At 47.6% G+C, this 106901-nt stretch overlaps 1 protein-coding gene across 2 annotated transcripts; it reads right to left on the bottom strand.

Annotated features, from left to right (window-relative positions):
• Positions 1-38462: 38462 nt before the first annotated feature.
• On the bottom strand, positions 38463-105209 carry LOC144480296 (transmembrane protein 273-like). 2 transcript variants are annotated; one of them, XM_078199642.1, is made up of 5 exons: positions 105122-105209; positions 66720-66776; positions 64376-64486; positions 58301-58331; positions 38463-41249 (listed from the first exon to the last, which is right to left on the bottom strand). In XM_078199642.1, exons 1-5 carry the CDS (start codon positions 105180-105182, stop codon positions 41219-41221), a joined length of 291 nt encoding a protein of 96 aa, XP_078055768.1. In that variant the 5' UTR covers positions 105183-105209; the 3' UTR covers positions 38463-41218. The 2 variants fall into 2 exon arrangements, with proteins under 2 accessions (XP_078055768.1, XP_078055769.1); XM_078199643.1 differs by lacking the exon at positions 105122-105209 and adding an exon at positions 67393-67505.
• Between the last annotated feature and the right edge of the window lie 1692 nt (positions 105210-106901).

Genomic DNA, 106901 nt, shown 5'->3' with positions numbered 1-106901 from the left:
GTTGCAGCAAGCATGGAGTAATCTCATATGCACCTTGTATATGTGCACATATTATGTGTTGTCGACAAACACACAATGTTCAACCACACAAGACTCTGGAGCTCTTTGTGAGAGTTAATGAACAGACTGACAACATTGCAGTGCAAAGCACAACTTTACCTCCTCTTGATTCCATTGCACCCATGAATGGCCCCAAGGCCACCATTTTCAGGGCAGAAAACTGCCCAGTCCGCCTCAGATTACCCTGGAAGGACAAGGTGTCTCTGAAATCTGAGAAACAGCTGAAACTAGCTGTTTGTACATTGTTACTACGCCGTCGCAGCACGAGTGGCATTCTCCACTAATGACATGTTGAATCAAGCCAAAAAGATGTTCTGCCTATTCCACAAATGAGGGAGATAACATAGCAACAAATATAGCAATATAGCAATTAGGAGCAGAAGTGGGTAAATTCAGCCCTCCAACCTGCTCCGCCATTCACTCAGATCCTGGTCTCAAATCCACCTCCCCACCTGTTCCCCATATCCCTTTATCCCTTTTTTTATTAGAAATACATCTATCGCCTTAGAACATAGAACATAGAAAAAATACAGCACAAACAGGCCCTTCAGCCCACAAGTTGCGCCGGTCATGTTCCTACCTACCTAGGCTTATATATAGGCTTACCTATAACCCTCAATCCTATTAAGTCCCATGTACTCATCCAGAAGTCTCTTAAAAGACCCTATCAAGTTTGCTTCCACCACCACTGACGGCAGCCGATTCCACTCACCCACCACCCTCTGAGTGAAAAACTTACCCCTGACATCTCCTCTGTACCTACTCCCCAGCACCTTAAACCTGTGTCCTCTCGTAGCAGCCATTTCAGCCCTGGGAAAAAGCCTCTGAGAATCCACCCGATCTATACCTCTCAACATCTTGTACACCTCTATCAGGTCACCTCTCATCCTTCGTCTCTCCAAGGAGAAAAGACCGAGCTCCCTCAGCCTATCCTCATAGGGCTTGCCAACCAATCCAGGCAACATCCTTGTAAATCTTCTCTGCACCCTTTCAATCATTTCCACATCCCTCCTGTAATGAGGTGTCCAGAGCTGAGCACAGTACTCCAAGTGGGGTCTGACGAGGGTCTTATAAAGCTGCATCATTATCTCCCGACTCCTAAACTCAATCCCTCGATTGATGAAGGCCAGCACACCATACGCCTTCTTAACCACCCCCTGGACCTGCGAGGCCGATTTAAGAGTCCTATGGACCCGGACCCCAAGGTCCTTCTGATTACACTGCTAAGAGCCTTACCCTTGATATTATACTCCTTCATCTCATTTGACCTGCCAAAATGGACCACTACACATTTATCCGGGTTGAAGTCCATCTGCCTCTTCTCCACCCAGTCTTGCATCCTATCTATGTCACGCTGCAGCTTCTGACATCTCTCCAACCTATCCACAACACCACCAACCTTCGTGTCGTCGGCAAACTTACCAACCCATCCCTCCACTTCGTCATCCAGGTCATACATGAAAATGACAAACAGCAAGGGTCCCAGAACAGATCCCTGGGGCACTCCACTGGCGACCGACCTCCATTCAGAAAACGACCCGTCTACAACCACTCTCTGCCTTCTGCAGGCAAGATGTGGAGATGCCGGCGTTGGACTGGGGTGAATACAGTAAGAGTTTTAACAACACCAGGTTAAAGTCCAACAGGTTTATTTGGTAGCAAATACCATTAGCTTTCGGAGCACTGCTCCTTATTCTGCAGGCAAGCCAGTTCTGAATCCACAAGGCAACAGCCCCTTGGATCCCATGGCCTCTCACTTTCTCGAGAAGTCTTGCATGGGGGACCTTATCGAACGCCTTGCTGAAGTCCATGTAAACCACATCTACCGCTTTTCCTTCGTCAATGTGTTTAGTCACATTTTCAAAGAACTCCACCAGGCTCGTAAGGCACGATTTGCCTTTGACAAAGCCGTGCTGACTACTTTTGAGCATACTAAACTTCTTGAAGTTTAGTATGCTCAAAACCTCTTGAAACCGTTTAATGATTCAGACTCCCCCGCGCTATGGGGCAGCGAGTTCCACACATTCACCACCCTCTGCGAGAAGTAGTTCCTCCTCATCTGTTTTAAATCCACTGCCTCTTGACCTATACCTGTGACCTCTAGTCAGAGATTGCCCCAAGAATTTCAGTGCGGAGGTATGATGCCAGGAAAAGAGGCCATACATCACAAGGACTTATGGATTGTATCAAATAAGCACCTCCTTTCAGCTATTTGCAACAGGCAAAGTACTGGCCTTACCCAACCAACACAAAACTAGGCCGGGATTTTCCAGCCCTTTGCCCCGGTGTAGCAGCCTGTGACTGCTCGAGTAAAATAGAATTGATGGAAGGGAACCAACAGCAAACAGCCAAGAGGCCAGAAATACAAGCACAGCAGCTCAATAAAAGCAGGCGATAGAAATTGGCCTCAAAGTAAGGTATGCTGGGGTCCTCTCAGTCCAAACACACACAGAGACATTCTGCCTGGAGACAGGCCTCTTTGCAAGATTCAAGTTCACGGCATTCAAAAACCAGAGATGCACCAGAACACGTTAACACATGTAAAAGGGCAGTTATACATTTCCTGACAAACGCAAAAAGACTTGATGTATATTAGAAGCTGAAACCAGACGTCCAGCTATACAGCACGCAAACACAAAGGGCGGGATTTTCCAGCTGCACACACCCCAGTGCTGGAAAATCCCTCCCCAGGTCAGTGGACCTTTAAATGGTCCACTCCCCCTGCCCGTTACGATTCCTATGACGGGCGAGATGGGAAAATTCCACCTAAAGGGTCCAGCATTGAAACTCATTAACAATGATGTGAAACTAATCAGACCAAAGCACCTGATGGGCTGGATCAGCGGAAGGTTCCAGAAGACAGCTGTAATGAAACTCCAGAGAGCTTTATGGAGACTGCCCGTACCATATGTTTTTTAACGTTTAATTTGGCTAGGATAAGCATGAGATGTTTCACTTAAGGTGAGATTCAAGTGACCCACTAGGGAGCTTTTATCAAACAAAGTTTATTTAAGAATATAGTTAACATGCATAGAAAGAAAATTAGCGTGAACTTTTAACAATTACAAACAAAATAACAAAAAGAAAACAACCACAATAATGTATTAACCATTTATTGGATATTAAAGTTGTTCCAACAAACCAAAACCTTTCATAGACAAAATCTTTTTCACAGGCTTAACACAGCATAGATTAAAATCTCACTTGACTGGAATTGAACCTTTTCGAAGGCTGCGCTTTCCTTCCAGGAGGCAAAACGTTGCCTTGAGACAACCAGCAGAATTTCCAAATAGAACAGGGAGAAAGAGAGAGAGAGACTTCAGCTTCTTTCTTGCTTGATGTCCCTGCTAAAACTAAAAACTCAACTGCAGTCTCAGAACTCTCAAAACTGAAAATAAACTCACTAGAAAGGCACATGACCTATTCTGACAATGCAGGATTGTAAAACTAATCCCATTTAAACTATTTAAGAAGCAATGAAAGGACTCATCAGAGTCAAGCCGGCAGCAATGACATCTCCGAAACTGTGAGAGCTGCAGAAATCATGTTTTAAAAAAAACCTTTCTAACGTCACACAGCCACCAGGGCATTAGAACATGGCTCCAGCAAGGATCAGTCTGACCCTCTCTCCAGCCTTCCCAGAAGCACATCCGGGCACAGCAGAGACCATAGTTGCTTGCTTCCCCACAAGAGAGAGAGAGAGAGTCATACTCGAGACTTCAACAAACTGAGGGGATTACGAGTGTCCGGGGTGGTATATGGATTTTAAAAATGATCGAATACACTTCATTTCCCGTTGCCGCGGAAAAGCAGCCAGCATAATCAGGGATCCCACGGACCTCGGACGTACTCTCTTTGGACACTAAGGGGCAATTTAGCATGGTCAATCCACCTAACCTGCACATCTTGGGACATTAAGGAACAATTTACCATGGCCAATCCACCTAACCTGCATATCTTGGGACACTAAGGGGCAATTTAGTATGGACAATCCATCCAACCTGTGCATCTTTGGACACTAAGGAACAATTTAGTATGGCCAATCCACGTAACCTGCACATCTTGGTACACAAAAGGCAATTTAGCATAGCCAATCCACCTAACCTGCACATCTTTAGACACTAAGGAACAATTTAGTATGGCCAATCCACCTAACCTGCACATCTTTGGACACTAAGGGGCAATTTACCATGGCCAATCCACCTAACCTGCACATCTTGGGGCATTAAGGAACAATTTAGCATGGCCAATCCACCTAACCTGCACATCTTTGGACACTAAGGGTCAATTTAGCATGGCCAATCCACCTAACCTGCACATTGTTGGACTGTGGGAGGAAACCGGAGCACCCGGAGGAAACCCACGCAGGCACGGGGAGAACATGCAGACTCTGCACAGACAGTGATCGAGTCTGGAATCGAACCTGGGTACCTGCTGCTGTGAGGCAGCAGTGCCAACCACTGCGCCACCGTGCCACCCAATAATTATTTCAGTGAGAGTCGGGAGTGGGGCCTAATCAACATCACAACAATGTCCAATTGACAGGTAGAACCGTTGAATCATTTAATTGATTGCCCTATCCGTGATGGTTTATAAAGTTGGTAAAACAGGGTGTGAATTTTAATCTCCTTGCGCAAGCTCTTGTGAGAAGGCAAAATGCTTCTGGATATGGGTTAAAACCAGAGCTGCCTCAGCAAGAAAAATATGCTGGTTAGCTGATATGAAGCATCAAATTAAATGTGATTTCAAAATGTGTCTTTAGTAACACTATAAATAGCAGACAATACCGGAGGATTATAGGTTTGTTTTAATTGAGAGAGGGAGCCATGGCTTTAGCGGTTAAATGTATAGTACCAGAAGATTGGAGGTATAGTATAGTACCAGAAGATTGGAGGTTAGCCTTTTTCCTCTGATGGAGAAATCCAGCACGAGGGGGCATGGCTTTAAATTGAGGGGGGGTAGTTATAGAACCGATGTCAGGGGTAGGTTCTTTACCCAGAGGGTGGTGAGGGATTGGAATGCCCTGCCAGCATCAGTAGTAAATGCGCCTAGTTTGGGGGCGTTTAAGAGATCCGTAGATAGGTTCATGGACGAAAAGAAATTGGTTTAGGTTGGAGGGTCACAGTTTTTTTTTAACTGGTCGGTGCAACATCGTGGGCCGAAGGGCCTGTTCTGCGCTGTAATGTTCTATGTTCTATGTTCTATGTTCTATGTTCTACTGCCAAGGTTTTAAGTTGCACAGCCCTTGAAGGTTACACATGTGGCCCCTGATTTGTGATCAGCTGGTTGCTCTCAGTTGCTGGGCTGCAGAGACCCCAGGGGTCAGGGCTTGGCAATGCGGTCACCCCCTTCTGGAAAACCTGTACAGTAAGAAGCCTCACAACACCAGGTTAAACTCCAACAGGTTTATTTGGGAGCACAAGCTTTCGGAGCGCTGCCCCTTTATCAGGAGTCTTTAGTCTTTAAGTACAGGTTAATCTGTACTTAACCCTCTCTCCACTCGCATTGTCTGCACCTGTAAAGACTTGATTACCTGTTAAGACTCGCATTCCAACCATTATCTTGTAAATTGAGTCTGTCTATATATGCCCTGTTTGTGAACCCAATCCGTCACTCACCTGATGAAGGAGTAGTGCTTTAAAAGCTCGTGCTACCAAATAAACCTGTTGGACTTTAACCTGGTGTTGTGAGGCTTCTTACTGTGCCCACCCCAGTCCAACGCCGGCATCTCCACATCACAGGAAGACCTGTAAGTATGGACACAACTGAGCGCCAGTGTGGTGCCTGCCATGGACAAATAGCCCAGTGACATTTACTGCTTTGGCCCCCTTATGCAGAATAACCCCTTCCCCAAGACATGTGAGGGCTTCTGGCATGTGTGGAGCAAGAGTTCAAGAGTGGGCGTGGAAATTTTAAAGAAATGTGTGCAAAAAAAAAGAAACTCCAAATGGTCATGGAATGGAGCCCAAACCAGCCCCCCATCCCGCTGACATCACTCAAACCAGCCTCCCATCCCGCTGACATCACTCAAATCAGCCCCCCATCCCACTGACATCACTCAAACCAGCCTCCCATCCCACTGCCTCGGGAAAGCAGCCAGAATAATCAAGGACCCCACGCACCCCGGACATTCTCTCTTCCACCTTCTTCCGTCGGGAAAAAGATACAAAAGTCTGAGGTCACGTACCAACCGACTCAAGAACAGCTTCTTCCCTGCTGCTGTCAGACTTTTGAATGGACCTACCTCGCACTGTGTTGATCTTTCTCTACACCCTAGCTATGACTGTAACACTACGTTCTGCACTCTCTCGTTTCCTTCTCTATGAATGGCATGCTTTGTCTGTATAGCGCGCAAGAAACAATACTTTTCACTGCATGCTAATACATGTGACAATAATAAATCAAATCAAAACAAAAGCCATTGCTGGTTTGAAAACAAAAATTGCTGGAAGAACTCAACAAGTCTGGCAGAGTTTCTGGGGAGAGAAAGAAAGTTAATGTCAGCTCCGATTTAAACTCAATCAAAACCCATTCTCGCACAGTTCATCTGTTTCAGGTCAATAGCCTTTCAGTTGAACTCAGAGCAAGCTGAAACTTTAACTCTGTTCCTCTCTCTCTCACTCCACAGATGCTGCCTGACCTGCTGAGTATTTCCAGCACTTTCTATTTCTGATTTTCAGTTAGAACCATGGCCAAAATGTCTTGACTGTTTTAAAAAAAAGCATCATCTATAATAAGACGCACAGGCGTGCCAGCATTGTCACGGTGCCATCTTGTGAGGGCCACTCTATGAGAGAGAGGCCAGCCACGACTACACAAAATACGTCATAGAGTCATACATACATACAGGTTTACAGCATGGAAACTTGCCCTTCGGCCCAACTTGTCCATGCCGCCCCTTTGTTTTTTAAACCCCTAAGTTAGTCCCAATTGCCCGCATTTTATCCTTATCCCTCAATACCCATCTTACCCATGTAACTGTCTAAACGCTTTTTAAAAGACAAAATTGTACCCGCCTCTACTGCTCCTCTGGCAGCTTGTTCCAGACACTCACCACCCTCTGTGTGAAAAAATTGCCCCTCTGAACACTTTTGTATCTCTCCCCTCTCACCTTAAACCTATGCCCTCTAGTTTTAGACTCCCCTACCTTTGGGAAAAGATATTGACTATCTCGCTGATCTATGCCTCTCATTATTTTATAGACCTCGATAAGATCACCCCTCAGCCTTCTAAGCTCCAGAGAAAAGAAGTCCCAGTCTATCCAGCCTCTCCTTATATCTCAAACCATCAAGTCCAGGTAACATCCTAGTAAATCTCTTCTAGTTTAATGATATCCTTTCTATAATAGGGTGACCAGAACTGAACACAGTATTCCAAGTGTGGCCTTACCAGTGTCTTGTACAACTTCAACAAGACGTCCCAACTCCTGTATTCAATTTTTGACCAATGAAGCCAAGCATGCTGAATGCCTTCTTCACCACTCTGTCCACCTGTGACTCCACTGTCAATGAGCTATGAACCTGAACCCCTAGATCTCTTTGTTCCGTAACTCTCCCCAATGGCCTACCATTAACTGAGTAAGTCCTGCCCTGGTTCAATCTACCAAAATGCATCAGCTCATATTTATCTAAATTAAACCCCATCTGCCATTCGTCAGCTCACTAGCCCAATTGATCAAGATCCTGTTGCAATCCGAGATAACCTTCTTCACTATCCACTGTGCCACCAATCTTGGTGTCATCTGCAAACTTACTAACCATGCCTCCTATATTCTCATCCAAATCATTAATATAAGTGACAAATAACAGTGGACCCAGCACTGATCCCTGAGGCACTCCGCTGGTCACAGGCCTCCAGTTTGAAAAACAACCCTCTACGACCTGTGTCATCAAGTCAATTTTGTATCCATTTAGCTACCTCACCCTGGATCTCATGAGATTTTTCTTAGTCTTCTGAGAAAGTAGAGGCATTGGTGGGCTTTCTTAACTATAGTGTCGGCATGGGGGGACCAGGACAGGTTGTTGGTGATCTGGACACCTAAAAACTTGAAGTTTTCGACCATTTCTACTTCATCCCCGTTGATGTAGACAGAGACATGTTCTCCTTTACGCTTCCTGAAGTCGATGACAATCTCTTTCATTTAGTTGACATTGAGGGAGGGATTATTGTTGCCGCACCAGTTCACCAGATTCTCTATCTCATTCCTGTACTCTGTCTCGTCATTGTTGGAGATCTGATCCACTATGGTGGTGTCACCAGCCAACTTGAAAATCAAGTTGGAGGGAGATTTGGCCACACAATCATAGGGTATAAGTAGTAAGTAGGGGGCTGAGAACACAGCCTTGTATGTTTCTTGAATGAAAGCTATTTATCTTTTAAGCATGGGGTCACAAATCACGTATATTTACAGTTAGAAGCCTCACAACACCAGGTTAAAGTCCAACAGGTTTATCTGGGATCACGAGCTTTTGGAGCACTGTTCCCTCATCAGGTGACTCACTTTACTATGAAAAGCTCCTAGTCGCCACACTCTGGCGCCTGTTCGGGTACACTGAGGGAGGATTTACCATGGCCACCTAACCAGCACATCTTCCAGACTGTGGGAAGAAACCGGAGCACCCGGAGGAAACCCACGCAGACACGGGGAGAACGTGCAAACTCCACACAGACAGTGACCCAAGCTGGGAATCAAACCCGGGTCCCTGGCGCTGTGAGGCAGCAGTGCGTGCCACCGTGCCGCCACAAGGTGTTTTTGTTCCTATTGAGGAAGAAATCTTTCCAATATTCCCAACAGTGCGAACCCACTGTGCCACCGTGCTGCCACGTTCGAGGAGGCGTTCAGCAAGAACGCTGCGGTGGATGTGGAGGGTTAGTCTGATAACGATTTGATGGACACCGTGGAGTAGAATGATTTAATTTGCACAACAACGCACTCTTTTGTTTAAGAGATTGTTGCGTCTTGATTCCAGAATGGGAAAAGGGCAAAGCAGTTCACGTCCTCTGATTACTGTCACTGCTCTCCATAATAAGAATAACAAATGAATGTAGACTGTTGCCTTGAATAGGCAAATGCCTGACACAATTTCACTTGTAGCCTGATAACATCTAGTCATTATTTCTTACATTGTGTTGTACTAGGCTTTAACGGAAACTCTCAAATCTGTCAAATAATTGAATCACACACGGTCTGTCATAGACTGATAATCTCCACAAAAGAAATTTCATTTCTCTGAATGATGATTGATCATTGCTGACGGGCAGAAGATTATGACAAATTATCCAGGCAGAGACAATGAATTAATCAAACCCTAGGTAGTGGATTCACAGAAGGCAGATGCTGCTCTGTGCTGGCTTATTTCCTCTCGTTGACACGGGATGACCCCTAGGTACTCACTGCACCAGGCGGAGTGGTTTCATTTCCCAGTCCCGATCTGCAATGTTGTCACAGAGGCCGCTGCCCTCTCACCTAGGGCAACATGGACAGCCAGCGTCCTGCCCCGGGGGGGCATTGGGAGTGGGTTGACCCGTGGATTAATAGGTCCGACTCTGCGGCGCAGAGGTCACCCCGCAGAGACCCCAGGCTTTGGGCGGAGGCGATGGATGGAGTGGGCCAACTTTTAGGCCCACCGGTGTGTGACCTGGGGTAAGTGACCCGGGCAAGGACGTGCAGAAAGCCTCAGGCCCAGTAAGTGTTCCGCTACAGTAATGTCGCTTGGTCCTACAGTAAGGAAACAACACAGTGCCATTAATCAGCAGCTGAATTAGCTTATTGACAGCAGCATTACGCAAATGACTCAGTCGATGGTCCCACTAATTACTTACCATTGGACAGAAGGCTTCTGCAGTGTCAACAACATATTTTTTGAGGAATGCTTCTGAAAAAACGACTACAGCTTTCCCAGGCTAAATGCGTCGCAGTTACTCATCACACCATGATTAGCCCACCTGACAGATATGAAAGTATATTTGAGACACCAGCAATTAGAATCAGAAACATCCCTGTAGCGTAATGTACCAATCATTACAAGCACAATGTAGATCAGTAAGTATAAAAGCCCTGGCAATTACTCCATTGTGACCCGCGTGATAGATTGCCAGTGTGCTGAATAACTAACTTCAACAATAAAGAGAACTGAGATTCATTCGCAAGGACGGGTAACAGTATCACTATTTGCGCCCAAAGCATTTGTGTGGGACTCGATTCAGCTCCTAACCATCACAATTACTTGCTATCCCAGCTGCTAATTATTGCCAACTAATGTTTCATCTCAATGTACCCCGCTCCAATTTATTTCTGGAGTTTTCCCAGTTAAAGGTTGGCAACTTCCAAGAAGAAAGGCAGAATTTTACCTTTTCAGAGAATAGAATCTCTACAGAACAGAAGGAGGCCATTCGGCCCATCAAGCCCACACAGACAACAATCCCACCCAGGCCCCGTCCCTGTAACCCTGATTTACCCTAGCTAGTCCCCCTGACACTAAGGGACAATTTTAGCATGGCCAATCCACCTAACCTGCGCAACTTTGGAGCGTGGGAGGAAACCGGAGCACCCGGAGGAAACCCGCGCAGACACGGGAAGAATGTGCAGACTCCGCACAGACAGTGACCCGAGTCCGGAATGGAACCTGGGTCCCCGGAGCTCTGAGGCAGCAGTGCTAAGCACAGTGCCAGGTTTTCAAGTGGTGGTGGGGGAAGGGGGAAAAGGGGAGGGGGGGTGGTGCATGGCGGCTTGTAAAAGTTCTCGAATGGCTTTTCCAATAGGCCAACCCCTCCACAATTTTACAGTGGAACATGTGAGGCCTAGACTGGCCAACACGCTCCCCTTTGCTAGATTTCAATCCCTTAATGACCACTTAATGGCCGTTTCCCACCCAGCCTCAATTTCCAGGCTGCTGGGAGGGGTTTGGGGGTTAGGGGAAGCCTGCAAAGTCACCCAGTTCTGGCCTCTGGTGGGAAGCGTCACCTCAACAGCCTCCATCAATAGCCTCCTTACAACCCTGCTCGCAGCGATTGTCACAGACTCAAGAATGAATCGCAATTGCAAGTGATTTTTTTCTATAATTTTATGGGCGGCACAGTGGCACAGTGATTAGCACTCCCTTCTCACAGCGCCAGGGACCCGGTTCGATTCTGGCCTTGGGTCATTGTCTGTGCGGAGTCTGCATGTTCTCCCCATGTCTGCGTGAGTTTCCTCCGGGTGCTCCGGTTTCCTCCCACAATCCAAAGATGTGCAGGTTAGGTGGATTGGCCATTGCTAAATTGCCCCTTAGGGCGGAATATTCTGGCTGCGCTCACCCCAAAACCTGAAAATCCCACCCGAGGTCAACGGACCTTTGCATGGTCCGTCCCCAGCCAGCTAAGATTCCGGAGGCGGATGGGACAGGAAAATTCACCCCTTAGTGTCAAGGTGATTAGTAAGGTAAATACGTTGGGTTCAAGGGATAGAACCTGGGTGAGATTGTTATCGGTGCAGGTGTGATGGGCTGAATGGTCTCCTTCTGCAGTGTGGGCTCACAGTTTGAGGATTTGGGGTAGACCATTTAGGACGGTGATGAAGAGACATTTCTTCACTCAAAGAGTGGTGAGCCTGTGGAATTCATTACCACAGGAAATAGTTGATGCCAAAACATTGAATGTATTCAAGAGGCAGCTGGATGTAGCACTTGGGGGCGAATGGGATCAAAGGTTATGGGAAGAAAGCAGGATTAGGCTATTGAGTTGGACAATCAGCCATGATCGTCATGACAATCGACAATGGTTTCATGGTCATCAGTAGGTTCTTAATTCCTAATTTTTTAATATTGAATTCAAATTCCATCATCTGCCGTGGCGGGATTCGAACCCAAGTCCCCAGAACATTAGCTGAGTTTCTGGATTAATAATCTAGCGATAATACCACTAGGCCGTCGTCTCAGGTCCAAAATGATGGAGACACAAAGATGGTCTAAGGAGCAAAGTGGTCTAATTCTATCTGCCCTCAAAAACAACTAAACTAATTTTAAATGGACCCCTAGATTGTTGGATTTGCCGCATGAATTAGCGACTCCTCTTATAGAGAAAACACTGTTCAGGGAGAGCTTGCACGAGCCAAAATTGACAAAACAACATGAATATAATAATAAATGCCGTGTGGAGAAAGATAATTCGCACAAAATATATCCTGAAGTTCCTCCAAATCAGAGCAGGCCAATGGCGCAAAAACAACTCATCTCAAGGCTGTACTAAATACATAATCGACATGATCTGGACAATGGAAGAAGTTCCAAGAGAACATTGAGCAGATAATATAAACAGATTCAATCGCCATGGGGAGCAATTTCTAGAGAAGGAAGGAATTGAGTTCACGGGATGGGAGGATTGTGGGAAGAGAGCCACGGCAGACACACCTGTTCCTTTTTTTTTCATTCATGAGGTGTGGGCATTTATTTAAGAATCAACCATATTGTTGTCGGTCTGGAGTCACATGTAGACCAGACTGGGTAAGGACAGTAGATTTCCTTCCCTGAAGAACATTAATGAAGCAGATGGGTTTAGGTTGATTGATAATTGTTTCATCATTGACTTTTAATTCCAGATTTTGAATTTAAATTTCACCATCTGCCGTGGTGGGATTTGAACCTGGATCCCCAGAGCAATACCCTGTGTTTCTGGATTATTAGTCCAGTGACAATACCGTTACACCATTGCCTCCTCCAGCGGGTTCATGCAACACAACTCTCCCTCTCTTTAGTTCTGAAGGAGGGTAATATGGACTTGAAATATTGGGCAGAATTTTGAGGCCACATTAGCCGTCAACAAGATCAGCAATGTGGGCACAAAATCCCGCAAAGATCAGCAGCTGGCGGAGGGTGGGAGCAGATGCACTCACTGGGTCAGCACAGGGGTGACTATGAGGTCCCTGGGTGGCTGGGAGGCACCTTTAGTCCACAGCCCATGAGAGCTGGGGCTATGGGGGTGCCACCTAGGGATGAAGGTGACTGCGAATCAGGTGTGCCCCCCCCGCCACATGGGAAATTCAGCTGCTTGATCAGCTCACTGACCCTTCCCTTGACGAGTCAATTGTGCCAATTTAGTCATTATTGTAATGCTTGAGTGTGCCACTGATTTGGTGCCCAATGATTAACCCTTTGAGAGCTGAGCCCCCCAAGCATTGAACACCAAGAGTTACCCCCGCCTCTCCATGACAGAGAGGCGTCACGCTTGGCGCCCCTAATGCAAGGGAGGGGGAGGGTGGAAGCACTCATCTGTCACCCCGTTTGGGACGTGACCGGTGGCAGTGTCTCATTCACCTGTGATGTTGGAATGCGGATCGATTGAACGCAGTCAACTGCCCTGAGTGAGGGTCATGGAAGGGTGAATGGGGGGAGAGCATGGGGTCTGGTGAGGCCCTGAAGTGTCGAGGGGCTTCTGCCAGAGGAATTGAGAGGGGCAACTGTGTGTTATTGTCCACTGTGTGTGAGGGGAGGGAGTGCGGTTCATTGGAAAGGGGGACGTGTATGGGTGGACGTCCCAGATCCAGAGGGGTGTGGCTCAGCACATTGACAGGACTTCTCATCACTCACTTTGATCTTTCCTTTCTTTCAGCTTCTGATTCGAGAGACCAGTGCCCCACAGTGGAGGGCAAGGTTGGAACCGCTGACCTTCTGGGAGCAGGGTCACAGATGGTGGAGCCTCAGAGGAGGCACTTGCGACCATGGGCCTCCCACAGGAGAACTTCCTGATGTGAAATGAGATGTCAAAGTGCTGGAGTGTCTGTCCCGGGGGATGGTGGATCGCTGGTGCCAGGTGCTGCAAGAGTTGGCATCACATGGGCTGTGTGGAGACGTGAGGGGGTGTGTTGGAGAGGGGGGGGGGGTTGCTGTGGGCAACGGGATAAGATAAACTTACCCTCACTGCACGAAGATGGTCATCGTTTTCTTACAGCACAGCAACCCTGCCCTCCAATACAGCGGGTTGGTGTTCACAATGACATTACTGGCGGGACGACCAATCGAAGGTGGAGTGTTTCCCGTCTCTGCTGGACCCCATCTAGAATGTTGCTGAGGGCTCTCTTGGTGAAGCATGGTGCAGTCTTTGTGGCAGACCCCCCACCATTACCCTCCCGCCCCCCCCCCCTCCCCCCTCACCAACCCTCCGACTGGACTTGGAACAAATATTGGGGAAGCATTTAAATGGCGCACCCCACTGATTACAGCCACTTAGTTGCGGCAGGGCAAGCGAATCAGAGGCCAGCCGCCGTGGGTGCGGCGTGAAACCCGTGGGAAAAAAATGTTTGTTAGAGAGACTGAATATACTCCAATTTTTCCCACGTCCGCCGACAGCGGAATCTCTCCGGTTTCCTTCCCGCGACCGACACTTTGAAAAAGTATCGGAAAATTCCACCCGTGAACTCCATTTTTCTCTCCACAGATGCTGCCAGATCTGCTGAGGTTTTCCAGGATTCTCTGTGCATGTTCCTGGTCATGGGTTGGACTGCACTGGAATGTCGAGAGGGAGCGTACATAGTTTTTTCACTATGTTTATTTATGAGTGGCACAAGTAGGCTGAAGACCCCATTTTCGACAGGGAACATCGCATGATTAAAAAAGGACAATTTAGCCGTATCCTGAACCATGCTCTCTCATTATGGCTTTCACTTTCAAGGTACCCAGCACACTTAGAAAGATGGACATGCAGTGTTCATTATCTGTCGAATGCAAGTGACCTATATGGCTAACTTTGGTGAGTGGTATTTGGGCATACCAACATATGGGTCCGTTAGACCAATGTCTTTTGGGTTTTAGACTGCGTCAGCTTTGCTGTAGGAGTTTCCATATATAAGAACAAAGAACAAAGAAAATTACAGCACAGTAACAGGCCCTTCGGCCCTCCAAGCCTGCACCAACCATGCTGCCCGTCTGAACTAAAACCCCCTACCCTTCCGGGGACTGTATCCCTCTATTCCCATCCTATTCATGTATTTGTCAAGACGCCCCTTAAAAGTCACTATCGTATCTTTAAGTTTAAGTTTATTTAATCAGTGTCACAAGTAGGCTTAATCAACACTGCAAATAAGTTACTGTGAAAATCCCCTAGTTGCCACACTCCGGCGCCTGTTCGGGTACACTGAGGGAGAATTCAGCATGGCCAATGCACCTAACCAGCACGTCTTTTGGACTGTGGGAGGAAACCGGAGCACCCGGAGGAAATCCACGCTGACACAGGAAGGATGTGCAAACTCCACACAGACAGTGACCCAAGCCGGGAATCGATCCCGGGTCCTGTGAGGCAGCAGTGCTAACCTCTGTGCTGTCAGGAATGGATTAACGGGCCTCCCAATTAAGTCTGAATTTTGATGTCAATTATTCAATAGAAGTCACAGATATATAAAGGCGCCACAGGTGGCACTGTTGGTGGAGAATTGTGTGTGGAGTTGGATCAAAGAAATAAAGGTATTTTTATGAAGAAGCAGAACTTGTGTCTCCTTTACAGCAATCGAAAGGCTCAAATGCGTGCCACTGTGCTGGGTCAGGAAACCTGTGCTAGTGGCGAAAACATTGCATTGCTGGTGATCTGCTCTTTCCTGACTCCAACCTTCCCACGCCAGGACCGCGTGACTGGGATGTCCTGAACATTTCCCACTCTTTCAGATGATTCTCAGTAACCACTCCTGAAGGTTATCCGCACCATTTATAAAATCAGGGCTCGTATATAAACTATATTACAATACCCCTAAGGCCAGCCACAAGATTATTAAGGTTTCCAGTCTCAGTAATAATTGCAGATTGTGCTAATTGACATTGTGTGACTGATGTCTTTAGATGAAACCAGATATTTCTCAGCGAATTTGCTTCTAACTGACCTTGTACCATGAACGTAGCCATCCAGCCAAGTGCTTTCGCCAAGATAATGTGCAGGATACAGGCAGAGCTTATTAAAGGCAAAGCCACCATAGCCCCAGTTGACCATAGGCTATTCTCCCCTGTGAGGGGGAAGAGACCAATACATAGAATAGTATCCCTACAGTGCAGAAAGAGGCCATTCGGCCCATCGGACCTGCACTGACCCTCCAACAGAGCATTTTACCCAGGCCCTATCCCTGTAACCCCACATACTTACTCCACTAATCCCCCTAACCCTCTTGGGACACTAAGGGGCAATTTAACATGGCCAATCCATCTAACCTACATCCTGGGACACTAAGGGGCAATTTAGCATAGCTAATCCATCGAACCTACACATCTGATTTTTACACATCACTGGTTTCCTCCCACAGTCCAAAAGACGTGCTGTTAGGTGCATTGGCCATGCTAAATTCTCCCCTCAATGTACCCGAACAGGCAATGGAGTGTGGCGACTAGAGGATTTTCACAGTAACTTCATTGCAGTGTTAATGTCAGCCTACTTGTGACTAATAAATAAATTTGGACACTAAGGGGTAATTTAGCATGGCCAATCCCTCTAATCTACAAATCTTGGGACACTAAGGGACAACTTAGCATGGCCAATCCACTCAACCTGCACATCTTGGGACACTAAGGGATAATTTAGCATGGCCAATCCACCTAACCTGTATGTTCTATATTAGATAGGCACATGGAGCACACTAGAATGATAGGGAATGGGATAGCTTGATCTTGGTTTCGGAAAAGGTTCGGCACAACATCGTGGGCCGAAGGGCCTGTACTGTACTGTTCTATGTATGTTCTAACCTGCACATTTTTGAACTGTAGGAGGAAACCCACGCACTCACAGGGAGAGCGTGCAAACTCTGCATGGACCCAAGGCCGGAACTGAACCTGGGCCTCTGGCACTGTGAGGCAGCTGTGTGCCACACCGGTGGTGATTTAACCTGAGGATCACCACACGAGGCGAGGGGCAAATCTGAATAACCTCGGCCAGTACAGGAATTGAACCCGTGCTGCTGGCGTCGCGATGCATCATTAACCGGCCATCCAGCCAACTGAGCTACACCAACTTATTATAAGACGCATATCTCCACATTCCTACTGCTACAGGCATGGACACAGAACCAAGCACCCAACCATTGTCAACTAGCGTCTGTGAAATTAATTGATAAATAACCTGGAAGGGAATTAATAACACAGGGCAGAATCATTCCAAGGTCATTTTACTAAATGTTTAGCGCTTATAGCAGGATACCTGCTTCTGGTATCATTTCAGGGATTGTTTTTTATCCACAGTGAACTCAAACTGCAAATAGATCAGGGCAAACCAAACAAATTAAGTTAAAGTAGCAATTAAACACTAATTAAGGGGTACAGCTGATGACAATATAGCAAACTGCCATAGCCCACATTATTTTTGAGCACTGAAGATATATCTGTCGCAGGTTTTAATTCTTCCACCCTATTAAACAGGTACTTAGTTAAAAATCTGTCAAACGCATTCTGCTACTTAAGGGACTGCGGTGATTTATGGAACTATTAGGATTCATTATCACTGACTATGATGCTATCACAGGCTACTTCTAGAGTTTGTAAGCGATATTTGATTTTTAATAAACCATATTCATTTACAGGAGCGCAGATTTTGTACACATACCCTCCCCCCCCCTCAACCCCTGTGCAAAACATTAAGATTGCATTAATTTTGCTGGTTTAAGGGGAGGTAAATAACAAATGAGGAAAAGGCGAGAGAAAATTGTTAAGGAAAGAACGTGTGTTTAACTTCAGTATTAATTAATATGGTCACGCCCAACAGGGAGCGGAAGTTAAACAAAATGTTGTGGAGTGGTTGTTTTCTTGGGAAGGCGTGCATTGATATAGCGCCTTTCACAACCCATGACATCACAAAGGGCGCAAGGTCACAAAATCCGGCCCAGGCCAGCGGAGATTTCTGTTCTGAGAACCTCAACCTCCCCCGTGGTAGAGTTGCGGCCAAAGTGTCCAATGATGGACACTTCATCCATCACGCAAACCAGCCTCCCATCCATTGACACTGTCTACACTTCCCGCTGCCTCGGCAAAGCGGCCAGCATAATCAAGGACCTCACGCACCCCGGACATTCTCTCTTCCACCTTCTTCCTTCGGGAAAAAGATACAAAAGCCTGAGGTCACGTACCAACCGACTCAAGAACAGCTTCTTCCCTGCTGCCGTCAGACTTTTGAATGGATGTACCTCACATTAAGTTGATCTTTCTCTACACCCTAGCTATGACTGTAACACTACATTCTGCACCCTCTCCTTTCCTTCTCTATGAATGGTATGCTTTGTCTGTACAGCGCGCAAGAAACAATACTTATCACTGTTTGTTAATACATGTGACAATAATAAATCAAATCAAATCAATGTTGAGGTGGAGTCATTGTTCTAATAAGGGGGAAAAATTCCCAAAGTTCTGAAGAATTTGCTGCACCCTCTCTCCATTTTCAACATGGAATGTCACTTGATTAAAAAAAAGACATTTTAGCTTTATCCCAAACCACGCTCTCTCATTATGCTTCTCACTTTCAAGGATTCCCAGTACAAGGTGGACAGGCAGTGTTCATTAGCTGTCGAATGTAGGTGACCTATATGGCTAACTTTGGTGAGTGGTATTTGGGTACACAAGCATGTCGGCTCATTAGATCAATGTCTGGTGGGTTTTAGATTTCGTCAGCTTTGCTTTAGGAGTTTCCATATATAAGTTTAAGTTTATTTATTAGTGTCACAAGTAGGTTAACGTTGACACTGCAATGAAGTTACCGTGAAAATCCCTTAGTCCGGTGCCTGTTCGGGTACACTGAAGGAGAATTTAGCATGGCCAATGCACCGAACCAGCACGACTTTCGGATTGTGGGAGGGAACCCACGCAGACACGGGGAGAATGTGCAGACTCCGCACAGACAGTGACCCAAGCTGGGAACTGAACCTGGGTCCCTGACAGTGTGAGGCAGCAGTGCTAACCATTGTGCCACCTTGCCGCCCCAAGGTAAGTGTATAAGGTAAGTGGGTAGGATAGTGGTGGAGTGTCCTCGGGGGTGGGTGGGGTGGGGGCAGTTGCGTCTGGGTGGGGGAGGTGGGGGAGGGGATCGGGTCTCAGGAGAAAGGCAGGAGGGTTGGGGGAGGGGTGCCATGTTGGGGGAGGGGAGTTTAGCTCAGGCCTCAGAGGGAGGGAGGGGCCGCTTTGTGTTGGGATGGGCTTTGGCAGGGAGAGGGGGCGGGGGATCTGGCTGGGTCTCAAGAGGATGGAGAGTCGGGTTAGTTCAGGTCTTGGTGGGGGGCGGTGGGAGGCAGGGAGAAATTTGGGCCTCGGGGTCAGGTGTCGGTCGGCTCAGGCCTTGGGAGGGGTGGGGGAGAATCAGGCTTAGGGTGGGGATTTGGGAGAGCAGCAGGGGCGGAGGGGGTGGAATTGAATCTGGCAAGGGAGGGGAGGGGGAGGTGAGGGGAAGAGAGGCGGACCTGGGGGGCAGGGGTTGGTAATTTGGGGGAGTCCCCTTGATGGAGGGGGGAGTCCCATGTGCAGGTGCTGGAGGTTGAGCGGGGTGGTGGGTGGGAGTGGGTGGGAGACCCCTTGGGGTTTGGGGAAGTCCCATGAGGAGATTAATAATTGGGGGGGAGTTCCACTCTGGGTTCAGATGGGTGTGGTGGGAGACCCGTGGGGCGTCCGTGCAGGTCTGTGCAATAGTTACTGAGAACTCAGAAAGGGTTTTAATTCTTCTAACCTTTTCTGGGTGATTATTGATGTAACACAGCTGGAACCCTCAGAGGTTTGAGACTTAAATTTCGTCTCCCAGTGGTTCCCAGCGCAGCGCAATTTGCCCTTTGGAAGTTTGCGATTCCGAGCAAATACTGTGCAAGCCTAACATGTGAACTTCTGCAGCTCTGTGGTGCTCCTCCACCAACCTACCTGCACCCATCCCCACCCACTCCTACCCGCACCCCCCCTTTCCCCCCCAAATACCATGTCCTAAAGTTCAGCAGGGGTCACGAAATGTCCTTGGCAGACAGGATTAAGGAGAATCCCAAGGCATTTTATTCATACATTAGGAGCAAAAGGGTTGTCAGGGAAAAAATCGGACCTCTCAGGGACAAAAGTGGGGAATTATGCTTAGAGCCCAAAGAAGTAGGGGAGATCCTAAATGAATACTTTGCGTCGGTATTCACAAAGGAGAGGGATGTGTTGACTGGGAGTGTCTCGGTGGGGAGTGTTGACCCGTTAGAGAAAATCTCCATTACAAGGGAGGAAGTGTTAGGTTTGTTAGAGAATATAAAGACTGACAAATCCCCAGGGCCTGATGGAATCTATCCAAGGCTGCTCAAAGAGACAAGAGATGAAATCGCTGGGCCTCTGACGCAAATCTTTGTCTCGTCACTAGACACAGGTGAGGTCCCAGAGGACTGGAGGATAGCTAATGTGGTCCCGTTATTTAAGAAGGGTAGGAAGGATAACCCGGGAAATTATAGGCCAGTGAGCTTGACGTCCGTGGTCGGGAAGTTGTTGGAGAGGATTCTTAGAGATAGGATGTATGCGCATTTAGAAAGGAATAAACTCATTAACGATAGTCAGCATGGTTTTGTGAGAGGGAGGTCTCACTAACATGGTGGAGTTTTTTGAAGAAGTGACTAGAATGGTTGACGAGGGAAGGGCCGTGGATGTCGTCTATATGGACTTTAGTAAAGCGTTTGACAAAGTCCCTCATGGTAGGTTGGTGCAAAAGGTTGGATCTCATGGGATAAAGGGGGAGGTGGCTAGATGGGTGGAGAACTGGCTTGGTCACAGAAGACAGAGGGTGGTAGTGGAAGGGTCTTTTTCCGGCTGGATGCCTGTGACTAGTGGTGTTCCGCAAGGCTCTGTATTGGGACCTCTGCTGTTCGTGATTTATATAAACGATCTGGAAGAAGGTGTAACTGGGGTGATCAGTAAGTTTGCGGACGACACGAAAATGGCTGGACTTGCAGATAGTGAGGAACATTGTCAGAGGCTACAGAAGGATATAGATAGGCTGGAAATTTGGGCAAAGAAATGGCAGATGGAGTTCAATCCAGATAAATGCGAAGTGATGCATTTTGGTAGAACTAACATAGGGGGGAGCTATACGATAAATGGCAGAACCATAAAGGGTGTAGATACGCAGAGGGACCTAGGTGTGCAAGTCCACAGATCCTTGAAGGTGATGTCACAGGTGGAGAAGGTAGTGAATAAGGCATATGGCATGCTTGCCTTTATAGGACGGGGCATAGAGTATAAAAGTTGGGGTCTGATGTTGCAGTTGTATAGAACGTTGATTCGGCCACATTTGGAATACTGCGCCCAGTTCTGGTCGCCACACTACCGGAAGGACGTGGAGGCTTTAGAGAGTGTGCAGAGGAGGTTTACCAGGATGTTGCCTGGTATTGAAGGGCTTAGTTATGAGGAGAGATTGGGTAAACTGGGGTTGTTCTCACTGGAAAGACGGAGGATGAGGGGTGACCTAATAGAGGTGTATAAAATTATGAAAGGCATAGATAGGGTGAACGGTGGGAAGTTTTTTCCCAGATCGGTGGTGACGTTCACGAGGGGTCATAGGTTCAAGGTGAGAGCGGGGAGGTTTAACACGGATATCAGAAGGATGGATTTTACACAGAGAGTGGTGGGGGCCTGGAATGCGCTGCCGGGCAAGGTGGTGGAGGCAGACACACTGGGAACATTTAAGACTTATCTAGACAGCCACATAAACGGAGTGGGAATGGAGGGATACAAAAGAATGGTCTAGTTTGGACCAGGGAGCGGCGCGGGTTTGGAGGGCCGAAGGGCCTGTTCCTGTGCTGTATTGTTCTTTGTTCTTTGTTCTTTGTTCAGCACTTATAGAATTTCTACAGAATCATATAGTACCCACAGTGCAGAAGGAGGCCATTCAGCCCATCGCACCTGCACTGAATCTCCAACAGACTATCCCACCCAGGCCTTACCCCATAACCTTACATATTTACCCCACTAATTCCCCTCACCGACACACCTTGGGACACTAAGTGGCAATTTAGCATGGCCAATCCACCTAACCTACACATCTTTGGACATGAAGGGGCAATTTAGCATGGCCAATCCATCTAACTTGCACATCTTGGGACACTAAGGGGCAATTTAGCATGGCCAATCCCCCTAACCTGCACATCTTTGGACACTAAGGGGCAATTTAGCATGGCCAATCCCCCTAACCTGCACATCTTTGGACACTAAGGGGCAATTTAGCATGGCCAATCCCCCTAACCTGCACATCTTTGGACACTAAGGGGCAATTTAGCATGGCCAATCCCCCTAACCTGCACATCTTTGGACACTAAGGGGCAATTTAGCATGGCCAATCCCCCTAACCTGCACATCTTTGGACACTAAGGGGCAATTTAGCATGGCCAATCCCCCTAACCTGCACATCTTTGGACACAAAGGAGCAATTTAGCATGGCCAATCCCCCTAACCTGCACATCTTTGGACACTAAGACGTAATTTAGCATGGCCAATCCCCCTAACCTGCACATCTTTGGACATTAAGGGGCAATTTAGCATGGCCCATCCCCCTAACCTGCACATCTTTAGACATTAAGGGGCAATTTAGCATGGCCCATCCCCCTAACCTGCACATCTTTGGACATTAAGGGGCAATTTAGCATGGCCAATCCATCTAACCTGCACATCTTTGGACATTAAGGGGCAATTTAGCATGGCCAATCCATCTAACCTGCACATCTTTGGACACTAAGGGGCAATTTAGCATGGCCAATCCACCTAACCTGCACATCTTTGGACACTAAGGGGCAATTTAGCATGGCCAATCCCCCTAACCTGCACATCTTTGGACACAAAGGGGCAATTTAGCATGGCCAATCCCCCTAACCCACACATCTTTGGACACTAAGACGTAATTTAGCATGGCCAATCCCCCTAACCTGCACATCTTTGGACATTAAGGGGCAATTTAGCATGGCCAATCCATCTAACCTGCACATCTTTGGACACGAAGGGGCAATTTAGCCTGGCCAATCCACCTAACCCACACATCTTTGGACACGAAGGGGCAATTTAGCATGGCCAATCCACCTAACCCACACATCTTTGGACACTAAGGGGCAATTTAGCATGTTCAAACCCCTAACCTGCACATCTTTGGACATTAAGGGGCAATTTAGCATGGCCAATCCACCAAACCTGCACATCTTTGGGCGTGAAAGGGCAATTTAGCATGTCCACACCCCTAACCTGCACATCTTTGGACACTAAGGGGCAATTTAGCATGGCCAATCCGCCTAACCTACACATCTTTGGACTGTGGGAGGAAACATTTTGGCCCAATATGTCTGGATGGCAATTTAACAATAAATTATCGTTTGATTGAAAGAACAGCTCCCACTTTTATTTATTTTCAGTGTTCGATAATGAGCCTGGGGACGTGTGAACCATGCAGCGTGCAGTGAAATATTGCACTGTTTAGAGTGGGAATGAAAGGTTTGGCATGGTTTGAATAAATCTCTTTGTCGCTCTCTGGATTGCTACTGTTGCCAATGTAAAGGTTGAGGTAACTGGTTCAGTTGCAAACTACACGCTGCCCTGAAGTGAGTTATTTCTGGTCACACTACTTGGATAGCTGGCCAATAATAGATTGTGTTAAGTTTGGACTGCTTGATAGTTATAACAGATGACTGTTAGTCACCTGGTTAGCAGCCATCGGCATATTTGACATTCATATCTGGAATTCCTTTATTGTCAAGGCCTTGCTTGGGCATACTCTTATGAGGAAGCTAAAAGATCAATAAATAAACAAAAGGTCAGAAATACGAGGGTGGGACACTGTAACAAAACATTTTTAAAAATTTATTTTTGGGACATGGGCGTCGCTGGCCTGCCAGCATTTATTGCCCATCCCTAGTTGCCCGAGGGCTGTTGAGAGTCAACCACTTTGCTGTGGCTCTGGAGTCATATGCAAACCAAACTGGATAAGGACGGCAGATTTCCTTCCCTAAAGGACATTCGTGAACCAGATGGGTTTTTCCGACAGTAGTTTCATGGTCATCAGTAGATTCTTAATTCCAGGTATTTTTTATTGAATTCAAATTCCACCATCTGCCATGGCGGGATTCGAACCCGGGTCCCCAGAACATTAGGTGAGTGTTTGGACTAATGGTCCAATGATAATACCACAAGGCCATCGCTTCCCCGTCAAAGTAAACTTAATGAGCTGAACCAAAATGTTTCCGGGCACGATGATGCACATAGCATGTCACATAGTACTCATCAGTCACAGAAGGCAGCAGGGTGGCACAGTGGTTAGCACACCTGCCTCACAGCGCCAGGGACTCGGGTTCGTTTCCCAGCTTGGGTGGGCTGTCTGTACGGAGTCTGCACGTTCTCCCCGTGTCTGCGTGGGTTTCCTCCGGGTGCTCCGGTTTCCTCCCACAGTCCAAAGATGTGCGGGTTAGGTGGATTGGCCATGTTAAATTGCCCCTTAGCATGAGGGGGACTAGCTAGGGTAAATACGTGGGGTTATGGGGATAGGGCCTAGGGGGGATTGTGGTTGTTGCAGACTCGATGGGCCGAATGGCCTCCTTCTGCACTGTAGGGATTCTATGATTCTATGAATCATGTGTCTGGATACCGTGTGTTCTCTCTCCAGGGTCACCTGGCTATGAACATAGGCATGATGGAGGGGCAGACAGTCCGGTCAGACGATTCCCTCAATCACCCATTGACTGGACCTGTTGATGGGCACCTTGGCAAGGCCCAAGAGCCGGCTTGCGAGTAGGTCCTCCTCTCTCTCTCTCTCTGACCTCCCCCTCTACACCCAGTGTTCAATTTGCTACTTGGGCAGCAAGAGAATGATATGCAGCGTCAATGTTTGCTGTACTCAAATGTGTCCCTTGATTGGTGGAGAGTAAGCTGGCATGAGGGCATCCAGCAACATTTGGGAGCTGGACAATTCCCTTCCTCTCTTCTCCCCGACAGCTGTGGCTCAGTCGATCATACTCTCATCTCTGAGACAGAAGGTTGTGGGTTCAAGTCCCATTCTAGAGCATGAAAATCAAGGCTGACTCTCCAATGCAGTACTGAGAGAGCACTGCACTGTCAGAGGTGCAGCTTTCAGGATAAAATGGCCTGGTCTGCTTTCTCCTGTGCATGTCATAGATCCCACAGCACGACTTTGAAAAAGAGCTGGTAAGTTTTCCCCAGTGTCCGAACCAATATTTATCCCTCAATCAACATCACAAAAACAGATTATCTGGTCATTATTATATCGCTGTTTGTCTGAGCTTGCTGTGTATAAATGGTTGTTTCTTCATTATAACACTGCTTACATTTCAAAAATTATCTTATTGGCCATAAGGGAAGCACAGTGATTAGCACCACAGTGCCAGAGATCCAGGTTAAATTCCGGCCCTGGGTCACTGTCTGTGTGGAATTCGCACGTTCTCCCCGTGTCTGCATGGGTTTTCTCTGTGTTTCGTCCCACAGTCCAAAAGATGTGTAGGTTAGGTGGATTGGCCATTGTTAAATTGCCCCTTTAGTGTCAAAAAATCAGAGAATCCCTATAGTGCAGAAGGAGACCATTCGGCCCGTCGAGTCAGCACCGACCACAATCCCACTCAGGCCCTATCCCCGTAACCCTACTTATTTACCCTGACACTAAGGGGCAATTTAGCATAGCCAATCAACCTAACCCACACACCTTCGGACTGTGGGAGGAAACCGGAGCGCCCGGAGGAAACCCACGCAGACACGGGGAGAATGTGCAGTCTCCACACAGACAGAGACCCGAGCCGGGAATTGAACCTGGGTCCCTGGAGCTGTGAGGCAGCAGTGCTAACCACTGTGCCATCGTGCCACCCAAAACTGTTTCATGGTCATCATTAGATGTCCAGATTTTTATGGGATTCAAGTTTCACCATCTGCTCTGGTAGGATTTCAACCTGGGTCTCCAGATATAACTCTAGGTCGCTGGATGATTAGGTCAGCGAAAATACCACTAGGCCATGTGCGGGTTAGGTGGAATGGTCATGCTAAATTGCCCTTTATTGCTTACAATTGGCATGATAACACTAAGGGGCAAGTTAGCACAGCCAATCCACCGACCTGCTTGCCACAGAGTGTTGCCCATAGCAAGGACCTGCACATGAAATCCTTTAACACGGGGAGCTGTTCTGCTTCATCTGTTATATGGTTCTGGCTAACGAGGAGACTCTCCTGCTCGCCATAGGCCCTATTTGGAATGGTTTTTTAGGTTGGCGGTCAACCTCTTCCACCATGTTGTGAACATTCCTTCTGTGCAGTCAGTCCTGGAGCTGGACTTGAACCTGGAGCTTGTGGCTCAGAGAGAGTGAGAGTGAGATGCTACCATTGCGCCGTAAGACCGCCCACAATCTCAGATTAGAATGCATGTGGCCGTGCTTACGCTGCACCCTAATTGCTAAAGGGATTCTTAACCCTTCATTTCCCATTCTCTATTTCCATTCCAGTTGATTCGAACATGCAGAGCCAGTGATATAACTTTCCAGTTCTATACAATTGCCCGCATTGCTACTAATTCTTTACAACAGTGTTCAGAAAACACTTGACCTCCTCCTTGAGGTGAGGTGAAGGGCGGCACGATGGCACAGTGGTTAGCACTGCTGCCTCACAGCGCCAGGGACCCAGGTTCAATTCCGGCCTCGGGTCACTGCCTGTGCGGAATCTGCACATTCTCCCCGCGTCTGCGTGGGTTTCCTCCGGGTGCTCTGGTTTCTTCCCACAATCCAAAGATGTGCAAGTTAGGTGGATTGGCCATTGCTAAATTGCCCCTTAGTGTCAGGGGGACTAGTAGGGTAAATATGTGGGATTGCGGAAATAGGGCTGGGGTGGGATTGTGGTCGGTGCAGACTCAATGGGCCGAATGGCCTCCTTCTGTCGGGATTCTATGAGTAGGAATTTGACTGAATCTGGTTTTCCCTGGTGAACATTGAGCAAGAGAAATAAACCATAAATAAATAAACGGCCTTTGATACAGATGGTTGGTCATTAGGAAATGCAGATTTCGGGACAATGCTACAGGCCGTTCTTATGCTACGTTCTAATCGCATTAGCTTTATGCGTCATTGTAATCTAAGTACATGTTTAGGAAGTTCCAGTGGAAGTTGCAGTCTGCCAAAGCAATGTACAAATGGGTACAAACTCAGGCAATCTCCGTGCCCAGAACATTCACGCTGTATGTTTCTGCCCGAGGCACCTGACTAGTTACACTGCTTTTGGTTTCAAATGCCATGGGGAGGGGAGCTGAGAGAAAGTAATTGTCTGTGAGGGTTTCAGGTGAAATGGGCACTCCCACACTGAGTATCCTGAGAGTCTCAAATTGTTCCCACTTGAGCGTTTCCAGGAGCTTCTGAAATGTGGACAAGCAACTTTGAAAATGGGCGTGAGCTCCCTCAGTGACTGCGCTCCTTAAAGAATCAAAGCATCCCGACAGTGCAGAAGGAGGCCATTCGGCCCACTGAGTCTGCACTGACTCTTGCCCAGGCTTACCCCGAAACCCTATGGGGGTGGGATTTTATGGCCTCGCTCTGTCGATACCGGAAATTCACGCCCCAGGTGACGCCCCAGAGCGGCACGGTAGCACAGTGGTTAGCACTGCTGCTTCACAGCTCCAGGGTCCTGGGTTCGATTCCCGGCTCGGGTCACTGTCTGTGTGGAGTTTGCACATTCTCCTCGTGTCTGCGTGGGTTTCCTCCGGGTGCTCCGGTTTCCTCCCACAGTCCAAAGATGTGCGGGTTAGGTTGATTGGCCAGGTTAAAAATTGCCCCTTAGAGTCCTGAGATGCGTAGGTTAGTGGGATTAGCGGGTAAATATGTGGGGGTAGGGCCTGGGTGGGATTGTGGTCGGTGCAGACTCGATGGGCCGAATGGCCTCCTTCTGCACTGTAGGGTTTCTATGATTTCTATGAGGTCAAGGGACATTTCCGTTGTCGGGCCCTTGTCTGCTCCGATTCCAAAGCGGGCGAGGTGGTAGAGTTCTGGCCTATGTATTTACTCCACTAATCTCCCTAACCGATACATCCCGGGACACTAAGGGGCAATTTAGCATGGCCAATCCACCTAACCTGCACATCTTTGGACACTAAGGGGCAATTTAGCATGGCCAATCCACCTAACCTGCACATCTTTGGACACTAAGGGGCAATTTAGCATGGCCAATCCACCTAACCTGCACATCTTTGGACACGAAGGGGCAATTTAGCATGGCCAATCCACCTAACCTGCACATCTTTGGACACGAAGGGGCAATTTAGCATGGCCAATCCACCTAACCTGCACATCTTTGGACACTAAGGGGCAATTTAGCATGGCCAATCCACCTAACCTGCACATCTTTGGACACCAAGGGGCAATTTAGCATGGCCAATCCGCCTAACCTGCACATCTTTGGACACTAAGGGGCAATTTAGCATGGCCAATCCGCCTAACCTGCTCATCTTTGGACACTAAGGGGCAATTTAGCATGGCCAATCCGCCTAACCTGCTCATCTTTGGACACGAAGGGGCAATTTAGCATGGCCAATCCACCTAACCTGCACATCTTTGCAGACTAAGTGGCAGTGCTTTTCTCTGCACATGGGCTGTCTTAACAGTAGGGTATAGTTGGAAACACGTGTGACAAGCATCTGTCTCTCACTGGTCTGACCCGCTATTGCTAGGAGCACAGAGAGATCAGAAGATTGAATATTGCCATGTGAATACTGCTGAGTAGATAGTCCAAGTGTTTATTTATTAATGCGACGTTTTAATGAGCAATGGATTTTGCTTTTAAAATAAATATATTATTTTTATATATATATAATTCATGTCAAAGTATTAAAACCCTGACACCAAGTGCTGACATACCTGCTACAACTGCAAAATGTCAAAGTTGAAACTGCCTATTCAGCCACCATGTCAATATGTGCAACCCCAGCCAATCCCACTGAAATGCCTCTACAGCGAAATGAAAAGTCAGATGGTCAAAGTTACAGTGGTGCCGCTAATGGGGTGAAAATGAAATTTCATGTAACTTTTGTATCGCTGTTCATTCATAAGAATGTCTGCCTGAACTCTTAGTCTGACTCCAAGCTATGCCACGCACATGCGAGGGGGGTTTGGACACTTCGGTGTAGCGTGTTTGTCCACAGATCTCTGAAGGTAGAAAGGCAGAATAATAGGGTGGTGAAAAAGGCATATGGCACACTCGCCTTTATCAATCGAGGTATAGATTACAAAAGCAGGGAAGTCATGTTGGAGTTGTATAGAACTTTGGTGGGGCCACAGCTGGAGTACTGTGTGCAGTTCTGGTCACCACATTATAGGAAGGATGTGATTGTACTGGAGGGTGCAGAGGAGATTCACCAGGACATTGCCTGGGATGGAACATTTAAGTTGCAAACAGAGGTTGGATAGGCTTGGGTTGTTTTCTCTGGAGCAGAGAAGACTGAGGGGCGACCTGATTGAGGTGTTCAAGATTATAAGGGGCAGGGACAGAGTGGATAAGGAGCAGTTGTTCCCCTTAGTTGAAGGGTCAGTTACGAGGGGACACAAGTTAAAAGTGAGGGGTGGGAGGCTTAGTGGGGATTTGAGGAAAAACCTTTTTACCCAGTGGGTGGTGATGGTCTGGAATGCGCTGCTTGGGAGGGTGGTGGAGGTGGGATGCCTCACATCCTTTAAAAAGTACCTGGATGAGTACTTGGCACGTCATAACATTCAAGGCTATGGGCCAAGCGCTGGCAAGTGGGATTAGGTGAGCAGATCAGGGCATTTCATGCGCTGGTGCAGCCTCGATGGGCTGAAGGGCCTCTTCTGCACTGTAATATTCTGTGATTTCCAACTTTACGCCAACTTCCTTAAGTGGAGCAGAGTGGGAGAGGTTGACCCGGGAGCTGGCAAGGTGGTGGGCAAAGAGTTCGACAGAGCAGTGTGTATGAATCAAACTGAGCAACGTAGCTGAAGAATTGGCCCATGTTGTGACACAGTGGTACTGGATCTCAGACACGCGAGGGAGGTGTCACCTTCAGAGAGAGTGGCACCAGTGATTGTCATACACCAGAGCATTGTGACTGCAGCCCTGGCAAGCACGATTTAGGCGTTGTCCACTGATGGCATGGGACACCTTTCATTTTACAAACACATTGGGTGATATAGAATCATAGAATCCCTCCAGCGTAGAAGGAGGCCATTCGGCCCATCGAGTCTGCACCGACCACAATCCACGCTATTCCCCATACTCCACGTATTTACGCATTTATTAGTGTTACAAGTAGGCTTATATTAACACTGCAATGAAAGTTACTGTGAAACTCCCCTGGTTGCCACACTCCGGCGCCTGTTCGGGTACACTGAGGGAGAATTTAGCACGGCCAATGCACCTAACCAGCGCCATCTTTCAGACTGTGGGAGGAAACCGGAGCACTCTGAGGAAACCCACGCAGACACGGGGAGAATGTGCAAACTCCACACAGACAGTGACCCAAGCCGGGAATCGAACCCAGGATCCCTGGCACTGTGAAGCAGCAATGCTAACCACTGTGCCACCGTGCCATTAGATATCTGATTCTCCTGTCAACGTCATCACCACCCACTCCAATGAGCTCCATTAAATTGCACCCATCGTGCGTACAGGAACATGGCTCCCATCAATGGATATCCGCAATGTAAATCAGCTGGACTTCTGCTCCTCAGAGAATCACAGAATTCCTACAGTGAAGAGAGGGGCCCTTTGCCCCATCAAGGCTGCACAGACTCTCCCACAGATCATCGCACCCAAGCCAACTGACCATCTTATCCCCGTAACCCCACACATTTACCCTGCTAATCCCCATAACCTTACACATTAAATTGCCCCTTAGTGTCATTAAGGGCACGGCCAATCCACCTAACACGCACATCTTTGGACTGTGGGAGGAAACCGGAGCACTTGGAAGAAACTGCATAGCATGCCAGAAACAATACTTTTCACTGTATACTAATACATGTGACAATAATAAATCAAATCCCACGCAGACAATGTGAAAACTCAACATGGTCACCCGAGGCTGGAATTGAACCTGGGCTCCTGGCGCTGAGAGGCAGCAGTGCTAACCACTGTGCCACCGTGTTGCTCATTTTACATCCATCTACATGTGCAGATGGGGTTCCAGTTTAGAACAACAAAGAACAAAGAACAATACAGCACAGGAACAGGCCCTTCGGCCCTCCAAGCCCACGCCGCTCCCCGGTCCAGGATTGAATCCTGAATCCAGGATCCCCGCCCAATTTTCCAGCCTATCTACATACCAATATCCTATCCACCGAGCTGTCCCTCACAGCTACGATGCTTTGTTCATTACAACCTATTAACTCACCCCCACCCCCCCATTCCAGACCATGTGATCTCCAGGGAGAGGCGAAAACCCAGAGTGAAAAACCCCAGGGCCAATATGGGGAAAAAAAAATCTGGGAAATTCCTCTCCGACCCCCTGAGGCGATCGAAACGAGTCCAGGAGATCACAATGGCCCTGATCGGAAAATGCTTCCCAACCCTAGTCATTTCCACTTCCACGAACACCATATGAATTCCCTGCCCCCGAGACAGGTTCCCAACTATCCGCAGTCTCACTCTGTACTGGCACCAGCAAGATGATCATAGAATGAAGCCTTGAAACGAGAAACCAGGAACAATTAGCCCGCGCCGCTCCCTGGTCCAAACTAGACCACTCTTTTGTATCCCTCCATTCCCACTCCGTTTAACATCAATCCAAAAGGTAGTGAGGCTCAGTGCTAACCACTGTGCCACCTTGATTGTGTTTATTGCAGGAAATCACATGTGGAACCAATTGGAAATGGACCCACCTGTAACCACGTGTTCAAGGTATCAATTATCCTCGTTACATCTATAATTACACATTTTTAGTAGCTTTAGCAAATGAGTTGATAAGGTAGGTGCTCGCAAACTCTTTAAAGGTTCTCCTGATTCAGTATCCTCTTGGGGAGACCAAAAAACCACATACCACACAAGGAATAAAAAGAAATAAAAATAGATTGAGGAAGGGATATGAAATTGATGTAAACAGGATATGCAGGGACCAGCTTGGAATTAAGAACTTTACATGACATATGGATCTAACTAATGCGGCCAACTTAAGGAAATCTGATTCTGAAGCCAAATAATGACAAACCGCAGGCATAAGTCATTTAAAATTTCAACAGGTCCAAGTCTAATTGTGATGCATCTGACGTGGAGTTCTCCAAAACCCACTGTTCCAATTACAGCTGTAAAGTATACTGTTCAAAAAATAATTTGAAAGATATGGTCGGCACGGTAGCACAATGGTTAGCACTGCTACCTCACAGTGCCAGGGACCTGGGTTCAATTCCGGCCTTGGGTGTCTGTCTGTGCGGAGTTTGCACATTCTCCCCGTGTCTGCGAGGGTTTCCTCCGGGTGCTCCGGTTTCCTCCCACAGTCCAAAGATGTGCGGCTTAGGTTGATTGGCCATGTTACATTGACCCTAGTGTCAGGGGGATTAGCAGGGTAAATGTGTGTAGGGCTGGGGGAATAGGGTCTGGGTGGGATTGTGGTTGGTGCAGACTCGATGGACAAAATGGCCTCCTTCTGCACTGTAGGGATTCTATGATAAATTCTAATCGGGTTTAATCCCAATCTGCTCCATCGTTAAACCCTTGGCGTTTCAACAACACTGACTTAATAGTCAGGTTAATGAGTCTGTAGCATTTTCACATCTCCGTGTCTGTCAACATACAAGCAGGAAGGGGTTTACTTTTGTTTTGAGGTGGGATATGATTTCTGAAAGGTTTAATAACACCACAAGTTAAAAACACATAAGTTGCAAGCTGTATTTTGATTTGATTTGATTTATTATTGTCACGTGTATCGGTATACAGTGAAAAGTATTGTCTCTTGCGCGCTATGATCAGAGGATTAGATAGGGTGGATAGTGAGAGCCTTTTTCCTCGGATGGTGTTGGCTAGCACAAGGGGACATAGCTTTAAATTGAGGGGTGAGAGATATAGGACAGATGTTAGAGGTAGGTTCTTTACTCAGAGAGTAGTAAGGGCGTGGAATGCCCTGCCTGCAGCAGTGGTGGACTCGTCAATGTTGAGAGCGTTCAAGTGGTTATTGGATAAACATATGGATGATATTGGAATAGTGTAGATTAGAGGGGCTTTAGATTGGTACCACTGGTCGGCGCAACATCGAGGGCCGAAGGGCCTGTACTGCGCTGTAATGTTCTATGTTCTATACAGACAAAGCATACCGTTCATAGAGAAGGAAAGGAGAGGGCGCAGAATGTAATGTTACGGTCATAAATAGGGTGCAGAGAAAGATCAACTTAGTGCGAGGTAGGTCCATTCAAAAGCCTGATGGCAGCAGGGAAGAAGTTGTTAATGAATTGGGTGGCACATGACCTCAGACTTTTGGATCTTTTTCCCGACGGAAGAAGGTGGAAGAGAGAATGTCCGGGGTGCGTGGGGTTCTTGATTATGCTGGCTGCTTTTCTGAGGGAAGTGTAGACAGTGTCAATGGATGAGAGGCTGGTTTGAGTGATGGACTGGGCTTCATTCACTGACCCTTTGTAGTTTCCTGCGGTCTTGGACAGAGCAGGAGCCATACCAAGCTGTGATACAACCAGAAAGAATGCTTTCCATGGTGCATCTGTAGAATTTGGTGAGAGTCATAGCAGACATGCCAAATTTCCTTAGTCTCCTGAGAAAATAGAGGCATTGGTAGACTTTTCAAATTATCGCATCTACATGGTGGGATGAGGACAGGTTGTTGGTGATCTGGACACCGAAAAACTTGAAGCTCTCGACCATTTCTACTTCATCAGATTGATGTAGGCAGGGGCATCTCAGTGACACAGAGAAAAGTACGTGAAAACGACAGGTCTTGATTAAAGCAGACCCAGATAAGAGTCAAGGACCATTTAATTGAACAATGTGCAGCTGCAGCTCATGTTTGCCCATTAGAACAAGGAACAATGGAAGGGGAGGTTGGTATAGCATTGGTCAGGGATGTAGCTATCATTGCTTGATGATATAACAAATAATTGGACACTATACCCTTATGTATGCATGATGTAACCTTAATCCATAACTGTGAGTGGATAGAGATAGCTTCGAAAATGTGATTGTTAATTACTTGTAATCGAAGTTGAAACTATAATTGCTTATGTATTTCTGAATGTTCTCACTCTGATTGGCCTGAATGACTTAGATCAGTCATGTGGCACTGCAGTGTGTCAATAAATCATCTTGAAACCACTCCATGACTTTGTCTGGCTACGTGAGGGGCATGATGGTATTAAATACAAAAGAAAAGCACCGCGACAGTCCCGTACCAATTTCCCATTGTACACCAGATCTTTGCTTTAATGCCATTGCTGTAGTGTTAACCTAGAAAGGCCTGTTGGGCTCAGATCTTGTTTCAGATCAATATCTGTGCTCTATGCAAGTAGGATATACCCTTGATTTGATTTTGACTTGATTTGATTTATTGTTGTCACATGTATTAGCATGCAGTGAAATATATTGTTTATTGCGCACTATACGGACAAAGCATACCATTCGAGAGAAGGAAAGGAGAGGGTGCAGAATATAGCGTTACAGTCATAGCTAGGGTATGGAGAAAGATCAACCTAATGCGAGCTAGGTCCATTCAAAAGCCTGACGGCAGCAGGGAAGAAGCTGTTCTTGAGTCGGTTGGTACGTGAACCCTTATCGGGTTGCACGGTAATCTGAATTTGGACAGTGAGACAGAAGAACAGCAATTGTTTCAGCATCAGGACGTGGCTTTACCTCAAATGTGCTTTATCATTGCTGCATCTGAATGGAACACAGGATGTGAATACTGTAACGTGTAAGAATGTACACCACTTGCCCATCCAACAGACCAAAGGTCTTTCAACGTACTCTGCAAGAAAGCACTCAAAACAGAGCAAGGTTTGACCAAACTGATTAGTCAGAACCTAAGTCACCGTTCTTCAAAAACACAATTACAGGAATAGAAGCAGAAAACTTGCCCAGTCACTTTTCCTTTTGTGACTCAGTACATGAACTCCTTCCAGGATATCGGTTAAGGGATTAGTGGTACAGTCAGACCCCAGCATGATACATGCAGCCTGAAGTATCCTGAAGTGGGTAGCAGTGAATAACAAAATTAACTCATTTTAATTTATACAATGGTTCTCACTAGGGTGAAGTTTTCAAAACGGACCAACACTCCCAGCAGAAGCAGGCAGACGCCTTGTCAATCAGTGCAACATCTGATCAGGAATGAACATGGAAGGTACAAGGTTCAAATCGGCATTGGCCACACGGCCTAATGCATTAGGCATCTGGTTTTGGATGGCAATAAATTAAATTGGCCAGCAACACCCATATCTCATAGGATCACAGACTCCCTACAGTGCAGAAGGAGGCCATTCAGCCCATCACGTCTGTACCGACCACAATCCCACCCAGGCCCTATCCCCGTAACCCCATGCATTTACCCTAGCTAATCCCCCTGACACTAAGGGGCAATTTAGCATGACCAATCATCCTAACTCGCACATCTTTGGACTGTGGGAGGAAACTCAATCACCTGGAGCGGCACAGTGGCACAGTGGTTAGCACTACTGCCTCTCAGTGCCAAGGACCCAGGTTCGATTCTCGGCTTGGGTCACTGTCTGTGTGGAGTTCGCACGTTCTCCCTGTGTCCACGTTGATCTCCTCCGGGTGCTCCGGTTTCCTCCCACACTCCAAACCTGTGCGGGTTAGGTGGATTGGCCGTGCTAAATTGCGACTTAGTGTCAAGGGGTTTAGCTCGGGTAAATGCATGGGGTTATGGGAACAGGGCCTGGGTGGGATTGTGGTCGGTGCAGACTCGATGGGCCAGACGGCCTCCTTCTGCACTGTAGGGATTCTATGAAATATATGCAAGACGCAATTCTAAATTCTCGATACTCTGTAACTTAATGAAATGTATTATTAAAAGTTTATGTCTTATTTGAACGCAAAATTTGAGCCCCGATATGTACTTCTGCCTACCTGTGATTTGTTAATTATGTTAAAGGATCATTCATTAATTGAAGGGAGACAATGCTTCGAGTCATTAATCGAAACCCACGCAGACACGGGGAGAATGTGCAAACTCCACACAGACAGTGACCCAAGCCGGGAATTGCACCCGGGTTCCTGGCGCTGTGAGGCAGCAGCGCTAACCACTGTGCCACCGTGCCGCCCTTCTTTACTGCTACTGCATAACAAGTGCACGATACGAATGTTTTGCAAAGTAAAACTTCTTTTCACCTGTATAAGAAACTTAGGATTGGAGAGTGCTAATTGGCTTTGATTGTGATCTTTACAAAATGTTCCGGAATGCTCCCATACTACTGCCAATGGGTCCTATGAGAGATTTTGGCAAGTGGCCCAAAAATCGGTTTTGTGCGGGCGTGAATTTGCAGTGGGATCTTCCCATGCCACCCGTCGTAGTGGATCAGGAATTTTGCTGGCGGCCAGCACGAGACCGGTTTGCATCCCACTAATTGGATGCAAATGAAGTACCGACTGGAATCCTCTCCGACACCCGATCCTCCGCGATGCCAATGGGAAAACATGCGTGTCCAGAACACAGTTGGAATGTAGGACATGTAGTGACCGGCCACGGGCCATATAACAAGCAGTTCTATCGTGTGGTTTGGGAGTAATTTAGGATCCAAAAGTCTGGACATACCTGAAAAAAGACTGGGGCTGCTTTCGGAGTTCAGGACAAATAGCCGCCAGTGACCATGGTCCCTGGAGCACCAGGGCGGTGGGTCTGGGGGAAGCATCTTTCAGGTGGACCTTTCATCTTAAGTGTAAATGAAGGGCGCCCAGTTTCCATCCTCTGCGGGTTTCCATCCTCTTTCCTTTCTTTTAATTAATTTATGGGATGTGGGTGTCGCTGGCTAGGACAGCATTTATTGCCCATCCCTATTGCCCTCGAGAAGGTAGTGATGAGCTACCATCTTGAACCCACTGCAGTTCTTGAGGTGTAGGCACTCCCACAGTGCTGTTAGGAAGGGAGTTCCAGGATTTTGACCCCGCAACAGTGGAGGAATGGTGATATATTTCCAATTAGAGTGGTTAGTGGCTTGGAGGGGAATGTCCAGGTGGTGGTATTCCCACATGTCTGCTGCCCTTGCCCTTCTAGATGTTAGTGGTTGTGGAATTGGAAGGTGCTGCCTAAGGAGCCATGGTGAGTTGCCGCAATGCATCTTGTAGATGGCACATCTGGATGCCACTGTTCATCGATGGTGAAGGGAGTGAATGTTATGATATTGGAGAGGGTGCCGATCAAGTGAGGTTGCTTTGTCCTGGATGGTGTTGAGCTTCTTGATGGTGCAGGGTGGCACAGTGATTAGCACTGCTGCCTCACAGCACCAGGGACCCGGGTTCGATTCCCGGCTTGGGTCACTGTCTGTGCGAAGTCTACAGGTTCTCCCCGTGTTTGCGTGGGTTTAATCTGGATGCTCCAGTTTACTCCCACAGTCCAAAGATGTGTGGGTTAGGTTGATTGGCCGTGCTAAATTGCCCCTTAGTGCCAGGGGCTGAGTAGTGTAAATAAGTGGGGTTATGGGGATAGGGCCTGGGTGGGATTGTGATCAGTGCGGACTCAATGGGCCGAATGGCCTCTTTCTGCGCTGTAGGGATTTTATGGGTCTATGATTCTTGAGTGTTGTTGGAGCTGCACTCATCCACGCAAGTGGAGAGTATTCCATCACACTCCTGACCTGTGCCTTGTAGGTGGTGGACAGGCTTTGGGGAGTCAGGAGGTGAGTTACTCGCCGCAGTATTCCTCGCCTCTGACCTGCTCTTGAGGAGATGTGTCTCCTTTCTTCAGCCGTGGATCAGTTGGGACTCGGGCACCCGGGTCTGATGGCAGGACATGCATCATCAAACCATTCCTCCCACAGAAGACGGTGCAAGCTCACCCGGATACATATTTAATCAGGCCGGGGATGGAAGACGTGGAATTTTCCAGCCGTTCACGCCGCCGGGATTCTCCAGCCCCGCCGGCAGCGCAACCCTGCCCTCGGGTTTCCCGCCGGAATGGGGCGACATCAATGGGCATTCCCATTGACAGCGGCGGGACCAGAGAATCCCGCCGCTAGCGAACAACGCGCCCGGCAGCAAACGGAGGCCGGAGAATCCCGCAAAAGTGGCGTGTTTTCCCATCAGCACCGGCAGCGGGAAACACGGATAAGAAACTGCCGTGGAACTTAGTGGGAGAATTCCGCCCACTAAAAGTAGACCAATGATTAATGACGCAGAAATTACCCAGGGCGAGATGAGAGTACGAGATAGGTTGAACCGTATAGAATCAGGAATGAGAACGTGTAGACGAAAGTTATGATTACTGCCGGGGTGCAGTGGGCTATGGGGAATAATGCATCAAGTCTTGGCTCTGTAATTAAATTGCTTTTTTATATCCCATTATTCGCAATACAATAATTCTGCTGTAGATATAAATTTTCATGTTGACGATTATACAGCTAATTAATCTTACATTTACCAACACAAAGCAGAGATGGCTCAATCTCATGTGATATCACAAGCAATAACTCTAACAATGAATGAAGGAAATAAGAAGCTTTTTGTTCTGGGGTCACCTATTTACAAAATATCAAATATATACAGTGGAAGAAAGCTAGTCCCGCCTTAACCAATGGAGAGGCTATCAATGAACACAGTCTTCCGAAATAATGGCTAAATATTAGTCAGGGTTCGTCCTGCCACATTTTGAATGGTCGTCTTTACAATGTTTGCAGTGCAGGGGACAGGGTTACACAGCATTCATAGCACAGAAGCAGACCGTTCAGCCAGACTGCTGGAGCTCCCCTTGAGTTATTGTACATTTAACCAGTGTGGGTACACAGATAAGGTGCACAGCCAAGGGCCGGAATTTTCCTGTTCCACCTGCCGTAGCGGCGCCGAGGATAGGAGAGCGGACCATGCAAAGGTCCGTTAACCTGGGGGGCCGGGGGGGGGTGGGATTTTACGGTTTTGGGGCAAGCGCAATTCTCACCCAAGGTCTTTACCCCCAGGGTAGGGGGAGTCAAAACCAGAGGGCGTAGTAGGTTTAAAGGTGAGAGGGGAAAGTTTTAAAAGGGACCTGAGGGGCAACGGTGAAAACACAGAGGCTATATGGCTATATTGGACGGGTTCATGGATGAGAGGGGTGTGGAGGGATATGGTCCAAGTGCGGGTCAGTGGGACTAGGCAAAAAATGGTTCGGCACAGACAAGAAGGGCCAAAAGGCCTGTTTCTGAGCTGTAATTTTCTTTTCTATGGTTTCTATATGGAATGAGCTGCCAGAGGAGGTGGAAGAGGCTGGTAAAATTACATTGAAAAGACATTTGGACAGGTACATGGATGGGAAAGGTTTAGAGGGATATGGGCCCAAACGCAGACAAATGGGACTGGTTCCATTTAGGAAACCTGGTCGGCATGGACGAGTTGGGCCGAAGGGCCTGTTTCCGTGTGGTATATTTCTATGACTCTATGATATTTCATATATACAAACTACTTGGAGGTATGTTTGTCCCCCAGTAGACTGTTCATCGGCATTGACAAGCAGTTTGTAGCTTAGATGCTGGTGGCCAGGGACAAGATAAAAGTGATGGCAGCACAGCTGTGAGGTAAAACAACCTGTGAAAATGAAACATCAAGGAAAATAATCATAGAATCCCTACAGTACAGAAGGAGGCCGTTTGGCCCATCGAGTCTGTACTGATCACAGCCCCACCTAGGCGCTATTCCCATAACCCTCATTTACCCTGCTAATCCCCCTGCAACTCGGGTCAATTTAGCATGGCCAATCAACCTAACCCAACATCTTTGGAGTGTGGGAGGAAACCGGAGCATCCGGAGGAAACCCACGGGGAGAAAGTGCAGACTCTGCACAGACAGTGACTCGAGACTGGAATTGAACCCGGGTCCCTGGCGCTATGAGGCAGCAGTGTTAATCACTGTGCCACCGTGCCGTCCAATGAGCGTTAACCCAAAATCTGTTTCTTAAGGCAGTTCACCTGATACTGCTTAATTATCATGTGGAGATGCCGGTGTTGGACTGGGGTAAACACAGTAAGAAGTCTCACAACACCAGGTTAAAGTCCAACAGGTTTATTTGGTAGCAAATACCAAAGCTTTCGGAGCTTGCTGCTCCTTCGTCAGATGGAGTGGTCTCACTCCATCTGACGAAGGAGCAGCAAGCTCCGAAAGCTTTGGTATTTGCTACCAAATAAACCTGTTGGACTTTAACCTGGTGTTGTGAGACTTCTTACACTGCTTAATTATCTCCAGGAATGAAATCTGACTGGAAATTGTGTGTTGTGCCACTGGTCATTCCTGAGTTGTAAGGGGTGAGGAATTAGTCCATATGGCTATATAGAGACCAGGCATGGTCATATACAGACAGTCCCAAGCCTTATGACAGTCCTATAGCGTGATTTGAGAGTAGTTTAGGATATACAATAGGAATGTAACATGGTTGTCAACAAATCTCAAGTTGAGGAACATTAGATAGTCAGAAGTTGCATGAAGATTTCAGAATCATAGAATCCCTTCAGTGCAGAAAGAGGCCATGCGGCCCATTCAAGCCTGCACCAACAATAATCCCACCCTGGCCCTATCCCCGTAACTCCACATATTTACCCTGCTAATCCCCCCAATTTAGCATGGCCAATCAACCTAACCCACAGATCTTTGGACTGTGGGAGGAAACCGGAGCACCTGGAGGAAACCCACGCAGACACGGGGAGAATGTGCAAACTCCACACAGATAGAGACCCGAGGCCAGGAATTGAACCCAGGTCCTTGGCGCTGTGAGGCAGCAGTGCTCACCACTGTGCCACCGTGCCACCTCCGTTTCCAGGGAGTGGCGTGAAGGTGGTACTCATTCGCACAAGGAATGGCGTTTGATGGGAGACTAGTTAAGGAAGTGAGGGAGTCGGCAATGCAGGGTTATGTTGATGGAGATAGGTGAGGATGAATGGAAGGAGTCCGGAGTGGGACATCAATGCTGACAGGGACTGCTTGGGCCGAATGGCCTGCTTCTGTGCTATTACGTTCTTTGCAATTCGATGTAATATCCGATAATGAATCAAAAATGGTAACTGGAGATGATGGTTTATTTCTTCTTGCGAGAAAGTGGAATCCTGATTTTTACACCCTCTTCACGGCTCCCGCCACTTTTAGTTCTGGACAATCCTGTTCCTCTCTTCTCTGTAATGTAAAATGTAATGTGTTAAAATAAGATACTGCTTTCTTGGTCTTCTCCTGCTTTTGTAACTTTAAGGGGAAGGAACACTCTCGACCAATGGTTTAACTGGTTAAATACGTTATGAGTTCTGTTATTAATTAATGAATGCACTAATTTTGATTTGCGTGAACTCATTCGAAGCCACCTCCAATACCAAGAGTTGTCTCACTTCAGTTGTCCCTTGCCTCAGTTCCTTTAGCGCACACATATTCTTTTTACCTTCAAATCTAGGTGCAAGGGACAGTTTCTTTATCCAATTTATTTTGTACAACCAATCTCCCTGATCCCTGGTGCTGTGAGGCAGCAGTACTAATCACACTGCCACCATTCGCCAAGATTTACTCCAAAGAATACGGTGGTGGCGCAGTGGTATTGTTGCTGGGTTAGTAATCCAGAGACCCAGGGTAAAGCTCTGGGGGCCTGGCTTCGAATCCCATCACGGCAGTTGGTGAAACTTGTAGAGGTTGTAAAATCATGCCCCAAGGCCAATGGACGTTTCCGTTCTACGAGCCTCCCCCTCCCCGATTCCGAGGAGGGCAAGGCGGTAGAGTTCCGGCCAATGAGTCCTCAGCTGGGCCTCTGGACTGCTAGCCCAGTGACAATACCTCCGCCTCAATTAGAGCAGTTTCGTCAGAAAATCAACTGCAGCCAACTCCGTAAATTTCCAGAGATTCTTCCTTCCTGTCACTGGCACTAAAATCCTTGCGGTTAGAAGTAGCCTCCTCAGAGAAATTCCATCCATGAATATTGCAGACGGAGCATTAATAAAACTGATTATGTCTTGGTTATGCACCCAGCAGTTTCCTTGTGCCTATTTATGAAGCTCCTTGGGACATTGCTACACGCTGAAGGCGCTATTTAAATGCATGCTCATCCACGAGACTTTATAAATGCATTAGCAATATCACTAAAGTAATCGATAGAGAAAAAAAAGTAGTGTTGAGAATAAAATGCATGTTAATCGATGATTGAGAAAAGTTCAGTCTGGGGACTCTGACTGATCTGTAGAAGGGAGCAGGAAGAACATCCTCCAGTACAGATAGAACATGGTTTATTTCAGGGTTAATGTGAGGAAGGTCTGCATCAATTCATTTTAATTAATTATTATTCCCAGAACCTAAAAGAGTCGCTGAATTAACTTTTGGGGAAAGCAGGGATTTCAGACCCTGGCTGAAATCTGAATCGTCTAGTTAAACCATAGATCAGCTATGATCTGATTGATTGCAGAACAGACTTGAGGCTTCAAATGGCCCACTCCTGTTCCTACACTCCTGCCCCTCTCAATGTAAAGTTCAAACGTTACATGTGGGTGGGGTGGGTGGGGAGGTTGGGAGGCAGCATGTATGTTCCCTGCTCTGACCAAGACCGCAAGAAACTGCAAAGGGTTGTGAACGAAGCCCAGTCCATCACGCAAACCAGCCCCCCAGCCACTGACTCCGTCTAGACTTCCTGTTGCCGCGGAAAAGCGCCAGGGACCCGGGTTCGATTCCCAGCTTGGGTCACTGTTTGTGCAGAGTCTGCACATTCTCTCTGTGCCTGCGTGGGTTTCCTCCGGGTGCTCCAGTTTCCTCTCACAGTCCGAAAGACGTGCTGGTTAGATGCATTGGCCGTACTAAATTCTCCCTCAGTGTACCCAAACAGACGCCGGAGTGTGGCGACTAGGGGATTTTCACAGTAACTTCACCTAACGAGCACGTCTTTCGGACTGTAGGAGGAAACCGGAATACCCGGAGGAAACCCACGCAGTTCTGGTCACCCTATTATAGAAAGGATATTATTAAACTAGAAAGAGTGCAGAAAAGATTTACTAGGATGCTACTGGGACTTGATAGTTTGAGTTATAAGGAGAGGCTGGATAGACTGGGACTTTTTTCCCTGGAGCGTAGGAGGCTGAGGGGTGATCTTATAGAGGTCTATAAAATAATGAGGGGCATAGATCAGCTAGATAGTCAACATCTTTTCCCAAAGATAGGGGGAGTCTAAAATTAGAGGGCATAGGTTTAAGGTGAGAGGGGAGAGATACAAAAGAGTCCAGAGGGGCAATTTTTTCGCACAGGGAATGGTGAGTATTTGGAACAAGCTGCCAGAGGTAGTAGTAGAGGTGGGTACAATTTTGTCTTAAAACGCATTTAGACAGTTACATGGGTAAGATGGGTATAGAGGGATATGGGCCAAATGCGGGCAATTGGGACTAGCTTAGTGGTTAAAAACTGGTCGGCATGGACAAGTTGGGCTGTAGGGCATGCTGTAAACCTCTATGACTCTATTGCAGTGTTAACGTAAGTCTAGTTGTGATACTAATAAAATAAATTTGAACTTAAGTGATAAAATAATGCTTCATGTATTGTACTATGTGTGGTATACAGAGCCAGTACTCCCAAGGGTATAGATCAGACAATTGGCTATCTGACTGTACAGAACTCCCATATTGAAGATAAAAGGCAAATGTTGAACTCAGAAAAATCCTACTCTGGAAAAGGAATAAAAACTGTATAGTTCCACTTCACAGAAATTGACAATTTGTTTTTTTTTCTGTACTCTTTTAAATCATTGTGCTTTTTCTCAATCCCCGGAGTTAGGGGTGTTGCAGGCAAGGCTGGTTCTTATTGCCCAATCCTGGTTGCCCAGAGGGCCTGGTGGTTTGACCTCTCTGTGACTGGCTGCCATCTGTGTGGGGCAAGATCTTTCGCAGCGTTATTCCAAGTAGCTTTTCTGACTGGCTCACTGGGCCACTTCAGAGGGTGGCGAAGAAATAGCCAGATCGGGGAGCACCTGGGGCCACAGTTAAGTTGATTTTTATTTATTCGCTCGTCACGTGGACTGCACAGTGGTTAGCACTGCCGCCTCACAGCTCCAGGGACCCGGGTTCGATTCCCGGCTTGGGTCACCGTCTGTGTGGAGTTTGCACGTTCTGCCCCGTGACTGCGAAGGTTTCCTCCGGGCGCTCCGGTTTCCTCCCACAGTCCAAAAATGTGCGGGTTAGGTGGATTGGCCGTGCTAAATTGCCCCTTAGTGTCCCGGGATGAATAGGTTAGAGGGGTTAGAGGGGTAAACATGTTACGGGGATAGGGACGAGATGGGATTATTATTGGTGCAGACTCGATGGGCCGAATGGCCTCCATCTGCACTCTATGAAAAGTAGGCTGCAATGAAGTTACTGTGAAAATCCCTCAGCCGCCACACTCCAGCGCCTGTTCGGGTACACTGAGGGAGAATTTAGCACGGCCAATGCACCTAACCAGCACGTCTTTCAGTCTGTGGGAGGAAACCGGAGCACCCGGAGGAAACCCACGCAGACATGGGGAGAATGTGCAGACTCCACACACAGACAGTGACCCAAGCCGGGAATCGAACCCGGGTCCCCGGTGCTGTGAGGCAGCAGTGCTAAACCACAGTGCCACTGTGCCAATCCAACACAAGATTCTCTTCACTGAAGATGGCCAATAAAACAATTGGATTTTCAAGACGTTCCGACAGTTTGATGATTGCTTTTTCCAATGCCATCATCTTCCCCCAAATTTGCAGATAGCTGAAAAACTGGATTGAAACTCTCGAACGGCCACGGCACAATTGAGGATCAGATTCCTCGGCTTTCCATCGGAATGAAGGAACTTCCCTGAGCTGGACATTCCTGCTCAGGATCGCAGTTCTTTGTGCTGCGACCTCAGATTTACTATCAGAAAGCTACGTGTACCATGCTGGAAATCTCTGCTACTTTTCCTTTCTCTCACTAGGGTGCAGGAGAGCACCATAGAGGTTGTGCTGTCCCAGAACTGTCATTGCAATCGGCTCTCCATTAGAATGAGAGGCGCACCATTGATTCATTAAGATTTTATTGTTTCAACTTATTGACGGATAAAGGCTATGGCCGGAATTCTCTGGAAGTTCACGCCGGCCGGATTCTCCAGTCCCGCCGGCAGCGCACCCGGGTCTGCGATGGACGTCGGTGGGAATTCCCATTGACAGCGACGGAACAAGAGAACCCCGTCGCTAGCAAACAACGCGCCACCTCCCGCTGGCGGGATACACGTAGCTGGGAGACCAGAGAACCTCACCCATCTCTAATTGCCTTTGAGGGGGCTTTTGCTGGCGGTACGGTGGCACAGTGGTTAGCACTGCTGCCTCACAGCGCCAGGGACCCGGGTTCGAGTCCCGGCTTGGGTCACTGTCTGTGTGGAGTTTGCACGTTCTCCCCGTGTCTGCATGGGTTTCCTCCGGGTGCTCCGGTTTCCTCCCACAGTACGAAAGACATGCCGGTTAGGTGCATTGGCTGTGCTAAATTCTCCCTCAGTGTACCCGAACAGAGTGTGGCGACTAGGGGATTTTCACATTAACTTCATTGTAGTGTTAATGTAAGCCTACTTGTGACACTAATAAATAAACTTTAATTAAGAGTCAACCACATTGCTGTGTGGCTCTGGAGTCACATGTAGGCCTGACCAGGTAAGGATGGTAGATTTCCTTCCCTGAAGGATATTAGTGAACCAGATGGTTTTTTTTTTACAGCAATTGTTTCATGGTTCATTGTTAGACTTTTAATTCCACAGTTTTATTAAATTCATATTTCACCATCTGCCGTGGTGGGATTCGAACCTGGGGTCCCTAGAGCATTACCTTGGGTCTCTCGATTACTAGTCCAGCGACAATACCACTAGGCCACTGATTCCCTGGTAGTGTTAGCGCTGCACTCGAGCTTCCTCATCTTCCTCATTATCTCACTCTCTCAGCCTATCTTATTCCTTTCTCTCTCGTGTGGTTATCTGGGTTCCCCTCTTTGGCGGCACGGTAGCACAGTGGTTAGCACTGCTGCTTCACAGCTCCAGGGTCCCGGGTTCGATTCCCGGCTCGGGTCACTGTCTGTGTGGAGTTTGCACATTCTCCTCGTGTTTGCGTGGGTTTCCTCCGGGTGCTCCGGTTTCCTCCCACAGTCCAAAGATGTGCGGGTTAGGTTGATTGGCCAGGTTAAAATTGCCCCTGAGATGCGTAGGTTAGAGGGATTAGCGGGTAAAATATGTGGGGGTAGGGCCTGGGTGGGATTGTGGTCGGTGCAGACTCGATGGGCCGAATGGCCTCCTTCTGCACTGTAGGGTTTCTATGATTTCTATGAAAAATCATAGAAATCATAGAAACCCTACAGTGCAGAAGGAGGCCATTCGGCCCATCGAGTCTGCACCGACCACAATCCCACCCAGGCCCTACCCCCACATATTTTACCCACTAATCCCTCTAACCTACGCATCTCAGGGGCAATTTTAACCTGGCCAATCAACCTAACCCGCACATCTTTGGACTGTGGGAGGAAACCGGAGCACCCGGAGGAAACCCACGCAAACACGAGGAGAATGTGCAAACTCCACACAGACAGTGACCCGAGCCGGGAATCGAACCCGGGACCCTGGAGCTGTGAAGCAGCAGTGCTAACCACTGTGCTACCGTACCTATGATATTAATTTCAACTGAACCCTGTGGTAGGGAGTTCCACATTCGAACCACACGCAGAAGTTTCTCTTGAATTGCCTCTTGGGAAAGGGGAGAAAAAAAATGAAGGGCTGAATTTTTCCCAGCCCTGGGCTGGGAGGTGGGGAGAGCCAGGAATGTGGCAGTGAGCCGCATTGATAAGGCACCTTGACACATTCCTACTTTCAGGGAGCTTTCCCAGGAGCAGCTCCATAAAAGTGGCAGAAAATTACACTTGTTGAGGCTCCAACTGGGGAGATTTCATAGTATCGTACTGCGGACAGAGTGTCTGTGGTGAACCATCGTTGGTTCACCACTGGGGTTGTTATTGTATTACTGTTGGGCTAGGGTGTTGTTGTTATGGGGGTTGTACTATGTTGTTGGGATAGGGTGTTTACCTGTCCTAAGTGTTATCATGGCACACTCCAGTGGGGTCCCGCCTCCGGTGGCAGGGTATAAGACCCCCTGCTCCGGCAGGACCCCTTCAGTCTGAACGGGTGAATTTGTGTTAGTAGTTTCATTGTTAATGTATTAAAGCCTTCAGTTCTAAAGCCTTGTTTCCGGGTGCTCATTGAGGTGCATCAATTTAATACATTAACTGAGAATATGGAACAGATCCTAAAACCGGATCGTCTGACACTGGACCCACGTGCGGTCGGTGCAGCTAACACGTTCGAACATTGGTGGAAGTGCTTCGAGGACTACCTGGCAGCCTCGGTAGCTATCACTACAGACAGTGATAGACTCCAGGTCCTCCACGCAAGGGTAAGCGACACGATTTACCTAGCCATTCGTGCAGCTTCCACTTACCAGGGTGCCGTCGAGCTCCTAAAGAATAGGTACATTACGCCACCCAACGAGATTCACGCTCGTTATCTCCTCGCTACACGACGTCGGCAGTCGGGCGAGACCATAGAAGACTACGCCAATGAACTCCTGCAGCTTGCCAGGGGTTGTGACTGTAAGGATGTCTCCGCCGAGCAGTACATGCAAGACCTCGCCCGAGACGCGTTCGTAGCAGGGGTAGGGTCCTCGTACATCAGACTTAAATTATTAGAAAAGGGGAAACTCAACTTGACCCAGGCAATGGGGATGGCCGTGAGGTTGGAGGCGGCGTCGAAGAGCTTGGCGCTGTACCCCGAGGACCACGTGCAGTCAACGTGGTTGGAGCAAGCTCTGCTCCCTCCTCGCCCCGCGAACCCGCGCTCCCAGATCGATTCGACGACGGCGGCAGCTCCAGGTGGCCAGCGATGCTATTTTTGCGGTGGGGCCAAGCATCCACGGCAACAGTGTCCGGCAAGAACGGCAATCTGCAGCCAGTGCGGTAAAAAAAGGCCACTACGGCAAAGTCTGCAGGTCCAAACCTAAAAACGGCAGTGCAGCTTGTAACCCTCCAGAACGGAGACCATCTCTTTCGGCGCTGCAGTACCCACGAGGTCCGACCACGTGCGATCTCAGGACGGCGCCATCGTGGCAGACAGAGGAGGAGGAAGACCACCAGGAGTCGCTGCGCTTGGAGCCCTCGGCCACATGCGATTCATGGGGGCGGCCATCATGGTCCACGACGACTAGGAGCGACCAGCAGGGGTCCTCAGCATCCACATCGGCAGCATGCAGCAGCGACCAGCAGGGGTCCTCAGCATCCACATCGGCAGCATGCAGTGACACCCAGGGGCCAACGGTGGCGTCGATCTCTCTGGATCAGACCAGGCATTACAGACTGGAACATTCCATGATGGAGGTAAAGGTTAGTGGCAGAACTGTAAATTGTCTGTTTGACAGTGGGAGCACCGAAAGTTTCATACACCCTGAAACTGCTAAAAGGTGTGGACTCCGGGTTCTCCCTGCCAAACAGACAATTTCCATGGCATCACAGTCCCGGTCTGTACCGATCCAAGGACAATGTATGGTAACTCTTGAGGTACAGGGCACAGTTTACGAGCAATACAGGCTCCTTGTGCTACCTCACCTTTGCGCGCCAATTCTCCTCGGACTAAACTTTATGGCCCACATGAGGAGTGTGATCCTACAGTACGGTGGGCCACTCCCTTCACTGGCAGTAGGGAACCAGCCGCAGCCTCCAAATTGCCCAAAGCGCCCCGCGTGCAATCTATCTACCCTGAAGATCACGACACCATCCCTTTTTAAAAATCTGGTACCTGGCTGCAAGCCCATCGCTACTAAAAGTAGGCGTTACAGCGCTGAGGACCGGATCTTTATTAGATCTGAGGTTCAGCGGCTCCTCAAGGAAGGGATCATACAGGCCAGTGCTAGTCCGTGGAGAGCGCAGGTCGTGGTAGTCAAAAGCGGGAACAAACCTCGGATGGTCATCGACTATAGTCAGACCATTAATAGATACACGCAGCTGGATGCGTATCCTCTCCCGCGCATTTCTGATATGGTCAATCAGATTGCGCAGTACCGAGTGTTTTCTACCATAGACCTTAAGTCCGCCTACCATCAACTCCCCATCCGCCCAGAGGACCGACAATATACGGCTTTTGAGGCGGATGGTCGTCTATACCAATTCCTCAGGGTTCCATTTGGTGTCACCAATGGGGTCTCGGTCTTCCAGCGTGCTATGGACCGAATGGTGGACCAGAACGGGTTGCGGGCTACCTTCCCGTACCTGGATAACGTCACCATCTGCGGCCATGACCAGCAGGACCACGACACGAATCTCCAACACTTTCTACGCACTGCATCTCACCTGAATCTGACCTATAACAGGGAGAAGTGCGTATTCCGTACGCATAGGTTAGCCATCCTCGGATACGTGGTGGAAAACGGGGTCATTGGCCCTGATCCAGACCGTATGCGCCCACTCACTGAACTTCCCTTGCCCGCTAGCACGAAAGCACTGAGGAGATGCCTCGGGTTCTTTTCGTATTATGCACAGTGGGTCCCCAACTACGCGGACAAAGCTCGTCCGCTCATTAAGTCCACGACCTTCCCACTTACGCCGGAGGCCCAATTGGCCTTCAAGGTTTTGAAAAGCGACATCTCGAAAGCCACGATGCACGCGGTGGATGAATCCATCCCTTTCCAGGTGGAGAGTGATGCATCGGACTTCGCCCTAGCCGCCACACTAAACCAGGCAGGCAGGCCCGTCGCGTTTTTTTCCCGCACCCTTCAAGGCCCAGAGATTCGGCACTCAGCGGTGGAAAAGGAGGCTCAGGCCATTGTGGAGGCAGTCAGACACTGGCGCCATTACCTGGCAGGTAAGCGGTTCACCCTGATCACGGATCAACGATCCGTGGCGTTTATGTTCAGTAACACGCAGAGGGGCAAGATCAAGAACGATAAGATCTTGCGGTGGAGAATTGAGCTCTCCACCTATAATTACGATATTATGGATCGTCCAGGGAAGCTCAATGAGCCCTCGGATGCCCTCTCGCGCGGAACATGCGCCATCATGCAGGAGGACCGCTTGAAGGCTCTCCACAATGATCTGTGTCATCCTGGAGTCACCAGACTCTACCACTTCATAAAAGCCCGCAACCTACCCTACTCGGTGGAGGAGGTCAGGTCAGTTACTAGAAGTTGTCGGATTTGCGCAGAATGCAAACCACACTTTTATCGACCAGACCGGGCACATTTGGTCAAGGCCACTCGCCCTTTTGAGAGGCTGAGTGTAGATTTTAAGGGCCCCCTTCCCTCAACGGATCGGAATGTCTATTTTCTTAACATAATAGACGAATTTTCCCGGTTTCCGTTTGTTTTCCCCTGTGCGGACACGTCGACTGCCACCGTCATCAAGGCATTCAGTGAGCTTTTTACCCTGTTCGGGCACCCCTGCTATATTCATAGCGACAGGGGCTCGTCGTTCATGAGCAACGACTTGAGGCAATTCCTGCTCTCATTCGGGATTGCCTCTAGTAGAACCACGAGCTACAACCCTAGGGGTAACGGACAGGTGGAAAGGGAGAATGCTACAGTCTGGAAGGCTGTCCTACTGGCACTGAAATCCAAGGGCCTTCCAGTCTCCCGGTGGCAGGAGGTCCTTCCAACTGCGCTCCATTCTATCCGCTCCCTCCTGTGTACGGCAACCAATGCTACTCCCCACGAGAGGATGTTCTCATTCCCTCGGAAGTCGTCCTCGGGGACCTCATTGCCAGCCTGGTTGACGTACCCAGGACCCGTCCTTCTGCGGCGCCATGTGAGGGCTCGCAAGTCCGACCCCTTGGTCGAACCGGTCCAACTCCTCCACGCCAACCCTCAGTATGCCTATGTGGCATATCCTGACGGGCGAGAGGACACTGTCTCCATTAGAGACCTGGCGCCCGCAGGGGACGTAGCAACTCCTGTCGCTCCTATTCCCCCAGTCACAGATCCACTACTCCTCATTACTTCCCCAGACGTGGCGCGGTCAGCACCGGGACCAGTGCATAACACTTTTACTCCCATGTACAGCTTGCCTGAGACTCGGAGATCGGCGCCACCATCATCACCACCACCACCACCACCAAACGTTCCAGGATCCCCTACACCATCGCCTCATCAGGGCCGGCCGGCCCGGGAGTCTTTGAGGGGACAGCCAGATGTTGTTTTGAGAGAGCCACCGCAAGCACCTGCTCCGGTTTCGCAACCGGTGTTGAGAAGATCGCAGCGTCGGTGTGGTCCTCCAGACCGTCTGGACTTGTGAATCCTGTTATTTTTTTTGTCATTGTCTGTTTTCATCCACCCCGCCACCTTTGGTTCCTAAAGGAGGGGTGAATGTGGTGAACCATCGTTGGTTCACCACTGGGGTTGTTATTGTATTACTGTTGGGCTAGGGTGTTGTTGTTATGGGGGTTGTACTATGTTGTTGGGATAGGGTGTTTACCTGTCCTAAGTGTTATCATGGCACACTCCAGTGGGGTCCCGCCTCCGGTGGCAGGGTATAAGACCCCCTGCTCCGGCAGGACCCCTTCAGTCTGAACGGGTGAATTTGTGTTAGTAGTTTCATTGTTAATGTATTAAAGCCTTCAGTTCTAAAGCCTTGTTTCCGGGTGCTCATTGAGGTGCATCAGTGTCCCACCAGCCTGCTCCCAACACTGCATGAGGCCTGAGACCCTAGGCCCCAGTGACAAGCTTGAAAAATCGCCATCTCTGGCCAAGCCGGATCGCGCAGAGAGATCTCCCCTTCATCCCAATGGATTTGTCATCCTCGATCCCATTGATCTCTCCACTGGGATGCAGTCCAGTTAGGACCCCTTGGTGTTGAGGCGCCCTCCTGGTCTCTGACCTGCGTCGTTGGCGCCCAGCTCTCCCGGTAGAGGTTGTGGAAGAGCTGGGCCTTCCGATTGTTTCCTGCAGCATCGAGAGCCTGCCCGCCACGTTTAAGAGGACAGCGGGTGAAGAGGTGGCCGTTCCGGAGGACACGGCCTGAAAGAGTGGTTGGTTTTGTCGCCAACAGGTGGGGGCTCAGGAGCCTGGATTTAATCCTGATATCTGGGCTGCAAACCAGTCAGAAAATCGATGTAAAGTGACTAACAGGACATGAGAGGAATGGGCAAACTGCGTTAATGAGACAGGGCTAATGACACTGAGCAGTTGTCTTCAGCCAGTGTTACACGCAGTTTGCCGCTTCTATCGAGCTGCAGTCTTGTCTGAGCCTCGCTCGTATTTTGATTGACTCTCCTCACCCCACACCAAACCCCTCCCCCTCCCCCTCATCCTTGTCATAAAATCCTATAGATTCCTAGAAGCCCTACAGTGCAGAAGGAGGCCGTTCGGCCCACCGAGTCTGCAGCGAACACAATCCCACCCAGGTCCTCTTCCCGTAACCTCACATACTTATTGCCCATCTCTAGTTGCCTCTGAGGGGGCTTTTGTGGGGTTAAGCCCCCTGACACTAGGGTCAATTTAGCATGGCCAATCACCCTAATCTGCACAGTTTTGGACTGTGGGAGGAAACCGGAGCACCCGGAGGAAACCCACGCAAACTCCCCACAGACAGTGACCCAAGCCGGGAATGGAACCCGGGTCCCTGGCGCTGTGAGGCAGCAGTGCCAACCACTGTGCCACCGTGCCGCCCTTCATCCAATTCCAAAACCAAAATATTCTGATCTGCCGATGTTTGGACTCTCCTTTCCAATGAGAAAAAGCAAGAGTTTCATTTTATTGTTTCAAATACTCCAGAGATAGTCTGGAGTATTTGAACAATATTCATAATCTGGCACTGGTTCCTCCAGTGCGGTGGCCGCTATAATAGTGCTGCGGGGATGTATATTCTTCCTGCTTTATTCTGTTGAGCTTGTTGCATTTATTTATTTAACTGTTCGTTTGCCAAGTTGGTGTCGGGGAAACTGACATGCCGCTGGCTCTGGAATTTTTAAACACTGTCTGAATCCTTTCTCACCTTTCCTGAAGATTCAGCCCCAAAAGTTGGGAGAAAGGCATCTGGAATGCTCTCCTTCATTGGTAGAATGCAAAAGTAGGGATGTAATGATGGAACTCTATAAGATACTGGTGAGGCCCACACCTGGAGTACTGTGTGCAGTTCTGGTCACCACATTACAGGAAGGACGTAACTGTTCATAGAAGCAGAATCATAGAATCCCTACAGCGCAAAACAGGCCATTCAGACCATCAAGCCTGCACCGACTCTCTGACAGAATAACTTACTCACGCCCTCTCCCTATAACTCCACACATTTCCCATGGATAATCCATCTAATCTACACAGCTTGGGGCACTAAGGGACAATTCAGCATGGCCAATCTTTGTAGTGTGGGAGGAAACCGGAACACCCATGCAGACACATGGGAGAACGGGCAGATTCCGCACAGACGGACCTAACCTGGAAATCGAACCCGGGTCCCTGGCGCTGTGAGATAGCAGTGCTAACCACTGCGCCACCGTGCCGCCCCAACAGAGACAGAGCAGACAAGAGGAACCTGTCTCCCCTAGCAGAGAGTTCAAAAACCAGGGGTCATAGATTCAAGATAAGTGGCAGAAGAGGGGACACGAGGAAAAGTCTTTTTACGCAGAGGGTGATGGGTGTCTGGAATTCGCTGCCTGAGTTGGTGGTGGAGGCAGAAACGCTAAACCTGTTCCAAAAGCACCTGGATCTGCAGCTTTAGTTCTGCAAATTGCAGGGCTGTGGGTCATGTGCAGGAAGATGGGATTAGAAAGGGCATGTGGGTCGGCATGGACAAGATGGGCTGAATGGCCCCCTTCTATGCTGTGTGATTTCTATGGTTGGCTTCATAGCAATTGGAGTTTTGTGGTTTCAAGGGGAGATATCTTCACCTCAGCAGCGGGGTATTGCAGGGGACATCTCACTCCCATTACAAAGCCCGGAATGATCCGACTCACGCGCAAACCAATCCGCATCGCAGAGGAGCCACGATCCACGAGGAAACAATTTTTCTTTTTCCAACTCAGAAAAGACTTGTCAAATATATGTTTTCTGTTGATTGGCAATGTCACCGTGGCAAACAAAGTATATCTCCATGAAACAGTTTCTCTGAAGCTGCCCGCCTGATTCAGGGAAACTTGTGTCCAATTTAATGGGCGTCTGTCTGAGTTTCGGACTTGTTTCCAAAAATAACCGGCCTTGCAGCTGGAGATCATTGAAAGCAGTGTGAGATTAGCGACCCACGGCCAGTACTGAATTCAATCTTTATCCTGCATTCTTACTGCGAGCTGTGCTCAGTTATTTTGTAAATAAAAATGATGGTCTTTAATGATTTGGCAGATTAATCATTTCCTACTCGTTAATGAAAGAACGGCCAATGTGCCTTGTCCCAGAATCCCTTCTGTCCAATTGCCCTTTGGCCTAATATGTCAATTGTCAAGGTTCCAATAATATCCACAGGCCAGACCACTCAGATTTGTCTTGTATTGAAACATTAGCAAAATAAATAAAGATTGCAATTGGCCGGGAGAATGCGACACAATATACTGGGAAATCTTGTGGCAGAGTTTCCTTTGATAGCATTGCCGACTTTACTGACAACACAACTCCCAATTCCTGTCCCAGGAGCTCCCACTTCTCCTCATTGCTAAGTTAAAGCTGCTTCGATTCCCTTCCTTTCTTAACTCTTAAAGACTGAGTCTCTTCAAGGGACAGCACGGTGGCACAGTGGTTAGCACTGCTGCCTCACAGCGCCAGGGACCCAGGTTCGATTCCGGCCTTGATCTGTGCAGAGTATCGCATGTTCTCCAGAGGAGGAAACAACTCGCAGACACGGGGAAGAACGTGCAAACTCCACACAGACGGTCATCCAAGTTGAACCGGGGTACAATCTTCCCCTTAGTTTTCCCAACATTGCAATGCTCTAAGGATTAAAATAAATGGCTCTGCAGGGTACAGCACGGCGTTAGCGCTGCTGCCTCACAGCACCAGGGACCTGGGTCCGAATCCCGGCTTGGGTCACCGTCTGTGTGGAGTCTGCACGTTCTCCCTGTGTCTGTGTGGGTTTCCTCCGGGTGCTCCGGTTTCCTCCCACAGTCCAAAGATGTGCGGGCTCGGTGAATTGGCCATGATAAATTCTCCCTCAGTGCGGCGACTATGGGATTTTCACAGTAACTTCATTACAGTGTTAATGTAAGTCTACTTGTGACACTAATAATTAAACTTTTAACTTTTTTTACAGTGATAGTGAGTAAACAGCTGCACGAGCTGGCAGAGGGAGTAACACAGTGGCAAAGTCTCATACCAACCTAGCTGCGGCAATCAATTAACCGGAGTCGGTGACACAGAATCCGATCAAATTTCTTCACCTAACCTAAGCTTCTGTTACTGTTGAGCTGGGCCCCAGAGCTAATCACTCCGAAAGCTGAGTTATATTGCTCTTAAAACCAGAACTTACCGCAGGAGAAGGCTGAGGACAGGATTAATCACCGCAATATAGTCATGATGAGTGGTTCCTGAAATAGACTGATGCAGTCACTAGCTGGCTATTTAATTTTAACCAAGGTCAGGCTTTCCTTTGGTCGATTGGCATTTTCTCATTATTTAACCGTGTCTCTCCCAATGGCTCCTTCATTGGGGTAAGAGCCTGCAGGTGAAAGTTATCCAGATGCTGTTTGAACACACGTTAGGCTTGATGGTGAGCGTGGACATTTAGGGGGAGATGGTGGGGTCATAGGGCAGGATTTTCCGGCTACGCTCAACCCAAGGTTGGAAAATTCTGCCTGAGGTCAACAGACCTTTGCATGGTTCGTGTCCCGCCCACTACGATTCCCTTGGCGGGCAGGAGAATGGAGAAAAGTCCACCCATAGAGTTATACAGCACAGAGGCAGCATACACACCCCTATTTACATCAACGGGGTAGAGGTGGAAAGGGTCTGCAGCTTTAAATACCCGGGCGTCCACATCATGGAGAACCTCTCATGGCCCCTCAACTCCTCCTCCCCAGTGAAGAAGGTACAGCAGCGCCTATACTTCCTGAGGAGACTAAAGAGAGCCAACCTGTCCCCCTAGCTTCTCTCAACCTTCCACCGGTGCAAAATCGAGAGCATCTTGTCGAACTGCATTAGTTTATTTATACATTTATTTATTAAGAAATAGGCTTACATTAACACTGCAATGAAGTTACTGTGAAAATCCCCTAGTCGCCACACTCCGGCGCCTGTTTGGGTACACTGAGGGAGAGTTTAGCACAGCCAATGCATCTTAACCAGCACGTATTTCGGACTGTGGGAGGAAACCGGAGCACCCGGAGGAAACCCACGCAGACACAGGGAGAATGTGCAAACTCCACACAGACAGTGACCCAAGCCGGGAATCGAACCCGGGTCCCTGGTACTATAAGGCATCAGTGCTAACCACTGTGCCACCGTGCCACCCCATTACAGTGTGGTACAGCAGTTGCTCCATTTCTGACCAGAAAGCTCTGCAGCGGGTAGTCAAAACTGCCCAATACATCATCGGCACCCAGCTACCAACCATCCAGGATATTTATCACAAACACTGTCTGCGGAGATCTTTCCGCATCACCAGAGATCCCACCCATCCCAGCCACAGACTGTTTGCCCCCCTGCCCTCTGGGAGGCGCTACAGATGCATTCGAGCCCGTACGACCAGGTTCTGGAACAACTTCTTCCCCGGAGCTGTTACCCAGCTGAACTCCATCCTTTAACATATTCCCAGGCGATGGGCATTGTGTGACGTGCATGTATACACTTAATGGCTATTGGCACTATTTTATAATGGCTACTTGCATTTGCTTTTTTTCTTTGTATCTTCGGAGCGTACAAGCTCACTTTTCGTTGTGTCTGTATTTGTGCACTATACAATGACAACAGGATAAAATAGAATGGAATAGAATAGAAAGAGGCCCTTTGGCCCATCATGTTTGCGCCAGTCATCAAATCCGATTTGGTCCGTAACCTTGTATGCTATGGCGTTTCAAGTGCTCATCTAAATGCTTATTAAATGTTGTGAGGGTTCCCTCTCCTACCCCCCTTTCAGGCAGAGCATTCTAGATTCCCAGCACCCTCTGGGTGTAAATGTTTTTCCTCAAATCCTCTTCAAATCTCCTGCCCCCGTACCTTAAATCTATGCCCCCTGGTTATTGGCCCCTCTCCTCAGGGGAAAAAGTTTCTTCCTATCCACCCTATCTTTGTCCCTCATAATTTTGTACACTTCAATCTTCTCTGCTCTAAGGAAAACAACCCCGGCCTATCCAGCCTCTCTTCGTAGCTGAAACGCTCCAACCCCAGGCAGCATCCTGGTGAATCCCCTCCGCACCCTCTCCAGTGCAATCCCATCCATCACATATCCATCACAATCCATCCCTCAATATCATATGGATGATATTGGAATAGTGTAGGTTAGATGGGTTTTAGATTGGTTTCACAGGTCGGCGCAACATTGAGGGCCAAAGGGCCTGTACTGCGCTGTAATGTTCTATGTTCTATGTTCTATCACTGGGCTCATAATCTAGAGGCCCAGGCGAATGAAACGTGGGTTCAAATCCTGCACGGCAGCCAAATTCTGAGTGCCAAATTCTCCATTCTTGCTGACAGGACGTCCGAGATCGGAGAATCCCGCCCATTATTTCTTGGTTGACAATTTACTTTTCTCCTTCCATCTGTGAAGTACTTTGAGGTATTTTGCTTTATGTTAAAAGCACAGTTAAACACAAATTGACGGTGAAACATTATTCAGGCTAGGCATGCAATTGTGATATTTTAGTGAATACTTCATAATGGTCAGACTAAACTATTCCACTGAATAATCTAGTTGGTAGTCTTGATGCTGTCATTACTCTGAGCAAAGGTCCACTTCATAGAAATTATAGAATCTCTACAGTGCAGAAGGAGGCCATTCAGCCCATCGAGCTTGCACCAACAACAATCCCACCCAGGCCCTATCCCCATAACTGTACATATTTACCCTAGCTAATCCCCCTGACACTAAGGGTCAATTTAGCATGGCCAATCAACATAGCCCACACATCTTTGGACTGTGGGAGGAAACCGGAGTACCCGGAGAAAACCCACGCAGACACGGGGAGAACGTGCAAACTCCACACAGACGGTGACCCGAGACCAGAGCGGGTTCCTGGCGCTGCGAGGCAGCAGCGCAAACCACTGTGCCACCGGGCCGCCCACTTCTTACCTTAATGACTGGCTTTGTCTGGACGGAGTATCTGAAAAAGAGACAGGAATACCACAAGGGATAATCAGTGCTACTTTGAGCTCATTATAAACTATTATCATAGAATAAATTATCGTAGAATCCCATAGATTCCCTACAGTGCAGAAGGAGGCCATTTCATAGAAATCATAGAAACCCTACAATACAGAAAGAGGCCATTCGGCCCATCGAGTCTGCACCGACCACAATCCCACCCAGGCCCTACCCCCATATCCCTACATATTTTACTCACTAATCCCTCTAACCTACGCATCTCAGGACACTAAGGGGCAATTTTAGCATGGCCAATCAACCTAACCCGCACATCTTTGGACTGTGGGAGGAAACCGGAGCACCCGGAGGAAACCCACGCAGACACGAGGAGAATGTGCAAACTCCACACAGACAGTGACCCAAGCCGGGAATCGAACCCAGGTCCCTGGAGCTGTGAAGCAGTAGTGCTAACCACTGTGCTACTGTGTTGCCCACGATTTTGCCCATCGAGTATGTACCGACCAAAATCCCATCCAGGTCCTATTTCCCAGAACCTCACATATTTACCCCGCCAGTCCCCCTGACACGAAGGGGCAAGTTAGCATGGCCAATCCACCTAACCTGCACATCTTTGGACACGAAGGGGCAATTTAGCATGGCCAATCCACCCAACCTGCACATCTTTGGACACGAAGGGGCAATTTAGCATGGCCAATCCACCCAACCTGCATACTTTTGGAGACAAAGGGGCAGTTTAGCATGGCTAATCCACCTAACCTGCACATCTTGGGGCTGTAGGAGGAAACCGGAGCACCCGGAGGAAACCCACGCAGACACAGGGAGAATGTGCAAACTCCACACTGACAATGACCCGAGCCAGGAATCGAACCCGGGTTCCGGGCGCTGTGAGGCAGCAGTGCTAATCACTGTGCCACCATGTCTCCTCCCCAATATGTTGTACCAATATGTTGTACCTCATATGATATATCCATTAAATTCACCAGAAGAGATTAGGTTGTGTTCATTCCCATGTAAGTATATTTTTATTGGTATGGTAAGTCTTAAGAATTGTGAAACAACCTCTCCGGCACTAAAAAGTTTACTTTGATAAGAGTTGAGGACCGGCGAAAATCGGAGGTAATGATCTCACCGGCGAGAATCGCGGTTTCTGGGTTTTGGCAGACCTTGAACCCCTGCAATCTCGCAGACTGTGGGCTGAAGATCCCGCCTCAGTATCGAGCATTCTCAGTCAACTATTCAGGGGCGGCACGGTGGCACAGTGGTTAGCACTGCTGCCTCACAGCGCCAAGGACCCGGGTTCAATTCCTGGCTCGGGTCATTCATAGAAATCATAGAAACCCTACAGTACAGAAAGAGGCCATTCGGCCCATCGAGTCTGCACCGACCACAATCCCACCCAGGCCCTACCCCCATATCCCTACACATTTACCCGCTAATTCCTCTAACCTACACATCTCAGAACACTAAGGGGCAATTTTAGCATGGCCAATCAACCTAACCCCATTGTCAGTGTGGAGTTTGCACATTCTCCCCGTGTCTGCGTGAGTTTCCTCTGGGTGCTCCGGAATTAGGTGGATTGGCCATGCCAAATTGCCCCTTCATGTCCAAAGATGTGTAGGTTAGGTGGATTGACCATGCTAAACTGCCCCTTCGTGCCCAAAGATGTGCAGGTTAGATGGATTGGCCATGCTAAATTGACCCTAGTGTCAGGGGGGTTAGTAGGATAAATATGTGAGGTTATGGGAGTAGGACCTGGGTGGGATTGTGATTGGTGCAGACTCTATGGGCCGAATGGCCTCCTTCTGCACTGTGGAGATTCTATTGCACAGTCAACTGCAAGCTAGATGGCGTAGTAGTTATATTAACGGACTAGCAATTTGAAGGCCAACTTCCCGAACGATGGTATATGTGAAACACCACCATGGTCACCTTTCTACCCTAATATTTCAGCAAGTGGGTCGATTGAACTTCTCTTTGGTTTCTCTACGGACATATTTCTTTCTCTCATTCATGGTTAGGATAGGATTGGACATCGGACTGAATTTTGTTCTAGCAGCTTCAGCTATACCACAAACCACGAGAACCAACCCTTGAATGATTTATCAATGTCAACAGGAACCTAAGGTTTGGTCACTGCCGGGCAATTCACCACGAGCTATTTGTGAGACATAATGTTGGAGGTAATCAGAGGCCAGCCTCTTCGTGGTTACTACTGGCTGAAATGGGATATTATAGCTCTCAAGGACAGTGTAATGTCTTGGTGTTTGACTGCCTCTCCATTGAGAAGGGGATGTGGAGAATGCTCAGAACTCCTTCTTCCAAGTTCAGTATTTTCAATAAATGAAATGCAATCCACAAAGAGTTTGGTTTGGAAATGTTGATTTGTAAGTGGGTTAAAAGAGTTTATTTTCTTACTAAACACTTTGTTTTAGTAACACAGAAACTAGAAGCAGGAGGAGGCTATTCAGCCCTTCGAGCCTGCTCCGCCATTCATTATGAGCATGGCCGATCATCGAATTCAATATCCTGGTAAAGGTTAAAGTTTATTTATTAGTCACATGTATACTTACATTAACACTGTAATGAAGTTACTGTGAAAATCCCCTAGTTGCCACACTCCAGCGCCTGTTTGGGTACACTGAGGGATAATTTGGCATGGCCAATTCACCTAACCTGCACATCTTTGGACTGTGGGAGGAAACCGGAGCACCCGGGGGAGACCCACGCAGACACGGGGAGAATATGCAAACTCCAAACAGTGACCCAATCCAGGAATTGAACCCAGGTCCCTAGTGAGGCAGCAGTGCTAACCACTGTGCCACCCCCCCTTCCTTCCCCCCTATCCCTTGATCCCTTTAGCCCTAAGAGCTATATCTAATTTCTTCTTGAAATCACACAACGTTTTGGCCTCAACTACATTCTGTGGTAGTGAATTCCACACATTCACCACCATCTGGGTGAAGAAATTTCTCCTCACCTCAGGAGGACTGGGGAGATTGAAGATGTCCACGTTATCGTGCTTGACATCTCAGAGACACAGAGATAAGCACTGGTTTAGAAGTATCTGGCTGGGCTTCAGGACATTTTTGGAAGTAAACATTAGTGCTGTCTTGCTGGATCAGCGTGAGCCATTGCTAACTAGTAAGTGCAGTTAGAAGTCAGTATCGAAACAACAAGGGCCATTTTTAATGGTGTACCACTGACTGACTCACCCAAGATGGCTGTGTAACCCAGGATTGTGTATCCTAAATTCACTTATCTAAACTCCACCCAAACAGCCAGACTTCAGCAATGGGCAAGGCAAAGAATACCAATTGAGCAGTCTACCTCCAGTCTGCATTGTTGTTGGCATCAGACTGAAATCTGGACATACCTTAACTACTTACAGGGGAGATTTTAACCTCCCTCATTCCGTCCCACTTCTCATCTGGCAAGAACTGGGCAAGGGACAGTTCAACAAAGCCAGAGACTTCAACTTCCGCTCCCTAGCCAAAAACAAGGATATCCAAAGCTAGTGGGGTTCTTTATTAAATTGAAAAGAGCAGGCTCCATTTTACGTCATTGGAGCCTGACTACAATATCAGCCTGAGGGTTGAGCAGGGATCAGCTTTCTTGGCTAAGTAAAGCAAGGTAAGTCTCTGCAAATTGTCTTTGGATTACTATCTCAATGGAAACAAATTAAAACATGCTACCGTGCAAAGGGACCTGGGGGTCCTTGTGCATGAGACGCAAAAGCCCAGTCTGCAGGTACAACAGGTGATCAAGAAGGCAAATGGGATGTTGGCCTATATCGCGAGGGGGATAGAATATAAAAGCAGGGATGTCTTGATGCACCTGTACAGGGCATTGGTGAGGCCGCAGCTGGAATACTGTGTGCAGTATTGGTCCCCTTATATGAGGAAGGATATATTGGCATTGGAGGGAGTGCAGAGAAGGTTCACCAGGTTGATACCGGAGATGAGGGGTTTCGATTATGAGGAGAGGCTGAGGAGATTGGGTTTGTACTCGTTGGAGTTTAGAAGGATGAGGGGGGATCTTATGGAGACTTATAAGATAATACGGGGGCTGGATAGGGTGGAGGCGGAGAGATTCTTTCCACTTAGTAAGGAAGTTAAAACTAGAGGACACAGCCTCAAAATAAAGGGGGGTCGGTTTAAGACAGAGTTGAGGAGGAACTTCTTCTCCCAGAGGGTGGTGAATCTCTGGAATTCTCTGCCCACTGAGGTGGTGGAGGCTACCTCGCTGAATATGTTTAAAGCGCGGATGGATGGATTCCTGATCGGTAAGGGAATTAAGGGTTATGGGGATCAGGCGGGTAAGTAGTACTGATCCACGTCAGATCAGCCATGATCTTATTGAATGGCGGGGCAAGCTCGAGGGGCTAGATGGCCTACTCCTGCTCCTATTTCTTATGTTCTTATGTTCCTTGTGGAACAGATGAGCATTCAGATCTTCCATAGCCTTGGTTCTTGAAACATCCCACCCTTAATATCCATAGAATTCCTACAGCGCAGAAGGAGGCCATTCGGACCATCAAGTCTACACCGACCACAATCCACCCAGGCCCTATCCCTGTAATCCCCACATATTTAGGCTACTAATCTCTGTGACACTAAAAGGGAAATTTAGCATGGCCAATCCACCTAACGCGCACATTTTGGACTGTGGGAGGAAACCGGAGCATCTGGAGGAAACCCATGCAGACACGGGGTGACCATGCAAACTCCACACAGACAGTGACCCAAGCCGGTAATCGAACCTGGGTCCCTGGCGCTGTGAGGAAGCAGTGCTAACCACTGTGCCACTGCATCTCTTGAAATTAACACATTATATTGTAAGAAATGACTCACATTGAGGTAGCAGCTTTCACAGTCCCAGGATCTCCCAATGCCCTTTACAGCTGGTGAAATGCTTTTGATGTGTTGCTGCCGTATCCATATACCAAGTGCACAGCAAGATCCCACAAACAGCAATGAAATAAATGACCAGTTATTCAGAGCACCAGCGGGATCTTCTGATCTCGCCAAAGGTGACCCCCCCCAACCCCACTCTGCTTGTGGGATTCTGGCATTGTCTACGAGGCGTCCAGTTGAAGGTTTGAGCAAGAGGGAGCGAAGAATTTTTTCTTTCATTCAGGGATGTGGGCATCGCTGGCTGGGCCAGCATTTATTGCCCAGCCCTACATGCCCTTAGTGCAAGGCCATTTCGTAGGGCATTCCTGTGGCTCTGGAGTCACGTATAGGTCAGACCAGATAAGGACTTTGGATTCCCTTCCCTGAAGGACACTAGAGGTGGCATAGTGATTAGCCTGCTGCCTCACAGCGCCAGGGGCCTGGGTTCGATTGCTGTCTTGTGTGGAATTTGCACGTCCTTCCCGTGTCTGCGTGGGTTTCCTCCGGGTGCTCTGGTTTCCTCCCACAATCCAAAGACGTGCTGGTTAGGTGCATTGGCCGTGCTAAATTCTCCCTCAGTGTACCCGAACAGGTGGCCGGAGTGTGGCGACTGGGGGATTTTCACAGTAACTTCATTGCAGTGTTAATGTAAGCCTACTTGTGACACTAATAAATAAACTTTACTTTATAGTGAACTCAATGGGTTTTTATAACAACCAATGTGTAATTCCAGAATTTTATTGAATTCACCATCGGTGGTGGTGGGATTCGAACCTGGGTCTCTGGATTATTTGTCCAGGGTATTTACCAGTGCACCACAGCCTCCCCCGTTGGATGCAGCCAGGATGAGGCGCAGGGTAGATGACAAATCTGATCACAGACCAGTTTGGGGATGCTGACTATATAACAGTGGCTGGAGGAAAAGAGGGTTTGAAAGCTCTGCGATGATGGGAACTGTGAGGATAGAAATTGTGAGGAAGTCATAAACAGGGCAACATAAATTGAAACAATATATTTCTGACAGAGCCGGTATCTATTACTTGGAAGCTGAAAGCTGATATATTCATGCCTGGAGAGGAATTAGTCATACTTCAATCAAACTAATATTAGAAGGAAAGTTACCCATTAACAGTTTGCCTTGTCATCTTACCTGTTAACTCATTTTCATAAATGTGTTTCTTGATCATGTAAATCTTAATGACAACGAAGGAGACGACGAGGAACATTCCTATTCCAGCACCCAGTAAGGCATACTTGATTTCTAAAAAATATATAAGACCATATTATTAGACCATAAGACATAGGAGCAGAAGTTGGCTTATGAGGAGAGACTGAGATTAGAATTTAGAAGAATGAGGGGGAATCTTATAGAAACATGTAAGATTATGCAGGGAATAGATAAGATAGAAGCAGGGAGGTTGTTTCCACTGGGCGGGTGAAACTAGAATTAGGGGGCATGGCCTCAAAAAAGGGGAAGCAGATTTAGGACTGAGTTGAGGAGGAACTTCTTCACACAAAGGGTTGTGAATCTGCGGAATTCCCTGCCCAGTAAAGCAATGAGGCTACCTCATTGAATGTTTTTAAGGCAAAGATGGATAGATTTTTGAACAGTAAAGGAATTAAGGGTTATGGTGAGCGGGCGGGTAAGTGGAGCTGAGTCCATGAAAAGATCAGCCATGATCTTATTGAATGGCGGAGCAGGCTCGGGGGGCCAGATGGCCTTCTCCTGCTCCTAGTTCTTATGTTCTTATTAAGTAGGCCATTCGACCCATCGAGTTTGCTGCACCATTCAATGAGATAATTGAATGTGATAATCCACAGCTCCACTTATCCCCCTAACCCTTGATTCCCTTACTGATTAAAAATCAGTCTATCTCAGCCTTGAACATACTGCAAAGAATCTCGCTGATTGGTATTGGTAAACAGAGGGCATGGAGAGTGGCAGTGATGGTGTAACCTAGTAGATTTACATTGACTAAGGAAGACATGTATCCATAAGGCTTCTTTCACAGCCTCGTAGGGTAACCCAAATCATTTTGTCATCAATAAAATACTTTTGAGGTGTAGCCCCTGTTGTAGTGTAGGAAAACTGGCACCCAAATTATGCACAGCAAGCTCCCATACAACATGAATGACTATTTTGAATGGATTTAAGAATATCTTCTCCATGGAAGCAATCTATTTCAGGGGAAATCAGTATGCATATCTCACTCAGAGTAGGAGAGAGCAGCAGATCAATATTATGTTATAGTTATTAAAGCTGCAAAATAGCAGTAAAGAGTTTTGCAAACTGTCAGAGGTCCAGGTCATAAGCTGGAAATGCCACTCCCAACACTTGAGCAGGAAGCTGGGGCTGATACTTTGGAGCAGGACTGAGGGGGGTGCTGCACCGTTGGCGATGCCGTCTTTCAATTGAGACATTAATCCCTGTGCCATGTGGACCATAGATTCATAGATTCCCTGAAGTGCAGAAGGAGGCCATTCAGCCCTTCGGGTCTGCACTGGCTCCCTGATAGAGCATCTTACAAAGGCCCTATCCCCGTAACCTCACACATTTACCATAGCCAATCCATCTAACCTACACATCATTGGACACTAAGGGGCAATTTAGCATGGCCAATCCATCTAACCTACACATCATTGGACACTAAGGGGCAATTTGGCATGGCCAATCCATCTAACCTACACATCATTGGACACTTAGGGGCAATTTAGTATGGCCAATCCCCCTAACCTGCACATCTTTGGACACTAAAGGGCAATTCAGTATGGCCAATCTACCTAACATGCACATCCTTGGACACTAAAGGGCAATTTAGCATGGCCAATCCACCTAACCTACACATCTTTGGACACTTAGGGGCAATTTAGCATGGCCAATCCACCTAACCTGCACATCTTTGGGCACTTAGGGGCAATTTAGCATGGCCAATCCACATAACTTGCACATCTTTGGACTGTGGGTCTCCATTTCAGAGGGCAGTTGCGAGTCAAGCACATTATAGTGAGCCTGGAGTCACATGTAGGCCAGATCGGGAAAGGACAACAGATTCCCTGCCCTAAAGGACATTAGATGGGTTTTTACAACAATCGACAATGGTTTCATGGTCAACATTAGGCCTTTAATTCAAATTGCACCCTCTGCCATGGTGGGATTCGAACCCAGGTCTGCAGATCTGGTTCTGGATGACTAGTCCAGTGACAATACCACTACACCACTGCCTCCCCAATTATTCATGTCACCAATTCTTGATCGTGGACTTGGCTCTGGGGAATATTGAGTGATGGATATATAGTCGAGAGCTCAGATATGTTGATGATTGCTCTTACAAAGAGGCATTCAGTGTGACTGGACTGTGTGAAGTTAGAGAGCTATGTACATGGCACTTTAACATTGCATTGTGTAGTCACACTGAATACAGTCACCACAACTAAGCAGAATCCAGTGCGGGAGGATGTATTCTTGGCAGCTGAACAGAACAACAATTATTTACCTACTTCATCTTCATTCTTCGCTGCCCCATTGGCAGATGCTGTTGTTGTGAAAAAACCTGCAAGAGAAATTAATTTGAAAACACCTCAAAAAACACTCAACAGAACAAAACTACAAAGGGTGGCACAGCAGTGAGCACTGCTGCTCACCAAGGACCCAGGTTCAATTCCGGTTTCATGTCATTGTCTGTGTGGCGTTTGCGCGTTCTTCCTGTGTCTACGTGGGTTTCCTCCGGGTGCTCCGGTTTCCTCCCACACTCCAAAGATGTGCGGGTGAAGAAGTTCCTCTTCAACTCAGTCTTAAATCTGCTCCCCCTTATTCTGAGGCTATGCCCCTTGGTTCTAGTTTTAGGGACTCTGCCTTAATAGTGACAGTTCCTGACTCCTTTAGTGTTGAAGCAACTCGGACACAAATCAAATCTTCAAGGGTGCAGAATCCGGTGAAATCGGAGGTTCCTGGCGAACCTCTCAAGCCACCAAACTGACAATAACCACTAAACTTGAAGGAGTGGCTAGATTTCAGTGAATCAAATGTATTGTGGTCTGGTCTGCAGAGCAGGCACAGAGAAGCGAATAATGCAATGATTAATTGCATTGATAAAGTACAAGGTTATAGCAGCAAACACTCACTTAAAAGGACAGCGAGTAACACTGAACACTTTCTCTTTCTCTCACCCTCTATTTCCATCTTTGCCCAGTTTCACCTCTCTCTTTGGGTGCGCACAGCTCGCTCTCTGTCAAGCTACAGAACATGTCACATCTCTACTTCCTTATCCCAACCCTCAGCTAGCTGGCTTCCTGGATTAATGTTCAGGACTTTTTTTTTTAACTCTTTCAGGTCCATTGTGGCAGTGGATCGGGTGGGAGCGGCTAGATTTTGATTTGGTCTCAGCTGAAGAAAGTTCTCTCCCTTTAAAACTCAGCTGCGACAGTGAATGTTTGCCAAAATCAACTCTTTTACAACACAGAAGGGCGTGACAGAATGCTTGTATCTGTGGTTATATCCATATCCCTGGAGTAGGAGGAGGTGGCTCCCACTGGTATGTTTCAGATATTAGGGCGGCACGGTGGCATAGTAGTTAGCGCTGCTGCGTGACAGCGCCAGGGACCCGGGTTTGATTCCCGGCTTGGGTCACTGTCTGTGCGAAGTCTGCATGTTCTCCCCGTGTCTGCGTGGGTTTCCTCCGGGTGCTCCAGTTTCCTCCTACAGTCCAAAGATGTGCAGGTTAGGTGGACTAGCCATGCTATATTGCCCTTTAGGATCAGGGGGTTAGCAGCTAAATAAGTGGGGTTATGGGGCTAGGGCCCGGGTGGGATTTTGGTCGCTGCAGACTTGATGGGCCAAATGGCCTCCTTCTGCACTGTAGGGATTCTATGATTCTATTCTGCAGTTGGTGGGTTCTGAGAGGCTGGTGCACCTAGGGTGCATTATCAACCTTGAGAATGACATTTCAATCCTACAGTGCAGAATGAGGCCATTTGGCCCATTGAGCCTGCGATCCCATCCCGGCCCGATCCCCTAACCCCAAGCATTTACCCTGCTAATCCCCCTGACACTAAGTGGCAATTTAGCACGGCCAATCCACCTAACCCACACATCTTTGGAGTGTGGGAGGAAACCGGAGCACTCGGAGGAAACCCACGCCAACATGGGGAGAAACTCCACACAGACAGTGACCTGAGGCCGGAATCGAACCCGGGTCCTTGGCGCCGTGAGGCAGCGGTGCTAACCACTGTGCCACCTTGCTAATGTGTTATGTTGCCTTTAATGTTCCAATTTGTATCTGTTTTGCCTGCTTTTGTTACAGTGGGCCCAGAGTGCCCTTTTCAAATGGGGCAATTAATGGGTAATGGGTTAACACAAGAGGTATTTGTCCTGTCACACTGAAGAGACTTTCATCTGTCCTGCCATTTCCCTATATCCTATTTTTAAGTTTCAAATACCTTCCAGCCTTTCATAACCTAATGTCAAACGGTTCAGAGGAAATGAGGCAAATTAGTTTTATGCAGGTTATGACCTGAATGCAATGGGAATAGATTTACATAAAAACATAGAAACCCTACAGTGCAGAAGGAGGCCATTCGGGCCATCGAGTCTGCACCAACCACAATCCCACCCAGGCCCTACCCCCACATATTTACCCGCTAATCCCTCTAACTACACATCTCAGGGACAATTTTTAACCTGGCCAATCAACCTAACCTGCACATCTTTGGACTGTGGGAGGAAACTGGAGCACCCGGAGGAAACCCACGCAGACACGAGGAGAATGTGCAAACTCCACACAGACAGTGACCGGAGCCAGGAATCGAACCCGGGACCCTGGAGCTGTGAAGCCCACCACAGCAGAAATTTAGAATCAATAAAAATCTGGAATTTACAATTATCTACTTATAACCAGTATGGTAAAAACCCATCTGGTTCACGAATGGCCCTTTAGGGAAGGAAATCTGCCGTCCTTACCCGGTCTGGCCTACATGTGACTCCAGAGCCACAGCAATGTTGTTGCCTCTTAATCTACCCTCTGAAATAGAAGAAGATAGGAGCAGGAGGAGGCCATTTGGCCCTTCAAGCCTGCTCTGCCAATCATTCCGATCATGGCTGATTGTCCAACTCAATAGCCTAATCCTGCTTTCTCCCCATAACCTTTGATCCCATTCGCCCCAAGTGCTAAATCTAGCCGGCTAGAGAAACATAGAAGATCTTAGAATCTTAGAAACCCGACAGCACAGAAAGAGGCCATTCGGCCCATCGAGTTTGCACTGACCACAATCCCACCCAGGCCCGACCCCCATATCCCTACATATTTACCCACTAATTCCTCTAACCTACGCATCCCAGGACACTAAGGGCAATTTTAGCATGGCCAATCCACCTAACCCGCACATCTTTGGACTGTGGGAGGAAACCGGAGCACCCGGAGGAAACCCCACGCAGACACGAGGAGAACGTGCAAACTCCACACAGACAGTGACCCCAAGCTGGGAATCGAACCCAGGTCCTTGGAGCTGTGAAGCAGTAGTGCTAACCACTGTGCTACCATGCCGCCCCGGGTCCCTGGCGGATAGGAACGGGAGGGGAGATAGGAGCAGGATAGGGGCAGGAGAAATGACCTAGCAAGCCACTCAGTTCAAAAGAAGGGCAATTAGGATGGGCAATAAGTGCTGGTAACACCCACGTCCCTTGTTGAGGAATTTGCTTCTCTCGTTATGTCTGGTCGTGCATTTTCTGTCGTAATAGCTCAAAGTCTAACTTCTCCTTCAGCTGATCTGACAATGACCTCAGATTTATGGAAAATAAATTTTAACACAGCCACTGGGGCGCAATTGCACAATTTTCATGCCATTGGTTTCGACATTGTATCATATTCCTCAGAGAGGGAAATAATGAAAGTGCATCTCTTGGACTGATACCTTGCGGTGGGTGGAAAGTTAAAGGCACGGTTGAGCAATCTTTTGAGGGGCAAACACAGAATACATCTCCTGGACATTGCAGAGAGCAACACAGATTAACATCAACCGAGGCCAGTGCAGGAGGATAGCCATCTGATGGAATCTCCAGGGATATCTCCAACCAGCATTAGGAGCAGAATCACAGATTCCTTACAGCGCAGAAGAATCATAGAATCCCCACAGTACAGAAGGAGGCCATTCGGCCCATCGAGGCCGTACCGAACACCAGGTCTTATTCCTGTAACCCCACACATTTACCCAGCTAATCCCCCTGACACTAAGGTCAATTTCACATGGCCAATCAACCTAACCCGCACATCTTTGGAGTGTGGGAGGAAACCCACGCAGACACGGGGAGAAAGTGCAAAATCTGCACAGATAATGACCCGAGGCCAGAATTGAACCTGGGTCTCTGGTGCTGTGAGGCAGCGGTGCTAACGACTGTGCCACCGTGCCACCCAGAAGAAGGCCATTCAACTCATCATGTCTGCACCGGCGCCCCAAGCGATCATCATGTCTCAGTGCCTTATCCCCGAACCCCTGCACATTGTTTCTATTCAAATAATCATCTAATACCCTCTTGAATACCTCGATTGAACCTGCCTCCACCTCACTTCCAGGCAGCGCATTCCAGACCCCAGCCACTCGCTGTGTGAGAAGGTTTTTTTAATCACATCACATTTGCTTCTTTTGCAAATCACCTTGGGTGGGATTTTCCGGCCGATCCCACCGGCTGGATATCTGATCCCACCAATGGGGACACCCCGCGGTGGGTTCGCCAGTAATAGAGGGTGCGACAATGGGAAAACACGTTGACTGCAGTTGGACTGGTAGATCACACCGCTGGCCAATGGTAGTCCACCTCCGCTTCCACAAAACATTCTGGAAGATCATAGAATCCTGAGAGTACAGAAGGAGGCCATTCGGCCCATTGAGTCTGCACCATTTATCTGAAAGAGGATCTTACCCAGGCCCATCCCTCCAAGCTATCCCTGTAACCCTGCACATTTACCATGGCCAATCCACCTAACCCGCACACCTTGGACCCTGAGGGGCAATTTACCATGGCCAATCCACCTAACCCGCACACCTTGGACCCTGAGGGGCAATTTACCATGGTCAATCCACCTAACCCGCACACCTTGGACCCTGAGGGGCAATTTAGCATGGCCAATCCACCTAACCCGCACATCTTTGGACTGTGGGAGGAAACCGGAGCAACCAGAGGAATCCCACGCAGACACAGGGAGAACGTGCAGACTTCACGCAGCCATCTGTGACTGTGCAGAATCTGCACATTCTCCCCGTGTCTGTGTGGGTTTCTTCCGGGTGCTCCAGTTTCCTCCCACAGCCCTGAAAGAAATGCTGGTTAGGTGGATTGTCCATGTTAAATTCTCCCTCAGTGTACCCGAACAGGCGCCGGAGTGTGGCGACTTGGAGATTTTCACAGTAACTTCATTGCAGTGTTGATGTAAGCTTACTTGTGACATGAATAAATGAAAGCTATAACTTTTGCGAAATCGCGTCCCAAATATTGGGCTGAACTTCCCACTTGGAGGGGCTACAATTTCAATCTGTAAAAACAAATGGGTGAGAAAAGAGTGGGGGGGGCTATTCTCCTGAATTCCCAGTACGTGTTCCAGTCAGGTATGGCTCTAAACTCTGCAAAGTACCCTGTAATTCTAGAACCTACAATGGCTGGTGTTCAGTTCGGTCAGGTACCACAACTAAATTGGCTTTATTGTCCAATTACTGTAGCAATTCCTAAACACTGTGGAATGTACAAGTGTTGAATGGAGCAAATAAATAATTTGGTGCAACTAACATTATTGTTGATGGAATTATTCTGAGACAAGACAATGGATGGGATTTTCCGGCTGCGCTCACCCCAAAACCGAAAAATCCTGCCCGACGCCAACAGACCTTTGCATGGTCTGTGCACCGCCCCCCCCACCGACCCTCCCCCCCGCTCTCTGCCATTCCCATGGCGGGCGTGACAGGAAAATTCCGGTCAAAGACTTTGCAAGGGGTTAAAGCATGGGAGCCGAGGCTGGAATTTCCCCATCCCGCCCACCACAGGAATCGTATCGGACGGGACACGAAACATGCAAAGATCCATTGACCTTGGGCAGGATTTTCCGGCTTCGGAGCGAGCGCGGCAGGAAAATCCCGCCCAGTGTTATGGGTCTACGAGAGATGGGTCTGAATGGGAGCTCGCCGTAGAAAACCTCTGGGGAAATTAAAACAGTACAGTTGCGTTTGCAACCTCACCGAGGAACTTGGTATGAACTGTGGCCACGGATATCCAAAGGGCTTTTGTCAGGGGGTTAGGGAAGTTGTAGGTGTTACGAGATGAGGAAGGGCAGAACGGGGATGGAGGGGGGGGAACATCAGGAGAAGCCATGGGTGCACAGGGCAAGAATGGGATTGAGGACAGAGTGCCACGAAGATGTATGAAGATTACAGGCTCTCAGTTCTTCTTCCTTCCCGCCTCCACAGAAGAGTTATATAAGGAAAGGGCGTCCTCCAGAATCTTGCTACTGTTATTTAAAGATTATATGGAGCTTATATTGCCTTAAGCAATAGGGGCTGAACGTTATGAGAGAGATTCACAACTCAAAACTTGCATTAAGCTGCTTAAGCGCAGTTTGGGGCAAAGAAGTTGTTGATTTAGGTACAAGTGAGGGTATAGTGATACTGTTTAACCAGATGTATGAAGTGTAGTACACAACTCATGCATTCACACAATACAGGTCAATCTACTTCCTGTCTGTATATTCACTCAGCAAGCATGAGCAACCAAGGAGTTAAAATATTTGAGCACTGCGCTTTTCAGCTTTGCATTTTGTCAACAAACTCTCAGAAAGATTAGAGCTCATGGACACGCACTGTGTGCGAGAATTAGTTTGACATTACAAGCCCGGTGAGCGTCTACTGTTCATTTTTTACTTACAAATGCAAAATGCCATTAGCCATGTCCGGATTTCCAATTAGGCAGGTACGGTTCGCCGCTAATTTATTGGACGCCACTGGCTCACCCCAGGAAGCACATTGCACGATTGGAAAACACACTAGAAAGTAGCTCAAAATCTCGCCCCTGCTTCTGGCTGAGGATTGAGCTTTGCAAGGCAGAGGCAGTCAGCTGGTAGAGTGAGCAGGAAGGAACAAGTTGCCTTTGAGAGTAGGTTTGAGGTTCAAATTGTGCTGCGGGGTGTTATGGTTCAAGTCGGAAACTCCAAAATGTTTTATGGAGCCCACCTGAATCATAAGTCTTTGCACCTTGAATTTGGCTGGGGATAAGCATGAGATGTTCCACTTTAGGTCTGATTCATAAGACCCACTAGGGAGCTTATATCAAACAAAGTTTATTTAAGAATATAGTTAACATGTACAGTAAGAAAATTAGCAAGAACTTTTATCAATTACAAACAAGAAACAAAACAAACAACTATAATGTATAACTCTTAATGGATATCTCTAATGTGTTCCAATCAAACCAAAACCCATTGACAATAAAAACCCTTTTCACAGGTTTGACACAGCACAGTCTACTGCTCATATGATAATGGAAATTTACGTCCCTTGGTTGAAGCCTGCAGTTCTTTGGATTCACTCCGAACAGTTTGAAGACAAGGCGGCTCCCCAAAGCACCGGAGAGACTTTGGTCCAGCCCCCAACAACAACAGATTTTCACCCTTTAGGAAACCAACAGAATTTTCAAAACAACAACAGGGAGAGAGGGAAAACACTTCTTTTTAGCGTGCTGTCCCTTCTGAAACCTGCAGCTTCAAACTGAAACTGAAAATGAAATCACCTGACCTGCCCACAGTTTTTTTTTCTCCTTCCCAGCAATGACATCACCTAAGGTTGTCAGCATGAAATTAAAACATCTCTTAAAGGTACACTAACATCACAGGGAATAAGTCAGGCAGAAGCAAGGGGAAAACATTTGGGATAAAATTCAATTTCAATTTTGATTTCAATTTTGATTTTGATTTCAATTTTAATTTTGATTTTGATTTTGATTTCAATTTCAATTTGAGATTCAGTTGATTGTCCATTTAGAAATTCATTTTGGGTTACATTGCTTGGTCGTTAAAAAAACATCACACGTAAATGAATAATAACAGGAAGAAACAAAGAAAATGATCCCATTGCAGACATCTAACTTTAATTAAGCAACTTTTAAAAACCATTCCAATGCATTGGGAGAATCAGTCAGTGAGTCCAATCATGGGTACGTAGCCTTATGCGTACATCAAACTCCTGTTACAAAAGAGAAAATGCTGGAAAATCTCAGCAGGGCTGGCAGCAACTGTAACGAGAGAAAAGAGCTGATGTTTCGAGTCCAGTTGACCCCTTGTCAAAGGGTCAAAGGGTCATCTGGACTCGAAACGTCAGCTCTTTTCTCTCCTTACAGATGCTGCCAGACCTGCTGAGATTTTCCAGCATTTTCTCTGTTGGTTTCAGATTCCAGCATCCCGCAGTAATTTGCTTTTATCTAAACTCCTGTTACAGGTTGTGATAAAGAAGGGCACAAACATGTTCAGGAATTGTTTTGTCCTGCGTCTGAGGCATTGTAGCCTTTTCCCGAATCCAACCAGCGGGAATACTGAAACAAAGAGTGATTCGCATTGTTCAAAGCATTGGTGTTAAAATTCTTCGAGAGCAGATTTCATCAGGAAAAGTCTCTTCAAATAACTTTCCCTGTCTGGGTCAGTTATCTCTGTACTCTTAAAGATTCTGCTTTCCTGACACAACACTATCCAGCCAAGGACAGCAAACCCAACTGCAGCCACATAGAAGGACTTCATGATTGACTGTGTGATCTACTCAAAAGGATTTTAATTATCAGAGAATCATAGAATCCCTACAGTGCAGAAGGAGGTCATTTGGTCCATCAAGTCTGCACCAACCACAATCCCACCCAAGCCCTATCCCCATAACTTCATGCATTTTCCCTAGCTAGTTCTCCTGACACTAAGGGGCAATTTAACATGGTCAATCCACCTAACCTGCACATCTTTGGACCATGGGAGGAAACCGGAGCACCTGGAGGAAACCCACGCAGACACGGGGAGAATGTGCAAACTCCACACAGACAGTGACCCAAGCCGGGAATTGAACCCGGGTCCCTGGTGCTGTGAGGCAGCAGGGCTAACCACTGTGCCACCGTGCTGCCCATTTCTGAGGTAATATAGTGGTGCATGTCCCTTGGCCACCACACTTGTATAACTGTTCCTTCCAACTCACTTTAGTGGGCGGGATTTATGGCCCAACCCGGCGCATGTTTCGCGGTGGTAGGGGTTGGCTTGGCATTAACCGGGGGCAGAATCTTCTGGTCCCGCCATTGTCAATGGAGTTTCCTGTTGAATGCACCCATCGCACTGTGACACATGGCAGGGGTGGGCCATCGGCGGGACTGGAAGATCCCGCTGGCGTCAACAGCAGCAAATTATCTACCTTGACACCTAGATGCCTTTTTTTTATTCATTCGTGGGACATAGCTGTCTCTGGCTGGCCAGCATTTATTGCCCATCCCTAGTTGCCTTTGGAGGGCAGTTGAGAGTCAACCACGTTGCTGTGGCTCTGGAATCATATGTAGGCCAGACCAGGTAAGGGCGGCAGATTCCTTTCCCTAAAGGGACATTAGTGAACCAGATGGGTTTTCCCGACAATCGACAATGGTTTCATGGTCATCAGTAGATTCTTAATTCCAGATATTTGTTATTGAATTCAAATTCTACCATCTGCCGTGGTGGGATTCGAACCCGGGTCCCCCAGAACATTAGCTGATCTTCTGGATTGATAGTCTATCAGTAATATCACTAGGCCATCGCCTCCCCATCACCTGTGGTTAGTATTTCAATGTCCACTTCCTGAATATTTCCAGGAACAACATCATTAACTGGCCACTTCCTAAACCCTATCAACTAATTCCTTCATCCTCCTTTCAGGCCCCGACGTTAGAAATAGACATTAGAAATCTTAGAAACCTGACAGCACAGAAAGAGGCCATTCGGCCCATCGGGTCTGCACCGACCACAATCCCACCCAGGCCCTACCCCCATATCCCTACATATTTACCCACTAATCCCTCTAACCTACGCAACCTATGTTGCTTGAACTGAGGGTATAGGGGTCATTTGCCATGTAGAGTAAAGTAAAGTAAATTTTATTAGTGTCACGAGTAGGCTTACATTAACACTGCAATGAAGTTACTGTGAAAATTCCCCTTGTCGCCACACTCCGCCGCCTGTTTAGGTCAATGCACCTAACCAGCAGGTCTTTCAGACGGGAAGAAACTGGAGCACCTGGAGGAAACCCACGCAGACATGGGGAGAATGTACAAACATCACACAGACAGTGACCCAAGCCGGGAATCGAACCCAGGTCCCTGGCGCTGTGAGGCAGCAGTGCTAACCACTGTGCCAGCGTGTTGCCCACGAGCAGCGATTAGAAGGTCCTTTTGGGAGGTCAGCCTGACATACGTGGGCGTTTTACAGACTAAAATAGTGTGATCCAAACACAATGATGGAACAAGTGCTCCTGATGAACAGATATGATGCACATTAATATATACTGGCAGAACCATCATGTAACACTTTGTAGGTTTAGCCTTTCAGACACGCCACTTTCTCCAGAAAACTAAAAGCCCTGCCAGCTGCTAGCAATTCCTAGTATTCCGGGAGAAATGATCTGTCAGACACGGAGCAATCCTTATACCATTTAGGGAATCAATTTGTCTCATGCAAAGGGAAACATGACACACTGCAGGCTGAGAAGCATTGCTCGATGTTCTGCGGAAATCCTGTGATTATTCTTACTCCCAAATCCTGGCTGACTATGAGGAATGCCGGTGAAGGAAAGATAATAGTTTGACTCTACTCAATATGAAATGAGATGCACAAATCTGGCAAATAATTCCCGATTAAAACATGGAATCATTCTTTCAGTCCCAAACATGCTTGAGTGCATCTGTTAAAAAAGGAAATTTGACATGTCAGCTACAACTCTCACTAACTTTTACAGATGCACCACGGAAAGCATCCTTTCCACTTGTATCACAGCTTGGTATGGCTCCAGCTCTGCCCAAGACCGCAAGGAACTACAAAAGGGTCGTGAACAAAGCCCAGTCCACCCACTCAAACCGACCTCCCATCCCACTGACCAAAAGAGAAAACGCTGGAAAATCTCAGCGGGTCTGGCAGCATCTGTACGGAGAGAAAAGAGCTGACGTTTCGAGTCCAGTTGACCCTTTGTCAAAGCTGAAAGGCAGAGAAAAGTGGGAGATATTTATACTGCAGGGGGAGGGAATGAAAGATGAGTTGTAGCCACAGAAACCAGGGGAAAGGCTGCTAATGGCAGCTCACAGAGAGAATAGAAGGTGTGAATGGCCAAACGGCAGAGAAGCTGAAATCAGAGGGTAAGCTGTGACTGATGAAGATGTGGGGGGAGCGGGGAGAATGGGTGGGAGAGAGGTAAAATTGAGAAAAAGGGGGAAAGGGGAAGCAAAGGGTTGATCTTTCTCTGGACCCTAGCTATGACCGTAACACTACATTCTGCACTCTCTCCTTTCCTTCTCTATAAATTTTGTCTGTATAGCGCGCAAGAAACAATACTTTTCACTGTATACCAATACATGTGACAATAATAAATCAAATGAAATTAAAAATTGGATTCTCCCCCCCCCCCCCCCCACCGACCCCCCCAACGTTAAATCTCTCCGTTAAGCTCACTTATACATGGTAGATATCGATTGTGGGAAGCATTGGAAGTTCAGTGTCACAAGTAGGCTTACATTAACACTGCGATGAAGTTACTGTGAAAATCCCCCAGTCGCCACACTCCGGCGCCTGTTCGGGTAACACTGAGGGAGAATTTAGCATGGCTAATGACCAGCACGCCTTTTAGACTGTGGGAGGAATCTGGAGCACCCGGAGGAAACCCACGCAGACACGGGGGAGAACGTGCAGACTCCACACAGACGGTGACCCCGGGTCCAAAAGTGAACCCGGGTCGCTGGCGCTGTGAGGCAGCAGTGCTAACCACCATGTCTGTAGCATGTCTGAAAGCATGTCTGTAGCGTAGCAGTCACCCTTTAGCTGAATCCTCGCATGTTAACAGTTAGTGCCCACTAGCTGGTGAACAGAAAGCTTGAACGTAACAGTGTGAGGGGCTCAGGCTATAAGACGGCAACAAAGTTTAATTTGGCAAGTTTCTTCTACTTAATCATTTAATGCTACTCGCCACACTAACAGTCTCCTGTGAATATTTGACATTTAGTGAAGTCATGGATCCCACTGTCAAATTAATCATGTAAAATGTTTTGTACAATGTGCGCCTTTTGACTTTCTGATCTAGATTTATCTGATACATATGTGGAGCCTGATTTTTTGTTTTTCCCCAACTTATCTGCAAGCACATATTGGGGCCATAAATTTACACGTTGTCAACCCCTCCCCCACCACATCCTGCACCAGATGTGCTAGAATTCACTTAGAATAGAATCATAGAATCCCTACAGTGCAGAAGGAGGCCACTTGGCCCATCGAGTCTGCACCGACCACAATCCCACCCAGGCCCTATCTATTCCCATAACCCCATGGATTTACCCTAGCTGGTCCCCCTGACACGAAGGGGCAATTTAGCAGGGCCGATCCACCTAACGCGCACATCTTGTGGGAGGAAACCCACGCAGACAGAGGGAGAACGTGCAAACTCCACACAGACAGTCAACCGGGAATCAAACCCGGGTCCCTGGCACTGCGAGCCAGCAGGGCTAACCACTGTGCCAACTTCTCATCTTGTGCCAGGTCATTAGAGTGAGCTGCGTGAGAGATGCTGGATCTGTCTGCATTCTCAGATGGGCCGCACCCACCACACAACTCAAAAGAACAGGAGGATCAGTCCTTCCTGTTGCCCTGGCCAATATTCTGTCCTTCAACAAACATCACTAAAACACACTATCTGGGCATTATCTCATCGCTGTTTGTGGGAGTTTGTTGTCCGCAAATTGACTGCGACATTTCTTAACATTACAACACTGACTACATTTCAAAAGTGCTTGGCTGCACAACACATCGGGACATACAGAAGTCATTATGGTGGCACAGTGGTTAGCACTGCTGCTTCACAGTGCCAGGGCTCAGGTTTAATTCTGACCTTGGGTGACTGACTGTCCGGTCAGAATCATCGACTTACTGTACTTGGGTTGTGCAAAAGTAAGCTTCTTGCTGGTAAGTGTCAGCGCTGAGCAGTCAGAACTTCCCACTGTTATCACATCCTGTACCTCCCACCTTCCTTGCTCATTCTCAGTAACCTTTTCTGAAACGCCCTCTTTTTTTCTCACACACAATTATTGCAAAACAGCTGTCGTGTGGCAGCGTCAAATCTGGGCCACTACTTAGTGGTGAAAAAGATTCAGCAATGGGATTTTTATCCCACTGAGTAGTAACCTGTATTGACTGAGTAGTAACTAACCACATGACCATAGTATCTCTACAGTGCAGAAGGAGGCCATTGAATCTGCATCGATGTCAACCCTACCCAAGCCCTATCCCCATACCCTGCAAATCCCCCTGTCACTAGGGTTAATTTAGCAAGGCCAATCAACCTAACCCTGATGCGCGATTAAATCACTCGGGAGGCTGGATCGTACCCGGGAAATAAAGGCTTTTATTAGTAACAAGAATGGAGCATACTGCTTAACAATACAATGATGTGGAGATGCCGGCGTTGGACTGGGGTAAACACAGTAAGAAGTTTAACAACACCAGGTTAAAGTCCAACAGGTTTATTTGGTAGCAAAAGCCACACAAGCTTTCGGAGCTGCAAGCCCCTTCTTCAGGTGAGTGGGAATTCTGTTCACAAACAGAGCATATAAAGACACAAACTCAATTTACATGAATAATGGTTGGAATGCGAATACTTACAACTAATCAAGTCTTTAAGAAACAAAACAATGTGGATGGAGAGAGCATCAAGACAGGCTAAAAAGATGTGTATTGTCTCCAGACAAGACAGCCAGTGAAACTCTGTGGGGGTTCCAAATAGTGTGACATGAACCCAATATCCCGGTTGAGGCTGTCCTCGTGTGTGCGGAACTTGGCTATCAGTTTCTGCTCAGCGACTCTGCGCTGTCGTGTGTCGCGAAGGCCGCCTTGGAGAACGCTTACCCGAATATCAGAGGCCGAATGCCCGTGTGGTACATTGGGGAAACTATGCAGACGCTGCGACAACGGATGAATGAACACCGCTCGACAATCACCAGGCAAGACTGTTCTCTTCCTGTTGGGGAGCACTTCAGCGGTCACGGGCATTCGGCCTCTGATATTCGGGTAAGCGTTCTCCAAGGCGGCCTTCGCGACACACGACAGCGCAGAGTCGCTGAGCAGAAACTGATAGCCAAGTTCCGCACACACGAGGACGGCCTCAACCGGGATATTGGGTTCATGTCACACTATTTGTAACCCCCACAGAGTTTCACTGGCTGTCTTGTCTGGAGACAATACACATCTTTTTAGCCTGTCTTGATGCTCTCTCCATCCACATTGTTTTGTTTCTTAAAGACTTGATTAGTTGTAAGTATTCGCATTCCAACCATTATTCATGTAAATTGAGTTTGTGTCTTTATATGCTCTGTTTGTGAACAGAATTCCCACTCACCTGAAGAAGGGGCTTGCAGCTCCGAAAGCTTGTGTGGCTTTTGCTACCAAATAAACCTGTTGGACTTTAACCTGGTGTTGTTAAACTTCTTACTAACAATACAATCCCAGACTAAAGGGTCACTAGGCAGTGCAGTGACCTTTATACTCCTACAGGTAGGTGGAGCCAACCGGAGTGTACCACAGAACAATACCAACAGGTGGAACACCCCAACCCTAACCCCAACAGTAACAAGAGTAACATATGTACAGGTACCCCTAGTGATCACCATCTATGGTTTAGTACCCATAGTGGTAACCATCTATGGTTCACCACAAACCCGCACATCTTTGGACTATGAGAGGAAACCGGAGCACCTGGAGGAAACCCATGCAGACATGGGGAGAATGTGCAAACTCCACACAGACAGTGACCCGAGGCTGGGAATCGAACCCTGGTCCCTGGAGCTGTGAGGCAGCAGTGCTAACCGCTGTGCCACCGTGCCGTCCTGCCATTAGCCTTGGTGAAGTAAACAATACTGTGTGGATGGAAGGAGATGTTATGGCACTATTTCAGAGGAGAGAAAGGATGGGTTGGGGACGTGGGTCGGCGGGGGTGGCGGGGGGGAGGGAGGTTTGGGTGAGAGCTCTCTCTGGTGTTCTGGCCAATATTTATCTCTCAAACAACACCATATAAAGATGTTCTGATGAAGACCACATTGCTGCTTGTGGGAACTCACTGTGTGAAAGTCAGCTGCTGCTTCCACTGCGTGTCAACAGTATCTTACACTTGAAAACCTCTTCAGTGGCTGTAAAGTGCATCAGGACATGTTGAGATGATGAAAGGCCCCGGCTGGAACTCTCTGGCCTCGCACACCCTGCCAGCGAGAATGGAGAACTTGCCGCTCAGCCAAACCTCCATTCACAGCAGCGGGACTGGAGAACCCCAGCTGCGGGCGAGAGAGTGGAGAATTCCAGCCATTGTATAGATCCAAGTATTGTTTTCTTCACCAAGTGGGGTGGCACGGTGGCACAGCGGTTAGCACTGCTGCCTCACAGCGCCAGGGACCCGGGTTCGATTCCTGGCTTGGGTCACTGTCTGTGCGGAGTCTGCACGTTCTCCCCGTGTCTGCGTGGGTTTCCTTCGGGTGCTCCAGTTTCCTCCCACAGCCTGAAAGACGTACTGGTTAGGTGCTAAATTCTCCCTCAGTGTACCCGAGCAGGTGTGTGGCGATTAGGGGATTTTCACAATAACTTCATTGCAGTGTTAATGTAAGCCTACTTGTGACACTAATAAATACACCTTAAAGTGCAGACCTTCAACGCGAAAGCAAGCTCCCTCATGCAGCTGTTCTGTTTGTCACACTGGTGATCTTATTTGGTGGGTGTCAGGGGAGAATGAGATTAGCAGAGTCTATTCACAGGGTTTCTTGGAAATCTGTGCAGTGTAATTGGTCAAACTCAGAAAGTATAGTTTCACTTCCTCCAGACACACACACTCTCTCAGTGCAGTGAAATCAGATTGGCTGCAGCTAACAGGAATGCTACTCAATACAGGATTTACTGGGACAATTCCAGATACTGCTGTCTAAACAATGCAATGAGAATTTAGCACCTAACCAGCATGTCTTTCAGACTGTGGGAGGAAACCGGAGCAGCCGGAGGAAACCCATGCAGACATGGGGAGAACGTGCAGACTCCACACACTGACAACAATCCCACCCAGATCCTATCCCCGTAACCCCACGTATTTACCCTGCTAATCTCCCTGACACTAAGGGGCCAATCCACCTCACCAGCACGTCTTTCAGACTGTGGGAGGAAACCGGAGCACCCGGAGGAAACCCACGCAGACAAGGGAGGGGAAAATGTGCAGACTCCACACAGACAGTGACCCAAGCTGGGAATCGAACCCGGGTCCCCGGCGCTGTGAGGCAGCAGTGTTAACCACTGTGGCACCGTATCGCCCCACCGTTAGCCTTGGTGAAGAAAGCTTGCATCTGTACAATGGCTGGCAGTCTCCGACCTCGCCCACTCACCTGATGAAGGAGCAGCGCTCCGAAAGCTCGTGATTCCAAATAAACCTGTTGGATTTTAACCTGGTGTTATGAGGCTAAACAATGCAATGGTCCGGTATAGGGCGCCAATCGGATAAAAAATCTGAGAAGGGTGTTCGTATTCAAATATACTACAAATAATGTTCGCAGCATAAAGGGTTAATGTTAATTATATAAATATACATCTTAGTGACTGCGCACACCAAGCTTCTGCTGCAGCGAAGATGGAGAATTTGGGGCCCAGCCGAATCTCCGTTCACTGCAGCGGGATTGGAAAATCCCAGGCGAGGGCGGAGAATCCAGCCCATAGTCTGCAGGATCAGTGATATACGACCGCATGATAACAGAGCATGGAGAGAGAGAGCTGCTTCTATGTAGAGCCTCATACTGGATCTATACTGTAGGTGAGTGTAATACTTATACTACAGATCTATACTGTCGGCTAAATCTTACCGAAAAAAACAGCAAAGTGTTGTGTCCAGCAAGAAAACCAGTTTACTCTCCAGATCTTACGACACGCTGACCAAAAAGAACAAGGGGGAGTGTTTCATGCCATCATACAGGGGGATAGGGCCTCAACACCCTGGCAAAGCCCAGCTGACAGAGATGGACTGCCATCCTTAAGGGCCCCCCTGATCATAACCTGAGTAAACCTCCTCCCTTAGCACACCGTGGAGGTCTCAGGACTGGGACGTGGGTGACCGAACCATCAACAGTGGATTGAATCAATTCCCTCCCGGAGTTGATGGCGGGAATTTAATAGGTCCAGTACCTGGGCTTCAGACAGACAAAGCCAATTTAACACCATGCTCAGCCATTGCCGAGGGTGGTAGAATGGTTTTTGCTGCGCCGTTCTGTAATCCCATGGCTGAGGGAGTTGGCGGTGTCAATAGCACCACACTCCAGGTGGCACAGTCATTGTTTGGGTTAACTGGTAGCACCAATACCCAAGAGCTCCTTTCCTCCGCTGGCAAGGCATCCTTGTAAGAAGTCTCACAACACCAGGTTAAAGTCCAACATGTTTATTTGGAATCACGAGCTTTCGGAGCGCTGCTCCTTCATCATACTTACCAGATCATTTGCACTGACCTGATGAAGGAGCAGCGCTCCAAAAGCTCGTGCTAACAAATAAACCTGTTGGACTTTGACCTGGTGTTGTGAGACTTCTTACTGTGCCCACCCCTGTCCAACGCCGGCATCTCCACAACAAGGCATCTTTGGGCACTCCTTTTCTCTGGCTTGGTGCCAACTGGGCAACATTATAGTTGAATGGGCCAAAGTTAATATACGCCCAAAATATTGCAAAGTTGCACAGTGAAGGTATTGCAGAGTGCAGGGAAAAAGCTGAACACTGTTTCACACTTAACATTTCATTCCCTATAGCCTGGCATTAAAGAGATTAAAGTATCATTTTCAAAGTTGGTGAGAAGATTCCAAGCAGCATTTCCCTCGAACAATGGAAATTTAAGTGGTAGACCTCAGAAACTTATAAGCTAACAGGACAACAGCACTTTAAAAGGGGTAATTCCATTCCAATTCCAATTCTGTTCCCGCAATTAGTGGTGCACTAAGGCAGACTTTTGTCTGTTTCCACAGCCAGTAGTTCCCGGAACAGATCACTAGTCTGTCACCAGGGGCTTATAGCTTGAGGGGCGCCACTCCACATCAAGCGTGGCTGACCAGTAGTCTCTCCCGCTCTTACCGCCAGCCATTGGCGTGTTTGGAAAGATTTAGCAGGTTGACACTCAACCTGTTTGACCGCGTTATGAACGCACCTTCCTCGGCCATCAAGTCCTGGGGTGGGACTGGATCCCGGAGCTTCTGGCTCAGAGGCAAGGATGTTACCCACTGCGCCACAAGACCTCCAAAAGGGGTAATACATTTTATGGAATATGGGTGTTGCTGGCTGGGCCAGTATTTATTGCTCATCCCTACTCGCCCTCCATTTCAGAGGGCATTTGTCAACCACATTGCTATGGGTCTGGAGTCACATTTTTAAAATTCATTTGTGGCTCATGGGCGTCGCTGGCTGGCCAGCATTTATTGCCCATCCCTAGTTGCCCGAGGGCAGATGAGAGTCAACTACATTGCTGTGGGTCTGAAGTCACATGTAGGCCAGACCAAGTAAGGACAGCAGATTTCCTTCCCTAAATGGCATTAAGGGCGGCACGGTAGCACAGTGGTTAGCACTGCTGCCTCACAGCACCAGGGACCCGGGTTCAATTCCGGCCTCGGGTAACTATGTGGAGTTTGCACATTCTCCCCTTGTCTACGTGGGTTTCCTCCGGGTGTTCCAGTTTCCTCCCATGCTCCAAAGATGTGCAGGTTAGGATGATTGGCCATGCTAAATTTCCCCTTAGAGGATTTGTAGGGTAGATAAGTGGGGTTATGGGAATAGAGCCTGGGTGGGATTGTGGTCGGTGCAGACTCGATGGGCCAAATGGCCTCCTCCTGCACTGTAGGGATTCTATGATTCTAGTGAACCAGATAGGTTTTTTCCGACGAGTGACAACAGTTTCATGGTGATTGTTAGACTTCTAATTCCAGAATTTTATCAAATTCAAATTTAGCCATCTGCCTTGGCGGTATTTGAACCCGGGTCCCCTAGATCTCACTCTGGATCTCTGGACTAGCTAGCTCAGTGACAATACCACTGCGCCACTGCCCCACCATCGGACAATGCCTCTGCATACAACTTCATGCATAGGAAAAAAATGCATTAGACCATCCCCGTTACCAGAATGTGATCTTGCCTTGATTGACGGAGGACAAATTTGTGCAGAGAGAGAGCAGAAAGAAAAATAAACACCCCCGTAATGAATTGGTCTTAATCATTTGGACTTTGTCACCTTGCGCCTCAGATAAACATCCTGACTGCTTGCTTAATTGCTGCCATTTGGTGACATTCACTGTTACTCTTGGCCGAAAATGCCCGCTCTGTTTTCCTAAGTTCATTCAACGTATTACTGTTTGATGATCTTGGCAACTTCCTACACCAGAATATCTGCAAAAATCATCCAGCGTGCAAATTTCGAGAATTGGTGAAGTGCGTGGGAAGAGCCAGGTTTATACACTATTTTTTCCCAACCAAACCCAAGTTCTGTATTCAAATGATGGGAATTGTCCTCCAAGCCGATAGAATTGCTCCTTCCATGACATCTTACTTTCAGGCAAGGGCTGTTAAGCTCGCTTCATTCCGAGGTAAGTACAATGCCATCTGCAGGTAAGGCGACTTGCCAAGGTTCCAAGGTTTAGCTTGGCTCAGCAGAGCTCTGACTCATCCAACGAGCCAAAATGGGAGCAATATATTACTGAAAAGAGACCGTGCGCTTGTAAGGAAGTCAATGTTTTTTTTTTGCCCTCTCTTCGAAATTGCAGTGTGTTATGTGCGTGCAAAGCCCCGGCCGTGTACAGTTGCACTTTTCCACCCTTTGCAAGGCCTGATCTGAGCCAAATTCTGAGTGAATGAGCAAATGTTTAGCTTGACTTAAAACCATGAAACCTGAGCTGGCCCCGACATGCAATTCAGTCCAGTCCTGTCTGCTGACTGCAAAATGATTGAAGTCGTACCCGCCTTGTTTTTACCAGCAGCTTCAGGCCAGGTGGCAAGGGAAGATTGGAAATGCTGCCGATGGTATCAGGGCCTGAATTAAACCTGAATTAAGCCTTACACTGCTGCCTCACAGCGCCAGGGCCCCGGGTTCGATTCCCGGCTTGGGTCACTGTCTGTGTGGAGTTTGCACGTTCTCCCCGTGTCTGCGTGGGTTTCCTCCGAGTTTCCTCCCACAGTCCAAAAGATGTGCTGGTTAGGTGCATTGGCCGTGCTGAATTCTCCCTCAGTGTTACCCGAACAGGAGCCGGAGTGTGACGACTAGGGGATTTTCACAGTAACGTCATTGCAGTGTGAATATAAGCCTACTTGTGACACGAGTAAAATAAACTTAATTCCTGTCGAAATGAACAGGAAAACGTGCCATAATGATGCACTTTTTGAGATTTCTTTAGTGGGACAAAAGAACTTTATTTACAAGACAATGTGACATGGCGGCACAGTGGTTAGCACTGCTGCCTCACAATGCCAGTGTTCAATTGGGTTCAATTCCCGGCTTGGGTCACTGTCTGTGTGGAGTTTGCACGTTCTCCCCGTGTCTGCGTGGGTTTCCTCCGGGTGCTCCGGTTTCCTGCCACAGTCCAAAGATGTGCGGGTTCGATGGATTGGCCGTGCTAAATTGATCCTAGTGTCAGGGGGACTAGATAGGGTAAATATGTGGGGTTATGGGATAGGGCCTGAGTGGGATTGTGGTCGGTGCAGACTCAATGGGCCAAATGGCCTCCTTCTGCACTGTAGGGATTCTATAGGATTTATAAGTTATATGGGCTTCATGCTCACAGATAATACAAAGTGCCTCTCCCTCAGGAGAACCAATCCCCTTGGAGAGATTCACCACACTAGGTATGTAGAATTCCGACAGTGCTGAAGGAGGCCATTCGGCCCATCGAGCCTGCACCGACCACAATCCCACCCAGGCCCTATCCCCGTAACCCCACATATTTACCCTGCTAATCCCCGAAGGAGCAACTTAGCATGGCCAATCCACCTTACCTGTGCAACTGTGGACACTAAGGGACAATTTAGCATGGCCAATGAACCTAACTAACCTGCACATCTTCAGAGTGTGGGAGGAAACCGGAGCACCCGAAGGAAACCCACGCAGACACGGGGAGCACGTGCAGTCTCCGCACAGACAGCGACCCAAGCCGGGAATCGAACCCAGTTCCTTGTGCCACCAAGGCCTTGATTGGTTGTTCAGATCATGTGACCTTTACTCAGTTGGATTGCTCCAAACGGGACAACCACCACACTTGTATATTAGTCATAACTTTCATGATCCTGGAATGTGCTCAATGTGCTGTAGACCCAAGCATCTCTGGAAGTGTAACCATTGTTGTGATGTCGAAAACACGGCAGCCAGTCTTTTCACAGGAAACCACAATGTACAAAAGATAAATAAACTTGATTCCTGTCTAAATGAACAGGAAAACATGCCATGATGATGCACTTTTTGAGATTTTGTTTGTGGGACGAAAGAGCTTTATTTACAAGGCAGTGTGACACGGTGGCACAGTGGTTAGCACTGCTGCCTCACAATGCCAGGGACCTGGGTTCAATTCCCGACTTGGGTCACTGTCTGTGTGGAGTCTCGTCCCAGATGGTGGTCATTTAACATGAGGAACACCTCAGGTGAGGGGCAAGGTTGAGAAGGCGAATAACCTCAGCTGGTACGGGAATCGAACCCTCGCTGTTGGCATCGTTCTGCATGAGAAACCAGCTGTCCAGCCAACTGAGCTAAACCCACCCCCGGTAATGTTATAATGACCAGTTAATCACAGAGTTGGCAAGGTGACATTTACTATCCAGAATAGCTGAATAAAATCAAAACATACTGGATAAACTTAGCAGGTCTGGCAGCATCTGTGGAGAGAGAAACTGTTAATGTTTGGAGTCCGTTACGACTCTTCTTCAGAGTTATTCCACCTTACATTCATAGAAAAGAAATCATAGAAACCCTACAGTGCAGAAGGAGGCCATTCGGCCCATCGAGTCTGCACCGACCACAATCCCACCCAGGCCCTACCCCCACATATTTACCCGCTAATCCCTCTAACCTACGCATCTCAGGACTCTGAGGGGCAATTTTTAACCTGGCCAATCAACCTAACCCGCACATCTTTGGACTGTGGGAGGAAACCGGAGCACCCAGAAGAAACCCACGCAGACACGAGGAGAATGTGCAAACTTCTACTTGATCAGGTAGTCAGACAGGATCCAACATCCAGGTGCAAATAAATTAATTTTCCTATTTGGTTCTGAAGGGGATTCATATTTCACTCAATTAACTCTGTTTTTCTCTCCACAGATACTGCCAGACCTGCTGAGTTTATCCAGCACTCTCTGTTTGCATTTCAGATTCCCAGCATCCACAGTATTTTGCTTTTATTTCACTGGGAGAACTGTCCTGCTCGTCACAGAATCCCTATAGTGCAGAAAGGGGCCATTCGGTCGATCGGGCCTGCACCCACAACAATCCCACCCAGAGTTAATGTTTATTCATTAGTCAGAAGTAGGGTTACATTCACACTGCAATGAAGTTACTGTGAAAGTCCCCTAATGGCCACACTCCGGCGCCTGTTCGGGTACACTGAGGGAGAATTTAGCATGGCTAATGTATCTAATCAGCACATCATTTGGACTGTGCCCTATTTATCCCCGTAACCCCATGTATGTACCCTACTAATCTCCCTGACACTAAGGTGCAATTGAGCGTGGCCAATCCATCTAACCTACACATCTTCAGAGTATGGAAGGAACTGGAGCACCCGGAAGAAACCCACACAGGCACGGGAAGAACATGCAAACTCCACATGGACAGTCACCTGAGGCTGGAATCGAACCCGGGTCCCTGGCGCTGTGAGGCAGCAGTGCTAACCATTGTGCGACCATGCCTCCTCTTTTTTGAGTTAAAACCTGTGGTAAACCACTGTTAGCTTATTACCTGTATATGTGACATGCCTGGACACATCCCTGCCGGCCCTACCCGAGACTCCTCCCCCCCCTGGTCCAGGTATAAAGACGACTGCTCCCCACCCCCCTGCCTCAGTCTGGACCAGTTCCTTGGCATGGGTGTGCTCCAAGTCTTTTGCGAATAAAAGCCTATTTGTTCTTGCATACAAACTAGTCTTTGCTCGATTGATGGTGCATCAAAGCCATGGGACCTTTCACATCTATCTGAAAGAATAGACGGAGCCTCAGTTTAATACCTTATGTTAAAAAGTTGGCTCTTCCAACAATGCGACAGTCCCTCAGCGCTGCACCGATTGGCCTAGAATATGTGGTCAAGTCTCCAGAGTGGGATTTGAACCCTTAACCTTCCCGACTCAAATGAGCACTGAGCCACAGCGAATAGCTACTTCTCCTCCTCCTAAACAGGCAATTCTGCTCATTAATTGACGTTGCAACTTGTGGGGAGCAAGTTAAGTTAAAATAAAACAGAAAAGAAATTAAACATCCGAGCCAAAATGAAGGGACTAAAGGCACAGTTGAGACAAATACATCGCAGGAAGACAAAATGGATTGTTGGAATGTTGCAAGGGAGCCTTACAATGAATCATTTAGTCCATAAAATGTGGGAGCAGAAGAGGCCATTTAGCCCATCGAGTCTGCTTTCATCCCATTCAATGAGATTTATGACTCATCCACCGTGATAATCCTCAACTCCACTTTCCCACCTTATCCCCATAAACCTTGATTCCCTTACCAATTAAAAATCTGCCTGTCTCAGCCTTGAACATGCTTGATGACCCAGCCTCTGCAGCCGTCTGCATAAAGAATTCCACAGATTCACCACCCTCTGAGAGAAGAAATTCTTCCTCCTCGCTGTCTGAAATGGGTGACCCCCTCACTCTGAGATGATTCCCTCTGGTCCTCGACTCTCCCACAAGGGGAAACAACCTCTCAGCATCTACCCTGTCAAGCCCCCTGAGAATCTCATATGTCTCAACAAGGTTGCCTCTTATTCTTCTAAACTCCAATGAGTACAAACCCAAATTACTCAATTTCTCCTCATAAGAAAATCCTTCCATACCCAGGATTGACCTAGTGAACCTTCTCTGGGCTGCCTCCAATGTCAGTATATCTTTCCTTATTTAGGGGACCCAAACAGTTAACAATGTTCCAGATGTGGTCCAACTAGTGCCTTGTATGGTTTTAGCAGACTTTCCTATTTTTAATCCTCCATTCCATTTGAAATAAACAGCAGAGTTATTTAATTGATCAGATAATCAGACAATAAATAATATCTAGTCGGTGTCAAGAAATACTTTTTCCTGTTTGGGTTGCATGAGGGAAGAACTGCCATCCATCAACTGCTACTTTAATTCCATGAAAAAGACATCTTCTGCGCAACAAGAAATCAGAAACAGAGGCCAGAATTCTCCGACCTCACCCAGGGCTGGGATTCTCCGGTCCCGCTGCAGTGAATGGAGTTTTGGCTGAGCGCCAAATTTTCCATTCTCGCTGGCCGTGGTGGTAGGGCGAACGAGATTGGAAAATCTCAGCCAGAATCTTTATAAATGGACTTATGTCCTTGTTACACATGACGCTTGTGGCAACTGAATCTCATTGGACTTTAGTGAATAGGAAGTTATTTTCCAATTCAATATAGTTCGATATCTGCAAACAGATTATACTACGATGAGAAAGGGTTAGCTTGAAATAAGCATTTGTTAATTATTTAATTCAGCAACAATCTAAGCTCGTAAATGCTGATAGCCCTCAAATCCATCCTTATAACAGTTACAGACATTCAGAGAGCAATGCAGCATGGAAACAGACCCTTTGGCCCAACCATGCTGACCATGGTGCCATCCCAGCTAGTTCCAAGTGCCCACGTTTGACTCTGTGCTGGCAATGAGGAATTGATAGAAATTCACCATTGCAAGCACAGAGGAAAGATGCACATAGAACATAGAAAAACTACAGCACAAACAGGCCCTTCGGCCCACAAATTGTGCCGAACACATCCCTACCTTCTAGACCTACCTATAACCCTCCATCCTATTAAGCTCCATGTACTCATCCAGGTGTCTCTTAAAAGACCCTATTGAGTTCGCCTCCACCACCACTGACAGCAGCCGATTCCACTCACCCACCACCCTCTGTGTGAAAAACTTCCCCTTAACATCTCCCCTGTACCTACCCCCCAGCACCTTAAACCTGTGTCCTCTCGTAGCAGACATTTCCACCCTGGGAAAAAGCCTCTGAGAGTCCACCCGATCTATGCCTCTCAACATCTTATACACCTCTATTAGGTCTCCCCTCATCCTTCGTCTCTCCAAGGAGAAAAGACCGAGCTCCCTCAGCCTATCCTCATAAGGCATGCCACTCAATCCAGGCAACATCCTTGTAAATCTCCTCTGCACCCTTTCAATCTTTTCCACATCCTTCCTATAGTGAGGCGACCAGAACTGAGCACAGTACTCCAAGTGGGGTCTGACGAGGGTCATGCTAATCCTCCAGAGGGAACTCTTCCATCGTAGGCAATAAAATAAAACAAAACTTACCCCAACTTATAAATCAAAGAAACTTCATTACTCCAACAGTTGAGACCTCACCTCAGGCCAATCCAAGCTCCCCACAGTTCCCACCAGATTCTTATTTATACTGAGCCAGTTGGTCAGCTGACCACCACATCATTTTGTCATTGGTTATATAGTTTACTGGATCAGCTGACTGTTACAGCTTGTTACCATTGGTCACGCTATAACAGATCCAACGTTATCATTGGTTACATTCTAAGGGCACGTGCTGAGAAAAGTCTTATAAAGGGAAGGAATTTTCATTTCAATGTCAACTTTCATGATCTTAAGATGTCCCGAAGATGTTTCATGACCAGTCAAGTGTGGTTCTGTATGTAATGTGAGAAAACATCATAGCCAATTAATGCAGCAATGTAAATGGCCAGATAATCAGTGTTACTGATTGGGGGGATAGCTCTTGGTCAGGACAGTGGGATCAGTTGGAAATCTGAGATGGGTAGATTTTTTTGTTGGCCATTAAGGAGTCCAGGGCAATGGAGGTTTGGTCAGTCCTGATCATATTGAAGGGTGGAACAAGCTCATGACATTAAAAGTTTCTATTCTGTTTCTAGATTCCTACAACAACTCATTTGCTCCCATTCAGATAATGCCATGGGATCTTTTAGAATCATTACACTACAGAAGGAGGCCAATGGGTCCCTCGAGTCTACACCGACAACAATCCCACCCAGGCCCTATCCCCGTAACCCCATGTATTTACCCTGCTAATCCCCCTGATTCTAAGGCCAATCGACCGAACCCGCGCATCTTTGGACTGTGGGAGGAAACCGGAGCACCCGAAGGAAACCCACGCAGACACGGGAAGAACGTGCAGACTCCGCAGAGATAGTCTGCCAAGTCGAGAATCGAACCCGGGTCCCTGGCGCCATGAGGCAGCAGCGCTAACCACTGTGCCACCATGCCGCCCATTTTACATCCATCAACGTGTGCAGATGGGGTCCTAGTTTAACATCATATCCAAAAGATAGTAAAGCAACACCTGAGTGTTATACTGTGGCTGCAAGAAAAAATCTCAGCAGGTCTGGCAGCATCTGTGGAGAAAGAAACGGAATCAACGTTTCCAGTCCGCATGACTCTTCTACAGAACTGAAGAGGGGTAGAAATGTGTTGGATTATCGAGTTGAAAAGGGGCTTGGAGGGGATGGGGCAGAATCGAAGGTCAGGGATAAATTGGAGCTCAGGAGAGATTGACAAAGATTTGAATTGATTTATTATTTCCACATGTATTGTTATACAGTGAAAAGTATTGTTTCTTGCGCTCTATACAGACAAAGCATACCGTTCATAGAGAAGGAAAGGAGAGAGTGCAAAATGTAGTGTTACAGTCATAGCTAGGGTGTAGAGAAAGATCAACTTAGTAAAAGGTAGGTCCATTCAAAAGTCTGACAGCAGCAGGGAAGAAGCTGTTCTTGAGTCGGTTGGTACGTGATCTCAAGTTTTGTATCTTTTTCCTGATGGAAGGTGGAAGAGAGAATGCCTGGGGTGCGTAAGGTCCTTAATTATGCTGGCTGCTTTGCCGAGGCAGTGGGAAGTGTAGACAGAGTCAATGGATGGGAGGCTGGTTTGCGGAATGGATTGGGCTTACATTCAAAACCTTTTGTAGTTTCTTGCAGTCTTGGGCAGAGCAGGAGCCATGCCAAGCTGTGATATATCCGGAATGGGCACCTTCTATGGTGCATTTGTAAAAGTTGGTGAGAGTCATAGCAGACATGCTGAATTTCCTTAGTGTCCTGAGAAAGTAGAGGCATTGGTGGGCTTTCTTAACTATAGCGTCGGTGTGCAGGGATTAGGACAGGTTGCATGTGTTCTGGACACCTAGAAACTTGAAGTTCCTGACCATTTCCACTTCATCCCCATTGTCATAGACAGAATGCAAAAGGTGTGTTAATGGTGGCATTAAGAACTGGAGAAGTGCTAATAGTGGCATAAAGCTCAGATAGCCGAATGCGTTAATAGGAGAACAAAGGTCAGCGCTCAGTGAAAGCTAAACTGAGGAACGAGTGACAGATGGTCCAGTGGGGGATGGGGGAGGGGAGGGGGGTTGTACTGGGACAAACCAGGGAAACAAAAGACAGAAAGGGGTCAAGATGGAGGGAATAATCCACAGTCTGAAGTTGAACTCTATGTTGAGTCTGGAGGGTTGTAACGGGCCTAATTAGAGGTGTTGTTCCTTCAGTTTGCATCTGGCATCGCTGGAGCATTGCAGCAGGCCAAGGATGAACATGTGGGCAAAGTCTTGTTGCTAAAAGCTTAAAATGGCCTTCCCATGTTTACAGTAAAGTCCCTGGCGTAAAGGAACTAAAAGAAGTAATCGAGTAACAAAGTTGTTGGCGAATATAGTCATAGAATCATAGAACCCCTACAGTGCAGAAGGAGGCCATTCGGCCCATCGCATCTGCACCGACCACAATCCCACCCAGGCCCTATCCCCATAACCCCATACATTTACCCTAGCTAGTCCCCCCGACACTAAGGGACAATTCGGCATGGCCAATCAACCTCACCCGCACATCTTTGGTCTGTGGGAGGAGGGAGCACCCGGAGGAAACCCACACAGACGCGGGGAGAACGTGCAAACTCCACACAGACAGTGACCCAAGCCGGGAATCGAACCCTGGGCTTCTGGTCCCCGGTGTGATCAGATAATGTACGAATATGTCAAAACCTACAAACTTTGATATATAATGAATATAATATAATATCAAATGAATGCAAAGGGCAGCACGGTGGCACAGTGGTTAGCGGTGCTGTCTCACAACACCAGGGACCCGGATTCAATTCAGACCTCGGGTGACTGTCTGTTTGGAGTTTGCACGTTCTCCCCGTGTCTGCGTGGGTCTCCTCTGGGTACCCTGGTTTCCTCCCACACTCCAAAGATGTGTGCATTCGGTGGATTGACATTGCTAAGTTGCCCTTCAGTGTCAGGGGGACTAGCAGGGTAAATGGGGAGTTATGGGGATAGGGCCTTGTCGGTGCAGGCACGATGGCCGAATGGCCTCTTTCTGTACTGTAGGGATTCTATACAACTCATCCGCACAATGCACCATTATCCAACTCCTTCCTGCCAATGGTAATCAGCACATTCTTCACACAAGACATGATGACAATCTGAGAGATGGGTGGGATTCTGGTTGGTGCTGATGGGCCGAATGGCCTCCTTCTGCACTGTCGGGTTTCTATGGTGCCATGAGTCAAAATGGGACAAATATCAAAGAGCTGTTGTATCAAAAGTAGTTTGAATTGAATTACCTGATTAGCAAAGAATGTGTCAGGATAATGCGACCAGAGTTTTAAATACATTGTGTAATGTAACATAGTTCCTCACAATGGTCTCAAACTCACTTACAAATGAGAAACATTGCTCTCATTTCCATTTTATTGTTTGAACATTTTCCTTGGAAAAAGGAACATATAACAAAACAATTTGTTTTCTCAATTCACGGAGATATCTGCAACGCAACTTGATATTGAAGGATGGCATCATAGAATCCTACAGTGCAGAAGGAGGCCATTCGGTCCATCGAGTCTGCACCGACCACCATCCCATTCAGGCCCTATCCCCGTAACCCCATGCATTTGCCCTAGCTAGTCCCCTGACACTAAGGGGCAATTTAGCACGGCCAATCAACCTAACCTGCATATCTTTGAACTGTGGGAGGAAACAGGAGCACCCAGAGGAAACCCAAGCAGGCCATAAGACATAGGAGCAGAATTAGGCCACTCGGCCCATCGGGTCTGCTCTGCCATTCAATCATGGCTGATATTTTTCTCATCCCCATTCTCCTGCCTTTTCCCCATAACCCTGATCCCCTTATTAATCAAGAACCTATCTATCTCTATCTTAAAGACACTCAGTGACCTGGCCTCCACAATCTCCTGCGGCAAAGAGTTCCACAGATTCACCATTCTCTGGCTGAAGAAATTCCTCCTCATCTCTGTTTGAAAGGGTCGTCCCTTCAGCCTGAGGTTGTGCCCTCTGATTCTAGTTTTTCCTACTAGTGGAAACATCCTCTCCACGTCCACTCCATCCAGGCCTCACAGTATCCTGTAAATTTCAATAAGATCCCCCCTCATTCTTCTAAACTCCAAAGAGTACAGACACAGAGTCCTCAACCGTTCCTCATACAACAAGCTCTTCATTCCAGGGATCATTCTTGTGAACCTCCTCTGGACCCTTTCCAAGGCCAGCACATTCTTCCTTAGTTATGGGGCCCAAAACTGCTCACAATACTCCAAATGGGGTCTGACCAGAGCCTTATACCGCCTCAGAAGTACATCCCTGCTCTTGTATTCTAGGCCTCTTGACATGAATGCTAACATTGCATTTGTCTTCCTAACTGCCAACTGAACCTGCATGTTAACCTTAAGAGAACTTGAACAATGACTCCCAAGTCCCTTTGTGTTTCTGATTTTCTAAGCATTTCCCCATTTAGAAAATAGTCTATGCCTCCATTCCTCCTTCCAAAGTGCATAACCTCACACTTTTCCACATTGAATTCCATCTGCCACTTCTTTGCCCACTCTCCTAACCTGTCCAAGTCATTCTGCAGCCCCCCTGCTTCCTCAATACTACCTGTCTCTCTACATATCTTTGTATCATCTGCAAACTTAGCAACAGTGCCTTCAGTTCCTTCTTGCAAATCGTTAATGTATATTGTGAGACACGGGGAGAGTGTGCAAACTCCACACAGACGGTGACCCAAGCCGGGAATCGAACCCGGGTCCCTGTCACTGTGAGGCAGCACTGCTAACCACCGTGCCACCCAAACAGCTCACTTGCTTGTGACCTGTTGACTATTAGAGTTCCCACCGCTCCTATTGAAGAAGCAAGATTGAAGGGTGTATGGTGGTGTGAACATTTGTTGGTAACTAAGGTAAATGATGGCGAATTAATGACGCCACTGCACTCGTGATCCAGAGGCCCAGGCTAATGCTCTGGAGGCATGGGTTCGAATCCCACGATGGCAGCTGGTGGAATTTTAAATCCGGAATTGAAGGCTAATCTCAGTGCCTGCGAAACCACTATTGACTATTGTAAAAACCCACCAGGTTCACTCACGTCCTTTAGGGAAGGAAATCTGCTGTCCTTATCCAATCTGGTCTACCAGATCGACCAGCATTGTGGTTGGCTTTTAACTGCTCTGTGTAATGTCCCAGGCAGTTGTACCAAACTTCAAGGAATAGACAATAGTGGCTTAAGAAGGTGGCACACCACAGCCCGCTTAAAGGCTTAAAGATGGGACAACAAATTGTTGCCTGAGGGACCCAATGTATGCTTAGTTCTGTTCACTTCATTTAGGCAAAGACTTCATTTTAAGATATTTCTACCTATCTAATTACACTTAGATGCTACACGGTTGGGGTTAGCTAGATTGACCACATTTTAAGACTCAGCAGGCATGCTGGGTTAGCGAGGAAAATTGATTGCATTTTTGAACGTACAATGCAAACACAAACAGGCTTTCTCATAAGCCAGACAAAGTTTTCCATAAACAAAATCTGCAACCAAAAGAGAAAACGCCGGAAAATCTCAGCAAGTCTGGCAGCATCTGTAAGGAGAGAAAAGAGCTGACGTTTCGAGTCCAGACGACCAAAGCTTTGACAAAAGGCCATCTGGACTCGAAATGTCAGCTCCTTTCTCTCCTTACAGAAGCTGCCGGACCTGCTGAGATTTTCCAGCATTTTCTCTTTGGTTTCAGATTCCAGCATCCGCAGTAATTTGCTTTTAAACTACATCTGCAAGTTGTTTATTAAAGTTAGAGACAGCATGTGCCGAGCAATTTCAATAACACAGTTAACAAATCACTTATATTGTAGTTTTAGCCCAAAGTTTTCAGTTTGGGATAACTCTGATTTGGAGACCTTGTTCTGTCTGTTTTGAGTTCTGCTGTGGTCAGTACAGGACTGGCAAATGCCAGTATTTCTCTCTCTTTCGCTCTCTCTCTCTCTCCAGTAATTCGCTTTTCTGTTCGCTTTCTGTTACTATTAATTTTAAGGCCTGTTCAATGAAAGAAATTCATCTCAGTACCAGTGCTGTCTTGGTCTACTCTGAGGAATGAATGGACCTTTCACTGCCCTTGCCAGTGATGCCCACATTCCATGACCAATTCTCTGGTCTCGCATGCCCCTCCACCACTACAAGTGAGAATGGAGAATTTGGCGCTCAGCCAAATCTTCATTCACAGCAGCGGGACTGGAGAATCCCAACCGCGAACGAGGTCGGGGAATCCCAGCCATGTTTTCTTTAAAAAGCAATGCAAAGTCAGGTTAGCCTCACTACGTGGAAAACCCAAAGAAAATTGGTAAGTCATTTCTTTTCTTTTTTTTGGAAAACTCCTAACTTCTTTTGATTAATGCCAGTGTGAAATAGTAGATTGAAGAATTAGGAAGCATTTCCTCACACGGAGATTAGTCAACAATTGAACTAGATTGCTAGGACATTGCAGAGGCAGCTAGTTGCTACCATCATGAGATGATAGGGTTGTTTTTCCGGCACGGTGAGTCAGGTGGGCCAAAGGGACTTTTTCATCTGAATCTATATGATGATAGCAGATTGTATTTTTCAGAGAAGTCTCAAAAGAAGACAATTGCCACCTCAGAGAGTGCTACGGGCACAGAAAATGTACTTCTACCAGCAAGAGAAACAATTAAAATTAATGGATGGAAAATCCTGAATCAGAGGTGATGAAATTCCTGGCCATCTAGTTGTGGTACACGTTGGGGTTACTGAAATGGGAATCATAGAATCCCTACAGTGCAGAAAGGGACCATTCAGCCCATCGAGCCTGCCCCAACAACAAACGTACCCAGGCCCTATCTCCGTAACCGCACATATTTACCTTGCTAATCCCTCTAACCTACGCATCCTGGGACAGTAAGGGACAATTTAGCATGGCCAATGCACCTAACCCCCGCATCTTTGGACTGTGAGAGGAAACCGGAGCACCCAGAGGAAACCCACGCAGACACGAGGAGAATGTGCAAACTCCACACAGACAGTGACCCAAGTCAGGAATGTTCAATTGCCATTTTCAATCATTTAAAATCAGGTTACTCATAGCTGGTGGGTTAAAAATGATTCAAAACGCTTATTTAAAATGTTCCACATCTTACAACTTGCACGTACCACCAGCTATTTCACTGTGAGAGCCAGATCAGCCAGACAGATTAGAGGACATTTACACATCACTCTCTCTCTCTCATAGTTCAAGGTGATGTACAATGAGAGGCAGCAGGAACTCACTGAGAGGAGATAAGCGAGGAGATAAGAGATAAGACAGATAAGATGTACAAGCTGCTCAGGCTATGGGGCAAATTGGCCATGCTAAATTGGCCCTTAGTGTCCAAAGATGTGCAGGTTAGGTGGATTGGCCATGCTAAATTGCCTCTTAGTGTCCAAAGATGTGCAGGTTAGGTGGATTGGCCATGCTAAATTGCCCCTTAGTGTCGAAAGATGTGCAGGTTAGGTGGATTGGCCATGGTAAATTGCCCCTTAGTATCCAAAGATGTGCAGGTTAGGTGGATTGGCCATGGTAAATTGCCCCTTAGTGTCCAAGGATGTGCAAGTTAGGTGGATTGGCCATGCTAAATTGCCTCTTAGTGTCCAAAGATGTGCAGGTTAGGTGGATTGGCCATGCTAAATTGCCCCTTAGTGTCGAAAGATGTGCAGGTTAGGTGGATTGGCCATGGTAAATTGCCCCTTAGTATCCAAATGTGCAGGTTAGGTGGATTGGCCATGGGAAATTGCCCCTTAGTGTCCAAGGATGTGCAGGTTAGGTGGATTGGCCATGCTAAATTGCCTCTTAGTGTCCAAAGATGTGCAGGTTAGGTGGATTGGCCATGCTAAATTGCCCCTTAGTGTCGAAAGATGTGCAGGTTAGGTGGATTGGCCATGCTAAATTGCCCCTTAGTATCCAAAGATGTGCAGGTTAGGTGGATTGGCCATGGGAAATTGCCCCTTAGTGTCCAAGGATGTGCAGGTTAGGTGGATTGGCCATGCTAAATTGCCTCTTAGTGTCCAAAGATGTGCAGGTTAGGTGGATTGGCCATGCTAAATTGCCCCTTAGTATCCAAAGATGTGTAGGTTAGGTGGATTGGCCATGCTAAATTGCCCCTTAGTGTCCAAAGATGTGCAGGTTAGGGGAATTGGCCATGGTAAATTGCCCCTTAGTGTCCAAGGATGTGCAAGTTAGGTGGATTGGCCATGGTAAATTGCCCCTTAGTGTCCAAGGATGTGCAAGTTAGGTGGATTGGCCATGTTAAATTGCCCTTGGTGTCCAAAGATGTGGAAGTTAGGGTGATTAGTGGGGTAAATAAGCTAGGGTTATGGGAATAGGGTCTGGGTAAGATGCTCTTTTGGGGAGTCAGTGCAAACTTGATGGGCCGAATGGCCTCCTTCTGCACTGTCGGGATTCCATGATTCTATGAGCTCAGCTGCAGAGCGTTTCGATGGAACCGTGTTAAGAAGAGACCTGATGGTTCACAGAAAAAATAAATTCCCATGTGCGGGGAGCCTGCCAGACATCCTGTGGTTAATGTCAAGAAGCATGGAGGAGTCCACCATCAACAGGGCAGAGGGCTATGCACAGAGCTTAGAGCTACCAGCACACTTTGGACCCAACCTTACTGCGGATGCTTTTTAGAGCAGGGTAATGAGATCATTCAATGTATGTTGCTAACAAGCAGAGGCTAGCACTGTATAGAAATACCCAGAGGAAATATAGAATTCCCGCTGACTGGTGTCTCAAGCACTCCGGCTGCTGTAGGAATCACCCAGCAATACCCATGGGGTGGGAGTTACAAATCCGCTTCCTTAATGTTCCATTGCAATAGTCGCTGGCACTTTCCTTTGCCGGGGGAGCCAAGTGGCTTCTATCAAAGATGGGATTTGGAATAGAATGGAAGCTGTGCAACAGAAAGAATTCAGTGCGGGAAGGAATTCCAGGATTTTGACCCAGCGACTGCAAAGGAAGAGCAATATATTTCCAAGTCAGGACGGTGAGTGGCTTGGAAGGGAACTTGCAGTTGGTGGTGTTCCCATGTATCTGCTGCTTTTGTCCCTACTAGGTGGAAGTAGTCGTGGGTTTGGAAGGCGCTCTCTAAGGATCTTTGGTGAATTGCTGCAGTGCATCTTGTAGATGGTACACACTGCTGCTACTGAGCGTCGGTGGTGAAGGGATCGAATGTTTGTGGATGGGGTGCTAATCAAGCGGGCTGCTTTGTGCTGGATGGTGTCAAGCTTCTTGAGTGTTGTTGGAGCTGCACCCATCCAGTGACCAACATAAAATGACCAGAATCCAACAAATGTATGAGAGTCATGCAGCAGAGAAAAGGCCCTTCGGCCCATCAAGTCTGCACTGACAATATCTATCACTGAAGGCCGCTTATCCCATTTTCCTGCACCTGTCCCATATCCTTGAATGTTATGACATTTCAAGTGCTCTTCCAAATACTTTTTAAAGGTTGTAAGGTTTCCAGCCTCCACTACCTTCCCAGGCAGTGCATTCCAGATCCCCACCATCAACTGAGTGATTTTTTTCTCAAATCCCCTCTGAATCTCCTGTCCCTCACCCAAAACTATGTCCCCTTGTGATTGTCCCTTCAACCAGGGGAACAGCTGCTCCCTACTCACCCTGTCCATACCCCTAATAATCTTATACACCTCAATCACGTCCCTCCTTAGACTTCTCTGTTCTAAAGAAAACAATCCAAGCTTATCCGGTCTCTCCTTATAGCTCAAATGCTCCATCCAAGGCAACATCCTGGTGAACCTCCTTTTTTATTCATTTGTGGGACATGGGTGTCGCTGGCTGGCCAGCATTTATTGCCCATCCCTAGTTGCCTCTTGAGAAGGTGGTGGTGAGCTGCCTTCTTGAATCGCTGCAGTCCATGTGCTGTGGGTTGACCCACAATGCCGTTAGGGAGGGAATTCCAGGATTTTGACCCAGCGACTGCGAAGGAACGGCCGATATATTTCCAAGTCAGAATGGTGAGTGGCTTGGAGGGGAACTTGCAGGTGGTGGTGTTCCCATGTATCTGCTGCCCTTGTCCTTCTAGATGGAAGTGGTCGTGAGTTTGGAAGGCGCTGTCTAAGGATCTTCAGTGAATTGCTGCAGTGCATCTTGTAGATAGTACACACTGCTGCTACTGAGCGTCAGTGGTGGAGGGATTGAATGTTTGTAGATGTGGTGCCAATCAAGCGGGGCTGCTTTGTCCTGGATGGTGTTGAGCTTCTTGAGTGTTGTTGGAGCTGCACCCATCCAGCCAAGTGGGGAATATTCCATCACACTCTTGACTTGTGCCTTGTAGATGGTGGACAGGCTTTGGGGATTCAGGAGGTGAGTTACTCGCCACAGTATTCCTAGCCTCTGACCTGCTCTTGTCGCCACTGTGTTTATGTGGTGAGTCCAGTTGAGTTTCTGGTTAATGGTAGCCCCAAGGATGTTGACAGTGGGGGATTCAGTGATGGTAACACCATTGAATGTCAAGGGGCGGTGGTTAGAGTGTCTCTTATTGGTGATGGTCATTGCCTGGCATTTGTGTGGCGCGAATGTTATTTGCCACTTGTCAGCCCAAGCCTGGATATTGTCCAGATCTTGTTGCGTTTGAACATGGACTGCTTCAGTATCTGAGGAGTCGCGAATGGTGCTGAGCATCATGCAATTTTCAGCAAACATCCCCACTTCTGACCTTATGACGGCGGGAAGGTCATTGATGAAGCAGCTGAAGGTTGTTGGGCCTAGGACACTAACCCTGAGGGATTCCTGCAGAGATGTCCTGGAGCTGAGATGACTAACCCTCTGCAACCACAACCATCTTCCTATGTACCAGGTATGACTCCAACCAGGGGAGAGTTTGCCCCGATACCCATTGATTCCAATTTCACTAGGGCTCCTTGATGCCACATTCAGTCGAATGGGTCTTGATGTCAAGAGCTGTCTGGGAGCCTCTGGAATTCAGCTCTTTTGTCCACGTTTGAACCAAGGCTGTAATGAGGTCAGGAGCTGAGTGACCCTGGCGAAACCCAAACTGGGAGTCACTGAGCAGGTTATTGCTGAGCAGGTGCTGCTTGATAGCGCTGTCGATGACCCCTTCCATCACTTTACTGATGATCGAGAGTAGACTGATTGGGTGGTAATTGGGTTGGGTTTGTCCTGCTTTTTGTGTACAGGACATACCTGGGCAATTTTCCACATCGTTCCTCTGTATCCCCTCGACTGCAATCACATCCTTCCTATAGTGACCAGAACGTCACACAGTATTCCAGCTGTGGCCTGACCAACGCTCTATACAACTCTAACATTAACTCCTTGCTCTTATGATCTATGCCACACCAGTGTCCCAAATGCCTTCATAACTATCCTATTCACGTGCTCTGCTGACTTCAGGGATCTGTGAATAATTACCCCAAGATCCATCTGTTCCTCCCAGTGTCTTGCCATTCATTAAATATTCCCTCATCTTGTTTCTTCTTCCAAAGTGCACCACCTCGCAGTCCAAAGATGTGCGGGTTAGGTTGATTGGCCATGCTAAAATTGCCCTTAGTGTCCTGGGATGTGTAGATTAGAGGGATTAGTGGGTAAAATGTGTAGGGATATGGGGGTAGGGCCTGGGTGGGATTGTGGTTGGTGCAGACTCGATGGGCCGAATGGCCTCTTTCTGTACTGTAAGGTTTCTATGATTTCTATGAGTAGGCCATCTGGCTCCTCGAGCCTCCTCCGCCATTCAATAAGATCATGGCTGATCTTTTTGTGGACTCAGCTCCACTTACCCGCCCGTTGACCATAACCCTTAATTCCTTTACTGTTCAAAAATTTATCTATCCTTACCTTAAAATCATTCAATGAGGTAGCCTCAACTGCTTCACTGGGCAGGGAATTCCACAGATTCACAACCTTTTGTGTGAAGAAGTTCCTCTTCAACTCAGTCCTAAATCTGCTTCCCCTTATTTTGAGGCCATGCCCCCTAGTTCTAGTTTCACCCGCCAGTGGAACCAACTTATCTATTCCCTTCATAATTTTACATGTTTCTATAAGATCTCCCCTCATTCTTCTGAATTCCAATGAGTATAGCCCCAGTCTACTCAGTCTCTCCCCATAAGCCAATCCTCTCAACTCTGGAATCAACCTAGTGAATCTCTTCTGCACCCCCTCCAGTGCCAATATATCCTTTCTCAAGTAAGGAGATCAAAACTGTACACAGTACTCCAGGTGTGGCCCCACCAGCACCTTATACAGCTGCAACATAACCTCGCTGTTTTTAAACTCCATCCCTCTGGCAATGAAGGACAAAATTCCATTTGCCTTCTTAATCACCTGCTGCACCTGCAAACCACCTTTTTGTGATTCATGCACAAGGACACCCAGGTCCCTCTGCACAGCAGCATGCTGCAATTTTTTTACCATTTAAATAATAGTCCATTTTGCTGTTATTCCTGCCAAAATGGATGACTTCACATTTACCAACACTGTACTCCATCTGCCAGACCCTCGCCCACTCACTTAGACTATCTATATCCCTTTGCAGACTTTCAGCGTCCTCTGCACACTTTGCTCTGCCACTCATCTTAGTGTCATCTGCGAATTTTGACACACTACACTTGATCCCCAACTCCAAATCATCTATGTAAATTGTAAACAATTGCGGTCCCAACACTGATCCCTGAGGCACACCACTAGTCACTAATCGCCAACCAGAAAAACACCCATTTACCCCCACTCTTTGCTTTCTGTTAACCAATCCTCTATCCATGCTAATACATTACCCGTAATACCGTGCACCTTTATCTTATGTAGCAGTCTTTGGTGCGGCACCTTGTCAAATGCCTTCTGGAAATCCAGATACACCACATGCACCGGTTCCCCATTGTCCACTGCACATGTAATGTTCTCAAAACAACTCGGAACAACCCCTTATCAATTGTTGATTTATTTTATGCTCGGCTTTTCTGTGCACAACGCAAGAATATCTGAAATAAATGCAGCGATGCTGGTACAAGGCTGAACTGGTAAACCATAACCCCTTGATATACCTGGAGTAGGTTCTCAACAACCAAAAGCATTTTCTTTGCTTAAAAGCAACACTTTTACTTACCAAATGAGAGAATGAAGGCGAGCGATACCTTAAACCAGCTGAGAGATTGAAGCATTTTCATCTATCAGATCGAAGCAACTATATCCCTTCAAGGTTCACTTGTAACTTGTAGGACGTGTAAAAATGCATAAGGAAATGGTGACCACATCCTGTGCATGGTGTGAAACACTAAATGCTTCCTTTTTCTTGTTAGAACAAAATCATTTCTTTCATCATCAGGTAAAATTTGCAAGTTCTGGCCACTGGGAGCACTTTATATAGAAATCGACACCCAACTGTCTTTACCCGATCATAATAATTTCACAACCAGTCCACTTGTCACTCTTCTGCACCCTAGCTATGACTGCAACACTATATTCTGCACCCTCTCCTTTCCTTCTCCCCTCCGTACTCTATGAATGGTATGCGTTGTCTGTATAGCGCAAGAAACAAAACTTTTCACTGTATCCCATGTGATGATAATAAATCAAATATTAAGCTGATCTTTCTCTACACCCTCTCTGTAACTACACTACTATATTCTGCACCCTCTCCTTCCCTTCTCCCCTACGTAATCTATGTACAGTATGCTTTGTCCTTCTAACGTGCAAGAAACAATACTTTTCACTGTATCTCATGTGACAATAATAACTCAAATCAAATATTAAGATGATCTTTCTTTTCACCTTAGCTATGACTGTGACATTATATTCTGCACCCTCTCCTTTCCTTCTCCCCTATGTACTCTATGAATGGTATGTTTTGTCTATATGCATACAAGAAACAATATTTTTCACTATATCTCTATACGTGACAATAATGAAACAAATCAAATGTTAAGCTGATCTTTCTCTACACCCTAGCTATGACTGCAACACTATATTCTGCACAGCCCTTTCCTTCTCCCCTATGTACTCTATGAACGGTATGTTTTGCCTGTATAGCGTGCAAGAAACAATACTTTTCACTGTATCCCATGGGACAATAGTAAATCAAATCAGATATTAAGCTGATCTTTCTCTACACCCTATCTGTAACTGTAACACTATATTCTGCACCCTCTCCTTTCCTTCTCCCCTATGTATTCTATGAACGATATGGTTTGTCCGTATAGCGTGCAAGAAACAATACTTATCACTGTATCCCATGTGACAATAATAAATCAAATATTAAGCTGATCTTTCTTTATGCCCTCTCTGTTGACAACAGCAAATCAAATCAAATCAAATCAAACCAAATTATCCACCCCAATTAATTTCCAATTTGTCAGTTCTGGATTATTACATATATAGGGGCTAAATTCCACTTGTTAAAGATTGTGTGTCAGTAACAGCAACTTCCTCTCATCTCACCTCCCCAGCTCGCAAAATCAATCCTATTGCAGAGTTGAAATCAAGGAAGTGGGTTCAGAGCCAAGGAATGAGCTGGTAGGAGTGGTGCTCAAACTCTTGGTTAACTAAGCTAGTTTTAAGGAGGGTGATGAAAGATGAAATGTTGGGGTGGTGTGACTGTCCAAAGCAAAGGCTCAAAATACTGAAAAACTGTTGACACTTTTTTAATATCTGGAGGCGACTCAATATGGCAGCAACTTCATTGCAGTGTTAAGTCTACTTGTGACACTAACAAATAAACTTCAGAAGGGGTTTATTAAACTATGATAACTATTTACACTCTGAGGTTCTGAGAGGGACATTGCACAGGTCTGCTCACTTCTCCTCCCTGGCTCCAACTGATGTCATAGAATCACAGAATCCCTAACATGCAGAAGGAGACCATACAGCCCATCGAGTCTGCACCAGCT

The sequence above is a fragment of the Mustelus asterias genome, chromosome 28, assembly GCF_964213995.1.
Source record: "Mustelus asterias chromosome 28, sMusAst1.hap1.1, whole genome shotgun sequence".
NCBI classification, from domain to species: domain Eukaryota; kingdom Metazoa; phylum Chordata; class Chondrichthyes; order Carcharhiniformes; family Triakidae; genus Mustelus; species Mustelus asterias.
Note: the sequence above shows the minus strand (reverse complement) of the source record. Positions and strands in the feature narration are given on the sequence as shown.

Excerpts from the sequence above, each read along its gene's own strand:
- LOC144480296 (XM_078199642.1), bottom strand. The coding sequence starts at position 105,182 with ATGAAAATGCTTCAATCTCTCAGCTGGTTTAAGGTATCGCTCGCCTTC. Across the intron at positions 66,777-105,121 it reads CGCCTTCATTCTCTCATTTG|GTTTTTTCACAACAACAGCA; the intron begins GTAAGTAAAAGT and ends TTTCTCTTGCAG. Across the intron at positions 58,332-64,375 it reads TTATGAAAATGAGTTAACAG|ATACTCCGTCCAGACAAAGC; the intron begins GTAAGATGACAA and ends TCTCTTTTTCAG.